This window comes from Quercus suber, unplaced genomic scaffold, assembly GCF_002906115.3.
Source record: "Quercus suber isolate HL8 unplaced genomic scaffold, Cork oak 2.0 scaffold_340, whole genome shotgun sequence".
Taxonomy (NCBI): domain Eukaryota; kingdom Viridiplantae; phylum Streptophyta; class Magnoliopsida; order Fagales; family Fagaceae; genus Quercus; species Quercus suber.
In genome coordinates this window covers 414068-558246 of record NW_027069792.1, presented here as the reverse complement: position 1 = coordinate 558246, position 144179 = coordinate 414068, and the positions used below count along the sequence as shown (strand labels likewise).

Genomic DNA, 144179 nt, shown 5'->3' with positions numbered 1-144179 from the left:
GTGTCTGTGTGTGTGTGTAAAACTAACATTGTAGTATTTATTCAATGTAACTAGATAGATGAGCAATAGAATAAATATGTTTATTTTGTAATATTAATTATTTTAAGCATAATGAAAATTTAATATCATTTTTCTAAGATTTATATGAGAAACAATTGAATTTTTTATAAGTGAGAAATAATTGATTTGATATATGGTATTCTTATTAAAATTTAGTTGTTTTTGCAACAATTGGAAACAATGTCCAACCAATAGGAAAAAAAATATTAGTAACACACAATCAAGAATGTTAAAAAAAAAAAATAATAATAATAAAAAAATGAAGGATATTTGCATTTTTTAGTAGGCATGAAACATGATAGCCACTATATCATGCAATTTTCAATTTGTAAACACATATATAGTATGATCAGATCATTACACTAGTTTTCTTTTTATTTTGTCTATAAAATTACTAAATATTACAATTTTTTACGAGGAAAATTATTGAAATAATTTTTCTTATACATATGGTGGGGGATTTGAATGATGCCTCCATTGGAAAGGTATCAATCAGTTAAGTTACAAAATTTTTCACAAAAATTATTGAAATATTGGAGAAAACTAATAATAAGTTGCATTTAATTTTCAATTTGTTAAACATATATATATATATATATATATAGAATGATCAAATCACTACACTACTCTTAACGTCTTTCATGTCATCGATGACTAGGTAAAGTAGAGTGGTTTTTCTATTGCTAATCAATGGTGGCGTGTCTAGTAACCTTATGAAAGTGATTAGTGTTGTTCTTTCTTTACATTTTTCGCACTGGATTGTATAAAAATAAGAGCATCTCAATGAAATGGCAACTAAATTTTGCGCATAATGTGTAAAAAGCAAAATCAACAGCACAAAAAGAAAAGGCAAACCTAACCTCATAAATTGGCAGTATAGCTTCTTGCGATATTTAATAGTACCATTGTCATCATGGCAGATAGTTACGAAGCAAGAAATTGCTCCACAATTCTCACAGAGAAGCTTTTGGTAAGTAAAAGAATTGTGTATAAATCAAAATGACTATGTACAAAGAAATAAAGACACAGAAGCTTTTGGAAAGTAAAATGACTATGTACAAAGAAATAAAAACATCCAAGAATGAGTACCTTGATTTTGAAATCTAAGGACGATGCTGACCATCCGCTCTCTACGTCTGGATGAAGGCTTGTAAGTCCTTTTATGTCCGCCTTCACCTAAATAGCATATATGAGCCCTCTTCCTAGTGATCGTGACATGGTTTTTTCACTTTTTCTATCTTTCTTTCCACAAATTCTTTCTTTCTTTCTGCAAATTCTCTCTTCTCTTTTTTCCACAAATTTTCTCTATTGTCACTTCAGGTTATATATAAGTTGGATAACAAATTATTATTATTAGAGAAATGTTATGCATACAAAATTTTCACAACAAATCTTACATGGTAGGTTATTCTAGGTGAGCAAAAAAATAATTTAAGTTGTAAATTCAAATTAGAATCAATAACATCTTATTATCTATGATTTGTTGTGAAAATGTTATAAACCTAGCACTCCTTGACCTTATTATTAAAAAATATTTTTAAAAAAAATTAAGCACTCATTACCAATATACCCCATTAGATTTTTGCAAATTTTTGAAAAATAAAAAGTTAGGCTTTACCACACAGAATCTTTCTCCCTTTAAACACTATTACTAAAAAAAAATTAACATAAAAACTAAGAGCATTCACATCAAAGATATAAAAAATGCTAAAAACTCATTTTAGCAACTCATTCTGCAAAATACACACCACAACAAAGCTGCTATTCTCGAAATATTTAGCATCTCAGCTACAGTAGACTGTCATAAATGACAGTCTACTATATCTCAAATCTTATAAAAAAAATAATTTTTTTATTACTTCTCTCATCTCCCTCACTATTCTCTTCTTTTTTTTTTTTTGGAGGTAACTTGTGATTCTGATGGTGGTTGTTTTTGCTAGTGGTGTTGGTCTATTTTAATGGGTTTTGTGGTGAGTTGTTGATGACGGTGGTTGTTGTGATGGTGGTTCTTTTTTTTTTTTTTTTTTTTTTTTTTTTTTTTCCGTGGGTGGCTGCCACGGTGGTGTTGAACGTGGTTGGTGGCTAGTGGTGGTTCCAGTTTGTGGGTTTTTGGTGGTTCTGGTTTGTGTTTTTTTCCTCCAGTGGTGGTGGCCAGTTGTAAAGGTTGGTGGCAATGGATGTGGGTTCTGATCAGATTTAGGGTAGTAATGTAGTGGTGGTTGAGTGAGTTATGTAGCTAGTGGATTTTGTGGCTAGTGGGTTGTGGTGGTTGGTTTTTTGTTTTTGATTTAGGTGTCTGGCAGTGGCTAGTGGTGGACGTGGCCATGGGTTTGCTAGGTTGAGGGATGAGAAGAAAGATGAGGTGTGAGTTTGGATTGCTTCAAGAGGAGAGAGACATATAAAAAATAATATTTAAATGAATTGGTAAAAAAACTAAAAGTTTGATGTGTGGTATATTGTAAAATGAGGTGTTAAATACTATAAAGTAGCCTTTTGAATTGTTAAATGCTAAAATTTTTAAAACCCTTGATGGAATGCTCTAAAGGCACAAAACTTCTTCCAATAGGTGCTACTAAGTCAAGAAGCTTCAATCGTCACCGTCGAATTGAGAAGCATCCGGCTGTCGATGGAATTTGGAAAATACTCTAGCATCAAAATTCAAAAACCCACTACAAATTTCACAAAAATTTAAAGCATCACATTCTATGAAGGAAACAACTAGAATAATTTTACCTTGGCCCCTAAATTTTCATCCATTGAAGGGGGAATAGAGTAGATAATATGAACTCAAAGTAAGAGAATTTTTATGCTTGATGCAATTGTGAAATTTTTGAATAAATGGATTTAAAATCAATCAACCCAGAAATTTCTCAAGGTTTCTATGTCTAATAGAGATGGATAAGATCAAATGAAATTTGAGTGAGAGAGGGAGAGAGAACGATGATGAAAGTAGTGGGGGTGGAGTTATCAGTGCCTTCTTTGGCTACCCTCCATCTCCAGCAACATCTCTGCTGACTTCTTTCACTGAAGCGACGTTGGGTTAAGTTTTACACAACTGAGTATTAATTTTTATTTATTTATTAATATTATGTTTTTAAAGGAGAAGGATTCTATGTGGTACAACCTAATTTTTTATTTGCAAAAGTCTGACATGACATATTAATAATTGGAGAGTGTAAATATGGAATTTTACATTATATCATTATTAAATATATATATATATATATATATATATGGTACCAAATAGTTTTAACACACATACGAAGAGAGTGGAGAAAGTTTTAAAGAAACTTACAGTGGTGTTTATTCAAAGAGAATAAATTAGGTCAGAAGCTGGCGTAAAAGAGGTGTTTTACGCTAGCCAATCCCAACCCGCCACGTCACCAATTTTCTTTTCCAGCAAAAAAAGGTTAAGCCTGCCTCTTTTCTCTTCTCTCCTCACCTGATCTCTGAACCAAACCCACGACCTCCATGGCCGGAGCTTCAAAGCTTAACACAAGCCACCACACACCACTGTCATGGCCAAAACTTCAACCAATAGCTGCCGCGCTGCCACCACTGGGGTTGCCCCATTTTCCCTTGCCACCCACACCCTGTGAACAACAACCACCACCACCACAAACTCAACTTAATCACCATCACCAAAACTCTGATTTAAAAAAAAAAAAAAAAAAAAAAGAAAAAAGAAAAAAAGAAGACAAACAAACAAACAAACAAACAACAACAACCACCACCACCACCACCACCACCAACCCATAACAACAACCACCACCACCACAAAACCCACTTAATCACCACTATCACAAATTGCAAAACCACACAAAACCCATATCAAACACAAACCCATATGAAACCCACAAACCATGACCCAAAATCAACCATCAACAGATGGGAAACCCACAAAACCCAGCAAGACAGCAACCTAAACCACCACTGCACACGCATGCCGCTGTCCACTGCACCACCATCGCACACCTACAGTTTGATCTACAGAAACCAATGGAAACAGCGTGATCAGCGGCGTGACCCACCATCACCACAACAGCGTGATCCATGGTGTTGGCGTGGAGCTTTAAGAAGAATGAGGAAGAAAGAAAAAAAAAATGAAAGGGGAGAGAGTTATGGACACTGTGATTGACCTGAAGAGGAAATAGAAAAAAGACAAAGGAGATAGGAAGTATTATTTAATTAAGTTAGGAGAGAATGAATAAAATAGTTTTTTTTTTTTTTTTTTGGCTTTAGATTCTTGTTGTAGTTTAAGTGGGTGACGTGATGGGTCAGAATTGGCTGGCGTAAAACACTCCTTTTACACCAGCTCCTGACCCAATTTATTCGCTTATTCAAAAGGACCTAACTTTTGGATATACAGGATAGACTTTAAGCATTCTCAAAAGAAAAAACAGTGGCTTAATCCTACATTAAAAAATGAGTGTGAGTTAAAGAGGTTTAAAACATGTGCTGTGTATTTAAGAGTTAGGCATTTTTGAATATATACCATTGTAAGTTTTTTTAAAATTTTCTCCCCTCTCCCCGTGTATGTGTTAAAAATATTTAATATTTTCAAAAAAAAAAAATATATATATAATATATATATATTGTAAAGTTGTGATTTATAACTAATTTGTATTGGCTTTAATTCTGTGCCAAATTTAATTGTAATTATGTTCAATTTTTGTATCTTGTATTTTATGTGGGATTTCTTTGTAAGGGTTGTGTGTGAAAGAGAGTGTGAAAACTCAAGACTCATTGAAGATCAAAGGTATGTTCGCGAGTAGCTCGCGAGAAGCCTTCCTGAGAAGTGAAGAATGTGCTCAGCACATGACTAGAATGCGAAGAGTCATGACAGATGGTAACAGCTGATTTTCGCGAATGTCTCATAGGTAAGGGCTTCCAGCGAGATACCTACGAAATATTCTATTTTTCCAATTTGTCATATCTGATACACCAAGTCTCTACCCATACTATATATAATTGTAATTGTAATTCTGTTCAATCTTTTGTACCATGTATTTTATGTAGGATTTCTTTGTAAAGATTGTGTGTGAAAGAGAGTGTGAAAACTCAAGACTCATTGAAGATCAAACGTATTTTCGCGGGTAGCTCGCGAGAAGCCTTCCTGCGAAGTGAAACATGTGCTCAGCACATGACTGGATTGCGAAGAGTCATGACAGATGGCGACAGCTGGTTTTCGCGAATGTCTCATGGGTAAGGCTTTCCAGCGAGATACCTGCGAAATATTTTATTTTGCCAATTTGTCATATCTGATACACCAGGTCTCTACCTACACTATATATAGCCACATTACCCATATATTGAGATGAGTGCTTTTCAGAGAGAAAACCCTAGCCATTACCCTTGAGAGTGAGAGATTGTCATATCCACAATTCTCTACACAATCCATTGTGGTTTTTCTCAACTCCTACATCTCCATATCAGAGGTTGATAGCCCAAACACTTACCACACCCATCCTGAGTGTAAAGTGAGGTTTTGGTGCTGTTGGGAAGTATTGGAAGAAGCCATTTGTTTGGTGGATGCAATTGGGCTAAATTGCATGATTCAAAGAACTAGAGAAGACAAGGCTTCGTCAAGTCAGTTGGTAGTAAGAGTTTGGAGGGCTCAAGTACATGGGATAGAATAGACTTGAAATGTCTTTTGTTATTTGTGTACTCCTCATTCTCTAGTGGATCGATTTACCGTTTGGAGGACGATGGAGAGGTTTTTCGCTGAGTTCTTCGGTTCCTCTTCGATAACACATTAGCATGTTATCTTGTATTTGCATTCTACTTTCCTACTCTTTTAGCTTTCATTTTACTATTGTGATTTGATGAATATGACTTAGAGTAGTTATATTGTCTGTACGCTCGCATTTACTTTATTCCGCACTTAGTTTAAGTTAGAGTAAAATCAATCGAGTCGTAATTTTAATTTGGGGGCCTAAACAGCTCTTGTGTTTTTACCCAAATTCAAGCTTTCAAATATATATGGTACCAAAATAGATCTTGCATGAGAGCTAGAAAGCAAAAGACCACAATAACAACTCTTTTATTTTTCCAACTAATGTTTTCCAAAAATGCCTCCTTTAAAACCAAAGTCACCATAGACAATAGGAACCCTATAATCCCCAACTCATAGGGCTAGGACCCAAAAAGAGAGTAAAGTTTCAGCCACAAGCAACCAACTCAAGGATCTGAAACTCTTGTTCTTGTTTCAATTGTACATTGTTCCCACTTCAGGAAAAAGCCATATATCATAGACTTTCCTACCTTACCCTTTTCACAATTCCCTAATATGAAGCATCTTAAAGATCTCTACAATTGACTATGTAGCTCCTTAACCCTCTTACATATCCAAATTTAATTGGAATCTAACATCACTCTTTATGAGACAAGATGATGGTGTGTTAAAGAACAATTAACACTTAATAGGCTATGCTACATTTTCACTTCCCCATTGCAACTAAGCCTAACCTAGTCATAGAAAGTTGACAAGTATGCATCATGTTATGTCCCAGAATTTCTGTGTCTCAACACCAAATGCTTGCAGTATGATTAGATTCAAGCCTCTCCAAGAATCTTTCTCCTAAGATTCAAGCCTCTTTTGCTTCATCCCCTTGTCTTCCTTCTCAGCTAAGATTTTGAGCTCCATCACTTCATTTTCAACTGGATTGACTATCTGGGGTTCAATTTCATTAACAAATTCACCACATTTGGGACACATTGGGTCCAGATTCTCATCATTTGGCAACTCATTTGGCTGATTTTGAAGGATATTGGAGAAATGGGTTCGTTTGATTCTTCTTTGGGAGACTCATTATTGACACGTTCTTGTGTGGCAATTCCATCACTGGTTGAATCCAAAGACTTGTTCTTTGATGAAAAAATGTTGGTCAAGAACCATAGAGAACCTAAGCTCTCAATGACCCGTGAACCATCCATGGGAAACAACAACAAAGCCAAACAAAACCATCAAACGCTGGTAAAACAAGAGTAGAGTAGAGAATAACTATAATAATATAAGAATGTAAGAATGAGGTTCGTGATTTGATATGGTATTTTTTGGACTGTCCCTCTTGACATTATTGTCATTCATTGGTTGTTATTTTTGAATGACAAACATATCCCTTTTTATTTGACATTTAAGGATGATACACGAGGATAGTTTGGTCCTTTCGAGAAAAAACCAGTGGACGATTTCACCGTAAGTGCAATAATTTTTGTGTGAATATAATGCATTTGTCAGTTACAATAAACTTACAATTATTGATTATTTCACTAACCGATATGTAGAATCAGCTCCAGAGACGGACCCAAGGGGGCCCGGGCCCCTTTGGCCCAAAGAAAAACAAATTTGGGCCCCTGGCCCAAAGAAAAAAAATATTGTTTTTATTGGTTATATTTTTTTATCTTTAGAGTTGCGCCTCCCTCTTTTAAAAACTTAAACCCTCTTATTTTTAATTAGTCTAATTCAATTAGTAATTACTCAACTCAAAAACTTAATAAAAACAAAAATTTTAAATAAAAAATTTAAAAAAAATCCTAGTTAACACAGTATTAGAGTACTAGATTTAAATGTTAAATCTTTAGTATTTAGAACACTAAATACAAAAAACACAACTTATGAAACATTTCAAATACTTTATTAAAGTAGCAAAAGTAAGTTTTGATTCAGCAATTAAACTACACTAACCAAAAGATTTAATTGACACCTTACATAGCTGAGTTGCAATCTATGAAGCCACCTGAACCAGTTGCATATCTCCCATTACTTAATACCAGTTGTAATTTAGTGCCGAAATGTGAAGGTCAAAGACTAAGTTCCTTTGCTTAAGTTTTTTTTTTTTTTTTCCCATCATTATTACAATTATTTTTAATTTCTTATGGATACAGCAAGAACAGCTAGCAGATTTGGCTACAATCTCAAGTATTTTTATGCATGGTGGCAGGTAATTACAACTAGAGAATGTTTTTTTTTAACGTAGTATCGCCATGAAAGCGATTCTCCTACTCCCTAATCAAGGTTTCATGCATATACGGATACCTTTCTCATCGATTTTTTTTTTTTTAAAATAAAAAATTACTTCCATATTTGTTCTAAAAATCACGAAAAACTGAAGGAAAAAGATGGAGAGGTAGTAGGTTATGGTTATAGGAGGTGAGAAATGGAGAAGAAATAGAGAGTAGATCGGGCATTGGTGAAAAGTGATTCTTTAGGCAAGCAATTGGCAACTTTCTCCTTTTTTTCTTTTTTCTTTTTTTTTTTTTTTTTTTACTATTTGTGTGTTGAAAAACCGAAAAAGCATTGACAATTTGAAATAACATAATATTTATATACCTAGTCATGAAACACAATTGCCTAAGTTTTCTATCTTTATGTTTGTTTAAATATAATTAAACATTGACATTACTTTTGTGTTATTCAAATCAATTTGCTTTGCATTTGCATATTTCATTTTTTTAACCCCTCTATCTTATCGTTTGTGAAGGACAATTTGACCTACTTCAGCATACATCGTGGTGTAGCGGCCTCCGAGTGCTACATAAGGGATAAAAATTATCTCAAGTGGATTGTATCATCATATAAAGTGAGAATATTGTGTTATTATCACCTTCCACTAGGTATTTATTTAGTAATTCCATATGAATTGGTATGCAAAAGGAGAACTGAGTGCAAATGTAATGAAAATCGTTCTGGGGTTGTTACAAACACATCTTGCAATTTTTTAAGACATAAATTTACTAGTAGAACAAAAGAGATTTGTGATTCATGATTCACAACCTTTCTTCCTAATTGCGCTAATTAATTAAAATATTATATGCTGAGGGAAATAACACTTTAATATAATATAAGTCAATCCAAACTCACAAGTTTAAGTTAAGTGATATTCCTATAGATTATATTAACTCCAAAGTGTTATCTCTCCAATATTAAGGGTCTGTTTAAGATCCGCTTATTTTACTGAAACTGAAAACTTTTTGCTGAAAGTACTATAAATAAATATAAAAATTAGCTAAAATAGTACAGTACTGTGACCCATGAATAGTACTAAAAAGTATAGTAAAGCCCATGAATAGTAGCAAAAATAAGCTGAATAGTAAAATAAACTGAATTTTTAATTAAGAGCCAAACGCACACTAAAAAAAAAAATAGAAAAGCCAATCTTTAGTTGGTTGGGATATTAATGATGCAACATTGAGATGAAAAGAACTTGTTGATCTGTAGGGAAAATTTCAGTCGAAAGAGAATCAAAGTAATATATATATATATATATATATACATGTGTGATTGAGGAACCAATATTTGAAATGGTCCCATTACATAAACGAATTTAACAAATATAATTAATTAATTAATATATAACACTCACAAATAAAAATAAATCCGATATTTCAGTTAAAGCTTTAATTTTCTTGTAACCATTTTTATAATCATGTGAGATTTAGGGAAGTAATAGCACATAAAAAAATTTCTATTTGATTTAAGATTCATGTATTCTAAGTACATAGAATAGGATGTGTTCCTCTCCTAGCAACGCAAGTATGTTGTCTTCCAAAGTATTTACATCTTTCTCTTTTTTCCCTTTAGGGTTTTGCATATGGTTGTAATTCCACTTATTAGTTCTGATGACCAACTATTAATGTGACATGCATTATTTATAAGAATTTAGTAAAGCCAAAAGAGAGATTTGACATGTGATCCTTAGGGATCTTAATCTTCAACCGTATGATTGATTAATGCCTTTAGAAGACTATTGACTTAACTTGAAACTCTTTTAGATATTATTCCTTAGTTTTCTCAATCATATTGAGAGGGTATTTTGGATTTTTGCAAATTACAATAATGTCCATGAAAACATTGCAATTGACTCCTAAAGATTAGAGAATTAAAATTTATATATTTGTCCTTCCATCACACTATATTCCCCAAAAGATACTAGGATTGGATTAATATCCTTGCCAAGTCCCTAACTTATGTAAGTCTTAATTTCTTAATTTCTTAATTTTGTTAGACTCCAAAATAATTTTTTAATACTCTTTAAAAATATTTTATTTATATATATATACATGAAAACTGAAAAATGTCACCAACCAATTTTGTCTTGCGTGCAACTCCAATATGAAAATCAATTGAATATACTTTATCCTTTATTGATGGATTCATTGTTGAGCTACATATATATTTTACTTATTACACACACATATATAAAACCCAACATATCCATATATAACCTTTAAAGGAGCATTACTGATTAACATCGTCAAAGTTCTGTGAGTAATAAATAAATAAGTAATGCAAACCTCTCATGTTTGAGGATAGTAGGATAATTGTGATAGAACAATGTTTTAACTAGCAATGATCATTTTATAAGATGTTCTTGATTGGATGTAGTTTAGTGTATGTATTTGTTACCCACTATGCTTATGGTCACTACTTCAATAATGGTGTAGATCATCCTATCATATAGCAGCACAAAAAGTGTATGCTCTAAGTGACAATATTTAGTTAATATCCACAACTTGGACAATTCGATAGTCTATGAAAAATCATCACTCTTTGCCTTAGGTTCTTTAACCATCAACATGTTTTTGTCTGCAAAGCTGAAATTACATTCCACATTTAAAAAATGAAAAATACAGATAATAATAATATATGAAAAGAAATTTATTATCAAATAAAATTGGTTTTTTAGGGCACATAATTCTAACAAATCAAACACCATCAATGTTAGGAGGTTTTTCTTTAATTAGCAGTGAGGAAGGATTAGAGAGATAATCCTTCAACCTTCCCATTTCATGGGCTACATCCAGCATGGTTGGTCTAGTTGAAGGTGTGAACTGTGTGCACATAAGGCCAAGCTCAATCATTTCTAGAATCACATCTCTCCATATTTTGGTGTATTCCTTTGGCATGACTGATGGGGTGCACCTATCAAGAGCATGTTCAACTATGGGATCCAGCTTATGGGGGAAGTGACTCTTAACCCATTCATGCAAGCTTGAGCCTTCATCAATAAGAACTTCTGTAGGGCGTCTTCCCGTTACGATTTCCAATAAAAGGACCCCAAAACCATACACATCCCCCTTAGGTGAAGCACTACTGCCCAATCCATATTCTGCATTTAGATAAATTGATGAAATAGCAAAATTAGTACGATGGTAAAAAAAAAAAATTATTATATGTTGTTAATGTGACACCAATCATAATTGTTAACATGTTAGTTTTTAAATATTTTTTTTAAGTAAAACAGTAATAGCATTAGAAGTTTCCTTAATATATTTTATCCTAATATGAAGCATCATTTTCCTTAGGAGACTTTCGGTGTAATGGAAAACCGGTACCAAGACATGCAATACGTTGTAATTATTGCTAGCATTGTGAACAAATAATCTTGTAGTATAGTGAATACTACGCTTTAACCAATAATGTCCTAACTCATTAAAATACGTTGTAATTATTGCTAGCATTGTGAACAAATAATCTTGTAGTATAGTGAATACTATGCTTAAACCAATAAGGTCCTAACTCATTAAATTACGTTGTAATTATTGCTAGCATTGTGAACAAATAATCTTGTAGTATAGTGAATACTAATGTACTATATATGCTTAAACCAATAAGGTCCTAACTCATTAAATTATTATTCTTATCATTTTACTCGACTTTACAGAGGACTCGATCTGTCGATGATTTTTCTGAGAAGTATGGGGCTAATCAATTTTTAAGAAGGAAAACCAGCTGACTAATTAATTTTGACAAATTATTTGGTGCGCAGAATGTTGAACATATATAATTTTTTGAGAGATGCTACGTCTACAACAATTTTACAACATTTTTACAACAAATCACAGGTGGTTAGTTGTTATTGGTTCAAATTTGAAACTAACACTAAGATTACTTTTGTGCCCCAATAATAATAACCAGTAACAACCTGCCACTTAAGATTTATTGTAAAAATGTTGTAAAAATATTGTAGACATATCATTTCTCTAATTTTTTTGCACAAACCAGCCGAGAAGTGTTGAACTGAATGATATAATAAAGATTTGGGACTTGATACATAAACATTATGAAGAATTCTAACTACAAAACTAACACATAATCACATGAGGAAAATACTTACCAGGAGCAATGTAGCCAACAGACCCGCATAATAAGCCATTTGTTGAGTAGACGGATATTGTTTCCTTCACATTAGCACTCTCATCACCCCCTTTAACCAGCCTTGCAATACCAAAATCAGTTACCAAAGCTGTCAAGTCATCATCAAGAAGAATATTGCTCGGTTTTAGATCACAGTGTACGACTTTAACTGGAGAATGATGGTGCAAGTAGGCCACTCCTTCAGCAACATCACTGCATATGCTCACTAGCTGTATCAAATCCAGCCCACGTTTCAATCCATGGCTTGGGTAGAGATGCCTCTCCAAGCTTCCGTTCGACATCAGTGGAAGAACAAGAGCCTTAAAGTCTGGCCTACAGCAAATTGTGATTATCCTTATTAAATTCCTGTGTCTTGTCCTCTTTAGGACTTGGCATTCTCTCTTAAAGCTCCATGGACTTTCTCTAGCCGTCTTTGTATCTAGAACCTTTACAGCAATTCTTGTATTATCACGAAGAACTCCCTTATAGACATGACCAAAAAGGCCTGAACCAATTAGGCTTGAAGCACTAAACCCGCCAGTGGCTTCATTGAGTTGCCCATATGAGATTCTGGGGTGCTTGATGTCCAAGTCCCCTCCATTGAATATTTCCAATTGTGATTGGATTCTTGACCTTTGTACAAGGCAGTACCCAAATATGCACAAAATGAGAATTGAAAACAATGAGAGAAGAACCGACAAAATAAGCATAAGATGAGAATGTCTATTCGAGCACTTTGGCATGCCTTCTATTGAGCCACAAAGGCCATCATTTCCGAGGAAAGAGTCTATGGTGAGCAATGAAAATGCTCCCTCGTTAGATACTTTTCCAGAGATTTGGTTGAAAGAGAAGTTCACACGCTTGAGAGTAGAGGACATCGGCAGAGATTGCGGTATCTCTCCAATCAATTGGTTCGAAGACACATCAAGTGCTCGAAGATAAGGCAATTGCCCTATTGAAAATGGAAGGGGGCCTTCTAAAAAATTATGTGAAAGGTTGAGACTTTCTAGTGAAATGCAGCTTTTGAGTTGTGTTGGGATTGTGCCAATGAGATTGTTATAGGATAAATCTATAGCTAGCACCATGTCCATTTTACTAAGCTCTAATGGTAAAGGCCCATATAAGTGATTGCTAGACAAATTCAAGTATAACTTCAAGCTCCTCAACCCTGCAACTTCACTAGGAATCACCCCTGAAATCTTATTGTGAGAGAGGTCTAGAATTTCCAAATTGACACATTGGCCTAAACTTGGTGGTATTGTTCCTGTAAGCTGGTTTTGATAAAGAACGAGGCTTCTTAACTGGGGAAGGTTTGCAAGACTATCTGGAATTGGACCCGAAAGCTTGTTTCTCGATAAGTCTAGAAGTCCTAGATGGGGAACGTAGCCAAGAACCGGCGGGATCTCACCAGAGAGTGAATTATTAGACAAGTAAACCCTCTCTAGCTTTCCCATTCGACATAGTTCAGGTGGGATTGAACCATTCAATAAGTTACTCGACAAGTTTAAGAGGGTAAGATTCGCAAGGTTTGAAATGGGAGGTGGAATAAATCCATGGATAAGATTCTCACTAAGAATAAGCCTTAGAAGATTGGTAGAGAGATCACCAACAATGGGAGGTATTTCCCCACCAAGGTTATTTCCCGCCAATTTGAGTTCTTTGAGGTCAGAACAATTTACTAAGGAAGCAAAGAAAGGTTCTAGGTTGTTGTTACCACCATGGCTAACAAAGTGATTATAGGACAAATAGAGTATTTGTAACTTTGGCATTTCACGTACAATCTCTGACGGTAACTCCCCAGTGAACATATTAGACTCCAAGTCCAGCCATTTAAGTCGTGTGGAATTTGAAAGGGCTCGTGGTATATGTCCCACAAGCCTATTGGACCAAAGCAAAAGAAAACTCAAATTTTTAAGCCCACATTCATTCTTAAAGGGGATTTCTCCACTTAAAGAATTGTTAGAAAGGTCAATATACCTCAGGGATAAAGAACCATTACAGAAAAGTGATTCTGGGATTTCACCTTGAAGCTTGTTACTTCCCAAATCAAGATATTCCATATTGTGAAGAAATCCCAAGTGGTAGGGAATTTTCCCTTCAAGAAAGTTCCATGACAAGCTGAGTTGTTTAAGCTGAGAGAGAGAGCCTAACTCTTTTGGAATAGGACCTTCAAAGAAGTTCATTGACAAATCAAGAACAGTCAAGGAAGAAAGATTGGCTAGTGATGGGGAAATAGTGCCACCTAGCCGTGTTGCATTGAGAATAAGCTCTGTGACACTGTCACTTGCATTGTTGCAGCTCACTCTTGCCCAGTTGCAAACGTGAACACCCGAAGAATTCCAATTCTCAAGGACGTTTCCAGGGTCTGAAACAATCTCTGACATGAAAGAAAGCAATGCTACTTTGTCATTCATAAGCTGAGAATTTTGCTCACCAAAGACACCAAACAAAACAACAATGACCAAATATAGGAAATTGTACATGGAAAATTTACAAAAACCCATTGTGGTATTGATTTATAAGGAGAGGGAAAGATGTATGTGTGTCCAATGTTAAGAAGGAATTGTAATGCGACAAAAAATTTGAACCCTTTGGAACTCTAATATTTTGTTCCTAACTGCCGTTGAAGGAGGAGATGTATTTATAGCCACAAAACAAGTTTGGAACTATGTAATGACACATAAGCAACGTTAAGATTCGTGTAGCAAATGCAATGGTGGTGCACATATATGCACTTGCCCACGTACCCATTAAGAGTAACAATTATCACACATGACACACTCATTATTGCACACATTTCCAACTCACTCTTTTGAAATTTTATTAATAACAATTTAGATTGAAATCATCTTTTAAAAAACACAATTTTAAAGGAGTGTGTATGAAGTTGTTAGGGCCGTGGAGCCTAGTTTGTGTTTGATTCAAATTAAGACCTAATCCGATATAAAGTATTACGATTTTTTAATGAGAGATTTTCTAAGATTTTGGGCTTGGTTGGCCCAAGCCTAAAATCTGTGGCTAGTTTTTAGCTCATTGTGAATCCATTGTGTGGGATATAAATAACGTTATTTCAAATTAAAGTTTTGTGCATTTTTTTAGAAAGAAAAATTACACTATTGCATCTTGTATTTTACCTTGAAAATAATGAAATCACTGCCTGGACATAGACAAATTACCAAACCAAGTAATTTCTTGTATCACGTGATTGCCTTGTGTATGGGTTATTTTTCTATATGTTTTTGCCTCTCATATATTTAGAAATTTGTTTATGTTCCCAAAAGGAATATGTGCAATTGAGTGTCTCTAAATTTAACCACTTGTTAATATCAGACAATATTGTGCTTTGTGAAACATGCGGGTTCCTTTTCTCTTTTTTTTTTTTAATTGAAGAATAGAAGAACATGGGTTTCTTTGTGAGTGGTGAGTTTGGACTAATTTAGTGGAAGATAATGTAGCATAATAGGCACGCTTAGGGACGGTGATTTGGCATTAATTGAGGGTATTGGTTTTGGCACAATTGTCGTCTGAGAGTGATGTGTTTTTGCACTACGTTGATGTCAGTTCAAAAGTTGATCCATACCTTATTTCATTTGGGTATCATGCATTGCACTCGCAAAGATGTAGCACACCATGCAACTAACCTACTGATCAAAGAGATTGATGTGGTGGTAAAATTAGAAGTAGAAAGCTAACTGTAAGGACAAAAGACAAAAAGGAAAACTAATTAAACACAAAGTGAAGTTACTCTGAGGTCATAGTTTTTTTTTTTTTTTTTTTTTTCCCTGAATGTTAATATTCTCAAAGTGATTACATAGTTGTATGCTAGTTGATAACAATAATCCTCCATGACCCCTTATTGCATGCGTGGTGCGTGACATGAGCATATATATAATTGATTTAAGAATAGGAGAAGATCACAAAAAAAAGTGATGGTTGGTGGCTCAATCTTTCTTGCAAAGTGTTAGAGATATATTAGCTCATTAATATAAGCCCAAGCCTAATTCTACTTTGTGTACAAGTCAAGTCTCCTACTTGTATTAGAAGTCTATTAGTTTAGAGTTTAGTCTACTATATATACCCATGTTATGGTTCATTGCAACACAGGATTTGTACTACACTATAATATATTATTGATATAGCCCTTTAGGGTTTCCTCCGTGGATGTAAGCCGTTAGACTGAACAATGTAACTCTCGTGTGTTATTGTGTTCTATACTTTATGTTTTCACTTCCGCATCCATACTAGCATATTCAACATGGTGTATCAATACTAATATTTAACATGGTATCAGAGCCACCTTCTTGTGGCCATGGTTTTCTGTCATTTCGGTATATTTAAGAGCAATATTTGTCTTCCTCGGTGTTTTTTCGCTGCGTTCATCTTCTTTGGCTTCCTACTACTGCCATCAAAACTTTCCGGTATAGTCATGCCACCATTAGAAGTCATATCAACACTGCAAGACCATTACCTTCCTCAAACTACCGTAACAGAGCCAAACTTCATTCAAGGAATCTTCTCAACCTAATCAAATCTCAAGATTTTATCAAGTTTCCATCTTGAGTTTGAGAGGGGGTGTTAGAGATATATTAGCCCATTAGTATAAGCACAAGCCTAATTCTACTTTGTGTGCAAGTTAAGTCTCCTACTTATATTAGAAGTCTATTAGTTTAGGGTTTAGTCTACTATATATACCCATGTTATGGTTCATTGTAACACAGGATTTGTACTACAGTATAATATATTATTGATGTAGCCCTTTAGGGTTTCCTCCGTGGATGTAGGCTGTTAGGCTAAACCATATAACTCTCGTGTATTATTATGTTTTCGCTTCTGCATCCATACTAACATATTCAATATGGTGTATCAATGCTAATATTTAACACAAAGAAAGAGTAAGCCCTCTTCATGAGATCAATCCTCGGCTAAGGACACTCTGATGGTTAAATTGAAGCTCTAGTTTAGATATTCTAAACAATGAACAAGACATCTCTCAAGATTTTTTCACATATCTCTTCCCTAGGGATGAAACACCTTTTTATTTCTACTAAATTTATCTATTTCCTACCTAAAAACATCACCTGAAACCAAGCCTTTTAGAGTATATGTTTGCCTTTTCAACATATGAATAAATCCCTTCCTGCCTTTCTATTTGATACAACATGTGTACAACAAATTACATGGGAACAATTGTTCCCCCACTTCTTCCCCACACACAAAAAATAAAAAAGGTACAAAGAAAACTCTTGATTTTGCATCCCTCAGATGACCTCTTAAAATTAGCTCCTACAGCAAAGAAACATTTGCTGCAAATATTTCATCTGCGTCTATCTTTCCCTCAAAAAATCTACCAATGTAGTAGTAAATTTTCATTATGGAAAATTTCAGCCAACAGCCTCCTGAGCAAGCTGCATGCCAAAGCCTTCAATCCAAAACCGGCCTGTTATGCTATGATTTTAATCACTATATCAGGACAAGAGTCCCAGCAGTACTTGCAGGAAATAGCATGGATCCAATTTGGAGAAGAATAGAGATAATTTAATTAAATTTTGTTTGATATTTGGTTGCTTTAGTCAAGTTATAAGATTTAATTTGTCCGATCAAGTTGTAACAATTTTGCACCTCTTACTTTAAAATATTGGTGTAAAGAAATCAGAAATTTCAAAAGAACATTTTAAGAGAAATCCATATTTTCATTTTATATTATATTTTTAAATTGGAATAGATGGTGATGAAATCTTAAAAAATCCAAAAGACCTAGGACTAGAACTCTGCAGCTTGACATTCAAATAACAATTATATTATGTTTCATTTATTTTGAAGTAAGATATTTTCATACATGAAATATTTTACTTATAAAAACTTTTTGATAAAATTTTTTTTAAGCAAACCTCCAAAATTAATAACTCAACCACCCAAGCTGTTTAAAGCTTTGCCTGAAACTACAGTTGGAAGTCTTTTGAGAAATCACTGTTTATATCGGCAGGGCCCAAACTTTTTGTTTTCATCTACCATTGGACAGTGCACAGAGCACTTGACATGGGTTTGTTGGTCCCTTTTGCCTAGGGCCGGCCCTGAGTGCAAAGTCCAATCCACATATAATTAGATATGTTTGAAGGATTGTTGTATTTTAAAGTTTAAACGTTAAACCCCGTGAAGTCTCTTAAATCAACATGTATCCTATTTCAATAAGACTTTTGACAACGTGAGGTTCAAGAAATCGATAGTCATCGCGGTAGGTTTTCTTATTACAATTGGATTAGGAGATACTGAGGCGGCAAAGGTTATTATATATAATATATATAACACAGTTTGGTGTGGTTTTTGAAAGAGAGCCGAAACACAGCCAAGCCAAGGAGAGAGAGAACTGCGCTTGTGAAAAAGAAAAAAAGAATTTTTTTTTTTTAACTGTGACGGGAAGATCTCAGGTAAATTATATAATATTACTGTATTTGATGTGAATTTAAAAAAAATTAAATCTTTGATGTTTATTGTATGATAATTGCTCCAAGACACACATCAATTTACTGTTGATAGAAACTTTGGGTGATAATATTTTGGAGGATTGATTTTCTTAATTCACACACTGAAATAAGACTACATTGAAACCCAATTTCAAGCCAACATTTTTTAAAAGCCAGCTGTCGCTAGAGTTTATAGTTGTTTTTAGCTTATTAGTCGTTTGTTATATACTTATATGTAAAAATGTCTTTCTTTTTTCTAATTAAAAATAAAGACAATCAAACAGATAGTATAGAAATCTTAAAATAGATACAGCCATACAGGTTAATATTCACAACAACGATCTTTATATGCATGACATTGAACATGCTAGAACAGCTAGATTTCATAGGTGATATTTTTTTGATAAACTACATAAATGGTCCCTATCCTTTACATCATATTTCAATATGATCCCTAACCTTTCAATTGTGTCAATTTAGTACCTAACCTTTTAGTGCTTTGTCAACTTAATCCCTGCCGTTATCTCATGGATGGAAAAGTCTAACGTGTCAAATGGCCTAAATAAAAAATTAATTTATTGGACACATGTCTTGCCACATTAGTTCTTTTTCTTTTTTCTTTTTAACCCAAATCAATTTTATTTTTCTTTTTCTTTTTTTATGAAAGTTTTCTGGTTTTATTAAACTGGGAAGACCCAAATTAAAAACACATATCTCCCTAAAATCCAAATCCCTAATCGTGAGGACGACGGTGCCTTCTCCTTCCGACAACTTCTCTCTTCCAGCAACACCTTCTCTACTCTAGCAACACTAGTTGTGTCTCTCTCTATCTCGCAATTTCTCTCTCTCTCGCTCTCTCTCTCTCTTCCTCACTTCATGTTTGGCGCCCTCGGAATTAAATGATTTAGTCTTTTCCTACTCTTAATTTTGTATTTTCATTTGGCTCAGCTTTGTGTATTTTTCGAACTTTTCTACTTCATGTTTTGGAATTTTACTTATATATAATCTTTTTTTTACTTTTGGACCAAGTTTTCCAAGAAAGAGAAAAGAGGGGTAGGAAGGTTTGGAGAGGATTAATTGGATCTACACCTAATTTTTACAATAAATAATTGTTTGTCTTGAGCCTTGGATTGCTACTCTCTCTGATATGTTGATTGATTGGCCTTGTGAGGTCAACTTTGTGTGAATTATTTTTATAAACATGCTCAATGTTGTTATTAAATTGTGCTTAGGATTGCTTAAAGCTGTAAGCCCCAATTTCTAATGTTAGGAGTGTGGTGGTGTGTGTGTGTGGTGCTACATGCGTATATGCTGATGATGGGTGCATGTGGTGCTGCATGCGTGTGGTGTTGATGAGGGGTGCGTGTGTTGCTGATGGGGCATGCGTGTGTAGCTGATGAGGTGGGCTGCTAGAGTGTACAATGTAATTGTGCTATAGATGATGTTGTAATTGCCTAGCTGGCATTGTGTACTTATACTTTAGTGTATATATACTTGTATTGGAGGTGTGCCTACATTAGCATTGTATTGTATTAGAGTTAGTTAATGGAGTTAGTTAGTTAGGATAAGTTGGATGGCTTAGCTGGCAAGGTAGTTACACAACTGGCTTGGGAAGACAATTAGGAAGTTGGTTATTGGACTGATGTGCTATCAGGGTATTAAACTAGGGAGGGTATTGTAGAATGAATGAACTTGATTGATATTCTTTACCAAAATTTCCCTCTCAATTCTCTCTATTCTCTCTATCTATCTCTTTTCCTATTCTCTCTCTATTCTAGGAGGTCTAGTTGTCCTCGAATTCAACTGTCAAACTCCCAAATTCCTAGCATTTAGTATCAAAGCAAGGTCTTCCTTGGTAATGGCTGAGACACGTTCCACCACTATTGCAACTCAGGAAGCTCTTGCTTCACTTAGAACTGCGTCAAATCATCATGCTAAAGAAATTCAAGAGATGCAAACCATCCAAGAAGTGCATAATACACGTACTTTGAACGAGATGAATCAACAATTGGCTATTCTTGTATAGAGGCGTGGTGGTTTTGATCAAGGGGGATTGCCTCAGTTTCCAACAAATGGGGAATCTCGATATGCTAATTCTTCAACATTGACTTTATCTCGTCCTGTGAGATTGGAATTTCCAAGGTTTTCTAGTGAGGATCTTGCAAGTTGGGTTTACAAGACCAACTAATATTTCAAGTATTATAATACACCAGTTGGGGAAAAGTTGATGCTAGCCTCTTTCACATGGAGGGAGAGGCTCTGGTATGGTTCCAAGATAGTGAGGAAGCAGGAATTTGAGGTAACTACTTCAGTGTCCTTATATAAAGCCCAATTTGAGGTTCTGTCTAATAGAATCAAAGGGTTGTTTGCTGCTCACAAGTTAAGTTGCTTTCTTAGTGGATTGAGGGATGACATAAGGCTGCTAATGAGAATGCTCAATCCCAAGTCTTTGAATGAGGCTTTTGGTTTGGCTAAGATCCAAGAAGAATATAATTGGAGTTGTAAGAAGAATTCTAAGGTACAAGTGGATCAAGGAAAGCCTTCCATTTTAGGTGTTCCTCCTAAAACTCCTTCTCTGCTGGAGTTTAAAGCTAGGTTGCCCATTAAGAGAATTTCCCTTGCATAAATGAAGGAGAGGAAGAAAAAGGGGTTATGCTATAATTGTGATGAGAAGTGGGGTCTTGGCCACAAGTGCAAGAATGCCATGCTGTTCGTTCTTGATTATGTGGAGTTGGCACAAGACACCAATTCTAGAGTACAAATTACTGAATTGGTGGAGGGTGGAAGTCCAGATCAGGTTATGCAAGATCAAGAAGAAGCTGAGATTACCCTTTATGCTTTGAGTGGCACTCCTACCTCAGGAACTATGAGGGTTATGGAAAGAATTAGACATAGGTCTTTTGTAATTCTTATTGATTTAGGAAGTACTCACAACTTCATTGATGCTACTTTGGTTTCATAGTTGCATATTCATGTTGATACTTATCAAATTTTAGAAGTGAAGGTAGCCAATGGTGATTTGATTAAGACTCAAGGTGTTTGTGAGAAAGTGCCAATCTGGCTGCAGGGGCATAAGTTCTTAGTATACTTGCATGTGTTGCCAAAAGGGGGTTGTGATTTAGTCTTAGGAACTCAATGGTTAGGTACTTTGGGAGTCATTCAGTGGGATTTTAAGTTGCTTACAATAAGTTTTTGCTATGCTCACAGGCAGGTTTTGTTGCAAGGGTTGGGGAGTGCAGGGTCTCAATTGCAAGATGGTGACAAATTCTTGAGAGAGACAGTGAAAAGGGGATTGCTTCTACATATCTCAATTCAATCTCAGTTGCTGTCTACCAATTGTCAAATTCAATTGCCCGAAGAAATTTTTGCTTTGTTACTAGAATTCAAGTCTGTGTTTGCTCCTCCTGTGGGGCTGCCTCCTTTAAAGGATCATGAACACTAGATCAGCTTGAAGGAAGGAGCTCAAGCCATTTGTCAGAGGCCTTACAAGTACCCTTTTTATCAAAAAAATGAAATTGAAAAAATTGTTAAGGAATTGCTATATGTTGGGTTTATCAAAAACAGTAGTAGTCATTTTGCCTCACTTGTTCTTTTAGTAAGGAAGGCTGATGGCTCTTGGAGAATGTGTATTGACTATAGGGCTTTAAATCAAGAAACCATTAAAAATAAGTACCCTATACCTGTCATTGATGAGCTGTTGGATGAGTTGTTTGGTGCAACTGTGTTTTCTAAACTTGACTTAAGGTCTGGTTTCCACTAGATTAAAATAAAAGAAGAAGACATCCCTAAGACTGCCTTTAGGACTTATGAGGGTCATTATGAGTTCTTGGTGATGCCATTTGGCTTAACTAACCTTTCAATCTCTCATGAATTCCATTTTTAAACCCTTCTTAAGGAAATTTGTTTTGGTCTTCTTTGATGACATTCTTGTCTATAGCAAGGATCTGGTTGATCATGTGGGACATCTAAGTTTGATGTTAGAGACCTTGGTTAAACATCAATTGTATGCTAAGCAATCCAAATGTGTGTTTGCTTGTAAGGAAGTAGAGTATTTGGGGCATCTCATTTTAGGTGAAGGGGTAAGGACAAACCTAAGAAAGACTGCTACTATGCAGCAATGGCCTATTCCCAAGGATGTGAAGGCTTTAAAAGGGTTCTTAGCTAGGAAGCACGGGTACGTTTCGAGACTCGGGTGCGGGTGCGGGACTCGGCAATTTTTGAAAAAGGTGGGTGCGGGTGCGGCGGGACTCGGCGATTAAAAAATTATTAAAAATATATTTATTTATATTTTTAATATATTGCTAAGCACACTTTTTCACATTATGGCATGCGGATGAAAGATTTTAGTTAGTTGGACTGTTTTTGAAAATCGAGTTTAAGAAACTCGACTTCCAACCCATTTTTCTTTTGCCATAAGTCTGAAATGGATCAAAAAAAAAAAAAGTGGAACTCGAGTCTAAGAAACTCGAGTTCCAATTGTACACAACTCGAGTTTCTTAAACTCGATTTCCACTTTTTAAAAGCAAAAACAGTCTAACTTACTAAAATGTTTGATCCATGTGCGTTTTTGCAAAATTTTTTCTAAAATTCTATTATTTGGCAAATTTTGCCATTTTAAAGTTTAAACGTTAAACCCCGTGAAGTCTCTTAAATCAACATGTATCCTATTTCAATAAGACTTTTGACAACGTGAGGTTCAAGAAATCGATAGTCATCGCGGGAGGTTTTCTTATTACAATTGGATTAGGAGATACTGAGGCGGCAAAGGTTATTATATATAATATATATAACACATGGTTTTTCAAAGAGAGCCGAAACACAGCCAAGCCAAGGAGAGAGAGAACTGCGCTTGTGAAAAAGAAAAAAAGAATTTTTTTTTTTTTTTTAACTGTGACGGGAAGATCTCAGGTAAATTATATAATATTACTGTATTTGATGTGAATTTTAAAAAATTTAAATCTTTGATGTTTATTGTATGATAATTGCTCCAAGACACACATCAATTTACTGTTGATAGAAACTTTGGGTGATAATATTTTGGCGGATTGATTTTCTTAATTCACACACTGAAACAAGACTACATTGAAACCCAATTTCAAGCCAACATTTTTTAAAAGCCAGCTGTAGCTAGAGTTTATAGTTGTTTTTAGCTTATTAGTCGTTTGTTATATACTTATATGTAAAAATGTCTTTCTTTTTTCTAATTAAAAATAAAGACAATCAAACAGATAGTATAGAAATCTTAAAATAGATACAGCCATACAGGTTAATATTCACAACAACGATCTTTATATGCATGACATTGAACATGCTAGAACAACTAGATTTCATAGGTGATATTTTTTTGATAAACTACATAAATGGTCGCTATCCTTTACATCATATTTCAATATGATCCCTAACCTTTCAATTGTGTCAATTTAGTCCCTAACCTTTTAGTGCCGTGTCAACTTAATCATTGCCGTTATCTCATGGATGGAAAAGTCTAACGTGTCAAATGGCTTAAATAAAAAATTAATTTATTGGACACATGTCTTGCTACATTAGTTCTTTTTCTTTTTTCTTTTTAACCCAAATCAATTTTATTTTTCTTTTTCTTTTTTTATGAAAGTTTTCTGGTTTTATTAAACTGGGAAGACCCAAATTAAAAGCACATATCTCCCTAAAATCCAAATCCCTAATCGTGAGGACGACGGCGCCTTCTCCTTTCGACAACTTCTCTCTTCCAACAACACCTTCTCTACTCTAGCAGCACTAGTTGTGTCTCTCTCTATCTCGCAATTTCTCTCTCTCTCGCTCTCTCTCTCTCTTCCTCACTTCATGTTTGGCGCCCTCGAAATTAAATGATTTAGTCTTTTCCTACTCTTAATTTTGTATTTTCATTTGGCTCAGCTTTGTGTATTTTTCGAACTTTTCTACTTCATGTTTTGGAATTTTACTTATATATAATCTTTTTTTTACTTTTGGACCAAGTTTTCCAAGAAAGAGAAAAGAGGGGTAGGAAGGTTTGGAGAGGATTAATTGGATCTACGCCTAATTTTTACAATAAATAATTGTTTGTCTTGAGCCTTGGATTGCTACTCTCTCTGATATGTTGATTGATTGGCCTTGTGAGGTCAACTTTGTGTGAATTATTTTTAGAAATATGCTCAATGTTGTTATTAAATTGTGCTTAGGATTGCTTAAAGCTGTAAGCCCCAATTTCTAATGTTAGGAGTGTGGTGGTGTGTGTGTGTGGTGCTACATACGTATATGCTGATGATGGGTGCATGTGGTGCTGCATGCATGTGGTGTTGATGAGGGGTGCGTGTGTTGCTGATGGGGCATGCGTGTGTAGCTGATGAGGTGGGCTGCTAGAGTGTACAATGTAATTGTGCTATAGATGATGTTGTAATTGCCTAGTTGGCATTGTGTACTTATACTTTAGTGTATATATACTTGTATTGGAGGTGTGCCTACATTAGCATTGTATTGTATTAGAGTTAGTTAATGGAGTTAGTTAGTTAGGATAAGTTGGATGGCTTAGCTGGCAAGGTAGTTACACAACTGGCTTGGGAAGACAATTAGGAAGTTGGTTATTGGACTGATGTGCTATCAGGGTATTAAACTAGGGAGGGTATTGTAGAATGAATGAACTTGATTGATATTCTTTACCAGAATTTCCCTCTCAATTCTCTTTATTCTCTCTATCTATCTCTTTTCCTATTCTCTCTCTATTCTAGGAGGTCTAGTTGTCCTCGAATTCAACTGTCAAACTCCCAAATTCCTAACATTTAGTATCAAAGCAAGGTCTTCCTTGGTAATGGCTGAGACACGTTCCACCACTATTGCAACTCAGGAAGCTCTTGCTTCACTTAAAACTGCGTCAAATCATCATGCTAAAGAAATTCAAGAGATGCAAACCATCCAAGAAGTGCATAATACACGTACTTTGAACGAGATGAATCAACAATTGGCTATTCTTGTATAGAGGCGTGGTGGTTTTGATCAAGGGGGATTGCCTCAGTTTCCAACAAATGAGGAATCTCGATATGCTAATTCTTCAGCATTGACTTTATCTCGTCCTGTGAGATTGGAATTTCCAAGGTTTTCTAGTGAGGATCTTGCAAGTTGGGTTTACAAGACCAACCAATATTTCAAGTATTATAATACACCAGTTGGGGAAAAGTTGATGCTAGCCTCTTTCACATGGAGGGAGAGGCTCTGGTATGGTTCCAAGATAGTGAGGAAGCAGGAATTTGAGGTAACTACTTCAGTGTCCTTATATAAAGCCCAATTTGAGGTTCTGTCTAATAGAATCAAAGGGTTGTTTGCTGCTCACAAGTTAAGTTGCTTTCTTAGTGGATTGAGGGATGACATAAGGCTGCTAATGAGAATGCTCAATCCCAAGTCTTTGAATGAGGCTTTTGGTTTGGCTAAGAACCAAGAAGAATATAATTGGAGTTGTAAGAAAAATTCTAAGGTACAAGTGGATCAAGGAAAGCCTTCCATTTTAGGTGTTCCTCCTAAAACTCCTTCTCTGTTGGAGTTTAAAGCTAGGTTGCCCATTAAGAGAATTTCCCTTGCATAAATGGAGGAGAGGAAGAAAAAGGGGTTATGCTATAATTGTGATGAGAAGTGGGGTCCTGGCCATAAGTGCAAGAATGCCATGCTGTTCGTTCTTGATTATGTGGAGTTGGCACAAGAAACCAATTCTAGAGTACAAATTACTAAATTGGTGGAAGGTGGAAGTCCAGATCAGGTTATGCAAGATCAAGAAGAAGCTGAGATTACCCTTTATGCTTTGAGTGGCACTCCTACCTCAGGAACTATGAAGGTTATGGAAAGAATTAGACATAGGTCTTTTGTAATTCTTATTGATTTAGGAAGTACTCACAACTTCATTGATGCTACTTTGGTTTCATAGTTGCATATTCATGTTGATACTTATCAAATTTTAGAAGTGAAGGTAGCCAATGGTGATTTGATTAAGACTCAAGGTGTCTGTGAGAAAGTGTCAATCTGGCTGCAGGGGCATAAGTTCTTAGTATACTTGCATGTGTTGCCAAAAGGGGGTTGTGATTTAGTCTTAGGAACTCAGTGGTTAGGTACTTTGGGAATCATTCAGTGGGATTTTAAGTTGCTTACAATGAGTTTCTGCTATGCTCACAGGCAGGTTTTGTTGCAAGGGTTGGGGAGTGCAGGGTCTCAATTGCAAGACAGTGACAAATTCTTGAGAGAGACAGTAAAAAGGGGATTGCTTCTACACATCTCAATTCAATCTCAGTTGCTGTCTACCAATTGTCAAATTCAATTGCCCGAAGAAATTTCTGCTTTGTTACTAGAATTCAAGTTTGTGTTTGCTCCTCCTGTGGGGCTGCCTCCTTTAAGGGATCATGAACACTAGATCAGCTTGAAGGAAGGAGCTCAAGCCATTTGTCAGAGGCCTTACAGGTACCCTTTTTATCAAAAAAATGAAATTGAAAAAATTGTTAAGGAATTGCTATTTGTTGGGTTTATCAAAAACAGTAGTAGTCATTTTGCCTCACCTGTTCTTTTAGTAAGGAAGGCTGATGGGTCTTGGAGAATGTGTATTGACTTTAGGGTTTTAAATCAAGAAACCATTAAGGATAAGTACCCTATACCTGTCATTGATGAGGCGTTGGATAAGTTGTTTGGTGCAACTATGTTTTCTAAACTTGACTTAAGGTCTGGTTTCCACTAGATTAAAATAAAAGAAGAAGACATCCCTAAGACTGCCTTTAGGACTTATGAGGGTCATTTTGAGTTCTTGGTGATGCCATTTGGCTTAACTAACCTTTCAATCTCTCATGAATTCCATTTTTAAACCCTTCTTAAGGAAATTTGTTTTGGTCTTCTTTGATGACATTCTTGTCTATAGCAAGGATCTGGTTGATCATGTGGGACATCTAAGTTTGATGTTAGAGACCTTGGTTAAACATTAATTGTATGCTAAGCAATCCAAATGTGTGTTTGCTTGTAAGGAAGTAGAGTATTTGGGGCATCTCATTTTAGGTGAAAGGGTAAGGACAGACCCAAGAAAGACTGCTACTATGCAGCAATGGCCTATTCCCAAGGATGTGAAGGCTTTAAGAGGGTTCTTAGGCCTAACTAGCTATTATAGGAAGTTTGTGAAAGAGTATGGGCAGATTGCAATTCCTCTGACTACGTTGTTAAGGAAAGATTCTTTTGTTTGGACTTCTGAAGCTTCTTATGCTTTCCAACTTCTCAAGGATGCCATGTTAGCCCTACCAGATTTCACAAAGCCCTTTATTGTGGAGTATGATGCTTTCGGGTTAGGTGTTGGGGCTATCTTAATGCAAAACCAGAGGCCAATTGCCTTTCACAGTCAGCATTGAAGGGTAAAAACCTTGCCTTTTCAACTTATGAAAATGAATTGTTGGCATTGGTGGTGGCAGTGAAGAAGTGGAGGCCTTATCTGTTAGGAAGGTCTTTTGTGATTAAGATAAACCATCAAAGTTTGAAATATTTGTTAGAACAAAAGATTGAAACTCTTGCACAGCAAAAGTGGATCACAAAACTTCTTGGTTATGCTTTTATAGTTGAATATAAGCATGGGAAGGAAAATTTGGTTGCTGATGCTCTATTTAGAAGGGTGGATTCCTTAGATGTTGCTGCTGATATTGATGGTGTTGGCACCTTGTGCATTATTTCTTTTCCTAATCCCACTTGGTTGGATGGCCTCAAATCTAGTTATGTGACTAATCCTACTGTTCAGAAAATCATTCAAGCTATTCAATTTGGGTAAAATGTTCCTGCTAGTTTTGCCCTTTGTAATGATTTACTATTTTATATAGACAGATTGTATTTTGGAGGTTCTGCTCAAAATTTAAAGGATATTGTTTTGCAGCAGGTACATGCCAGTCCTTTAGGGGGTCACTTAGGGTATTTGAAGACCTTTCATAGGCTCAAAATAGACTTTTATTAGACTAGTATGATAAAGGATTTGAAGTAAATTGTCAGGGAGTGTGATGTTTGTTAGAAGCTAAAGAGTGACACTTGCTTCCCTGCTGGATTGCTACAGCCCTTATCTATTCCAGATAGGCCTTGGCTTAATATCAGTATGGATTTTGTGGAGGGTTTGCCTAAGTCTCACCTGAAGTCAGTGGCGTTTGTTATGGTGGACAAACTTACCAAATATGTTCACTTCATTCCCTTGTCTCATACTTACACTGCTGCCAAGGTGGCTAATTTGTTCATGCAGTTTGTTTTCAAATTACATGGTATGCCCTCAACCATTGTGAGTGACAAAGACCTAATTTTTACATCTAAATTTTGGTTTGAATTGATGAAATTATAAGGGATTAATTTGGCTATGTCATCTTCTTATCACCCTTAATATAATGGCTAAATTGAAGTGGTGAATAAGAGTTTGGAACATTATTTGAGGGCTTTTACTACTGACAAACCTCAATCTTGTGTGGATTGGCTTTCTTTGGCTGAGTTTTGGTTTAACACAAACTTCCATACTTCTCTTAAGCTCACTCCATTTGAGGCCCTTTATGGATATCCTCCTCCTAAGGTTTTGGATTATGTTCCAGGGTACTACAAGGGTGGCAACTGTTGATTCATTTTTGAAGGATAGGCAGTAGCTTTTATCCTTGCTCAAACATAATTTGACTGCCGCTTAGGAAAGGATGAAGTGGCATGCTGATAAGAAAAGAGTAGAGAAGTCCTTTGCTGTGGGAGACTGGGTGAGAGCAAGGATGATGCAAATTGGGAAAGTTTGTTTGATTTGCAGCAGAGGTTTCCACACCTTGTGGGCAAGGTGCTTTAAAGAGGAGGGAATTGTCAGGAGTGTGGGGTGTGGGTGTGGTGCTGCATGCATATGGTGTTGATGATGGGTGTGTGTGGTCCTGATGAAGTGTGTGTGTGTGTGTTGTTGATGAGGGGCGTATGTGTTGCTGATGGGGCATGCGTGTGTAGTTGATGAGGTGGGTTGTTAGAGCGTACAATGTAACTGTGCTATAGATGGTGTTGTAATTGCCTAGCTAGCACTGTGTACTTATACTTTAGTGTATATATATTTGTATTGGAGGTGTGCCTACATTAGCATTTTATTGTATTAGAGTTAGTTAATGGAGTTAGTTAGTTAGGATGAGTTGGATGGCTTAGTTGGCAAGGTAGTTACATAGCTGGCTTGGGAAGATAGTTACAAAGTTGGTTATTGGACTGATGTGCTATCAGGGTATTAAACTAGGAAGGGTATTGTAGAATGAATGAACTTGATTGATATTCTTTACCAGAATTTCCCTCTCAATTCTCTCTAACTATCTCTTTTCCTATTCTTTCTCTATTCTAGGAGGTCTGGTGGTCCTTGAATTCAACTGCCAAACTCCCAAATTCTTAGCATCTAAGCACTTTGCTTGGTTGAAGCAAAGCTCATTTATTGAAGCATGCCTTAGGCACTCTTTTTCTAGTTCTTTTTGAAGAAGCACAAAGCCCCACCTTTTTTTTCCTTCTAAAGAAGATGAATTGTTAAAATTAAATGCTTGATCTTGAAGGAAATGACATAGATATGTTTTATTATATAAACACTGTTTTAAGGTGGTGTATTACACAAGCAACATTCTGTTTACATATCAGAAGCTACGAACAAGGATAATTTACTGTTCTTAACTTCTTGTACTTTTTGGTCTTTACCTTTTAAATATGTTTTGATAATTCCATTTAACTCTTTTGATCATTGCTTCTACAATTATATATTTTTATAAAGCACAAGAGATTTATATAAATTTTTATTTTCAAAATTTCTATCACTAGATTATTATCATATTGTCCTTTAATAATTATTTTCAAATTTACTAATATAAAAATTAAGAAATTGAAATAATTATATCTTATGTAGAATTGAACTTGCAAACTTCATATTAATAATCATGCATGCCTACACTGGATTTTAATCTTGATGAATTACAAAAGACTCAATTTTTTTTTGTTTGGGGGGGGGGGGGGGGGGGTGGGGGGGGGCGGCTTTGGTCTACTTGGTTTCTAGGGGACTCTTGTTCTGGCCTTTTCACTTATAGATGAGCATAGCTTGATTGGAACAAGTATCAGTATGGTGGGGTTGGGGTTGGTTTTTTCACTTATTGATGAGCTTAGCTTGGTTGGAACAAGAATTGGTCTGGTGGGGTTGAGTTTTTTATTTTGGGAAACAAATGGCAAGAAGACAGCTATTGGCTGTGAACTAAAAATATAGGACAACTAAGTATAGACACAGGCAGAGTTACTCAAAAGGAAAAAGATACCTATATTATTAAGCCTATTTGAAGCATGATCATAAACTCTGAGATGTAGACTTGTATTTGTCGAGAAGCAAAAGAAGAATAACACAAATAGATAGACCTAGGAATCAACACCAAGCATATAGTAGGAACTAAGGAATCATCACCTAGGCTTGGTAAGAATTAGCACCAAATTTCATTTGTCAATGATTAATTGCTTCCTTATGTTGGGCCGTTTAGATAGAGTCCCCAAATTATATCAAATATGGAAAGAAAATAAAACCATAATGAGATTGCATCAAACATGAAAACAAAATTCAAATAGCAATCAAATCTATCTAATAGCACCAATTGGTGTTAATCGGCATCAATCACAATGAATCAGGTATTTCAAAAGCAATCAGCTTTACTATGTTATCTGAACTTTGTAAATCATGTCACTGCTAATACTATATATGGATCTTGCCACCTTAAAATGTATGACATTAATTTTTTGTAGATGTCATCAAGGATCAACATTTACCACCCGCATCAAGTTATCAAGATTGCTAATTAAGAAGATTGTTTTAATGCCCACTGTGGATGACTTCCTGAAAGTCAGATCAAACACCTCATCATCAATAAGCACTCTAGAGATGACAAGGTTCTGTGGTTTGCTGATTTAGTGTCCATTTTTGTTAGGGAAGTGCTAGGACCCCAAACCATCAGATTAATTATAATACTATGTTCTCTCCTTTTTGTGGAAAATGTCATACCTTCAAATTTGCCTAATATATTTGCAATTGACGCTTCTCACGATGCTCAATTCCTCTTCGCCGGAGAATACTTGTGTGTTTTCGTTTTCCAAATTAAATGGGTCGGACTCACGATTATCCTGAAAAAAAAAAATTCAATGTTGCCTAATGTATTGTTATATTCTAACTTATTTCTCTTTATTTATTTTTATATAAAAAATTGTGATTAATTAAATGAAAAGTGCTATGTCTACAACATTTTCACAACAAATTATAGGTTATTATTGGTTCTAAATTAAACCTATCATTGAAATTACTTTTTTTTCCTACCAATAACAACTTACCACATATGATTTTTTTGTGAAAAACTTGTAAAACTATTGTAAACATAGCATTTCTCTAATTAAATTGGTTTAAAAAATAAAGAAAAAAAATTCCCAACTTAATTGTGGAAGTTAGGTCCTCATTCTTCTGAATTTAGTATTGTTTAATTGTTTTGGCAGGAACTACAACTATAAAAACACATTTTAGTTACAAACTTACAATTTCACTATACCATAACCAAAAAAAATAAAAAATAAAAAGATTAGTGTTTGGAAGTCTTGCTAAAGAAGAGAGAGAACAACGAGTAGGAAAAGAGAACAATGTCTCTGGCACAAGATGGAGGCCGTGTTTACTGAATGATTGTGAAGGCTAAAATGACCAGCATTACTAAGCTTCGTCCAAATCTTGATAATGGTTGGCAATCACCATATCTTGATTTTCCCATTAAGGTACTTAACTTTCTTAATTAGTTTCTTAGTTAGGGTTTACTTATTCAGCATTTAATTCATTTTTCTTTTTCATTTTCCATTAAGCTTATGTGTGATTATTGTGGAAATGAATCACCATTCCTGTATGTAAGTCAAAATGACAGAGTTAGGCATGAAGGTAGAGTCTACAACTTCTTATATGAGGTAACTATTGCCCTTTTCATTTGATAGGCTTTGTTATTTCTTTAGTAGTTGCTTTTCTTGGGTTTTTTTTCATTTCTTTCGTAATTGCTTTTCAATCCTTTTAATTTTAATTTTTTATTTTTTTATTTTTACCAATAGTGTCCAAATTGCAAGTTAAGAACTGCCCTAGGTACACTGATTAGATTGGATGGCAGACCCTTAACAAAAAATATCAACACGACTCTCATATATCTGGCCATTGATGGGATGTCACCCATCAATGGGCCTCTAGAATTTAATTGCGAATTCATTGCAAATAAAATAGTGGCAATCCATTCATTTGTTTACATAAGTCTTTATATATAAATTTGCATGCAAGAGTCCATATATTATATTTTGAATTTTCTTTTTCAGGATAATCGTGAGTCCGACCCATTTAATTTGGAAAACAAAAACACAAAATTATTCTTCAGCGGAGGGAAACTGGGCACCGTGAGAAGCGTCAACTGCAAATACATTAGGCAACGTTGAAGGTATGACATATTTTCCACAAAAAGAAGAGAAAACATAGTATTATAATTAATCTGATGGTTTAGGGTCTAAACCATCAGATTAATTATAATACTATGTTTTCTCTTCTTTTTGTGGAAAATATGTCATACCTTCAACGTTGCCTAATGTATTTGCGGTTGACGCTTCTCACGGTGCCCAGTTTCTCTTCGCTGGAGAATACTTTTGTGTTTTTGTTTTCCAAATTAAATGGGTCGGACTCATGATTATCCTGAAAAAGAAAATTCAAAATATTTTATATGGACTCTTGCATGCAAATTTATATATAAAGACTTATGTAAATAAATGAATGGATTGCCACTATTTTATTTGCAATGAATTTGCAATTAAATTCTAGAGGCCCATTGATGGGTGACATCCCATCAATGGCTAGATATATGAGAGTCTTGTTGATATTTTTTGTTAAGGGTTTGCCATCCAATCTAATCAGTGTACCTAGGGTAGTTCTTAACTTGCAATTTTGACACTATTGGTAAAAATAAAGAAATAAAAAATTAAAATTAAAAGGATTGAAAAGCAATTACGAAAGAAATGAAAAAAAACCCAAGAAAAGCAACTACTAAAGAAATAACAAAGCCTATCAAATGAAAAGGGCAATAGTTACCTCATATAAGAAGTTGTAGACTCTACCTTCATGCCTAACTCTGTCATTTTGACTTACATACAGGAATGGTGATTCATTTCCACAATAATCACACATAAGCTTAATGGAAAATGAAAAAGAAAAATGAATTAAATGCTGAATAAGTAAACCCTAACTAAGAAACTAATTAAGAAAGTTAAGTACCTTAATGGGAAAATCAAGATATGGTGATTGCCAACCATTATCAAGATTTGGACGAAGCTTAGTAATGCTGGTCATTTTAGCCTTCTAAAAAAAAAAAAAAAAAAAAAAAAAAAAAAAAAAAAAAAAAAAAAAAAAAAAAAAAAAAAAAAAAAAAAAAAAAAAAAAAACCCAAGAAAATCAACTATTAAAGAAATAACGAAGCCCATCAAATGAAAAGGGCAATAGTTACCTCATTCAAGAAGTTGTAGACTCTACCTTAATGCATAACTCTATCATTTTGACTTACATATACAGGAATGGTGATTCATCTCCACAATAATCAGACATGAGCTTAATGGAAAATGAAAAAGAAAAATGAATTAAGTGCTTAATAAGTAAACCCTTACTAAGAAACTAATTAAGAATGTTAAGTACCTTAATGGGAAAATCAAGAAATGGTGATCGCCAACCATTATCAAGATTTGGACAAAGCTTAGTAATGTCGGTCATTTTAGCCTTCGCAATCATTCAGTAAACATGGCCTCCATCTTGTGCCAGAGACATTGTTCTCTCTTCCTACTCGTTGTTCTCTTTCTTCTTTAGCAAGACTCCCAAACACTAATCTTTTTTATTTTATTTTTGGTTATGGTATAGTGAAATTGTTAGTTTGTAACTAAAATGTGTTTTTATAGTTGTAGTTCCTGTCAATACAATTAAACAATACTAAATTCAGGAGAATGAGGACCTAACTTCCACAATTAAGTGGGGAATTTTTTTTCTTTATTTTTTAAACCAATTTAATTAGAAAAATGCTATATTTACAACATTTTTATAAGATTTTCACAAAAAATCATACGTGGTAAGTTGTTATTAGTAAGCAAAAAAAGTAATTTTAATGATAGGTTTAATTTAGAACCAATAATAGCCTATAATTTGTTGTGAAAATATTGTAAACATAGCACTTCTCATTTAATTAATCACATTTTTTATATATAAAAATAAATAAAGAGAAATAAGTTAGAAAATAACAATAATTGTATTGTATCATTTTTATAATGTATCCAATTAGTTCATATATACTATGTAATTGGGACATAAGAGTAACTTCATGCAAACTACCTTTTCTATCCTCACATTTTGCTCTTCAAACAAACTAATAAGTTTTTTACCCCTCCACTTTTTCATTCCTCAACCAAATCCCTTCTATCCCCTCATTTCTTCATCCTCTCTCCATTTTTTAGTCACCCACTTTTTCATCCTCCAACCACATAGACCATAAGTGACAGTGCTGGCTCTATGCAGTCGCTTAAGTCTCCAAGTAAAAAAAATGCCCCCAAAAATTTAACCAATAGGATTTTTTTTTTCTATTGTAACAGTATTAATTAAACCCAAATATTAGCCAATAAATAAAACAATATTTTTTTATCAAATGAAAAAAAAAAAAAGAAAAAAAAAAAGAAAAGAGAATTGCTACATTTTACAATATTTTTCACAACAAATCCTAAGTAGTAAGTTGTTACAGGCATGGTTTTAAAAACCGGATTGGACCAGCCGGTTCAATCGGGAACCGTACCTTAATCCAGTCCAGTTATTAGTTAAAACCGAAAATGAAAGAAAAACCAGACAAACAATACAAACTGCCAATTCTACCAGCATAACCGAAAACATGTGCAGTTAAACCGGACAAACAGTACACATATTTCTTTGTAATTTTTCACTCACCTGAGATAATTTCTCAACAAATTTCATGATCTGATGCATCTCTCTTGTATCTTTTCTGCTAAGCTTTTTATTTTTCTTCGTGGTCTCTGCAATGTTTGTGTTCCTCTAATCTTCTTCTTCTTCTTCGCTTTTTTATGTCTTTACTGTTTCTCAAAGAGTCTTGCTTTGGGTGCTCACGTGATGACTGACCAAAGGGAAGGAGATAAGACTAGTTTTTGAAATTTGAAATGAGATAAGACTCGGTGGAGGTAAAAATATGGAGGAGATAAAATCAAGATAAAAATAAAGAAAGATAAATTGTAAAAGTAAATGAGAATGAGTGGAGGTGAAAAAAAAGTGAGTTATTAAAAACTATTTGTTGGCAGAGGGTGGTTGAAAATTGAGATACAAGTACCAAAAAAAAAAAAATATTCACAATATTTTTACAACACTTTCACAATAAGTTTTAAGTTTTAGGATGTTATGAGTTTTTATTGGAGAGACAAAAAAGTTATTTTAGTGGTAGGTTCAAATTAGAATCAATAAAAAATAGCCATATGTGATTTGTTGTAAAAGTGTTGAGAAAATATTGTGGTAGTTGGGATATTAATGTGTAGAATGTGTGGATGGAAAAAATATCAAGTGCGTAATGATATTGTTACCCATTGGTGCACTTAGTAGAATGTTTTGAGGGAAAAAAAGGATCAAGTGGGCAATAATATTGCTACCCATTGGTGCACTTACTTTTTGTTATTAGAAATGTTAAAAAATAATTAAAATATTTTTATAGTGGGCTTGTGAGTTATTATTTAATTTTTTAGTTAAAATGACTAGTTATAAAATTATTTATCTATTTATTTTTATAATTATTAATTAAATTATTTATGATGTCACCGGTTCAACCAATGGTTGGACCCCAATCTAACCAAGAAACTGATAACCAGTCCTTTTTCTAGTTCTTTCACCGTATCGGTTTTTAAAACCATGGTTACAAGCTGTTATTGTTAGCAAAAAATAATTTTAGTGGTAGGTTTAAATTAAAACCAGTAATAATTTAACACCTAAGATTTGTTATGAAAAATATTGTAAATATAGCACTTCTTAAATAAAAAAATAATAAATAAATAAATAAGGCAATACACAAAAAAATTCACAACATTTTTCACAATAGTTGATATGGGGTCATAGAGCCCAGTGATTTACATCCACCTTTTGTATTGAGCTTGAGACCCATAATTGCATGTGAGGAAGACAGTTGTGATCATGGCAACCCAGGAAACTGTGTCGAGGACAACTCTGTCTTCGGCTAGCTAAAGCTGAGGTAGAAGAAAAGTGATTTACCGGCAAAGACAATCTTCCAAAGCCTTCTAAGGAAAAAGATAAGTGACAGCAAGTAAGCACACTGGAGCATGGCGGTAGAGTAATCCAGGAAAAGCTGCTATCTCCACATTAAATGCTCCACAATTAATACTCTGGCTGCATTAATGTAGAAATGATACCTGAGCAGTAGCTTTTCAGACTCACAGCTACTACCTAAGAGCTTTGGGAGGAGGTTGATGTGACAAAGACCAACAACAGCAGATATGACCTGCACGTGTATGGTGGAGATGAAGGAGGAAAGTAGTATATAAGGAAGAAAGAGCTCTAAGAAAAAGGATCGGAGATTTTACCAGAGAAAACACTGTAGCAATCTGAACTAACTTTGTAACCGTTGTCACTGTCACTCAAGAAATAATAAGTTGAAGCTCCTCGGACTGGTGCCAAGGATTGAATTGCTTGCCCAAGTTCATATTTTTTTTACTTATTCATTCTTTAAATCATCTTCAATTGTTGTTACACTTATCAAAGCCCAATTCTTCTACCTATTCTCTATAAATTTATTGTATTGGGCTTGTTGGGCTTGAATTCACTTATCTCTTAGGAATAGTGCTCAAACCTAATCCCTACAATTGAGTTAGCAAATTTTTACTAGTTGTCATCTAAATTCACCATTAACATCACTCTTTTACTTACCACCTGTTAATCTGCTACATCAATAGGTGTAAAACATTTTTTCAAATTTTTTGTCTATACACTTTTTTTTTTTAAATCTGCATGGCTTATGTTAATTAGTAATAATTTTGCCTTTAAAACAAAATAATTAATTTTCACTTTAGGCCCCAAATACTTCAAGCCACCCCAATGCAAGAACGTCAGTTTCAATTTAGGGGTAGTAGGCTTATTTGGTTGATGCCCAAGAACACCCTCTGGGCTGGCATCTGCTTACCCTAGTTAAGTCATATTTGTTTAATTGGAACTATCAGTCCAATCGTGATACATTTCTACAATACGAATTATATAAAGGTTAGGCTTCTCAAATATGATCAAAATCCCCCGGGGAAAGAGTTGGAGGGATTGAGCTTGGGTTGAAATCAGGGTGTTGAGTGTGTAGTCACAACAAAGATCCAAGCTTTAATCAACATAGGCACACAGTGGGTTGGAGGATGTTGCTCCAAACTAATTGGGAGCTAAAATTAAAATATTTTGATTCAATCCTATTCATCCAAGTGTTATAACTGATAACCATGAAAATTGCAAACATGATTTAATTAAAGTCGAGAAAAATATTTATTTGGAAAGTATTTGAAACAAATGAGAACAAAAGAATTGTAGTCCATTAGAGAGAAATTTTAGGTACTAAGGAGTCGAGCTGTTTTTGTGTCATAAGCAAACATAAAAATGATGAAACTAAATCAGAGAAGCCTTGGGACTGTCGAGTATCTATGATTGTAATTATCATTTATATGTTCTACTCTAAAGTCTCAACAGTTCATTTCACAAGAACTTTTGGTCTCTAGAAATCAACCAGTCAAAAGCTGCATACAAGGCTGAAACATGTACTAAACATCCATAATTTTTCTTTTGCTATTTCAATATTCAGTATGAAAAAGGATTTCACAAAAAAGGGAGGAAAATCCTTTCAAGTTTATTATCTAGCCCAGAGATGCACTTGAGTTTGCCTTTTTAACATATGAATATTACAGTAAATCCCTTCCTTTGTACTAAACATCCATAATTTTTCTTTTGCTATTTCAATATTCAGTATGAAAAAGGATTTCACAAAAAAGGGAGGAAAATCCTTTCAAGTTTATTATCTAGCCCAGAGATGCACTTGAGTTTGCCTTTTTAACATATGAATATTACAGTAAATCCCTTCCTGTCTATTTGATACAACATGTGTACAACAAATTACATGGGAACAATTGTTCCCCCCCTTCTTCCCCCCACAAAAAATAAAAAAGCTACAAAGAAAACTCTTGATTTTGCATCCCTAAGATGACCTCTCAAAATTAGCTCCTATTGCAAAGAAACATTTGCGGCAAATATTTCATCTGCGTCTATCTTCCCCTCAAAAAATCAACCAATGTAGTAGTATAAATTTTCATTATGGAGAATTTCAGCAAACAGCCTCCTGATCAAGCTGCCTTCCATAGCCTTCAATCCAAAACCAGCCTGTTCTGCTATGATTTTAATCACTATATCAGGACAATAGTCCCAGCAGTACTTGCAGGAAATAGCATGGATCAAATTTGTCCACTTCTCAGCCTCTACAGAGGCAACCCCGTGCTGCTCTTTCCCACTCCAATTTCAAGTCCACTTTGGTGGATGAATTTCCTCAGAAAACTCGATGACACTTTTTGCATCAGATGTAATAATGCTTCTACATAAGGATATGATTGTTGCTCTTGTATGAAGGATCAGTTGAAAAAGTATGGAGATTCAAGAACCTTTCGCAAGTCAAAGTCACCTCTCTCTGGGAGGGGAGGAAACATCAGTTCTGGATATGATGTCTGGAAGCTCTCAAGCAACTGGAGACAAGAAGAATTAAAAGCTATAATAATGTCAAATGAGAAAGATGGGATATTCATTCTTTTTTCCCTTTTCTCCAAGAAAAAGAAAAAAAAAAATAGTCTGATAAATTTAATTACAATCAATGATCCTGATGAATAAATCAAAACTGGAGATTGGAAGCAATATATGAGGATGTGGTGTCTCTCCGGTGTATTATGTATGTGCATGTGTATATATCAATTTATGCATCTCTACACTTTGATGCAGCCAACTGGCCAAGCAAATATTTGCCATCAAGCCTCATTATAAACGAAAATTCCACTACTTCTTTTCCAAAAAGGAGAATGTTCAATGCCTTTAGCATCAAAGACCTTGCCGCCAGCATCACACCGGTGTCCTTACAGTTACCTTTTTGTAGGTGTCCATTGTCCACATCGGCCATACAATCAACTTATTCATCACATAGGGAAGTGCCACAGCTTTTAGATTCATTTCCTGTTTTCCCTTTGCAAGAGACAATTAATTTATTTCTTTATTATTATTGGTATTTTTAAGAAGATGATTATTATGTTGATGTCTCAGGAAATCATTCATTTGGGAATATCTATTCATTCTTCCCTAGGTAAAGTTAACATAGACTCATGTCAGTTCTCGATTTAGGCCTCTTGTTAATGAAGAGAAACAGGGTCATGGTGCTTACATTTCAAGTATTGGCACGCTATAAATGTCAGTGTGTGTGTGTGTCATTTGTAAAATGGGTTTCTGCATATTACCTGATTCAAGGCATTGTTTGAAGTGCCATTTTATATTAAAAAGCCTTCTAATAAAGTCACAGAAGAAAGGGCTGCAAGTTTTCTCCCAACATTGGAATGCGTCATAATACACAAAGCATTCTAGTTAAGTTGCTGAAAAAGTGACACTTTTAAATCCACTTATTTTCCCTAGCAAAGGACTTTTTTTGGGAGGGGAGCAGAGAGACCCTGAAATTGTTTCGTAGCAAATACAAGCCCACGATAGCTTTCAATTAAAAATTTCGCTAGTTAATTTAGGTCATACTTACATTTTCAAGTATTGGCCTGCTATAAAGCTCCACAAACTTTTCTCGAAGTATCTGATTCATTTTGTCCACATCACTCGCATGTGTCCAGAAGGAGTCGTGCACCCCTGTAAACAAATTTATTTGACAGGATCATGAGAATTGATGTAGAAAGTAAAACGGCTTTTTAACACAGTTTCTCTCTCAGATCTTCACAAGTAGCACATATAGCAGGATTGAAGTTTCACATATATAGACAAGTCAGAATTTTTTTTTTTTTTTTTTTTTTACATTCAACAAAAGCCAAATATATTAGATTTTTTTAATGATAAACAGTGCTTCTTATACTTGAGTAGTCACAATTCAACTTTAATTTTTCACTTTTAGCATGATATTCATATTTTCATACCATGTGTCATGATATTAATGTATCAAAGCCTTGAAGCACATCTAAGTGCAAGTCAAATTTGAAGCGAGATTATGAAATTTTGGAAAGTTGTGGTAACATAGAGAAACAATTACACATCATACTGACAAATTTGATATTAATATATCAAAGCCTTACACATCTAAGTGCAAGTCAAATTTGAAGCAAGATTATGAAATTCAGTGTGTTGAGACAAAAAATCGGATAAATTCAGTAAATTGTAGCTTTTTTTATTTGTTTATTGGTAACAAAAAAATGGAACTTCTGTTTCCTTCGAAAGTTCAAGCATTTCTCTCCCTCCAAATACCCCACATCAAACAATGGGGAACCATGTCCAACTTCCAAATCACCCCATTTCTATGCTTCCTAAACTTGCCTGGCCTAAATCCACTACATCCTCGGGCAAAACACAAAAAACCCCCAAAAAGTGTAGACACCATACTCCACAACTGACTAGCTATCGGCCAATGCAAGAAAAGATGGTTAGAAGACTTCCCTGCCCTCTTACACAAACAACACCAATCCACAACAAGCTGATGCTTCCTCAAATTATCATTAGTCAAAATTCTACCCAACACCATTGTCCATACAAAGAAATTAATCCTTGAAGGCACTTTGGAGCTCCACGCAGTCTTCCACGGAAAAGGAATATGAGAAGGGGATTTGTAAAGCTTTATAGAAGGATCTAACATCTAAAGTTCCCCAAGCAGACGGTTTCCACCATATCTTATCCACCCCTTCCCCTTTCCACACTCCAAAATATAGCAACTCTATGAGGAGGCCACAGACTCTAACTCCCAATCTTGGACCGATCAAATGAAAATTAATATTCCAGTGGTAGCTGTCCCCTAAGAGAGAGATTAGCTCTGCTACTGATGCATCTCTGTGACGAGAAATGCCATACAGTTCAGGGAAATCTCTTTTAAAGGAGGTCCTCCACACCAAGGATCATGCCAAATATAATAGAAGAACTGTCCCCTACCTTAAAACTAACACAACTACAGAGCTTCTCACACCCTTTTCTTATGCTCTTCCAAACAAAGATAAACCCCATAAGGCCCTTCAATTTGGAATCCAATCTTGGAAAAAATTGAGTGGAAATTAGCTGGGTGGAAGAAGTTGTACTTGTCTAAAGGGGGTCGTTTGATGTTATACAAGAGTACGCTATCTAGTCTTCCGACTTACTTTCTTTCATTATTCACAACTCCTACTCATGTGGCTAATAAAATTGAAAAGTTGCAAAGGGATTTTTTGTGGGGTGATAGCAAGATTTATTTGGTAGGATGGGATAAAGTTTGTGCACCTATAGCCAATGGTGGCTTGGGGATAAGGAAACTTACTATTTTTAATAAGGCCTTACTGGGAAAATGGTTGTGGCGGTTTGGGAAGGAAGAGGATCGGTTATGGAGGAGGGTGGTAGCTTCAAAATATGGGAAAGATTCAGGGGAATGGACCTCAAAGCTGGGGAGGGGAGTTAATGGGTGTGGTTTGTGGAGAGGTATTCGCATGGGATGGGAGGATTTCAGCAAAAATTGTCAGTTTGTTGATGGGTTGGGGAATAGAGTGAAGTTTTGGCAAGATGGGTGGTATGGGGATTAACCCTTTCAATTGGCTTTTCCAAGGCTGTATGGTATTGCCATTGATGTGGAGGTTCTTGTTGAAGCTTTTTTGCTAAGGCAAGGGGCGGAGGAGAGAAGAATTTGGGATGTTCATTTTCTTAGAGATTTTAATAATTGGGAGATGGATGAAGGGCTGCATTTTCTTCATATATTGGGAGCCAATACTTCTCCTATGGATGTTGGAGACTGAATGAGATGGAAATTAAAGCCTAATGGGGTTTTTGACATCCAGTCGTTTTATAACAAATTAAGGGATTCTCCCTCAACGGTCTTTCCTTGGAAAGCTATTTGAAGAGTAAAGGCCTCTAGGCGAGTTTCTTTTTTTGTTTGATGTGTAGCTTGGAATAAGATCCTTATGGGAGATAACTTGAGATTAAGGAGATTGGTCTTTGTAGATTGGTGCATTATGTGTTGTCATTGTGGAGAGACGGTTGACCGCTTACTTCTTCATTGTAAGATGGCTTATCGGTTATGGAGCTTTGTCTTTACAACTTTTGGCTTGTCTTGGGTTATACCTAGTTCGATTCCAGACTTGCCATTTGGCTGGTGGAATTGGCTGGGGAAGCATTCGTCTCAGATTTGGAACTTAGTCCCGTTGTGCATCCTATGGTGTATTTGGAAGGAATGAAATCGGAGGACTTTTGAAGATTTGGATAGCTTCAGTGATCAGATGCTTGCTTCTTTTAGTGGAACTCTTTTTGATTGGTCTCGGGCATAGGGACTCACGTCTAGTGATTTCCTCCCTTCTTTTCTTTGCTCCTTTCTCTTTTGTAATTTTTCTATTATTTAGTTTTCTTTTATGTTTTTCTCTGTTTTCCTATTCTTGTATTTCCTAGGTTTGCTCTTTGTTCTTCATGCATAGAGTAGCCTTTCGTATATATATCATTCTTACTTATCAAAAAAAATAAAATAAACACTGTTGGAACACCAACCCCCCCCCCCCCNTTACTGCAGCTTGCTATGGTGCTAAAGTAAGCAACCAGGCTCTTAAACAGTTGGGATTTGGTTCTAGCTATTAGAGACCATATTTGCCTCGAAATGCATATTCTACTAAAATGTTAGGGGGTCTGGGGTTACATGCGTTTCTTGGATTTATTTATGAAGAAAATTCTCCAGGAAGTTGAAGATAGATTGCAAAGTCAGCCAGTTTGGTGTTATATTTCAAGTATCAGGTTTTAGACCTAGATGATGGTCTTGCATAACAGCATAATTATAAGTTATTATATAATGGTTTTTGGGTTATGCTATTTCTGAACCCATTTTAGATTGTTCCACACCATCATGTGAGTGATGGTGGGACCCACTGTGGAACCCATCTCCACATGATGATTGATGCAGAGTAATACCAGACCTGTGTGGAAATATAATTTCCCGTAGTTCTTTGAATCTTATATTTACATGCTTTTGTGATTCTAAACACTAGCATTTTACATCTGAATTTTCCTGTCGACAATTTATTCTCTTTTTTATAGGTAACATTGGCTGCCCTTGGAGAGATTTTTGAAGCTGCACGTGGCATTATGGGTTGGCTTGGTGATTGTGCCAAGGTATATGCGTTCTTGTCAATATCTGGATATTAAATTTCACTGACAGCCCTATGGTGGATATAGAACATTTTGTTGTAGTTTTTTAATTGTTGGATTGACAGTGAACTCTAGCTCAAATGGAATTTCCTGTTCCCACATGAATGGGTGGAGTGTGTGTAATTACAAATAAATAAATAAATCTGAACTGTTGGATTATGAACTTCTGTAGGTAATTGCTTCAGAAAATCAGCCTGTGCGTTGGACCACTCCTCTTGGTCTCCCAGTTGTACAACCCTACTGCAGAAGTGAAAGGCATCTTGTGAGTGTGACATCTGACTATTACTGATCCAAATAGAGGTCATGTACATTTTGTAATATCCTTAATGGCTGGCACAAGGAAATGGAAATGGTTTATGAGTAAATTATTAGGGATAGGGCTGTTTGGTAAGAGATCATCAATAGACAATCAGTGAGTATCTCATCAGCTGCACTGGGGGAAAAATTGTGTTAAAACCCAAAAAAAAAAAAAAAATGGTTATCTTGTTGCTTAAAACATGTTGTGTGGATAGATGATTCAATAGTCACTGACTCACTGGCATATGGAATAATGGTGTGACCTCGACTTTCTGGTGATGTGAAATGACTTGAGTGGCAACAAAACTTGAGGCTGCAGATTTGGTGAATACCGTACCATTTTTTTTTTTTTTTTGGGTTTTAACACAATTTTTCCCCCAGTGCAGCTGATGAGATACTCACTGATTGTCTATTGATGATCTCTTACCAAACAGCCCTATCCCTAATAATTTACTCATAAACCATTTCCATTTCCTTGTGCCAGCCATTAAGGATATTACAAAATGTACATGACCTCTATTTGGATCAGTAATAGTCAGATGTCACACTCACAAGATGCCTTTCACTTCTGCAGTAGGGTTGTACAACTGGGAGACCAAGAGGAGTGGTCCAACGCACAGGCTGATTTTCTGAAGCAATTACCTACAGAAGTTCATAATCCAACAGTTCAGATTTATTTATTTATTTGTAATTACACACACTCCACCCATTCATGTGGGAACAGGAAATTCCATTTGAGCTAGAGTTCACTGTCAATCCAACAATTAAAAAACTACAACAAAATGTTCTATATCCACCATAGGGCTGTCAGTGAAATTTAATATCCAGATATTGACAAGAACGCATATACCTTGGCACAATCACCAAGCCAACCCATAATGCCACGTGCAGCTTCAAAAATCTCTCCAAGGGCAGCCAATGTTACCTATAAAAAAGAGAATAAATTGTCGACAGGAAAATTCAGATGTAAAATGCTAGTGTTTAGAATCACAAAAGCATGTAAATATAAGATTCAAAGAACTATGGGAAATTATATTTCCACACAGGTCTGGTATTACTCTGCATCAATCATCATGTGGAGATGGGTTCCACAGTGGGTCCCACCATCACTCACATGATGGTGTGGAACAATCTAAAATGGGTTCAGAAATAGCATAACCCAAAAACCATTATATAATAACTTATAATTATGCTGTTATGCAAGACCATCATCTAGGTCTAAAACCTGATACTTGAAATATAACACCAAACTGGCTGACTTTGCAATCTATCTTCAACTTCCTGGAGAATTTTCTTCATAAATAAATCCAAGAAACGCATGTAACCCCAGACCCCCTAACATTTTAGTAGAATATGCATTTCGAGGCAAATATGGTCTCTAATAGCTAGAACCAAATCCCAACTGTTTAAGAGCCTGGTTGCTTACTTTAGCACCATAGCAAGCTGCAGTAAACAGTAGTCTGTCATCAGTAATGAGACCTTTCTCCTCTAGTCTTCTTTTTATCTGCTCCCGTGCCCCAACATAAGTAACCCCATATACTGAAGTCATCACTGTTTGTTTCACCAATTTCCGATCAACCTGAAAGCTTCAACAACCTAAAACTGTCAGTTGAAAAGGGCAAAAAGTATTTTAAAAATTAGAAATTTTGACATGTAAATAATTTCTTTTGTAGTACAATGCAAAACTCAGAAGAAATGAGGAAGACCAACCTGATCAATTAAGACCTTCGCTAATAAAGCATGTGGATTTGTAGCTGGGTCCTTGTTGCTGTCCCTTTTCATAATGTCATGCACCCTGCCCACATTAACATTTAGAAGATAAGGCAATGGAAGTATTACACAGAAGTGTTGACCGTTGAGCTTTCACTAAACGGAACATAAACTGTTTCATTTTGCTAACAGTCAATTTGGTCCTTGTTATTTTCAACTTGTAGTCAACTCGCAATCAATTTCTATTAGTGAGTTGACGGAAATGACCAAATTGACTACAAAATTCAAGCCAGGACACCACAAAGCAATTGATTGAGTGATCTTTAGTCAATAGCATTTCTTATGGGTTGTCTCAACGTGTCAGGGGAATAATATAATTATCTAATATCATGGATCTATTAGCAAAAAAAAAAAATATCATTTTGGTCCCTACATTTTGGGGTCACTATCAATTTGGTCCCACATTTTAGTAACAGTCAATTTGGTCTCTATTATTTTCAACTTGTAGTCAACTCGCAATCAATTTCCATTAGTGAGTTGACAAAAAGGACCAAATTGACTACAAGTTAAAAATAACAATGACCAAATTGACTAAATACCAAAAATATAATGACCAAATTGATAGTGACCCCAATCTAGGAACTAAAATGGCATTTTCACCAAAAATTAATATCATGGATCATTCAACCAAGTCAATTTTGGTGTTAAAGAGAATATTGGCAAAATGGAAGCCATCACTTGGTGGGTGCTGGCATCCTGCATCTGCCAAAACCATAATAATATTGTTGCAAGTACCGCATCCTCACAAGCATATACTAAAACAGCAAAAAGGCAAAGGTGTGATGTCTCAACCCTGAGGTGAGGCAAGGGCCTTGAAAAGATTGATGTAATTGACAATTTATTTAAAAAAAAAAAAAAATCTCATTTTAATTATTCAATCATAGATGAAAATTTTCAAAAAATGAAGTTNCAAGGCAAATATGGTCTCTAATAGCTAGAACCAAATCCCAACTGTTTAAGCGGCTGGTTGCTTACTTTAGCACCATAGCAAGCTGCAGTAAACAGTAGTCTGTCATCAGTAATGAGACCTTTCTCCTCTAGTCTTCTTTTTATCTGCTCCCGTGCCCCAACATAAGTAACCCCATATACCGAAGTCATCACTGTTTGTTTCACCAATTTCCGATCAACCTGAAAGCTTCAACAACCTAAAACTGTCAGTTGAAAAGGGCAAAAAGTATTTTAAAAATTAGAAATTTTGACATGTAAATAATTTCTTTTGTAGTACAATGCAAAACTCAGAAGAAATGAGGAAGACCAACCTGATCAATTAAGACCTTCGCTAATAAAGCATGTGGATTTGTAGCTGGGTCCTTGTTGCTGTCCCTTTTCATAATGTCATGCACCCTGCCCACATTAACATTTAGAAGATAAGGCAATGGAAGTATTACACAGAAGTGTTGACCGTTGAGCTTTCACTAAACGGAACATAAACTGTTAAGTGTGTGTTCAGAAGACATCAAATGTGTCTCTGAGACCTATGGGAGGAATGATAAGTTAATATGCTAAAACTAAATCTTAAAACACCTCACAGCAATTTCAGAGTAAACATCAGCAGGTTTGTCACCAGCAGTTAAGTTGACTGCAGCTGCTTCCATCTGAGAACATGAATTTACCACAGGAGACAAGTTAGGACACAATTGCATTTCAAATCAATCAGCAAAACAAAGATCTTATACCTACGTACTCAATGATCAGATTGTATAATGTAAGGAATCAGATAAAATGTTCTGATCAAAGAAAGAGACAAATAGAATTTCAGGCACAGCTTTTACAACATTTTACACTTGGCAAGCACTAAGCAAGGATTTCAAAATCAATTTTGCAGTAGTAAATGATTGCATAAAGCTACAGAAGTAGAGTTTAAACCAGATTTCAAATCAAGTAGTAGAATGATTTTCATATCAATGCTCTTCATATTTAGCAACTCAGAACACCAACCGTGATTAAAGCATGCCTCCTAGGTTGCTAAAAGAGATGATTTCCAGCAAAATGGCTAGAACATCAGGGCTGGGAATAAGTCAATCATTAAGGACCTTCTAGATTTTTACAAACAACAATGAAAATTTTAAAAGAAAAATAAGTCTGATAATAGAAAAGGGTGCTCATCATTGACATTATATGTTCATGAAGCTATATTACAGAACAAGTTGAATAACATGAAAGGATGATGCTGGTAAAGGCATCTCAAAATAATTGCAAAGTGAAATAAGGAAAAGGAAACAATTTCTAAAATTTCCAGCACAAAATTGCATTCAAAAAAGAAGATAAAAAAAAATATTGTGACCAAAAATGAAAACAAATGGAATTTAAGTTGATCTACCAAATTAACTTAGTCCAAGTACCCACCAGAGCCATAAATGAATATTAAATTATATTGTATCATCAGCCTTATGAGTTCTGGAACCATTTATTTCCAGGAAACACAAAAATCTAATAAGGCAACACATCTGGAGTGTGACGAGCAAAGAATAAATCATCTAGTGCAGATAACAAAAAGTGTACATGTGGACAAAGCAAACTTACACTATCTCTTCCCAGTGCTGCATAGTGCTGTAAACCATTGCATGAACCATCCTAAAAATATTGAGCTCTGCATTAATAATATACTCCCAAAAAAAACACTGAATAAAGAAACATTAATATAAGAAAGGTAAAGAAACGATGAAAAGGTATATAATAAAGAATTATGCAAGAAAATTATCAAGAACGCCCAAGGAAAGGGATAAAAAAATCAACATGAGATAATAGATATCTTTTAGTTCTAGAAAAAAAAATGGAAATGGCATCGATACAAATACAAGCAAGAAAAATATCAACAAAATTTAGTGAAAAAGGCATGAGGTAATAGGTCACTCTCACACGTTTCTTTAAAGTGGCAAAACTCAACACAGATTGCAGCACAGAAAGAAGATGGCATACAAATCACAAATCGATAGTTAGTGACCTCCGTATATGACTTACATGAAAATATCTGATGACTTCTTTAAGAATATTTTAAACATCAAAAGTTGATCCAAAATCCGAAATGATAGCCTAGTATATGCTACTTTATAAACCCATGCACATAGAAATCACTGTTGTGACTTTAACAGAATTGTCTCTTATCAAAGACATGCTGTCACGAGTGTGTTAACTTTATTCCAATAACATCTGGCTATAATGGAATTTAAAAGTATTAACTTGATTACTTCTACACAATTATGTGAATTATCAGACTTAAAAAAGTTAACATTATGATAGTAAGATGACATTCTCCAGAGGTCCAGCCTATGACAATAATAGCATATTTGATGAGAAACGAAGAAAATTCATCAAGTTCATTCTGAGTCTAGCAGAAAGAGTAACTAAAATAGTTTAAGGACTTTGCTCCACATCAGGTCCTTACAAATCCAAGAACACCTCAATTAGATATTTGGTGGGAAAATTGACAAAATTAACAGTGCCTGTTAGTCACAAGGAAAATAGAAAAAGAACTTTGATATTGCTCCATGCTGCAAAAGAAACAAAAGTTTCCCTTTGAACTAACAACTTCTCAGTGTGCCAGATATTCATACAAATATAGAGGATATCTACAATAAGGACGAGCCTAAAGATATTTTCATGTCCTGGCAATTTAGAGATGCAGCAGAGGAAAAGTACATTTTCATTTTTCTTTGAATTTATATAAAATAATAAGGGATGATTTAATCAGAAATCAAGTTAATAATTATTAAAAAAATTAACAATATATTTCATTTTGGAGAATTGGCATGAGCTAGATTTTTATTTTCACTACTTTAAGCTTCAGATGAATCGCTAACCTGATGAATCGGCAGGTGGGAGAACGGTTGTGGTGATGAGCTTCTCAAGGCTTCTGAAAGATTAATACAAGCAGCTAAGAATTGAAAAGGATCTTCAGCTGTTAACCACCACTGGTTTCCATTAACAGGGTTGTCTGCTGAATCAAATATATCATCGAGATGATTATCAACAAAGGCTAGACGTCCATCGTGTGAAAGCTTCTCAACACCACCTGAATACAGGTTCGCTAAATGTATCTTCAGCCAGTGTAAGCCAGACTTCCCTAGCGGTCGTCCTCATTGATGTAATTGACAATTTATTTAAAAAAAAAAAAAAATCTCATTTTAATTATTCAATCATAGATGAAAATTTTCAAAAAATGAAGTTGTCATCCCAAATTAAATAGTAAACATTTAACACAACAGAGTACATTTGCACATATTGTTAAGAATATGCAGCTGAAAACTGCAATAATAGGACTAATTATATACTAAAAGTTGAAAAATAAAGAAATGCAGAACTAACAATCAGCTACACATGCCTATCGCAACTGAGCAAACTGAAAAGCAGGAACGCTTAAGTCCTCAAATATTGCCCAACCAACATCCAGCAAACTGAAAACTGGAAGAAAAAACTTTGATTGAACCAGTTTTGTGAGGAAAATTTGCACCAAAGATAAAGGAAACTAAAATCAATGAATACGTGCAGAATAAAGGCAAGGATTTCTTTTAGGAGGACAAAACAGAAACACTAGCTGAGATCGATTTCTAGAGAGAAACTCACAGCAAGTAGGAATTTGTTGCCAACACTGCTGTACTCTGTTTTCCCTCAACTCAATTTAAGAAAGCTTTGTTTGGCCTCACCAGTTGTGAAAGGTAGAAGAATATTGATAGTTTGGTTTAATAATGATTGGCTCTAAAGGTGACCGTGGCTTACTTCAAACCACAAAATCTATAATAGAGGAGCAGTCAACAAAAGGTTTGCCTGGTATGGCTACATGGGGAAAACAAATCCCACCATGTGATGTACATGCTTATGCCAACAGATGCAAAGAATACCTTTCAGGTGTCCACAGGGAATATCTATGCCTAGAGGCAATCAATCTATGTCTCAGTGCAAATTTGTTGCCCCTACCTTTATGGCATCCCTTGAAAACACTAATTTCAATAATGCTCACAAGACAGTAATGCAAAAGTAGGATACAACCTTTTTTTTGTAATAATTTAAGAAATGTAGAATACAAAATATATGTTTCAAAAAAGAAAAAAGAAAGGAAAAGAAAAAAAAAGAGAGACATTGTTGTTTCTCAGATGTTAAACTTCATTAGGTACTCACATCTTCACAATCAACCAAGCCAGCAATATTGCCTCCTCTAGCCCAAATGCTCTCCACTACACTAAATACTCTTCTATTTACTCTCCATTTGGTGTTACCAAGCATATCCAGAGCCTGTGCATTCAGAACAGAAATAGGTCAACAACTTCATGATGAAGAAAAAGTTAAAACCAAGCCCTAGGTTAAAGAAGCATTATCAATCAGATCCAAACTGTGATCATGCATGATGCATCTAGAAAGAGTGTTCTGCATTTAGAAACTAACACAACGTGTTGAAACAACATCCAGAAAGCCACAAATCAGAATACATTTAAATTATGAGTCAGTCTAGAATTTTATATGTCCTTATACATGATTACTGGTAGAGAAACTGTTGAAAGTAAAACAAAGACAAAACTAGTTATTAAAATGTTTTTTTTTTAAACACAAAAAGGGAAAACTGATAATTAAATGCAATTCCAAAAGTAAATGTGCCACTCTCCTTTGATGCTCACATCAACAAAAAACAAGCTTTGCATCTTCAAGGCTAAGTTTAACGTGAAGTTACAACAATCAAAGGAAGGGAAAAAACAAAATGGAATAAAAAAATGGAACAGGGAAATAACCAACAAAGATGGCCACCATCTATGGCCTCGGCCTACTACCACTAGAAAAGAGATGAATTAAGCAAATAAGAGAACTTTAATTATTTCTCTTACCTCAAAAACCTTTTGCATCTGCTTAACAGGAACATTCTTTACTGCATCCTGTTGCTTCCTAGATCCGTGAGTACGCATGACATAAGAAGGTAGGAATAAATGCCCACCCTTGTCATACCTGGTGGGAGTTTCAAAAGATTTTTAAAATAAGAATTGCAAAATATTAACAATATTCAGGCGGCAGAGTGCCGACTGCCAATTATTCTCTTCTATTTCAAGTCAATTATTAAGTTCCAATAATTACAATTTTTAATTTTCCACTCATAGATCAATTATTGTTTCATTTTTGGAAGGGATGGAGAACTTAACCAAGCATGTTAGCTTTACAGCCACATAAGCATACCCAATAACAAGTCTTCCTAAGAGAAACTTCAACATTAAGATCACTGATTCTATCTATATCATACCCTTTCCATTTTTTGGGAGGTACCAACATGGGCACATAAGGAATCAACGCATGCTTAGCCTGCACAGAAACAAAGACATACAATAGTAATTAAGTAGCAGAAGTTAAAAGCAAATGCATGTCCACAATACCTGCACCGTGCTCAGAATCTCTACATGAAATTACAAATGGTTTGACAATATTATCATGACTAATATGCACTTGAGTGAAAGATGAATAATCCCACTTAGAAACTTCATGTCATCTTTTGCTAGAACCACCCCAAAGAAAAGAATTGAAAAATTATGAAGTCCGTTCAAATGCAATATCTTGGACAACATGTTAGCTAATATGTAGAAAAAGAAAGAAATATTTTTTTTGATAGATAATAAGAGTTTTATTGATGAAAAAGGACAATGTGTTTACGAGTGTAAACACACTGCCCTTGAAACAGATACAATCAAATCATAGGGAGAAAAAGAAAGAAATATTAAGCCAATGCATTTACATATACTAGATTCTGATAATTTGATTGTCTTAAGTGGATCAAATGGGTAAATCACAGATCAAAGTGGTATGTTTTTTTTTTCTATTTCAAGTCAGAGAATTGCACCAAATGACAATGCATAATTGAGTTCATAATCCCAACTAATTTCTAATGCACGAAACAGGTAACATCAAAGCAAAAAGAGATGACTTAACTTACAGTTTTATCAAGCCCCATAAGGATTAGAGGGTCACATTCTATAATTCCATAATTCTTCACAATTTTCCGTCTACAAGGAGCAAGAATGATTCAGAATGACAATATTGACACGAGTGAATAAAAGTTCACCACTGGTCAGGTTCATAGTATAAATATATATATATATATATATATATGAAGAACTTAAGCATCAAATACTAACAAAGATTAATCAAATTCCGATCTTGAGAAAAGGCCAAATGATTGACCGTGTGAAGGTGATCATAATTTAGAAGCATTGGGTCCAGTCCTAAAAGATAATTTGCTGGTGGAAAAGAAAAAAGATTAACTTCTCACCCTGAATTCTTTGTTACAGGTTTAAATTTATGCCTGAATGCAGGTCGAATGTCAGGTGGACCATCCGCTGACTGGTTAAGTGGAGGTTGTACATAAGCTGTTTCAGTTAATAATTCTATCAAACGACTTCCCAGCTGCAAAATTGCATTTAGCGACAATTAATTTCCAAATTTAGAAAATAATAAAATATAAATAGGAAATTTTGACATATTAGCCCAGTGAGGAAGAAAATTCAAAATAGCCACAAACCTTAGCCTGGGTATCTCGACCCCAAGGCTTAAATTCTTCTTTCTTCAATAGCTTCTGTGCCTCCTTTAGTTTTCTCTTTCTAATTAAACTATTTACTCGTTTTCTGAGTATCTGCTTCTCCTTGTGCAGACCATCTTCAATATCAGCTACAATCACCTTGCTCTGGGAATGTTTAGTTTTCTCCAAGAAACTATGAATTCTAACCTGAGAAAATAATAATAATAATAAGATCAAGCAACTACACCACATATTTACGGGTTTTTTTTTTTTTTTATACAAGTAAAGCATTATATTAAAGTACAAGAAAGATGCAAACCCCAGAACATGGGTGCTAAATAAGAGAAGCCGACTGAACAAGTTTTTTTTTTTTAATAAGTGCCTGAACAAGTAAAATAGAACAAAGAAGAAACAAAATTTAGGAGGTCCAAGAAATCATGTGAAGTGGAGAAGGTCGTGCAATTATTTGCAGCTATCCAATCAAAAGGCGATCTCAAAATTGCCATTCAGAACCTTCAAATGACCTAGTGCTCCTCTGTCCCCAATTGCACCACATGACACGAGGGGATGGCTCACCAAATCTCATTATTTTTTGCCTGCCAAAGCACCCATTTCATCCTACAAACACCAACACCTCCACCGCTGTTCTAGGCATAGCCATTAACAAAGAGAATACAAAGCAACCATGGTTCTCTATTGTCTGAAATTCATACACTTATTAACCAAGACCATAAGATTTTGTATGTGAGTGTCAAATCCGCCCACCCCAAACTATTGAATTATTAAAAATAAATATATTTCTTAACTATTTTTACTTATCAAAAGAGATTCTGTATGGGAGTGTTTGATTTTCTTTCGGAATGAACCCTTTAACATCCTGGCAGCTTCAGCGAGCTATTTGGAACCATGGCAATAGCCCATTCAAACTCTAGGAATGGGAATCTGACACAAGCAATAATTACAAAAGATTTAGACAATGCTAAAGATTTACACCACATATTTACAAGGTTTTTTTTTTTTTTTTTTTTTTTTTTTTTCAAGTAAAGCATTATATAAAAGTACAAGAAAGATGCAAACCCCAGACATGGGTGCTAAATAAGAGAAGCTGCCTGAACAAGTTTTTTTTTTTTAATAAGTGCCTGAACAAGTAAAATAGAACAAAGAAGAAACAGAATTTAGGAGGTCCAGGAAATCATGTGAAGTGGAGAAGGTCATGCAATTATTTGCAGCTATCCAATCATAAGGCGATCTCAAAATTGCCACTGACTTCTCAGAACCTTCAAATAGCCTAGTGCTCCTCTGTCCCAGTTGCACCACATGACACGAGGGATGGCTCACCAAATCTCCCTATTTTTTCCTGCCAAAGCACCCATTTCATCCTACAAACACCAACACCTCCACCGCTGTTCTAGGCATAGCCATAAACAAAGAGAATACAAAGCAACCATGGTTCTCTATTGTCTGAAATTGATACACATATTAACCAAGACCATAAGATTGTTGTGAGAGTCAAATCCCCCCACCCCCAGCTATTGAATTATTAAAAATAAATATATTTCTTAACTATTTTTACTTATCAAAAGAGATTGTTGTATGTGAGCATTTGATTTTCTTTCGGAATGACCCCTTTAACATCCTGGCAGCTTCAGGAGCTATTTGGAACCATGGCAATAGCCCATTCAAACTCTAGGAATGGGAATCTGACACAAGCAACAATTACATGAGATTTAGACAATGCCATCAAGCATACAGCTCACTAGCTCTTGGTCCAAGCCATATTCAGTTTCTACTTCTTAACTTCACAGACAGACATCTGATTTGTTGATATTTTTCTAGTAAATCCATTTAGCACCCGATAGGAAATTGAAGAAAAGCTACCAACATTATGAAAATAGATTGTAATCACAACCTATATGTTTTACAAGTTTTCTTAAGATTGACTTAATTATACTTCAAAACAATGAGAAATTCTGGCAATAGTTCCTCCACCATGAACACCAAACCCCATAGTTCAAAACATTGCAGACTTAACATATTTTCAATCATAGCTAGATGTCAGCATACTTAATGAAATTAATTAAAAACTATGCAAATCACCAATAAGCTTACTTTTTATATATATAATATATAAGTAACAACCAATAACATACTATTTACCTAATTTTAATTGAAAAACCAAAAGCAACAGGAAAAAAAAAATCAGAACTTTATCTCTCACCTCCTGCTCTATAGCCACACCAACTTGAATTGCAGCCTGAACAACCTGAACATACCCCTCCTGATTTCCCATCATAAACAACCCCATCATCTTATGCATAACAATAACCGCCATCTTATCTGCGGGCAACAAATCAATGTGAGGTGCAAACGCCGCCTTATGCTTCTTCGTCCGCTGCGTCTTCTGTTCCTTCTCTATTGCATCCCTCAAAGGCTCAAACCATCCCAAAAACAAGCCTTTACATATGGCAAAGTTGGAGCCAACTTCTTCTCACACATTTCTCTTTCTAGCTCCCTATACTCCTCCACCATTCTCTCCCACGCCTCCGTCTCCGCCTTAATCTGCCTCCTCCTCAACAAGTTATACTTCGTCTTCTCCATTTCTTTGTACTCCAATTTCACTTCTTGGTTGGCCCTTTTGTACAGACCCTTCAAGAATATTGAGGCAATCCAAGGTGGGTCTTGGATGAAGATTCTCGGGCTCGATTCTAGCGGCGTAATTTGGCAAATTTCGTTAATGGGTATGTGAGAATTCACAGAATTCTCAAGGTCTTCGACTAGATTGTCATGGATTGAATCTGATAAAGGGTGGAACTGAATTGGGTTTGAAGGGGTTTTGAGGTTGAGTGGGAAAGTAGTGGTGGAAGGGAGTGAAGGCTTGAAGAAGGCACTGGAGCTTGAGCTGAAGATGAAGAAGAGGTTTTTGTGGGACTTTGGGTTGAGTTTTAGGGGTCTTTTCAAAGTGTTGGTGTATATTTGAGGTTGTGGACTTGGAGAGAATGAGGCTGCGAATGTCATTGTGGTGATGATAATAATAAATAGTTCATAGAGGATTTGAATGAAGAGTGGGAAGAGAAACTCTCAGTGTGTGTGAATCTCACTATGTGTGAAGAAGAAGAGGATGACAGTGAAACCTCCCTAAAACCTTGGCCATTTTGAAGATATTTCTTATAATAAATAAATGTTGATAATCCAAAAAAAAAAAAACTCTCTTTTTTGTTTTGACCCTTTATTTGTGAGATGTTTTCATTTTTTTGTCTTTGTATGGTTTTATTTATGTTTCATTTAGTCCCTGATATTTTTTAGTCTATTTCAATTTCGTCTTTATTGTCATTTCACATTGGGGGATTAGATGAATTGTGTCCATTTGAATATTCTGTAGTTTTTCGTAATTTACTTGTTAATATTTTTTTTAGAATAATTCATTTATTAAATATGAGACCATGAATATAATTTTTTATCATTTTTAATAAATGTTATATGTGTGATAAAAATTTAAAGATTACATTGTTTTTTTTTTAAAGTTAGTTTGTATAAATTTAAATAAATAAACTGAGAAAAAAAAAAGTAAAAAATAAAAAGCTTTTTATCAAACAGATACTTAAAAGATGATGTGTAGACTATAGACAAATTATGAGATGACACGTCAACAATTCTGTGGCTAAGTCAGCTTCTTGCCCAAATGTATCAAAAAAAAAAAGTCTGAGTACCAAATATTTTTGACAAGGAACCTCCAAAACTACTTGATCTTGACCTTGAAAAGATTCTTGTGGTGCGGATTGGACAAGATTGGTGCTATATTGAAGAGATTCACTTTATCATGTACAAAACCGTAGTTTCCATGGTATTTTTGGTGGGCAAAATGTTAGGAACCACAGTTGCATTTTTGAAATGATAATGTGGTGAGTTAAAATTAGAATTTAGAAGTAAAATATAGATAATTTTTTATTTTAATCAGAAAGATACATTTGGTGGAGATTTAAGGATTAAAAATATGGATAATTTTTTTTAATGTAAACTTTAGGATATAATCCAATTAGCTCAATTATTAAAAAATTTTGTGATTGAATAAAAAATCTAGAGTACAATGCTCATTTGCATCAAAAATTAATTGATGTCTTAATCTGACCATAAAAAATAGAGCTAGATCCTAGCACTCTAGCACCATTCTTTCAACTTATGACACCCTAAGTTGAAACACTCTAATTTTTTTTTTTTTTTTTGCCTTTTTGTGTACGTTTCTTTTCCAAGCTAGTGAAGAATGGTGCCATAGACTATAGTCTATCCGTCTGTGTAAGCCGGTGTCATGCGCAACTCTTGTGACAAAGTTTTTCATCCAACTTAACTAGGAAAGTGACGAAAAGGAGAGCTTAAGTATTAGAAGGCTTTGGTTTTAGGAGGCAAATCATGCATTTTTTATAACATAAACTATGTTTCACATCATAACAAATCATGCATTTTTATACTTGATAGAAATAAGTGTAAAATTAAGTATAATTTAGGAAAAAAATATGGGAGTTAATAGGAAAGATAATAAATTAGTCAAATGTTTAATTCCACATTAAAAATATGAGAAATTCTTTTATTTTCTATAAATATGATGATTAATGGGTTGAAATATATTAAAGCATACATTGTGCCAAATACGTGCACAAAGAAAAGTGAAGGGAAGAGTTAAATTAGTTTGGATACCTAAACTACTTAAGGAATTATAACAAAGTTTAAGCCCCTTTTATTTATTCTTAAGAAATATTATATTCACAACATTTTCACAATAAATCAAATATAACAGGTTGTTACTTGCTGTTATTAGTAGATAAGAAAGTAAATTCAGTAGTATATTCAAATTAGAAACCTATAACAACCTGTAAATTAGAATTTGTTGTAAAAATATTATATACATTGCACTTCCCTTCCTTCATCGTTTTTTTTTTTATTATTTATAAAGTCTTTTATTCATAGTTTGGGTATACTTTCTTTTTAAAAAATATATATATATTTCATTAGAGAAATATTTCACCATAAAATTTCAAAAATCTCATCTCGTAAATGTTTGAGTTGGCGGTTAATAATTTAAAATGGAGTGTCTTTTGTCCAATTTCTCAATCTAATTTGAAAAAATATATATATATTATTATAATACTCATCTCCTTCCAACGGTTCAAACTTCATGCCATTCTATTTCTTCTTCTTCCTCAAGAACACACAGCACTCCTCAAAAAAAAGAAAAGAAAAAGAACACACAGCACAATGCAGCAGCTCATTCACTTCAAACCCCATTCCCACCTCTCACACAAACCCATTCGTTCATACCCAGTTTGTAAAATGAATACTTCTCTTTACAACACCACCAAATTTGCCCCAAATTCTTCTTTCATTCACTCTTCCCTTTTGCTTTCTCACCAAACCCAGGTGCAAAACTCAATTATCTACACAAGAAAGGTCCAAACACCAGTGATATGTGCAAGAAGAAGCAAAAGGAGAAATGGGTCTCAAAGATCAACAAGGTTTATACTCCAATTGATAACAACCATGGCCTCCAAACTCAAGATTTTGCCACAGCCCTTAGATTTGGTCATTGCGGAAATCGGCGGTGGAGATGGAAATGGGGGTGGTTTCTGGTTCTGGAAAGTGTTTGGAGGAGGAGGCTTTGATGGGTGGAGAAGGAGAAGAAAAAGGAACAGGAATTTGGGATTCTTGGGTTTTTGGTGATTTGTGGTTTGGGTTTTTTGTTGTTGGGAAGAGTTACAATTACAAAGCAATGTGCTTAGTGGGTTTTGGGTTTGGGCTAATTGGGGCTGTTTTGATTCAGTGGTGTGAAAATAGAGGAGCTAAAGATTGGATTTTTGGGTTTTGTGTTGGTGGGGTTTTGATGGGTTTGGGTTAAGGAAGGAGGAGATGCAAAAATGGGTGGAAAGGGTCAGAGTTTGTTCTCCAATAATGCAGGTTAAGAAGATGAAGAAGAAAAGTTGGTAGTGCAGTAAGAGGAAGCTGAAATACAAGCATTTAGATACAAATTTTATCTTTTGGAAAATTGGAATGTCATTGTTCAATTTTTTTTTCTTTCTTATCAAAGACAATGAAAAGATTACTCTTCCTAATTCTTTGACCATTTTCTCTTGTAATCGCAATATGTACTCCTTGATTGAAAATTTAAATGGACTTTTTGGTATACTAGTAAGATCAGTGACTGTCAATTTGAACATACTTTGCAGTCTGCACTCTGCATAGAGCTTAAAATATTGGCATCTTGAAATTCAGTACTAGTACCTGATCTTTTTCTTTTGGGCATGACTAACAAGTATGTGATCTATTCACATAAAAGATGGAAAGACAAAGACTGTATTTTGTGTTCTAATGGGGAACAAGATTCCTGCTCCAGGTATTCACATTTCTCATGTGCAAGCATACTTAATACCTTTTATATGTTACATATGCTTAACTGCTGTATTAGATTAACGTTAGTTTGTTATATGATTATATGGTTATTTTGTTGCAATTTGCAAACTTGATTGTATTTTGGGATAGTTATTCAAAATCTTAGTGAAAGAGGATTTGTTATCTTGTCTTTTGTTCTAAGCCATCTGTGGCGATAAATCAACAATTCAGCTTTCTTGGTTAGATTATATTTTCATCTCATTTAATGTTTATGATTGAGATTCTTGCTAGTAATGCTTCTTTTATTATGCAGTTTCATATTCAATATACCACTTTTTATATGTGTTTGAGACATCTCTCATATAGTTATCGCGAATGTCTTTTTCATATTGCATCTGTTTCCACACATAATACAGTCATTTTTTAAAAACTAGCAATCTTTAGTAACAATGAGAATGTATTTTGTAATTCACTATAGTGTGTACTAGTGTTAGAACAAGTTTGATCTGTTTTCCAGATGTTAAGTTCTTCAGACTTAGATTTGGATGTTGCCAGCATGAGGTCCAATAGATGCATCAGTGTAAAAGTTAAATATCTACAAATTTATCTTTTGTTCTTTTGCCAAGTAACGGTTTATGTAATGACTAANCTTCAGACTTAGATTTGGATGTTGCCATCATGAGGTCCAATAGATGCATCAGTGTAAAAGTTAAATATCTACAAATTTATCTTTTGTTCTTTTGCCAAGTAACGGTTTATGTAATGACTAAGAATAAGTGGATAAATTAGCTCTTTTAAATAGCTCTTCATATGTGCAAAATCCTTAAGGCTTAATTAGTGCCTAAGTTGACACTCTGCTTTTAAAAGAATCTGCAAGGTACATATTCAACAAAATGTCCCAAAGAAATTTGGTGGCTTGAAATTCTAGTAATGGTACTTGTAATCCAGTATGGCAAGGCCCCAAGCAATTGCCTAATTTTCCTAATTCCTATTGAAACAAATAGAAGTGAACTAAATATTAGCTGTTAATCTTTGGTTATCTTGTAATCTTTGGACATGAAGAAGTACTTCACAGTATTCCTATAGATTCATGAGCATAAGTACAATGAAATCACAAAGCCAAATGCTGAAGATATCTATATATAACTGTTTCAATCCACATTGATTTATGGGGTAAAATAATCAAATTAGAGTTACAGATACCAGTCCTTGAATGAATTGCAATACTCTGACAGGATGAACAAGCAACACTGCTGTGTTCCCAAAAGTTAAACTCTTAGCACAACCATAGAAAGTCACCTTAGTGGCATCTACTCTTAAGAGAAGTGTGACATCTGTGGCCTCATTTGAGTTCTTCAGTGGCATTTTACCACCCCTTCATTTTTTTTGTACCTCTCTTAGTCATAGCATTTACCAAGATGCCTGTTTGTAATTTTTTTATCTTCTTTTACAGCTTATGCCAACCAAATTCCTGTACTGCTTGTTGGCTTCGGTTTAAAGAACAGTTCAATTCTGTAGGAGAACACCCAATATAAGAAGATATGCTACTTTAACTGTCAAAACACATGGTTTGTCTTACGCTACAATCAGCAAAATCATTCAGCCTGCACAAAATTTTAAAAAAAAGGCATACATAAATATTTATATCAAACAGGATTATCAACATGAGATTGAAAAAGAAATCCAATGCCAACATTCATAGGCAGTGATCAGAGACCTCAAAGAAGAATGCAGTTGTACCTTGTTTTAAAAGAAGTAACAAGATGTTTTCAACAAACAAGGGCAGTTTAATTCTGATTCCATGTCACAAATGTTTCATTCTTAATTATTGCAAAAATGCATTTGCAATACCTCTCGAAAGCTGTTTGAGCTGCAGCTCACAATGGACTATCTAACTTTACAATAAGGAACAAATTACATCAGTTTCCGCAAGCAAAACAGAAGGGACACACATGGACCTACCGTCCCATCTACCGGTCCCTGCAGCAGTACCAGATGTCACAAACCAATATAATTGTGCGGGAAAAAAAATGTGCTCTAAGGTACAAGCATTAAAGAAAAGAAAAACAAAACAACTTGTGAAGGTTCTGGAGAACAGTTCATTCCACATTTGACATGAATGCTAAAGATTTTTAACAATTGCTTCATGTGTAATTCAGCTATCATAACATAAATGTAATCTGCAAGTGGAACAAGTTTTTAAAGTCAGCCTAAAATTATTTCATGATCCTTATCTAACAGTTACAAGCAAAATAAACTGAGGTGGATACTTATAAGTTATAAGAGTGCTAAATTTAAACTAAACCAGGGTAGTTATCCCACATTTTTTGGCATTTCTCAAGTTGAAATTAAATGTAGATTTAGTAAATGCAGAAGCTGCAATCATAAGATGCTTACAGTTAATAACAGAAAAAGCACTTGGGATAAGGTCATGAAATTAGAGAAATTCTGATTAAAATAATAAATAAAAAACTAGATGCAGAAAGGAAAAAAAAAAACCTTACCGCAGACAACTAAATTCTGAGAGGTGTTAGAGTACGATCTGAATCCTAGAGCCCAAGCTTCTTTCAGGTGTAGAGAGGCTTAAAAAGCAATACACCCGAACATGTTTATATATGGTCTACGTCACAAACCCATCTGCTTCATCCACAAGGACCACTTAATGGCCTCTAAAAACTTATCATTCTTACGCAATGCAGAGATCAGATTGGTGTAGGTTATCTTATCTGGTTCTATCCCATTTTCTCTCATTTCCTTGACCAAATGCACAGCATCTTCAACCATTCCTGCAATTCCATATGCCTTGATCAATGTGTTATAGCTGCACAAATTAGGTCCAAGTCCCCGCTCTTTCAATTCTGTGAGCACACCAGCTACTTCATCAATCCATCCCTGTTCTCCATATATATTGATCATTATGTTATATGTGTAGTGGTCAGAAGCACAATCTGATTCCTTCATTCTCTGTAAGACGCTTTTAAAGATCTCCATTTGCCTGTCTTTCCCATAAGCATCCAACATACAATTGTAGGCTTCAAGTGAAACCGAAAAGCCATTAAGTTGCATCTTTTGAACTGTTGATGACATGTTCTTGAAGTATTTATTTTGGCCATATGCAGCTATAATAGTATTGTATGAGATCACATCTACCAAACCTCGTTTTTGAGCCATCCAGAACAACTTTTTAGCTTTCATGAAAAGCTTGGATTTTCCATAAACATCAAGCATCACATTGATGGTAATGGTATTAGGAAAAAACCCACGGTGAAGCATTTCATCAAAAAGCCTAGAAAGCTCATCAACTGGCAGAGCACGAGCACAGCAGTTTATCACACAATTGTACATTTCCTGATCCCAAGTCACTTCACTCTTCAAAATTTTATAGTATAGATCAGATAATTTATCCAACATACCACATCTCTGATATATGCGAAGCATATCACGGAACAGATAAACGTCTGGAACAATGTCCCTCTGCTTGTCCATCATGTCTAAAACAGAGCAAGCCTTGTTCAAAGATCCAGATTTGATATACATTCTCACAACAATGCTAAAAGCAATCATGTCCAAAGAAATTCCCGAAGATTTCAACTCCAAATAGAGTTGCTCGGCTTCAGGGAAAAGACCCATGACGCAGTAAATGTCAATCATTGTACATGAAATGTGCAAGTTTGGCTTGTCATCATGTCTGGGCATTTGAGTGTATATCTTAATAGCATTCTCAAAATGACCCCACTCCTTGCATGAGCAAATCAACAAATGATACAAGTTACTCTCAAAAAGTGGATCCTTCCAGAGTTTTTCCCCCAACACTTTTATTGCATCATCCACCATGCAGTATTTCACATATGCCATGACCAAAATGGAGCAAGAAGTCTGGTTAACAAGAACGTGTTGATATAACGAACCTTTCAAAATTAGGGGCACTTTATCAATCCTTGCAGTCCTCTCATATGCCTGTAAAAGAGTTCCAAGGATAGAGGAATGTTGGCATTCCATCTTCAGCATGTCATCAAGAGTTCTCACAGCACCCTCTTCATCCTCATGTCTGGCTTGCAGGTTTATTAGTGTGTACAGGTTAGATGAGTTAGGAGTGTATCCCAACCGCTTGAGCTCCACGTAGTACCGTTCTGCCTCCTTATAATTGTCTGCACGACCCCAACCTTCAATCATGGAACGATAAGTTGTTTCATCAGGCTCTAGTCCAACTTCTTGAATGCTCAGAAACACACGTTGAGCAGCATCCATATTGGATATCTTCCCATACCCAGTTATCAATGTATTGTATGCAACAATATTTGGGGAAAACCCTGCTTCTTGCATCGACACCAATGCCAGCTCAGCTTCCTCTAATTTGCCATTCTGACTATACGTATTCAGCATTACCAACCAACTCTCCAGATTTTTTTCCACTTTATCCTCTCTCATTAAGCCAATAACCCCTTCCGCCTTGTCATACAACCTCAATCGGGTATAAATTGTGATCATCGCTGAGTACGCAGAAGGACATACAATTCCAAAATTCCTCATTTGGCAAAAAGTAAACTCTGCCTCCTCAACATTCCAACCCTTCTGGTAAAGTCCCATGAGCATCCCAAAAGTAGCAACATTAGGCTGAACCCCTTTTTCCAACATCAACCGAAACCACTTTGCACCCAACTCCATTCGCCCCAACTTACAACAAGCATAAATAACTGTATTAAAAACCCGACAATCTAATTCACTACCAAATTTATTACTTAATTCCCGAACCATTGTCTCGGCTGTATCCCAATCTTGTCTTCTACCCATCACCCGAAGAACTAAATTATAAGCACTCACATTCTGCTCTAACTTTCCATTGTTTCTCATCCACTCAAAAAATGTCAGAGTTTTGCTATCACTACACTTCTCGAGCCGTTTCAAAACAGCATTACAATGCTCTAAGCTCAAGCCAGGCCCAATAGCAGAGTAATTAACATCCAATTCACCATCACCCACAAACAAATTCTCTATTTCTCGTTCACTACCATACCTTTTGAACCTGTATTTCAAACCCACCTCCCTTTTAATCCCCTTCTTCGTACCCAACAGCCTTTTCTCAACCAAGCTCTCATTATCAAAACCATTAGATTCAGAAGTGTTGGGCAAGTCAGTCTCAAACCGAGAGACCTTAATGTGAGTGACCCTATTCAAGGAATTGATTGTACAAGCTTTACTTACATGAATGTAACTAAAAATTGAAGAAACAGAGCACCAATTAAAGGGTTGAGGCGGGTTTACATTGAACTTCTTGGAATCATAGGTTTCCAACGAAGTGGAAAGCTTCAGCGAGGCCATGATTCACAGTGACCTACTTACAAACAAGTTCCATGCATCAGTGAATGAATTTGTAACAATGAAACCCAGCAAGAGTGTGTGTATGTGTGATGCTAGGCATACCTTGGGTTTTAGAGATAACGAAAGTGGAAGCAGTGGAGGATATTAGAACCAGTGTGTACGTGTGCAAAATGTTGTCCAAATCAGAGCCAAGATTTTTTTTTTCCTTTTATAACGGATATAAAATACGGAGATAATTCGTGGGGAATTGCATCTTTTGGGGCTTTTTATTATTATTATTATTATTATTAATATTAATATTAATATTATTATTATTATTAAAGAATGGCACCGGCAAGTATGGGCCAGTGCTCATCCCACCACATCCAAATTATATATATAAATATATAATTTATTAAAAGTTTATCTTGAATGCATTAAATTAAAACTTATAGAACATTTAAAAATAAATAAATTCTAATATTTCAAAACCTTCTCAAAGCATAATAATACAACAATTCAAGTAATAAAAAAATACAAAAACAATTCAAACATAGCAATACAACAACTAGAAAATATAAACAACGTAAATATTAAAAACATAAAAGTATAAATTCAATAATACAATATAAAGAACATCATAAATTTAATGGGTTCAAGTTGACTTAAATGGTAAAGTTTCTAATATTTAAATAAGAGATTTGGGGTTCGATTTCCGCCTACACCAAAAACTAATTGGTATTTTAGTTTGACGATAAAAAGCAATCGTTAAAAGCGAACGCTATAGGTTAAAACTTTCTATATAAAAAAAAAAAAAATCATAAATTTAAAGGTAGATGGCTAAAAACACACATGAATGTCTTGTAAAAAAACCTATAAAAAATATTTTTTAATTATTTAAATATAAATAGGATGGGTGCGGGGGTAAAACTTGTCTATTAAAGGCAGGTGAGGCGGCTACCCGTGAGTGCGGGTTTAAATTGCCATCCCTACTTTTTTTGCCAAATAGCATAATTTTAGGAAATATTTAGGAGAAACCTATCTAGCTAAACTTATTTAGTCATATGACACTTTTTTGGAACTCGAGTTTGACAAACTCGAGTTCCAAGTGATTGAATTGCCACACGAGCCCATAATGCCTGGAACTTGAGTACAAAAAAAAAATGCTATATAACTAAATAAGTTTGGCCGAATGCATTTCTCCTAAAATTTTCCTAAAATTATGCTATTTGGCAAAATTAGCCCATCTTTTGGGTCCTACACTACACCATTTGTTTTGTTTCTTTGAGCTGCTGTGTGACAAATGAGGTTACATAGCTAATATGTTTTGTTTGATGTCATATTGCGGTATGTTTTCTCTTTATTATTAGACTAATATGCCAATCAATTTTTCTATGATAGTAGGAATTGAATTTCAAATCTTTTGCTTGAAAACAAAAGACTTTATTAATTAAATTAACTAGAACCCACTTATCAAGCTAAGATGCCAGTTTAGTAGACGTTGATAACTAGTATGTTTCGTTTAAGGTCATTTAACGATATGATTGCTCTTTATTATCATGCTAAAATACCAATTGGTTTTTCGTGTTAACAGGATCCGAATCCCAAATCTCTTGTTGGGGACAACAAACTTTATCAATTAAGCTAATTGAAACCCACTTATCAAGCTAAGACATAAATCCAATAAACATTGGTGGTAACTTGGTAGTTGGTACCCTTTTTGTCTTTCTCTGTGATACGCACATATCTTATTTGTGTATTTTCAACAAAGTTTGAAACATGGAAGTGGTTTTGTTTCAATAAAAACATGTTTTATTTATTTATTTATTTATTTTTTTAACTTGTTCCAATAAAAACATAGATGAGATGGTTATTGATTTTTTTTTATAATCATTAAATTTTGCAAACATAGAAAGTATAAGAATAAAATGTAATCAATGGTTGATTATGATGTATTCTAGAGGAAAAAGAAGAGGACGTGTGGATCAAATGGCCCCATTCTAAGTCACACATATATGCAATCTCAGTCCAAACATAGTAATTATCTTTCCATCCCAAATATATTGACTTCCACCAATCGGAGTGATGGTAATCCAATAGTTTGAATGTATGGTAGTCTGAACTTTGAACATAATGACTCCTGATCCATTCGATAATTGATCGTTATGACAAATTATCTTGTTCCAAGCTTTGGGTATTTAGGAGGGAAGCTAGTACATGGGGGCTAGCGCGCACATCTCTAAATGACAAGCCTCATCTATCATTTCAATATATGATCTATCCTCAGCATATGTAATTTACACTGACAAACAAAAAGAAAAGCTCTAAGATTGCTTGTCATAATGTGACAGAAAATTGAATTACCCACATGGAGGACCCCGAGTTACAAGAAAGGAAAAACAAACATAGGTCCTAATAGATCCAGATGCTTCCAAACGCTTCTTCAAGTGCCCTTTTCTTGCTCAGCTCTGCACTCCACCCTCCTGCCCTTCCACCTCTCTCTGCTCGGAGCTTCATCGTTTCCTCATCATCAGCAGCATAACCATGGAGGTCGAGTCCCCCTCCAAGAGGAACTGGTTGTTGCGCCATGCCAGTTGGTCGTGGCTGCCCTCCAGCAAATGTAGGAGCATATTGTCCCTGTGCACCAGTACCGTATCCTGTTTGAGAGCTTTGGTTTGGGGCCTGTCTCAATAAATAGAAGAAAATGCCATCATTGCTTCTTCTCCGTAAAAAGAAGTATCAATATGTTTTCATCTCTTTTAGGCAGGAAAATTTTAACAGAATAAACTCAAAGCATCATGAAGCAAGCATCCAATTGAAAATGGCCAATGGATTCAACAATTAAAATAGAAAACAAGCAAATTAACAATTAACGTTCTCAAGAATGACCTTGTCATCTGGTGTATGTCTCAAATATAACATATATTGAACTTCTTTGGCATCCTACGATTGCCGATGAGCAGAATAACAAGATCCCAAGATTGTTCTGGGAGGAGTGCCATTTGAGCTAAAGCTCATTGGCAATCCAAGTAGAATGTTACTGCAGGTTCAAGGTATAACAGAGACCATGCAGAACATATAATTAAAAAAAAAAAAGAAAAAAGAAAAGCAATCAGTCTTTATGATTTACAGAAATATAACTTTCCCAATACCAGAGCAATGTATAATGTGGACAGTTTTTCCGTTGTATTTTTCTCTTTGTACAGTCTTTTTTCCCCTGTGAATTGACTAGATGTCTAAGCTGCATCTAAGAGACCAGGATGATAGACTCAACACATACAGGTCCCATCACTGGTTGGAGAACTTCATTTATAATTGATCTTTGTAAAATCTAAACACTGATAACAGTTAAGACAAACAACACTTACTCTAACCCATATATGACGCCTTTCATTGCCAAAAAATTGACATATAGGTCATATGTCATTCTTCTCTTACTTGCCAACCCATTTTGAATCATATGCATCTCCTTGGAGGTCCATCCAACTAAACCATTTCTCAACCCAGTGTGGTAAAGGCTTGGGAATAAAACCAGACTATTTATTTTTAACTCTAATTCATTGGAAAAGCACAAAAAGAGAGAGAGTGGGAGGGGGGGAAACCACCATAGTACACAGGATGTATACAAAGGAAGTGCCAGAAGGGGAAAGAGAGAGTTAATAAATGTACACACACACACACACACACACACACACATATATATTAATAGGTAAGAAGAATTATATAAATAGTAGACTACTCCATCAAAAAAATGAAGTAGGCAAAGAAAAAAAAGGCAGAAATAGAAAATTATGTACAAGAGAAGAAAAGAAAAAGGCCTGTGAAGCATTTCATCTGCAAATTATGTACATATCATTGCCTAGTATTCATGTCATCTTGAAATTCTACTAAGTGAAGAGAAGAAAAAGGCCTATGAAGCATCATTCATTCGAATGAGGTCCTCAGCAATAGAAACTTAACTGTGGCAATGGTAACTCTGTTCCATCAAATGTTACCCTATGGATTTTAGATAATCAAAAAAATAGTGACCACAATTCCCAAGCTACTGTGCAATGTAATATAAGAAGATTTACGAACTCCCCATGCTCCATTAGAGTATGAATCTTTCTCCTTTTAAAAACACTTATGGACATCTCTCTGAATTGTTGGAAAGTCCAAGTAGCAGTCGCAAGAATAATGTGAGACTGGCTTTATTATGATAAGTGTACACTAAGTTTCAACTTAAAATTTGAGTAGAAACACCTATTATGCGCAATGAAAAGGAACTGCATTGCCACATTCAAGGTATTCTTTATTTATTTATTAGTTTTTTTTTTTTTGTTTGATAAGTAATTCTTAATTTATTTATTGGTAAATAAATTCATTAAAGTGCAATCCCAATACACAAGCTGTGTAGCCACATTCCAGGTATTCAAACATTAAAATAATAATAAAAAAAAATAAAGCTAAAATGCTGGTTTATGAAAATAATTTTTAAATTAGGAGCAACATGTATACAAGGAACACGTAATGTTATCTAATTCAAGGGAGTATAATATTTAATATACGCAGCGCCAAAGATTTCAAGTTACAATGATATATTAATATCACTGCCTATGAGCTCATTCTAAAAGAAAGGCTATTCAGTTGCAACCATTAAAGTAGCAAACTAAGAGTTGAAAAGGGTCATCACCCGAGGCTGGTCCCAAGTGCAGCCCTAGGAGTGTGGCTTAGATAGTCTTTTCCCTTAGCATTTCTGCATTAATTGGCTGCTCTCAAGGCTTGAAAAGTGGTCATATGAATTTATATGCTCATAAGTTAGAGATAGAAAGATCCCAAGTTTGCCTTCTGGTTTTCTATTTTCCCTTTTCTTGATTTCCCAGCCAATTGAGAAATGTTTCACTATAGTTAGAGTCAAGGACAGTCAAATTATCATATATTTCAAGCATAGAAAGCAGTCATCACAGTCAATTCAATATCACTTACATGCTTCTAGTTAGTTTATATACTATTGGCAAAAGGTTGCATGACAGATATCAATTAATCTGCTCCCAAAACCCTCAAATCAAAAATTTGACAAAGTATAAACAAATAGAAGGAAAAATAGAGTAACACCACATCACTAGTTCAAGAAAAATATGATAGTTAAAAAAATGATCTCATTTCTCACCCCATCAGAATCATTCTGTGCAGGACCCTTGCTTGCAGCCTGAGCTGCAGCCAATTCTTCAGCCTGTTTTATTAATATCACCAGAATTAGTAGGCCTTTAAGCAAATATTAAGGGACATGTCACAAAATTCACCAATGCTAGTATGAGGAACTCATATCATATAAATTTTTTTTTTCTCTAGGGCATTAATTAAAAATTATTAAATCAAATCTCAACCACTTGTTAGGGACAAAGTGGCAGATGTTAGGGCAAGAAAACAGAACATTATTCAAGTACCTTCCGAGCTCTGTTTATCATTATTTGGTCATGATTTTCTTTTTCATACTCTGCGATTTTTGCTTCAACAGCAGGGACATCAATTCCTTCAATCAAGTTAAATGCTGAAACAGATTGGTTTTCTTTTTGTTAAAATAAGCACTCATATGCATGGAAATTCAGTAAGGACAATTAATAAACTTACTCATGTCCTCCACTTCCTCCAAATAATCATTGTATTCTTTTAGGGATGAAAAATCCTCTTCTCGTTTATTGAATCTACAATATTGTACGATAGTGAGTTATAATTAGAGAAGATACTTAATAATGCTACTATATATACACTGGCTAAGAAGAAAAAGGGAACAGATAATCAAAACCAGAACCTGATTCGAAAAGCACAAACATTAAAAATGTGTCCCAAGTCGTTACCTTTACTATGTTTGCTATCAAAACATTATGTGTAGAAGTTGATAAAACAAAAATTCTTCATCTATCCTACATATAGGAAGCTTTGAACCCTTGATATGTAAAAACTCCAACATTGGCATCTTTTCCTCTTCAGAATTCATGTGTTTGAACAGACCCTTTCTAAAAAGAATAGATCCACTGGTTCTAAATTAGCAGTCATTTAAAACTTGATATTGGAGTCTGAAATACACAACCAAAATTATGGACCTCCTACGGACATTCTATCTCTTTTGACTTCCTCGCTAACAGTTCATTTGATTAAAAACTGCTGTGAATCTAAATAGATGCTTCTGCATATCAAAGTTCGTATAAAAAGCACTAAATAAGCTTCTTCTAAGCAAAAAAACCAATCACAAAGACATATAGAATCAAAATATCCTACTATCCACAATATCCAAAATCTAAAAATGCCACCATACTTAAAAAGACCCAAATATCCGTACTCATGAGTATCATCACATAACTCACAACCCTATTAACAACCAAATTACACTTTAACCTACAACCAAGTTTCAGTAATTTGACTCTTAATAAATTCAGCGAAAGCATGGTAAAAGCTAATGTTAAATACATATGCACTAATTTCCCCTTGTTGTCGGGCTTCAGTAATTGGAATCTGAGGAATAATTCTACACAAATCACGGTAAAAGCAAAGGTTAAATGCATATGCACTAATGTTCCACATTGTCAAAGCTGAATTGCATTCACATGAAACTAGTTAGATTTTCAATTCTTTACAAATGGACACAGAGAGAGCTATTATTACATGCTGGCAATCCTCCTCCTGATAGAAATCTCCTTGCTGTGTGGATTAGAACTTGAAACCACCATTTTTGTTGCACCCCTCAACCTTTTTTAATTCAATTCCCTTCTGTTCTGCTCCAATACAACACAATAGAATTCAAGTATTCAAAAGACCCATCACTGCATTTTACCATAACAATTAAAAAAGAGTAACATTAAATAAAAAGAGCAGATTTTTAAACCCATACCACTTCAGGAACACCTTTTTTGCAGTTGGGTCTTCAAACCCAAATATTTAAGCTAAGATTTCTGCACCCAAAAAGAAAAACACTGGTTCATGATCGCTTATTAAGCGAACAAGTCTAGTTCAAATCACGCCAGTTTTACTAAGGTAAAGGTAAAAGTGTTCAATGAAGACACGTGAAAAGTTGGGTCAGACATTTTAACAAACACGTACCGGGCATTTTCTGACCAGGCTTGTGAGCAACGAGTTTCATCAGAGAGAGTGAGGGATACTATGCAGTTTTGACAGGATGCTACCAATATAGGAACTGCTAGGGAAATGGGTCTGATTTTAGATTACTGGTCGACCTCAAATAGACTCTCTCTCTCTCTCTCTCTCTCTGTCTCTCTGTTTCTCGGGCCTCGAATATAAAATCAAGCTGTCGTGATTGATTGCTAAATGCCTAAAAATGGAAATAGACATTTTTTTTTTTTTTTTAAGTAAAAGGTTAGAGAAATAGACAAATTATTCTGTTAAAAGATTATGTTAAGTTCATATTTTCAACATAATATATCCTATAGCTTCTTCTTAAATTATGTGTTTAACTTACTAATTATTTGATTCTAAAAAGAAAAAAAACTCACTAATTATTTATATTTAAATTAACATAAATTAAATTATAAAAAAAATTAAAAAGCAGTAAATTACCAATTTACCTCCACTCTAGGTTTTAGAGTTCAGACAATTCATTTTCTATGCAACTTATTTTATCTAAAGCGCAAAGTAAGAGAAAATGCATTATTAATATTTTAGATATTCAACTCATATATAAGCCTTTCTCTTTTATCACACATAGAGAATGTAGAATTCTATGAATTACAAGCTCTCACCTTATCGCACACACTCGTCCACATGGCCTACACCTATTACCCTTTTAGGTCACTACACACACATTACATAAACAATGCTAACATGAGGTATTATGATATATAGGGTGTTAAGTTGTTTACTAGAGGGATTTGCTTCTGGAATTTGGGGATGGCGTAGTGACTCACTACCTGAGCCAATTTTGGATTCAATTCTTGAATTCAAAGATTGCATATCAATTCACTTCTTGGGCTAATAAAGACTAACTTCTTGAGTTCCAAATTAATTCATTTTGTAAGTTGGCCTCCTTGGGGGACATGCCAATCCATTTTTTTCCACTGTTGAGTTAGTATGGCATGTAGTGATTTTTGTAATTTCTCACACGCCATTTAGCTCTTGCCAAGATTGTGTTTCAACGAGACATAATACCCTTTCCATCCCCAAGAGTTAGAAGCCTTTAACTTGACAGTGAAAACAAATTGATTTTTACAAAAGTTGTTCCTCAGAACTATTCCTAATTCTCCAGAACAGTTTGGCAAGCATGACTTCATTCATTAGAAGCAATTTGGCTTAGAAAAAAAAAAATTTCACCATATTCCAAAATATCATTGACCTTTTCAACAAAATTTAGACTAAGACCCAAGCAATTGGAGGACTTCACTATTTTTACTCTCAAGTGCTCCTGCACTAAATCTTAAACACCATAAGACAATTAGGACTAAAGTAAATTGCTCTTTTCTGGGGCGAGTTTGGAATTGCACTTATAGGTTTCATCCTCCCACTCTTTCTCAAATTATTTATTGGAGGGGATAAATAGGCTTAGAGAGTACACACTTTACATTCAATGCACTTTGTATTTGTGTATCTTTTTGTTAAATCAGATCGTGTAATAGTTTTAGAGGGAATGAAGTATGGTGTTAGAGGGAACAAGACGATGCAAATAATACACACACAAGAGACGGTTTTTTTTTTTTCTTTTTTATATTTAAAAAAAAAAAAAAAGCTACAAAAGGGAGAGTTTATACAGCAGAATAGTTATGGGGAAAAAAAAAAATGTAATCTGCCAATGCCGTTTTGACATGATGGCAATTCCAACCTTGTGATCTTGCCAATGCCAGCAAACAACATACACCCTTGTTAGCGCCACTTTTATTGTAAACAAACAACTCTATAGTTGACACTATTTTTATTGTACACAAATCATAATGTGCCAAATCAATAGTTGTAAAATTTGTTGTCCCTGGACTTATTGTACATTCTGAAACAACATTAACTGGATTGATAACCACCACTCCACAGTAGACACATGGAAAAGTAATCTTTCCTTCTGATTCCTGGAATAAGCAATAGGGACTTCAAGATGCACTGACTAGTTCCATACTTGACATTGAGTTTCCTGACAAGAAGGCTTTAATGAGTGCCAAAGCTAGTTTGGGCTTATGCAGAGGAACTTCATGTCCTGCTCCCCGGACTGATACAAAGGTCAGCCCAGCATAGTCTTGAGTCCATCCACCCACCTGTTCAACAAATTTTCTTAATTTCTAGTGTCTACTGCCATATGTAGTAAATTTACTTATTGATACATTATAGAGATGAAGCAAGTAGTCTATAACTGAAAAACAGAATGCTTTTATATTAAGAGAGAAGTATATGATAACAACAACAACAACAACAACAAAGCTTGCAGAAGAAAATGGTTATTTTAACTTAATATACCTGCCCATCATCATACCAGGCACGCCAAGGTCTCAAAGTCGGAAGCTTAAGAGCATCAATACTCAACCGGGTGGCTGTAACTGGGATTATGGCATCTGTATCACCACTGTCACAGAGGAGAGATGAATAAAACTTGGATCATTACCAGAAGTTTTTCTGAAATCACTTGAATCAGAAAGAAAAAACCATTTGCCAGCAGAACCAGCATGATGCAGGAAGCGTGAAAACAATTTTAGTTCAATTTAATTTTAGAAATCCATTTTATTTTTACAATTTTTCCATTAGACATGCATGTGACCATTTGCAGGGTGCTTCCTAGCTTTGATACCAGCAATTAATAAGGAAGCACATGCATGTGATTTTTGGCAGGTACAGGTCAATGCAAATGTTCATTACACACGAAAGCAATACTACAGGCAGTAAATGTATGCAAAACATATGCTAGATGTCAACAGGAACCTGAACATCCATATACGCAGTCCTGAATGAATCAGCTCATGGTAAACGTCCAGCATTGTCCGAGGAGAATCCTTCCAGTTAGCATTTATCAATTCGCTACAAAACAACATAAGTAAAAATTATGAGGACTTCCATCTTTCCATCACTTCAGTCAAGGTTATCAAAGTACACAGAACTTATGTACATAGAAGATCGCAAGAAGAAGATTTATGTCAAGTTCTTTAGGGAGAAAAAACTCAAACTAAACATAATATGTGGCACACAGAGCAGAAGCAAGCTACAATTTCCACAAGTGATGTCAAAAGATCAATTTCTTTTAAATAGTAACATCTAAATAAAAAATTAAAACTTCCAGCATATCACCGTTTAAGATGCTATGATAAGTTACTTAAAATTGAATGACTTGTATATAGAATGGGGAGCTGATGGCATCAAGTATTAGTTAAAAATATGAAGACATCACATTACACTAGGCAATGTTTACTCAGGTATATACTAATCCACACCTGGATATATTAACTACAAGTTTAAAACAAAGATGCATGACTTCCTCACTCAATTTAATAAGACAGTGTATTCCAGTGGCAGGCTAAAAAGCCTAAATGCAGCTCCTTCCCTTAAATACTTCGTCCAATTCCCACCCCAATGGCTGGATTCTCTACCGCGTCCCTTACCCTCTCCATCCCTTAGCTGCATTATACACGTTCTGAATCATTGTAACTCGATCAAAACTTAAAGTTCATATTAGTGAATATAAGAATGTTGCTTTAATCATTTGGGACTGCTACCTGCACATTTGTGGCATACCTTCACCAGGAAATTCCAATTAACTAAAAGGAATACTTGAGCTACTGAAATTTTCTTATGGCCAAATTATTCACCCACCTTAGGTGGCAATGCAATTATAAGTGTTTATCTACAAAGAGCTATATACCTGCAGGTTGACCATTTAGATGGTGCAAAAGCTGGATCAACATGAAGTGCCTTTTGTACCAAAGGTAAATTGAAGTATACAACTGAGTGCTCCTCGGTGCAAGGATCGTACTTCTCACCAATGTGACCAACCATCTATAAGATGACATTACATATCATTAACCATCTGACCAGATGTTTTAGCTATTTCAGAGGCATTATGAAAAATCTTTTCAGGAAAGCAAAAAAAAAAAAAAAATTAATTTCCAATTTCATATTAGATTTGGTGACTATTGAGGCCAAAGCTGGTTAACTAAACTAACATAGCTCTAGAACTATAATAGGAGAAGTTTGATCCAGGACTTGATAGTTCCGAACTCTAAATATGGCAGAGAATCTATACACTACTCTTTGACAGTGACGGGTATGTACATCAATTTAGCATAGAAAAGAAATGCAAGGACATAGATAATAGATGACCAAAACAATATTATATTATTATTTTCAATTTTTATTATCTATAGCCATATATGATATATATATATATATATAATTTTGTTTAGCAAGAATGCTTTCTCTGGCATTGAAGTACTGCAAAGCAAGTTTAGATTACTGTTGTAAACATATTTGATTTAATCCATCTAAATAAGTTGAGGAACAAAAGGCAAAGTCAAGGAATCTTCCAAAATGAGAAAAAGAGTTTGACCTTTGAATATTTTCAATATCCATGGTAGTTTTCTTCAAGCATAATAAAGCTATGTAAAATCTACACTAAATTCCTCCAGAGTCCTTAAGTTGAGCAGCCACAACACTATTTTTGGCAGATGTACAGTTCTAATATACTATTGTTGTATCACCTTGGTAGATTTTTAATTCTAACAACAGAAAGAGTAGCAATATGGAATAACATGCAATAAACCACATTTCCAACACTGTGGCAAAATGAAGCTTGCTACTAATTATTTGAGGCACTAAGAAACAAAACCATCTCCAAAGCAAAGAGAAAATTATCTGACTACAATCAAGAAGTAGTTTGTTAGACAGAACTATTCTATCCACAGAATGAAATGCATGAACTGAAATTTCCATTGAGAACCATCTAGATAGCTAAAAGGACCTGATTGACAGAGCAAAAAACTCGGCCAGCTAAGTGTTTTCCCCATTTTAAAACTCACTCAAAACACTAAAAACTACGGAAAGATGATACAGTATTAACAAATCAATTAAGGATGGGGTGTTGACATGGTTTCATCCTTTTGAAATCTATTAGGATCCAGTGGCCAAACACTTGAAGGAGCACCTTCGGCCTACCCTTATTGTCTAGACCCCTCAAGCATTGTTTTCTCAGTAGGTAGGAACTACCATGGCCATGCCCCAGTAGGATCTCCACAACTGGCCACCACTTTTACTGATTTTTCATATGCCCCAATATGTGCAACATTTATCTAAGAAGGAAATTATATATATATATATATATTGATTGATTGTTCAGCATAACTCACATTCATTCTTTTCAACAGCCGATTTGACTGGCTTACATTAGCAAAGCAGGTGGGAGTGAAGATGCTATATGGGTCAATGTTTCCAAGTTCTTCATTAGCAACATCTAAAATATTATCGCATGCATCTGAGGTATGTATAAATGACTGAAAATCACAGAGAAGGTTCAGCAGCCCATATGTTTTATCAGAAATCAAACCAGCTGCCCACATAAACTGGAAAACACCCAAGTGGTCATGGTAATCGTCAGTTAGAGCATTTCCAACCTGCATAACAAATAGACTTTGATGTTTTAATTATCAACATGATACACAACAAATCAGGAACTTTAGCTATAGAGAAGAATAGAGTCTATACCATATAACCTTTCAGATTAATTGCTTTTGCCTTCAATGCTGTGTTGTATCTTACAATGGCTTGGCTTAGTTGAGGAACATAATGTCCTGAAACATGGATTTCAGTTATTAAACCATAATACACAACCTCCTAAGCCGCAAAAGAAACTATAAATATAAATGCAGAAATTAAAATATGATAAACCTCATCAGCCATAGCAATTTAATGAACAAAGAACTACTTCCCTTGTTTTACATAAGTTTTGTAATTACTACTGTTGCAATGATATAAAATAATCTTTATACAATGGGATGGATGTGGAGGGTGGTAAGTTGATGAAATTACAAAAATATTTCCACATTATAAGCATTATATATTACTTTGTAATTCTTTTACCACAATGATACCATTTTATGACTATTTAGGTAGAATTTGGTCAATCTAAAGGATTTATCCTTAAAATTCCTTTCAGATGAGTAGTAGGTGGAAAGCCTTTGTATGTCCTTTACAATGGCCTTCCAGAATTGAATAGATGAAGATCCACCTGTGATTAGAATGACAAATTTTTAATTCCATTTCTTGTTTTAGTCCCTTTATTAACTCTCTCACATCTTCAAAACTCTAGGCTCACTGACTCCATATAGCATGTTCAATCTAGTAAATCATTCTTTCTATTTTTCCAAACAACCATGTACTATGACAAACACTATGTTTGCGTCTTTTAATTATTGTTGAGAAGTTTTTCCTTTTCCTATATCAAACAACAGGATCCGAACCCATGGCATCTGCTTATGAGGGTTGTAAAGAATCAGAAGAACAAGACACCTGTGGTTTAATATATATTCAAATTCAGCAACACAGAATAACATGACATGTACCAATAATTCATTGTCCCTAATTTTAACCCAACAATAAGTGATGCTTGAAAAGGCCCATATATCATGTATCTGGAATAACAGACCTACAGAGGCTTTTCAGTGTCATCTATTCAATGCTAACATTGTCATTACTTAAGATTAACTACATACAAAGATTGAACTCAACCTGCATAGCTCTCTCCTGTAATATAAAAGTCCCTTCCTTTGAACTGAGGAAAGCGCTCAAGCCACTTCAATAAAAATGCTAGAGAGTCCTCGGCTGCAAACCAGAAAATGATGAATTTAAGGTACAAAAGCTATCAACAATAATAAACTGTTCAAAGCAGAAGCACAAAATTAAATGGTCCAAGCAATACCAGTTCTTTTATCTCCATTATTGAGCACATCGGAGGAAGTGTTTGAATAAGAAAAACCAACTCCAACAGGGGAATCAAGAAATATAAGATTGGCAACTGCAGAAGGGTAAAAGTAGTTTGAGTAAACCATAAGGAATACCTTGATGTGATTTTATCATTCCAGAAAATGTAAAGCACAAAAGCGCAACATGTAAACAATAGTCATGCCAGCAAGTTGTAATGTTCAACCAATTAGGTCCTCATAAGTAGAAGATGAACAAAAGAAAGAGTCTTTAAGGAAAGAAGCATATATGCCAAACAATCCGTGTTTCCCAAATAAATTCGTATAATTATTTAAATTGGTAATTTATCTACTAATAAACTTCATATATTATTTCACCATGCTATAAATATTATTTATTTATAGTTAACTGACTTATATTGATGCGGGGGGAGAAATACTTAAAGACCATGCTACAAGATGTGTACAATGCTCTTGTAAATACTTACATTCTAAATTAGATTATAAAATCTACAATCAAATGCATATTACTAGTACCAAGAGTGCAGGACCACTCAAATAATGATCTCGACAAAAAGAATTTTAGTTCAATATCTGATAACTGCACTTCATTAAATGTGCAGTTGTTCCTCGCCCCCTATATTGCCCAAATTACTCATAGGGGACTATAAATATAATTGAGATATCTGTTTCTTTTTAAAGTGTTAGTAGTTTATATACAAAGTTCGAGTAGGATTATGATATAATATACATTATGTAGGCCAAGAGAATAATAGTCTGTAGGATGTGGCTTACATATAACTGAGTAAAAAGATGCACTAATTCCAATCCATAACAGGCCATGCTTCAGCTAATTGGAAATATCTCCAGTTCAGAGTTCATACTCTTTTTATGTAATTCATCCATTTTTTATGAAACCTTGAGCATCACTTAATAGCCAAGATAAAAAAAAAGAAAAGAAGCGTGTGTATGGTGAGATCATGGGTTCAAGACCCACCAGGTCATCTGCACTTGGTTATTGGCTACTTGTTTTTTTTGCTCAAACATTAATATTTGTTATAGACAAAGACTTAAAAGTAATTGACAAATTCATAGATGTTTCTTACCTTGATTCCAAGAGTAAGGGTTCAAATAAAGGGTCTTCCCATCCTTTTTAATGTGAAAAGGGCCAATTTCCTCTGCCTCCCCATAAGCAATGGATGAACATCCAGGCCCTAAAGAAATTAGTCTTTGGTCAGGAACTTATTTCAAAATACTGTACTTTATCAATAGCAATTAGAAAAGTAGACGAGCTATCAGTTCTCAAGAGGGAAGAGGGCCACAAAGGAAAAAAACACGTTAGATAAATCTATGCTGTGTTCTTTGTAAAACCCCTCCTCCTTCATCCCAAAAAAAAAGCATCAAGATAGAGAATCATTTTAAAAATAAAGACTTTTTCCAATTACATATTGTTCTAACTTATCTATCAAACAGTATAGAATAATTTAAACAGTAAGATATAAAAAAAACAGCTATATATTAATTCAAAAAGTACAAGTCAAAAACAACAATAACAATTATGAAAAGGGTATCAAGAATATTGAAGTTTGACCTCCATTAAGCCAAAGAACAAGAGGCTTTGATTCAGGATCCTCAGTGGCCTCAATAAACCAATAGAAAAGAGCTCTCCCAGAATCTTCATTGACTGTTACGTAACCAGCATAGTGTTCAAAGCTCACGTTAAAGCTCTGTCCTGGGAGTTGTAGAACCTTGTCCAGTTGTTGCTGGACAAGTGGGTCTGTAGAAGAGGTTGTAATAGCAATGCCCAGAAAGACATAGATGAAGATGGACAAGGTTCTATTAACAAAACCAAAGGGTCCTCCGGTACTGGTCATTTCTTTGAATGGGTGGCTGAGCATGTGGGTATTGGGTAGAATGATATATGAATGGTTCCCATGATGCTGGCTTTGTTGGTTTTGCTGACAACAACAATCAAAGCCTGGCTGCTTTTGCTGACACCACCCACCAGCCCTCCACTTTTCCCCCATATTTTTTGGATGTAATTTAGGGGCACGTTTGGTTTGGAAATTATAAATACAATAAATATGTTATCTTTCCTCTTAGATATTGGTCAAAGATATTCGTTTAAGAGATGCTTTAAAAAAAATTTATGGTAAAGGAAAAAAAGACTGATTTTTTTAACAATTTTTATATTTTTTTATAAAAATTGTATCAAAACTTTTTGAAAATAATTCATTAACAAATGGGCATTCGTTAACTAGACTAAGGAGAGAATATGTGTTCATTCTAATCCCCAAGAATTCTATATTTTTTCTCTACAAATAAAAATTCTAAACTTTTTTCACCACTTGCTTTATATCATCATGCTAAGACCCAAATTAATTTTTGGTGGATGTGGATTTGAACCGCATATCTTATTTGACAACAAAGACTTAACTAATTGAGCTAAATTATTGAATTCCACATTTTTCTACTATACTTGAGAATTTAAGATTACCATGATGGATGCGTATTTTAAATAGTATCGGTCATTAATCTATATGAAAATAACATTTCACCGACCATAACTTCATATAACAATGTTTGAAAAAATTGTACCTATAACTTATTATCAACCAAAATCTCTATATAATGCATTCTAGAAGTGGTCCATTCTGTACATTAAATAAGTTTAATAATACCAAAAAAAAATCACAAATATTTTTTTCATAGTAAAATATCATGCTGTGATTGGTATCTTAGAAAATGGAGTAAATATTAAGAATAAATTCACGTGAAAGTCTTTTCTCAAAAAAAAAAAAAATCGCGTGAAACTCACGTTGAAGTCACGTTGTATTAATTATATAACATGCCATTTTATCAATATAGGAAAGAAAATTTACGTAAACATTGCTCACTTGTGCAAGAAGCAAGGCATATCTTACTTAACATATACTTTTACTCTATATATATATATATACATAGATATAGTCCTACTCTAAAAAAAAAAAACACACTTTTACTAAATGGAACCAAACAAGTCTTTATCGGTATTTTGACTCTTTTGACTGATTGTTATAAACGGATCTGGGGTCATATCATGATAAAACGGCTGAGCTCAAATTAGCTAGAAAGTCTGGAAAGGATAAGCGGCTGTGTGATACATGTATTTAAATACATATTTTTAATTTTTAAATAATATTACATGTATTATTATGCATATTTTTACATATATTTTTTTTTACATGTATTTCTAAAATAATTAAAAATTGTTATTTAAACACCCGTACCAAACGGATCCTAATATATGAAGGTCAATTTCCGTACCACCAAATCTTTTATTTATTTATTTATTTTGGGTAAAAAGAAAAATGCATTCAACTCAGAAACAGAAGGAGCTACATCAGAGAGTCAGGGCAAAGCCTGAAATGATAAAGGCCAAACAAATCCGAAAGTAAAACATCCAAAAGATTAGAGTGGGAGAATTAAATTATAATACAAAACATTAGAAATTTGATAGGTTAATAATCTAGCAAGAGCATCAGCATGGTGATTGGCTTCCCGATGGCAATGAGTCACCTTAATTTGAGGTACTTGAGAAATCAAGAGCCTGCAATCAACTACAAGAGAAGAATTAGTAGTGTTAGAATATCCAACATTGTTTATTTGGTCTGCAATTACTTTATCATCAAATTCAACTTCTAAAACATTAATTTGCAGGTTTAAATACATGATTAAACCTACGGATTAATGCTCTAGAAGTTGAATTGAATGCTAAAGTAGGTGCAGACCTGATGAAGAATGTTGAAAATTCTAATGCTGCTAATTCCTCTAATTGCTTTACCACTCAATACAAAGTTATATATATATATATATATAGAGAGAGAGAGAGAGAGAGAGAGAGAGAGAGAGAGAGAGAGAGAGAGAGAGAAGAAAATTTTAAATAATTAGAACTGACAAGACATCCGTTCACGTGGCCTTTTGGGTCACTACACATACATTACATAAACAATGCTAACATAGGTCTGCAACTACTTTATCATCAAATTCAACTTACAGTATAGAAAGTGTCAAGTTGCTTACCAGAGGGATTTACTTCTCGAATTTGGGGACTGCGTATTGACTTACTACTTGAGCCAATTTTGGATTCACTTCTTGAGTTCAAAGATGCATATCAACCCACTTCCTAGGCTAATAAAGACTAACTTCTTGAGTTCAAAATGAATTCATTTTTTAAGTTAGCCCCCTTGAGAAGCATGCCAATCCATTTTTTAACACTGATGAGTTGGTATGGCATGTGGTGATTTGTGTATTTCTCACACGCCATTTAGCTCTGGTCAAGATTGTGTTTCAGTGAGACATAATGCCCTTTCCATCCCCAAGAGTTAGAAGCCTTTTAACTTGACAGTGAAAACAAATTGATTTTTACAGTAGTTGTTCCGCAGAACTTTGGGATTATTCATTATTCTCCAGAACAGTTTGGCAAATATGACTTCATTCATTAGAAGCAATTTTAGCTTTCCATCCTAAGAACTTTAAAAGAAATCTTCTCAACTATATACCTAAAATTTTCAACAAAATTTTAGACAAAGATCCAAGCACTTGGAGAACTACACTTTTTTTACTCTCAAGTGCTCCTGCACTACATCTTATACACTAAAAGGCAATTAGAACTAAAGTAAAGCGAAGTGCTCCTTTCTGGGGCGAGTTTGGGATTACGCTTATAGATTTCATCCTCCCACTCTTTCTCAAATTATTTATTGGAGGGGAAAATAGGCTTAGAGAGTGCACACTTTACATTCAGTGCACATTGTATTTGTGTATCTTTTTGTTAAATTATACATGTAGTGGTTTTAGAGAGAATGAAGTCTGTTGTTAGAGGGAGCTAGATGAAGGAAATAACACACTTTTTTTTTTAATAAATAAATATAAGCTAGAAAAGGGAGAGTTTATACAGCAGAATAGTTATGGAAAAAAAATGTAATCCACCAATGACGTTTTGACATGATGGGAATTCCAACTTTGTGATCTTACCAATGCCAGCAAATAACATACACTTGTTGAAACCACTTTTATTGTACAAAAAATAGTTGACACTACTTTTATTGTACACAAATCACAACATACCAACTTAGCAGTTGTGCAATTTGCTGTCCCTGAATCGACTTATTGTACATTCTGAAAAAATGTTAGCTGGATACAGTGGACACAAGGAAAAGTAATCTTTCCTTCTTATTCCTGGAACAAGCTACAGGAAAAAGGGGGACTTCATCATGCACTGGCCAGTTTCGTTGAGTTCCCTGACAAGAAGGCTTTAACGAGTGCCAAAGTTAGTTTGGGCTTATGCAAAGGAACTTCATGACCTGCTCCCCGGACTGTTACATAGGTAAGCCCAGCATAGTCTTGAGTCCATCCAGCCACCTGTTCAACAAATTTTCTTAATTTCTAGTGTCTAATGCCATATGCGGTATATTTACTTATTGGGTAAATTATAGAGATGAATCAAGTAGTCTATAATCTATGAAGCACAGGTGCATTCCAGGATTTGGATGTGGGTTTGTGACTTAGCAATTTTTGAAAAAGTAGAGTGCGGGTGCGGCAGAGTGTGGTGATTAAAAAATTATTAAAAATATTGTTATTTATATATTTTATATATTACTAAGCATGCTTTTTTATATAATAATAATAATAATAGAAAACTCATATAATAATAATAATAATAAAATAAATAAATAGTAATAAGTACTAAGGGAGTCAATACTGTACCGGAAGCTATACTAATTTGGCCAGCGGTATGATATATTTCGGATACCAGTTAATACAAGTATACCGTTTTGGGTTTGCCGCTATTTTGTATATTTATAAATANATGGTATTGACTACCTTGATAAGAACACAAAATTTTTGACACTTGAATGATTGACAAAGGTATTAAAATAGATGAAACTTCTCATAAATTAATTAATTAAAAAAAAGATGGGGCTTAGTGGCTCACGTATTTGGTCAGCCCAACAACAAAATAAAGGGTATATCATATACGTGGTAGGTAATAAATTAGGTGTAGCTTCCCTTAAAAAAAAAAAAAGGGAAGATGTAGCTCACGTGTTTGGTCAAAGAGGCACAAAAAACAAAATAAGGAAAGATGTGGTGGCTCACGTGTTTGTTAACAAAGGCTAAAAGGCATTTAACAAAACTTTCAAAAAAAAGAAAAAAAGAAAAAGAAATAGAAAGCTGGGCTCTACGAAAAACAAGGAAGAAGAAGATAAAGAAGCAATAAAGAAGAAGAAAGGGGTTAAGGTCGGTGAAATGGTGCCGGCAACAGCGGCATCGGAGCTGAATCGGTGCAAGTTGGTGCGAATTCAGAAACAAAAAAAAAAAAAAAAAAAAAAAGGACCCGGTTCGATGCGTAGGCAGCAGCGTCCCTCGCGCGTCGGATGCGAGTGCGGCAGCCATTTTGCCGCGTCCGTGCATCCCAATCTATAATTGAAAAACAGATTGTTTTTATATCAAGAGAGAAGTATATAATAACAACCAACAACAAAGCTTGGAGAAGAAAATGGTTAACTTTATGTATCTTGTCCATCATTATACCAAGCATGCCAAGGTCTCAAAGTCGCAAGTTTAAGAGCATTTATACTCATCCGAGTCACTGTAATTAGGAGTGCACCATTTGTGTCACCACTGTCATACAGGAAAGATGAATAAAACTTGGATCATTACCAGAAGTTTTTCTTAAATAACTTGAATAAAAAAGGGGAAAAAAAAAACCATTTGCCAGCAGAACCAGCATGATGCAAGAAGCATGAAAACAATTTTATAGTTCAATTTAATTTTAGAAATCAAATTTTATTTTTACAATTTTTCCATTAGACATGCATGTGAATTTTTGCAGGCTACTTCCTAGCTTTGATACCAGTAATTAACAAGGAAGCAAATATTGGAGTTTGTGCCCTAAAATCCAATTTATTGGCATGTCATAAATAATTAATTGTTTAATTATATGAGATTATTCATAAATGAACTAATGTGACATTATCATAGTCCTTGAGATGCATTGTATGTGATTTATGTGATTTAGTCACAGAAGATATAAATCATAAGTTTCTTGTAAACTCAAAACGTAATTCGTAGTCGGTGATAAAATTAGGTGTTTCATCTGCGAAGACTATAACACATCAACTAAGATGCTTTATCTTGATCATGGAAGTGGAGACCTTTAGTTGATATGTCTTAAGAGTTAAGACATATTGAACTGGACTGCTATGAGATTAATTATTCAATCAACAATTGTCACCTGAATAATTGAAGGGGATAAAAATCAAAGCATGATGGATACATAAGCCTGATGGCACTAAATTATGTAAGACGACAGATTAAGGTTTTGGACAGGAAGAATGCATGATAGGTAGTCCTATATGGACGAAATCCTTGGTGTATGGACACGAGGGCGACTGATGTCAAGGCCATGTGGCACCCATAGGGCTTAAGTGAACTCCAAGGAATCTTAAATGGAAATATCTTGCACTCTACGTTTGACTCTAGTCAAGGAGCCCCTATATGGAAAGAATCCTGTAAATAAGGTACATTTATTAGGATCTTTTTCCATAAGGAAAGATCTTTTGACCCAAGAAACAGAGTCGGCTTCACATTACTATAAAAGTTCAATGCTTTCAGAAAACAAGGTACACATAATTGACCCCAACTCTGGCACTTTAGGGTTGTGAGAAGTTTTCTAACTTAACATTCGGAGGGTCTTTGACCGGTCTGTGTTATGCAGGTGTTGTCTTGAGCATGTGAAGACTATGTGACTTACTGACGATTTTCGACATCATCAGTTGGCACTGTCTGTGGGAAAGAACAAGCACAACCTGCAAGTCATACCATCGCTTCCCAGACAAAGAGTTGCATGGTGCTTACTCGCTCAATGCCGACCACCAACAATGTTCAAGGAGACGAACCACGCATTGCCACACTCGAGAGACAGGTTCAGACTCTCGCTGCTGCCATAGAGTGCCTCACTAAGCAAAACCATGATCTAGAAGAGCAACTGTGACAGAAGAATGCGAGGCTTAATACTCAAGATGAGGATCAAGAAGGCACTAACGCTGAGAGAAGGGACCACAAGGGGCCGGAAGGTAGCAACACCCCAAGCAGACCAGAGTGATAGGACACGAGCTGTCCATCCGTCGTAGATACGATTCCACATCATATGGTCATGGAGATGCAGATGATGAAGGAATGAATGGATTTTATGATGAGCACCCTCAGAGGACGAGTATCTAGCGACCTCGATGACCTGGTCTATCGAACTGATTCACCATTCACCGCATCCGTCACTTCATTCCCCCTTCCACCGAAGTTTCATATGCCTCAAATGGAAAGCTACGACAGATCTAAGGATCCACTAGATCACCTAGAGTCTTTCAAGACATTGATGTACCTACAAGGAATGGCAGACGAGATCATGTGCAGGGCCTTCCCTACTACGCTAAAGGGCCCCGCAAGGATTTGGTTTAGCAGGTTGACGCCCAATTCCATTGGTACTTTTAAGGAGTTAAGCGCAAAGTTTGCCTCACACTTTATCGGGGGGCATAGGTATAAGAAGTCCACTGCATGCCTAATGAGCATAAAGCAATGAGAGGATGAGATGTTGAGGTCATACATAGCTCGCTTTAACAAGGAGGCACTCTCAATCGATGAAGCTGACAACAAGATACTTGTGGTCGCATTTATGAATGGGCTATGGAATGGTAAGTTTCTGTTTTCCTTATACAAAAATGACCCAATAACTACGCCGGATATACTCTACAGGGCTACTAAGTACATGAACGCGGAAGATGCATTGCTGGACAGGAGGAACCACGACAGGACAAGGGGCATAAGATAGTGTGGATAGGAGATAGAAGGGAAGATAGGTGCTTTAAGCCTTCCACCAGAAGGTTTGTAAGTTTCACCCCACTGAACACCCCGATTGATCAAGTCTTAATGCAGATCAAGGACGAAGGAGCCTTGAAGTTCCCTCGCAAGCTGAAGGGAGACCCTAGCAAGAGGTCTAGAGACAAGTACTACTGTTTCCACTGTGACCATGATCATGACATGTCTGACTGCTATGACTTAAAGTAGCAGATAGAAGCTCTTATTAGGCAATGGAAGTTGCAAAGGTTCATCGGTAAAGAAAGGAAGGATCAGCCACAAAAACCACCTGCTCGAAGAGAAAATAAGCATCTCAGACCCCCACTAGGAGACATAAGGATGATTGTAGGGGGAACCATAGCATCTGGCTCATCCAAGAAGGCACGCAAAACCTACCTACAGATGGTTCAAAATGTCTGGTTGATGGAATTCGTCCTAAAGATGGCATAGATCGACAACCCTGTCATTGGGTTTACAGAGGAAGATGCTAGGCATCTCACCACCCACACAACGATGTGCTCGTGGTTAGCATTCGGATGGGGGACTACAACACCCATCGAGTCCTTATGGATAGTGGGAGCTCTACCGACATCCTATACTATCCAACATTCCAGCAGATGAGAATTGATAGGGAACAACTGATTCCTGTTAACACGCCACTTGTCGGATTCGGAGGAACAAGGGTACAACCTTAGGAGTAGTCACTTTGTCCGTAATAGTCGGAGATTACCCACAGTAGATCACCAGAGATGTCACGTTTTTGGTTGTAGAGTGTTCATCCGCTTACAATGCCGTATTAGGTCGTCCTACTTTGAATTCATGAAAGGCCGTAACTTCAACTTACCATTTGGTGATCAAATTCCTAATAGAGTAAGGAGTAGGAGAGGTACGAGGAGATCAAGTAGCGGCATGCGAATGCTACATTACTATGCTAGAAATAGACTATCATTTGCAGACAATGTGTATAGAGGAGCAGCGAACAGTGGCAGAACTAGTGGAAGGATTGGAAAAAGTTCTCCTTGACGACTCCAAGCCTGAACGGATTACCAAAATCGGCACTCTAGCTAGCCTACTAGTCAGGCAAGCACTGACGACATTTCTAAGGGAAAACCAAGACGTGTTCGCTTGGAGTCATGAGGACATGCCTGGAATTGATCCATTCGTCATAGTCCACAAGTTAAATGTGTCACCCTTTTTCTCTCCCATACGCTAGAAAAAATGTGTGTTCGCACAGGAGTGCGACAGGGCCATAGTAGAAGAGGTTCACAAATTACAGGAAGCAGACTTCATACGAGAAGTGTACTACCATGACTGGCTGGCTAACGTGGTGATGGTCAAGAAAACCAATGGAAAATGGAGGATATGTGTGGACTTCACAGAACTAAGCAGGGCCCGCCCCAAGGATATCTATCCTCTGATTACAACCAGATCAAGCTGGACGAGCCCAACCAAGAGAAGATTTCATTCATCACTAGCCAGGGTCTCTTCTATTAAAAAGTGACGTCGTTCAGGCTCAAGAACGTAGGTGCTACATATCAAAGGCTGATGAACAAAATGTTCACGCATCATATTAGGAGGAATGTGGAAGTTTATGTGGACAGCATGTTGGTAAAGAGTATACGGGAGGACAACCACTTGAACGACCTCCAAGAGACCTTTGACACCCTCCGATCTTATAATATGAAATTGAACCCAAGCAAATGTGCGTTTGGGGTGGTGGCAGGAAAATTCCTAAGGTTCATGGTATCCTAAAGGGGTGTTGAGGTCAACCCGGATAAGATTCAGGCCATAATGGAGTTAGCCCCACCAAAGACTATAAAGGAAGTACAGAGCCTAAACGATAAGGTAGCTACCCTAAACAGGTTTGTCTCAAGAGCAATGGATAAGTGCCTGCCTTTCTTCTGTACATTGAAGAAGTCATTTGAATGGTCAACCGAGTGTCAGCTAGCTTTCAAAAACCTAAAGACATATTTTTCTTCCTCGTCGTTACTAAGCCTGTCAAAACTAAGGGAAGCATTGTTCCTATATCTAGTCGTCTCCCCCACCGCTGTCAGCATGGCCATAGTCAGAGAAAAGAACGAGGTGCAGAAACCAAGATATTTCACAAGTCGAGTGTTTTGAGGAGCAGAAGAGAGATACCCCCCCCCCAATGGAGAAGCTCGCTTTCGCATTAGTAACTGCGGCCCGAAAGCTTAAGCTATACTTCCAGGCACATACTGTGATCGTCCTAATAGATAAGCCTCTTTAAAAAGCAATAAGCAGCCTTGAAGTTGTTGGACAGATGGCGCTATGGGCAGTTGAGTTGAGCAAATTCGACATACAATACCAACCACGTACAGCTATAAAGGGACAAGTTATTGCTGACTTCATTGCAGAATTCACTCTTACGGATGACTAAGGGCAGAAGAGATCCCTTAATGGAGCATCCACACAGACGAATCTTCTAGTAGGCAAGCAGGTGGAGCCGGTGTGGTACTCCATAGCCCGGAAGGGGATATGGTCGAATGTATGATTCGTCTCGATTTCCCTATGACCAATAACGAGGCAGAGTACGAAGCTCTGATAGCAGGGTTGGATCTTGCCAAGGCGGCAGAAGCTGAAAATATGGTCGTCTACTGCGATTCCAAGTAGTAACTAGCCAGGTTAGTGGCAACTATGAATGCAAAAACGAATGAATGAAGAAGTACATTAAGCAAGTGAAGGATCGAGTTAACAACCTCCAAGTGAAGTTTGTTCAGATACCAAGGGATCAAAACGAGCACGCCGATCATCTTGCTAAAGCTGCCTCAGCGGAGTACATGCTCGTCCTTAGTCAAGTACTATCTTTCATTCAAATCTCATCATTAATAGACAGCATCAGTGTACAGGAAATAGGTTTCGTGAATTACTAGACGACACCAATAATCTCTTACCTAAAGGACGACGTGTTGCTTAACAAAAATGAAGTTGCAAGGAAGTTGAAGGTTCAAGCAACGCACTTTGTTTTGATTAAAGGTGTTCTATACAAATGGGGCTTCTCCTGACCGTATCTAAGGTGTCTCATCCCCGAAGAAGCAAACTATGTAATGCGAGAAGTCCATGAAGGAGTTTGCAGGAACCATTCTAGGACACGATCGTTAGTGCACAAACTCATTCGAGTAGGATACTATTGGCCTACCGTGCAGAAGGATGCCACTACTTATGTTAAAGCGTGTAACAAGTGCCAGAGGTTTGCCAACCTCAACCAGTAGCCAGCGGAAGAACTCACTCCATTAACGACCCTATAGCCTCTCGCACAGTGGGGGTTGGACATCATGGTTCCATTCCTAACAGCAATTTGACAACTAAAATTTCTAGTGGTCGGTATAGATTACTTCATCAAGTGGGTGGAAGCCGAAGCACTGGCCATGATCACAGAGAAAAATGTATAAAGCTTTATATGGAAGAACATCATCTGTAGGTACAGTATATTTAGAATGCTGGTTTTAAACAATGGAAAGCTGTTTAACATCGATGCCTTCAGAGACTTCTGCTCGCAGCTAGGGATCAAGAATCACTACTCGTCACCCGTCCACCCCTAAGCCAATGTGCAAGTTCAGGCCACGAACCAATCCTTGCTTAATATCACCAAGACTCGGTTCAAGAGGGCGAAGGGTATATGGCGGAAAGAATTGCTAAGCGTCTTATGGGTGTACAAGACAACGGCTAGGATGCCTACAGGAGAGACACTATTTCGACTAGCGTATGGTAGAGAGGCAGTCATCCCGGCTAAAGTAGGACTTACAAGCTATATAATAGAAAATCATGACAGAGGTAGGAATGACGAAGCTATGCCTCTGCAACTGGATTTATTGGACGAGGTCAGAGTAACGGTCGAGCAAAGGCTAGCACAGTACCAGGACCTTATGGCCAAAATACTATAATTCCAAAGTCAGACATTGGGACTTCCAGATTGGAGATTTGGTCTTGAGAAATGTGATAGGCACCACCAAAAGACGCCTCCCAGGGGAAGCTAGAACCGAATTGAAAGGGACCATACAGAATCGCCTCGTGGTACAGGAAGGGATTGCCACCTAGAAACACTGGAAGGACAAAGTTTAAGCTATCTATGGAACACAGAGCACCTGAAGAAGTACTACCAGTAGGCAACAACATGGACAATAATAATACTCCTCATTTCCAGTTTATTGCTTTCTAGTTAAATTTTTATTATCTACAGTATCTTTTAAACCCGAAAGGCAGGTTTTTTAAGAACAATTTTTACACGCATATTTACCACAATAAGAGGAGTTATTCAGAATTGTCATGTGTATGCTATCTACGTATCTACATACTCATTATAAAATCCAAAGTAGGGATGATTTGAAATTTTAATGTCCACACATTGGATAGATTCATCCCAAAGGGGTGATTTGAAAATATTAAGTCCACACAGTGGACGGGCTCATCTAACAAGGGATGATCTGAAGTTATTAAGTCCACATAGTGGACGGGTTCATCCCATAAGGGGTGATTTAAAATTATTAAGCACAAAGTAAACGGGCTCATCCCAAAAGGGATGACTGAAAATATTAAGTCCAAAATAGACGGGCTCATCCCACAAGGGATGATTTGAAATTATTAAGTCCAACATGGATGGGCTCATCCCAAAAGGGATTGAGTCCAAAATGGACAGGTTTACACAAAGGGGGTGATTTGAGATTATTAAAGCCCATAAGGTAGATGGGTCCAACCTAGACGGGTCCATCCTAGAAGGTTGACTTACATCAATCAAGTCGACAAAGAGAACAAATTCACCCTAAATAGATCACTTATATTTGTCAATTCCATGCTAGGACAAGTTCATCTCAAAGGGTGGGCCAAAAAGTGTTAAGTAAATGAGTCCAAGCATGGACGTGTTCATTCTACATCCACACATGGATGGGCTCATCCCAATTGCGACCAAAATTATCACTAAGTATACGAAGGCACCCCAAGGAAAGATTCAAGAATTGATCAACAAAATGGACGGATCCAACTAAGGACTCCATCCCATGAAACTGACGAAGGCATTAAGATATCTAAATTGGTATATATATATATATATAAATGGAAGGAACAAGGAGCAACAAGTAAATAGCCTGTGAAAGGAAAATTTTTTACAAACACCCAAAAACAAGGGTGACGGAAGGAATAAAAACTTGTTAGGTTCTAAAAGTTTAGAACAATTGGCAAATCGTGAACACAAACTTGTCTAGATATAGATCTTATAGTCTATAGGTATTATTAGACAATGCTCAAGGTGATTCAAGTCAAGATTCAAGAACAAGTAAGTTGCAGGAAAAAAAATTCGAAATTTGCCTGGTTCGACCGATCGAGAGATAGACTTGATCGATTGAGATTCATATCTGCAGAATTTTAATTAAGCCCAAACAACAGTTCAAGCCCATTAAGGATTAAGGTTTCAGATCAAATTCTTCTAGTATATAAAGGAACCCCTAAGTACGTTTTTAATAAGGCTTTTCAGAGAGAAAATAGTGTTCCTCATTTGTAGATCTAGGGTTTTGTACTAAAAAACTCTCTCATGTCTTCTACTAGTGTTATTCCTTGAAGAATCTCAAGATCTAGTGTTGTAGAAGTTGTTGCCTTTTCTAGTCATCAAAGGTGCTAATGATCTAAACCTTCAAAGGTGGTCTTGGAGTCACAAACAGGAGAGTTTGTGTTTTTTGTTACAAGTGTGGGTGTTTGTGTTGCAAAGGCCAAGGAAAGAAGTAGTTTGTGGACTCGGAGCTATCATAGGGTTGTGGTAGTAAGTTTTCTACTCGAGGTAGCAATAAAATGTTAGTGGTCTAAGTTCTATTGTACAAACTTCAATTCTTTCATAGTGGATTTGTTTTTTACCTTAAGGATAGCGAGGTTAAATCATTCCCAGGTTTTTTACAGGTTTGGTTTTCCTGGATCATCATATCATTATATTCTTTATTTTTCGCTACTTTACATGATATGATTGTTATTGTTTTAACCTAGATCTGAATAATAAACATAAGTATTCACTTGGTTAATTAATTAGGTTAAACAATCTAATTTACAGGGATCTAAAAATGTACAAAACTATTTTCCCACATAAACAAAAAGTGATAATACACAAAGTAAAGAGGTAACAATGAAAACTACTGCTGAATAACAGGGTTTTCTTCATGCCTCTCTTTAACCGTTTGGTCCCTATCAACTGGACGGGCCTCCTTTCCTTTAGCTTTGACTTGGCCTTCAAAAGGAGCAGTCTTTCCATCACCATGAGGGTCATCAACAAGGGCATCATCAGTAAATAATTCATCAGTGCTCTCGGAATGGATGGGTTAAGCTGGAGTCTGGGCCTGGGCATCAATGGAAACATGGGACAGGTCCAGGTCTGGGAAAGAAGCTTTGACTTAACGGAAGCAGTCGTCAAAGCCGTCCGTAAAAGAGCCAGCAAGCTCCGCCAAGAGGGCGTTGGAGTCACGATACTCCCGTATCGCATCTTCCTTGGCTTGACGGAGCTAATCCTTGACAGTTTTAATCTCTTTTTCTTTATCCTCAAGGATTTGCTTCAGCACCTCTGTTTGCTTCTCCAGCTCACCTCGGACTTGCTCCAATAAGGCCAGTTTCTTTTCTTGGACCGTCTTTAGGCTTTCAACTCCCCTAGCTCCACCTTCGTTGCTTGTGCCTTTACCCTGACATGGTCCAGTGCCGTCTTGTGGGATAAGCAACAGCTTATTAACCCTTTCATCATTAGCATCACCTAGAAACAAAAAAAAAAAAGGGCTAGAATATAACGAGGTAATTTGAAAGAAAGAGAAGGAAGATGGAATAGTTACCTACGTAATGCTAAAAAGACCTGTCTCCCCCATAGCTTCGGTTGCGTGGTTGCTTAAGTCCTCATAATCGTCGGTTGTGATGATGGACGAAAGCTGCTCAAGTGCATACGAAAAATCCTCGAAAAAGGAGGACGGGTGGTTTTTCAGTGACGGGAACATGACCCGTCATAAGTCCCTTGCCCTTCCTTTGGGCGGGTGGAGTAGTCGTCTGCTTTGTCTTAGCCCTTAACTCGACGGTTGACTCTGGTGTAACTCTAGGCTTTTTTGGAGGACGGTTGATCTTTACGGACGATTTTCTCTTCGTGGACGGGTTAGCTTGACCCCCAGCTTTAGGAGGCAAACTTCCCTCCTGTTTTTTCTTCGCAATAGCTTGCTGCTTTATGAAGGCCCTTCTCTTGCTTTCCTCCATTTCTGCATAAAGATGGATAGGTGAAAAGAGTTGGGTAATTACCAAAAAGCAAAAAAGAAAATAAGTATGAGGTGACGAACTCACGTGTGTGTACTTTTTTTCGTAGCGACGGGTAGCCTCAGTTGGTTTAGGACCATCACAATACTAGTGGAGGGTGTCCAAGGTTACCAGTTTCGACCACGACCTCTCCGACAACTTAGTGGTTGTGAAGATCCTCTCCAAAAAGCTCAACTCTTCAAGAGTGACTTGAGGACAGTCCCTAGCTGCAAAAAGAAATGGTCAGAATATCAAATAAACACAAAGGAATAAAAGCCTAATATAGATGGACACATACCAGATGGGGGCATGATACCCCAAGTTTTGTCTACCAGCATGTACTTTTTGTCACCTAGGTGACACATCGAATTGTCCCCTTGAATAAAGAAATAATGACTCTTTCAGTTTCTATTGGAGTCCGGGGTGTCGCTCACCAGCCTAAGCAACGAACTCCTCGGCACGAAACTATACATACCTTTTGATTGAGTATTCTCGGATGGATAGTAGCAATGGAATAACTCTTCCACCGTCATCCTACGTGCCCTATCAGACATGACTCTGTACAAGACTTCCGCACCTAGGAAGACTCTTCAGGCATTTGGAGAGATTTGGGTGACGGCCAGTCTAAGGTACTATAGCAGACAACGATGAAGAGCACTTAAGGGGAACCTAAGTCCCGCTTTCAGGTGCTGCTCATACACTCCGATGTCTTCTACACCCTTGTAGTAGCACTTTTCACACTAAAATGGTAGACGCATTGGGATGTTGATGGGTATTTAGTACTTCTCCCTAAGCATGTTGAAGTGTGTTTGTTTGACAGAGGAGATGTATTCATTTATTGTCCACAATGGTAGCATAATGAACTTCCCAAATCCATTAGGGCCTATAACAGACTTAATAGGGGGTTCACCAATATCTACATCATCACCGTTTGAGTCTCCCTTTGATCCATCCATGTCCATGTCCTCATCCCCTATGGAAGGAGAGGTGGCCGATGGTTCCCTTTCATCGCTTGAGGTGCTGGGGTCATCAAGACCTGACGAAAACACCTCATCGTAGCCGGCTCCCTCACGGACACACGATTGTTCACTTAACGCACTAGACATCTGTCACCTACATGTGAATGATAAACCTTAAGACTCTAACGGTTTATATAGATAACGGATGTGCAAAAGTTTAAATAAGTAGCAAAGAAATTCAACATAAGGTGAAAATACTTACCAGTTGGAGAAAGCAACAAGAAGTGGCTGACAGTCGCATGGAGTAGACAGTATGCCAATTTAGTAAGGGTGACTGTAGCGCTCTAGTTGTAAATTTGTTGAGGAAAGTAAAAATGAAAGGTAAAGGATCATGTGTATATATAGAAGAAAAGGCACAGAAGACGAAGGGACGCTTCGGTCCGAGTGATTAACCACTAAAAACATGCCATATGCCCCTACGGCATTTATGGCCCTAGTCTAGTCTGTTAATCAAAGCACGTTCCTTAGAAGATGAGTTAGATCATCACTCCACGAGTCCATCTGTAAAGGAAAGTGATGGACCTATGAAGTGAGGGGGCAGCTGAAAGGAATAAAAATCAAAGCATGACGGATACATGAGCTTGACGGCACTAAATTATGTAAGACGACGAATTGAGGTTCTGGATGGAAAGAATGCATGACGGGTAGTCCTATAAGGACGGAATCCTTGGTGTATGGACATAAAGGCGACTAATGTCAAGGCCACATGGCACCCATGGGGCTTAAGTGAACTCCAAGGAATCCTAAATGGAAATATCTTGCACTCTACGTTTGACTCTAGTCAAGGAGCCCCTATATGGAAAGAATCCCGTAAAGAAGGTACATTTATTAGAATCTTTTTCATTAAGGAAAGATCTTTTGGCCCAAGAAACAGAGTCAATTTCACACTACTATAAAAGCTCAATGCCCTCAAAAAACAAGGTACGCATAATTGACCTCAACTCTGGCACTCTAGAGTTTTGAGAAGTTTTCTAACTTAACATTCGAAAGGTCTTTAGCCGGTACCACACTGATATTCTCTTAAGGTCTTCTTGTTCAGTGTTGTGTAGGTGTTGTCTTGAGCACGTGAGAATTGTGTGACTTATTGACGATTTCCAACATCGTCAATAATTAATCTCACGACTTTTAATTTCATAGACTCTCTATCTTGAGAGGGTAGTGAACCCAATTATGAAATGTAAGTAACCTTGATATATCAAGAGTGAGATCTAATATTCACAACCAAAACCTCAGTATATTGGGTAACCACATGTAGCGTTGAGGGAACACATATTCTCAAGATGAAATCCATAATCTCTTTTTATAGAGACATGAAATATCCCCTTGAGATAAGTTTAATGTGAATTAGTTATTCAGGGTACCCACTTTAGTAAGGAGTTACTAAATCTTATATTTATTGAAATTGGATTTCAATAAATGTGAATAACTAAAAGATTAAATTGGGCACTTAAGGATAAAATAGTTGTTTACAAAGTGACAATTCCTTATCACTTTGTTCACTATGGATATTTCATGGAACGGTCAAATGATATCATTAGAGTCTTGGGATATAATTTATTAATAAAGTTTAGAGTGCAATTATATTTATATAGTAGTATTAAATATAATTAATGGTAACTTTGGACTTATCAAGAGTTGACAGAAAAGTCCAAGGCCCATTGGAGCTAAAGTCTTATTTGTTCTTTTTGGCCCCATCTCAAGCCACAAACTAAAGCCTAATTGGGTACGCCTAAAAGGCTAACCTAATTTGATAATCAGTTTTTATTTAATAAGCATTATTAAATAAAGTAACTAAAAGGGTAGTTAGAATGTATGTATGATAAAAAGAAAAGAAAACAGTTTTTCTCTATAATGAGGAGAAGAAGAATTTTTCTTTGAGAATCAACATACAAAAGACTGATAAAGAGACCACACTTCTTGGGCACCATGTGAAATTGAGATGAAGATTAAAGGTATTCTCAAGTCTTGGTTTTGAATTTCACTGCATCAAGGTAAGCTTTCTATTCTTTTTTCTAGAATTCAAAGTAACATGTTATCTGTCATGAATGAAGTAGATTCATGATTGTTGCTTACGCTGTGTGTTTTGTATGAGATGCAAAACAAGATTTTCCAACAACAAATGCATGTAATTTTTAGTAGGTATAGGTCAATGGAAATGTTCATTACACATGAAAGCAGTACTACAAGCAGTAAATGTATGCGAAAAATATGCTTAGATGTCAACAAGAACCTGAACATCCATATACGCAGTCCTGAATGAATTAGCTCGTGGTAAACATCCATCATTGTCCGAGGAGAATCCTTCCAGTTGTATTTACCAATTCGCTACAAAACAACATAAGTAAAAATTATGAGGACTTCCATCTTTCTATCACTTTAGTCAAGGTTATCAAAGTACACAGAACTTATGTACATAGAAGATCGCAAGAAGAAGATTTATGTCAAGTTCTTTAGAAGAAAAAACTCATAAATTAAACAAAATATGTGGCACACAGAGCAGATGCAAGCTACAATTTCCACAAGTGACATCAAAAAATCAATTTCTTTTAATCAGTAATATCCAAATTAAAAAAAAAATAAATAAATAAAAACTTCCAGCATATCACCTTTTAAGATGCTCAGTATTGTAAGTTACATAAAATTTGAATGACTTGTATATAGAATGAGGACCTAATGACATCAAGTTTTAGTTAAAAATATGAAGACATCACATCACACTAGGCAGTGTATACTCAAGTATATACTAATATCTAGGATTGAACAAGGACCTAACCCACCCGAAAACCCGACCTGACCTGACTAGTTTTGGGCGGGTATGAGAATATTCGGGTCGGGTTTCGAGTCTTAATTTTAGGTTATTTTCGGGTTCGAGTTAGCGTCGGGTCATATAAATATACTACTTCAACTCGATTTTTTTTTTTTGAGAAAAACCCTACTCTGTTGTTATTCTCTCTCCACCTCCCTTAGCTCTCCGCCTCCTTCAAGGCCTTAGTTATCTCTGTGTAAGTCATCCTTCTTATTTTGTGTTTGATTTTAGATTTTGGATAATGTTGTTGTGTTTGTGTGTGTGTGATAGTGTTGTTGTGTTTATGTGTGCGTGATATGTTCACTGCATCTCTCTCTTCAGATCTATTCTCCATCTTTGTATCTATATGTGTCTGATATTTTTATCTCTGTGTGTTTTGAAAATGGCTAATAGGGTAAAGGAACAGGGAGTTTAAGTAAGAGGAGAAACAAGACCCACACATTGTGTGTGAGGTGTGGCCGCCGCAATTTCCATCTACAAAAGAGTCATTACTCTACCTGTGCCTACCCTGCTGCCCGCAAGAGGACTTGTATGCCTCCTCCTTTCTCTCTCTCTTGTATTAATTTAGGTAAATATATATTTGTTTAGTGAATATATTAGTGTTACTCGTTGTGCTTCTGGGTTTGCTTCTGTTTTAGTTTTTAGGAACTAGGTTTTTGTTATTGCTTGTGGGTTTGCTAAAGTCAAAGTCATTTTTTAAAAATGTTTTTTTAATTAATGTAATTGTGATGGGATATTGGTGGATTGTTTTTGTGTTTTGTGGGAGGGATGATGTGTATGTGTTATTGATGTTTCTGGATTGAAATGCTTTGTGGATTTGTTTGTGTGTGAATTTAAGGTAATGGTCCTTCCCCTTTATGGATGTGATTTTCGATTGTGTTTCTGTTATTCTGTGAATTGCTGTTGTATTTTTGTAATTGATGTTATTGCCTGAATATGAATTTGAGAGAGCAATATTCAATAATGGGTTTATGTACATATTGGATGAGTTCAATCTGAGTGCCTTCAAGTTTCAAATTTTTTTTTTCATATATTCTATTTGGGTTTGTGGCTAAAGCCTTCAAGTTTCAAATTTATTTTTTTATTTTATTTTATTTTTGCTTTTTGGGTTTACTCTCTCTTCACTCATTATACACAGTATTGGATTTGGACCCTTTAATTATGCTGACTATCCACACTTATCCATTTCAAGAAATGGCCATCTGGGTTTTCATTCTTCTTTTGAATACTGTCTCCCTCTTTAGCTTTATAGCCACCTCACTTGCTATATGTGAAGTTTTCAAAAGTATACTCTAATAATTTCGATTCCTAAATTATAAATTATAAATTATCCAATCATACAAAGATCTTAAAATAGATTGCTTAAGAATCTGATTTGTGCATCAAAAGTTCTATTGTTTCTATCTTTGCCAAATTCTCCACAATACACAAAATATTACTACATGCAATACCTTGGTGTTTTAAGGTTTGATGTTTCTATAATTTTTTTATGAAATTGTTGTGCAGATTGCAAATGTGATTTTCTTGAATCTTTTTTTTTTGGCAGAAATCACATTTTAGTCTCTACATTTTCAAGCAATTCTCACTTTAGTCCCCAGATTTTATTTTTACCGCTTTTAATCCCTAAAATCAATAAGCAATCTCGTTTTTGTCCCTACTGTCATCTCACTAACAGAAATAGTTTACGTGGCAAACGGAGTGCATCGCTAACACACTAAATGCTGACGTCAGCATTAAAATAATAATAAAATATTTTATTTAGCATTTTAAAATGCCACATCATCTTTTAAAAAAAATTTAATTTTTGAATTTTAACTAAACGAAAAAAGAAAAAAGAAAAAAGAAAAATAAAACCAAAAATAATATAAATTGAGATCTAGCTTTATTTTGAGTAAGAACAGAGAAGAATACAAACCCAGAAAATTCAAAACTCAAAAACATGATTAAGGGTCCGTTTGGATACAACTTATTTTGTTGAAAACTGAAAAAATTGTAGCAAAATAATTTTTAAATGTGTGAATAGTACCGTGGGACCCCTTTTTAAAGAAAAAGTTGCTGAAAAGTGGAGTTTGTGGGTCCCGTGAACAGTGCACGGGACCCACTGATGTGGCTGAAAATAAGTTGAAAAGTCAAACAGTGCGGCTACTATTCATGAACAGTAGCCGTACAAGGATTACAGCTCTTGAAATGCATGAAAAAAAAAAAAAAGGTGTAAAATGTGCAAACGTGGACGCAATTTCAGCGAATCCAAACACATACTAAGGCTATCAGTGCAAGCTGGTGTGTGTGGAGTCCTGGTATGTTTCACATCATAGGCACAACAACTCGCCAACTCAATTCCCAAATCAAAAACCCCCACAAACCCAACATAAGAACCCATCGTGGACCCATCCAGCTTAGTGATGGCGAGTTTCTCTTTGGTTCCTCTGTCTTTTGCTTTTTTCTTGCCATTGTTGGAATTGGATTTGTTGGTGTTTTTGCTACTGGGATTGTTGGTGGGATTTTGTAGCTGTTGAGCCATCACCATCGAGCTGAATCAAAGATCTCTCACCGTCCCCGGCGATCTGGAACAAACAAGATGGAGAGGATTTGTGGGTTTCAACAGGTTTATTTGGAATAGGTTTTTTGATTTCTAGTTGTTGCACTTTGTTTGTGGTTTTTCAACAAGTTTGTTTGTGGATTTTTTAATTTTGGGAGTGCCCACTTAGTTGCCAATAGCCTTGGTGAATCGTCCCACACACTTCACGTGTCACCAGGACTCCACACACACCAGCTTGCACTGATAGCCTTAATCATGTTTCCCCATGCGATGACATCTCCTCAATCATGTTTTTGGGTTTTGAATTTTCTGGGTTTTTGTTCTTGTCTATTCTTCCTCAAGATAAAGCTAGATCTCAATTTATATGATTTTTTGCTTTTATTTTTGTTTTTTTTTTTTTTTTTTTTCATTTAGTTAAAATTCATAAATTAATTTTTTGTTTTTAAAAGATGATGTGGCATTTTTAAAATGCTAAATAAAATATTTTATTATTATTTTAATTCTGACATCAGCATTTAGTGTGTCAGCAGTGCATTCCTTTTGCCATGTAAACGATTTCCATTAGTGAGATAACAGTAGGGACAAAAACGAGATCACTTTTTTATTTTAGGGACTAAAAGCGGTAAAAATAAAATCTAGGGACCAAAGTGGGAATCGTTTGAAAATGTGGGGACGAAAATGTGATTTCCGTCTTTTTTTTGGGTTTTTTTTCTTTGGTTGTAATAGTTGCAACTACTCTAATAGAACTATAAACAAATGATTACGCTTATATATATATATATATCTCTATGTTTTTCTTTTGTGAATGCATTGTTTAATGATTGATTTGTTTTGTGTGGTACTAGGTCATGAATTCAATGGAGCCTACACAACCTAATGTTGCCACTACAAGACCAACCATGAGATCTCCTCGTCCACAGTAGGTGATATCTTCTTCTAATCCTAATAAGAGAAAATCACCATCAACGGCTTAGGACTACTTTGAGAAGTTTATAGATAAGGAAGGTAGAACTAAGGCAAGATGTATATATTGTAGCAAGGAGTACATGGCTAACAGCAAAATTTATGCGACATCTAATTTAAAAAACCGCACACCCATTTGTCCTGAATATCTTTTTAATGAATTGCATGATGGACAAGACCCATTGTCCAAGGATGTAGAGGAGGGAAATCTAGTGCCTAGGACTTTTACAAATGTTGTGAGTAGAAAAGTTCTTGCTAAGATGATCATATTGGATGAGCTTCCATTTAGGTTTGTAGAGAATCAAGGATTTAGAAGGTTTTGTAATGTCTTCCAATCTAATTTTAATATCCTATCTCGCTTCACGGTAGCTCAAGATGTGAGTCGGATTTATTTTGAAGAGAAGGATAAGTTAAGAAATGCCTTGAGAGGCCGTAGGCTTTGCCTTACCACTAACACATGGACTTCAATACAAAATTTTAATTACATGTGTCTTACTTGTCATTTTATAGATGATGATTGAAAGCTACATAAAAGAATTTTGAATTTTTGTATTGTTGATAATCATAAGCTAGTTTACCTTAGATTGAGAATTCTCTTTTGGATTACATATTATAAATTTGTAGTTAGCTAGTTTTTATATGCTAACTAGCCTAACTTATTTTGGATTTGGAACTTAGAATTTGGAAAACATCTTTCATATGTGTAGATAATATTTTAGTACTTAGTTACTAATTAAACATGTACTGAACTTTTTAGATACATTATGTCAAAAGTTAAATATATTTTGTTTTGTTAGAATGACATAAGAACGATGCAGTGCGTGCAAATTACATTTTATGATGCATTTTTTTTTAATTGGATAGATTCATATTTTAAGTGATTATATAACATACAAAGTCACTATCAATAGGTTTTTTGCTTAAAATCTGAAAATGAGTAGGATCTTACGATCCACGGTCCTACCTACCTCCTACAATTCTACGTAGGATCCCGATCCTACCTACCTCCCACAATTCTACGTAGGATCCCGATTTTGACAACCTTGCATGGTACAGTCAAATATGCAATACATGATAAAGTTACAAAATAAGAAATTAAGAACAAACAACTATCATGTCCTAAAAGCACGGATGGTTTGTCCATTGGGATGCTAATTCAGAGAGTGCCTTTGTAGAAGATCCATCTGCACTTAATGCTTTCTCAGCAGCGATCTTTACATCTTTCATACGATTACGAACTTTCTTCCCTTCTTCCCCAACCATGAGACCCTTTACAACTTTTGCAATTTCCTCTCGATCAATTAGACCATTTTTGTTAGTTTTTGGTCTCAGTGCCACTTTTACATCCTCAACTAATAATACTGCATTCATTTTTTGTTCTGCGTAAAGCGGCCAAGCAATCAATGGAATGCCTTGCATGATACTCTCTAGGATCGAATTCCAACCACAATGCCTTAAGAACCCACCCGTAGAGCCATGGCTAAGCACTTGGGCTTGTGGTGCCCAAGAGGGAACCACTAGACCCTGCCATTTTGTCCTCTCTACGAACCCTTTTGGTAAGAAAGCAAGAGGGTTGTTGTCGAGAGTTTGATCACTAAGGTATGCAGCATCAGCTGATTCATTATTTGGGGTTCTTACAACCCATAAGAACTTTTGGCTACTCAATTCCAATCCCAAGGCTAGCTCATTTGTTTGATCATATGAGAGAGTCCCACCACTCCCAAAACAAACAAATAAGACAGAACCATGTGGTTGATTGTCCAACCATCTTAAACAGTCTGACTCTGACTTGTCAAATTGATTGCTTGAACCACTTTGGATTGGTCCAATTGGATAAAGCGGGAGACTTTTAGCTTCGTTTAACAAAGCTTTTATGGCACTTCCTTCCAATTCCATGAAGGTATTAATGATAATACCTTCAGCTAATCGGAACTGTTTGGCGCTGTGAAGAATCATTTTGTACAACTCACTTGTTCGATCTTGTACCGGTTCCATAAGATCTGGACCGTGAATAGGTATGCACCCCGGAAGTTTCAATGGTTCTGGTAGGTCTCTATACTGGCATGAAACTGTATCGTCCAGCTTTGGCAAATGAAAAACCAAAGACAACGTGAAAGCATTTATATGGAAGAAAATGTAGGGTGAGATGTTGAGTTCCTTAGCAATATCTAGTGCATCAATACCAAAAGGATCGACTACAAAAGCAGAAAATTGAGTAGACTTAAACACATCACGAAGAGGTGGCAGCGAACGAGTTAAGGTGAGAATAGTTTGGACTTCAAACTTTAGGCCTATGATCTCCTCCTCCTCCAATATCACAGGAGGAAGAAAGACATGATCTATGGTGGTGGGAAGAGCTTGAAGAACTGCTTTCATGGCTTTGGGTGGAGACCCAAGTACGGGAATGATACATGTGATGTTGAGGTCGTGGTGATGAACAAGTAGCTTGGCAAACTCAACAAGAGGGATCAGATGTCCCATCCCTGGACATAGTAGAATAGCTATGTGTGGTTTTTGTTCCATTTGGACAAATGTAGAAGTCAATAATGTTTTGAAGAGATGGGTTTTGAGAGAGAATAGGATGATTTTTATGGTTGAGACTTGGAAAGTTGGATGGTTTATATAGTGTTTGAACTTAGCTAGGATTTGTATTTAGACAAATGTAGAATGTTTGAAAACTACATGGGGGACGGCATTTATAGACAAGCCCACATGTAGTTGGCTAAACCCAACTGGATTATAGGTTCTTTTCTCTCTAATTTAAAATTTTGGACATTTATTTATTGTTTATTAAACTCATTTGTTAATAGGGGTTTGGTTAAATATGTGTGTCTGATTATTTCTCCTCCACACGCGTGTACCTTCCAAACTCCTCCACACCTTTACTTTTCACCTTCTTCCAGAATCCTCCATTTCTTTCTTTCTTTGTGCTTCTCTTTTGTTCTCACTGGTTCTTCCAGACCCCTCTATTTGGTCTAACGTTTTATTTCTTTCTTCTAACGTTTCATCTTCATTTCTTTCCTGTTTCGTCTAATGTTTCCTCCATCGTTGATCAACCGAGATCAGCCTATCATCCATATCAACCCAGATTGGCGAGAATCACAGCAACAAAAAAAAAAAAAAAAAAAAAAAACTCCAACCCATCATCCATATCAAACTCATACCCAATTCAGCCATACCCACCTCTTCCTTTAGGCATCAATCACACACACACACACACACACACACAAAGGTCCAACCCGAGACCCAGCAAACCGACCCGATTACAGACCTAATTTTTCAATTCGGGTCGGGTTTAAGGTAGCCAAACATGATTTCTATCGGGTCAGGTTTTGGGTCACAGTAAACCCGACTTGACCCGACCCAATATCAATCCTACTAATATCCACACCTGGGTGTATTAACTACAAGTCTAAAACAAAGATGCATGACCTCCTCACTCAATTTAATAAGTCACAGGCAGGCTAATAAGTTAAAGGGTGTGTTTGGTTCGCTTAATGTTACATCAAGGTGTCATGCTACGTTTTTGTAATTTTAGATTCATGTAGTCACATTGCCTTAATGTGATATTAAAGTTTTTGGTTCATTAAATTACATTCCAATCATAATCTTAGATTATGATAATGTTAGCAAGGGCAGAACCAAGAGTTTTGGTTTGGGGGGTCAAGGTAAGACTATCATATTGATTTGTAATTTAAGAAAAATTCAAAGTACAATACATACATACATACATACATACATATGTGTGTGTGTGTGTGTGTGTGTGTGTTTTCATGCATTAATTATTATTTTTTGAAGAAATTCAAAGTGAGTCATAATTCATTTATAAATAGAAATTAAACTTAAATATCAATGAAAAAGAAGAAAAAGAATTTTATACCTCTCAAGATTTGCTTAAATTTAAAATAAGAAAACTCTTTGTTAAGAGCCAAAAGAGTTAATTAAAATGTGACTATGTGAGAGCATCGTAAGGAACAATTAATAAATTGAAATTGAAGAGAGAGCACCAGTAATGAGAAGAGTCTTTTTGGTGGCTATAAAGTGTAAGGCAATATCATGGGAAATGACAAAACTTCTTAAGGACAATAACTTAATTGTAGTACATTAGGTTTTTTTAATTAAATTCAAATACTTGTTTCCATGACTAATAAAATACAAATGGCTTTCGCAAAAAAAAAAAAAAAAAAACACACAAATGGCCTATTATTTTTAAGAAGAATTAGATTCAATATGGATGAGTTTAATAGGGAAATACAAGGTACTATACCTTTGTTTTATCTTTTAAAAAAAATTGAATGAATCTTCTAAAGGAAACTAAAACTAAAAGTGGATTCCAGTTAACTTAATTGGTAAAGTCTTTGATGGTTATATAAGAGATCTGGTGTTTAATCACATCTTACACAAAAAATTGATTAGTGTCTTGGTCTGATGATAAAGAGCTATCATCAGGAGCGGATGCCTTAGGTCAAAACTCTCTCAAAAAAAAAAATTATGAATAAAACTTAATTGGAGAAAGGTTAATTAAAGATATTAGTTAATAGCTGGATTCTCTACCTTGTCCCTTAACCTCCCCATCCCTATGCTGCATTATGCATGTTCTGAATCATTGTAACTCAAAATTTTTTTTTTTTTGAGAGGACATTGTAACTCAATCAAAACTTAACGTTGATATTAGTGAATATAAGAATGTTGCTTAAAATCATTTGGGACTGCCACCTGCACGTTTGTGGGGGTACCTTCACCAGGAAATTCTAATTAACTAAAAGGAATACTTGAGCTACTGACATTTTCTTATACCCAAATTATTATTCACCCACCTAAAGTTAGCAATGCAATTAGAACTTGAGCTACTGACGTTTTTTCTCGTGGCTTGTGTCATTAATCAGTTTTATTTTTTATTTTTTATAGTAATTATTGTTTATTGTAGTAGATATATTATATTATTGTATTGTTTATATTATTTTATTGTGTTAAAAGTTAAAATAAAACCACTGATGTTAGTGTTTTGTAAAAAAAATGTAAAATAGATAAAGTAACTTTTTGTGATGTCAAATAACTAAATTTATAGCTCCACCAATCTGAATGCTCTAAGCGTTTATCTTCAAAGTGCTATATCCCTGCAGGTTGACCATGGAGATGGGGCATGAGTTGGATCAACATTAAGTGCCTTTTGTACCGAAGGTAAATTGAAGTAAACAACTGCGTGATCCGCGGTGCAAGGATCATACTTCATGCAGATGTGACCAACCATCTATCAGATGACATTACATATCATTAACCATCTGACCAAGTATTTCATATATTTCAGAGGCATCATGAAAAACCTCTTCAGAAAAGCAAAATTATATATATATATATATATATATATGTATGTGTGCGTATGTATTCAATTTCATGTTAGATTTGGTGATTATTGAGGCCAAAGCTGATTAAATAAGTTAACATAGCTCTAGAACTAAAAATAGGAGAAGTTTGATCTAGGACTTGATAATTCCAAACTATGAATATGGCAGAGAATCTATACACTACCCTTTGAAGATGGCGGGTATGTGCATCGATTTGGCATAGAAAAGAAATGCAAAGACAGATAATAGATGACCAAAACAATATTATATTACTATTTTCAATTTTTACTATCTATAGCCATATATTTAATTTTGTTTAGCAAGAATGCTTTCTCGGTCATTGAAGTACTGCAAAGTAAGTTTAGATTACCGTTATAAACATATTTGATTTAATCCATTTAGATAAGTTGAAGAACAAAAGACAAAGTCAAGGAATCTTCCATGATGGAAAAAAGAGTTTGACCTTTCAAAGATGATACTATATATATATGGGTCCGGTTATGGCACACATTAAGTTTTCTATTTTTGAAAACATTTTTTCGAGAATTGAAAAAGTTATCATTACTTTTTCAATTATCGAGAAAACTTTTTTAAAAAATGGAAATTAATGTGTGCCCTAAGGGCACACATTAGTAAAATCATATATATATATATATATATGAGTCATGCTAACGAGTGCCTTTAGGGCACTTATTAATAATTCATTTTAGAAAAGTTTTCATATCACTTTTATGTGAAATGAAAAAAACTGTCAAAATATTAATTACTTTTTTTTTTTCATTTTCCATAAAAATATTCTTTAAATGGATTATTAACCAGTACCTTAAGGACACTCGTTAACATTTATATATATATATATAGAGGGTTCGGTTAATCATTCATTTTAATAAATTTTTACGAACAATTAAAAAACTACTAAAAAAGTTAGTCATTTTTTCACTTTCTCGTAATAAATTTCTTAAAATAGTTTTACTCATATATATGCCTGTTACTAAAATCCATATATATATATATATATTGATGGTTTAGCATAACTCACATGATTCATTCTTTTCTTCAGCCGATTTGACTGGCTTACGTTAGCAGGGCAGGGGGGAGTGAAGATGCTATATTGGTCAATGTTTCCAAGTTCTGTACTAGCAACGACTAAAATATTATAACATGCTTCTGAGACGTTAAGAAATGGCTGAAAGCACAGAGAAGGTTCAGCTGCCTGTATGTTTGATCAGAAATTAAACCAGTAGTCCACAAAACTGGAAAACACCCAAGTGGTCATGGTGATCGTCAGTTAGAGCATTTCCAACCTGCATAACAAATAGACTTTGATGTTTAATTGTCAACATAATACATAACAAATCAGGAACTTTAGCTATAGCAAAGAACAGAGTCTATGCCATATATCTTGTACCTTACAATGGCTTGGCTTAGTTGAGGAACATAATGTCCTGAAACACAGATTTCAGTTATTAAACCATAATACACAACCTCCTTAGCCATCAAAAGAAGTTATAAATATAAATGCAGAAAATAAAATATGACAAACTCTTCAGCACTTAGTCAAACTAATGAACAAAGAGCTACTTCCCTTGTTTTACATTGCTACAATTTCAATGATATAAAATAATCTTATACAATGGGATGGATGTGGAGGCTAGCAAGGTCAGATTAATGATGAAATTACTAAAATAATTCCACATTATGAGCATAATATATTACTCTGTAATTTTTTACAACAATGATACCATTTTTTATGAACTAAGCAGTATTATATAAAATCTGGTCAATGTAAGGGATTTATCCTTAAAATTTCTTTCAGATGGGTGGTAGGTGAAAAGTCTTTGTATGTCCTACCTTGTATTATGACAAACACTATGTTTGTATCCTTTGATTATTAGGATAAGTTTTCCTTTTCCTGTATTAAACAACAGGATCCGAACTCATGGCATCTACTTCATGAGGGTTGTAAAGAATCAGCAGAACCAAGATACTGTATAAAATATTCATATTCAGCAACACAGAATAACGTGACACAGNAAATAGGGATTGAATGAATTCTAATTAAACAAAGCTTAAAAAGGCCTCTATTCTAGCAACAAAATAATCAAAGGATATTCTTAAAGTAAAAAAAAAAAGGGGGTCTTGTAAATGAAGCATAAATAAATTTGCCTTGGATTCAATTTTTAAAGAGAAACTCTAGAGACATATCTAAATACACACCCAAATCTATAATATATTTCAGTGCAATCTTGTAATTGATGTACCTAAATTCAATTTTTTAGTAAGTATCAATGGTAGTCTTATGTGTAAGTGCTATAATCTAATTACAAGTTGACATCTAAACATGTTATGAAATTGGACATGGGTTTTAGTGTGTCCGTGGGTGGACTGTTTTTTTAACACCTTGATAAATGGTTCAACTTTATATTAAGGTTTTGGATTAATAGAAGTTTGAATTCAAGGGGTCATAGGCTCATAGTAATAGCCTCCCTTCCTTTTAAAATTTTAAAATAACTACATATTATTTAAAGTCACACTAAGTGTAATTTCATCAGATCGTAAGATTTAGTTCCAAAATTTTGAGGCCAGTCATGAGTCCTTAACAATTTAGTTAAAGTTGGACACATATATACTATTATACTCCATTTTATTGTATCTGAAATCATATATAACATGAAAAATAGAAATCTTAATTTTTTGATACTAGAATAATTATAGTAACTAGTAAGTATAATATATACAAAATCACCAACCTTGAAAAAAAAATACTCAAGTCATATGAAATGAGACACCACTATAAAATAAATTTACTAGATTAAGCAACATATGTGCGTATGTGTGTGGATAATTCGATAGTTGGGGAGCAAGGGTTTGAATTATTGACATTTCTGTTGAAAATACTATAAAAAAATTTCTATTGATCAATAAGACTCTAGGTGATTAAAAAACTTTATCATCTTTTTTAGAATAAAAAGCTTTATTATTATTATTTGTTTGGCTGAAAAAATTTTATTATCTTAGATAGTTAACAAAACCCTCTATATATATGCCAATCGGGAAAACCACAAACAAGTTGTACCAAATAAAAAAGATAGAGAAAGAGCAACAGTGTAACTGCAGCAAAAATTAAACTCCCTGGGCAAACATGAAGAGTATAGAGACAATCTCTTGAATGAAACAAGAGTCTAGTAGCAATAGGTTTGCGAAGTTGTTTGTTCATAGAACCTTGGTAGTTAGAAAGAACTTTGAATATCATCCATTTTATATTAATCCTAAGAATTATTGCTTAAATTAGTTGACGTAACTATGTATTAGTAACTGGAAGATTGGTGCAATGAACTTTGGAATGTCAAACTTGACATGCACAATGTGGTCCGGATTTCTCTTAAAAAATTAAAATATTATTTTCGACTGATTACGATATGAAAATATTTTATTTTGGAATATAAGTACGGTTCTTGAGTAAATGGACTCATCATAATCATGATCCACTAGTTTTAATCCTTGTGGACTCTCTAAACATGTAAAGGTGGATCCAATTGAGGTGTTGCATAATTGATAATTGGTACAGGGTTCTTATGGCAAGATCATTGTGCTGAGCTAAAAGTTCTTCCTCTACCAAGTTTCAAATCACCTCCTTCTAAACTAGCCATTAATACTTTAGTGAAACCAGATAGAAGGGAGTCACTTAGCTCACAACCAATCATAGCCTTAGGGAGTAAAATAATAAATCTATATAATATCTAAAAGCTTAAAGCGTTTATTATTATTACACTAATTTTGAGTCACATTAGCATATCATTTCAATCCACTTCGGTTTTTTCCCGTTCACTTTGAACTATTTAGATCCATTTAGCCTACATTGGACATTTTCAGTCTAATTTGGTCAATTCAGTCCACTTCAATCATTTTCAATTGTAAAAGTTATTAGTAAATAATTAAATAAGTGTTCATAAAAAAAAAAAAAAAAAAGAGTTAATTTAATTATTTTTTCAAATGTATTAGTACATGAAGTCATTTAAGCATTTTTTAAAATAATGTTAATCAAACAATAAGACCTTTTAAATGATGCATCTTACAAATTATTTCATTAAAATTTTGTAATTGTAAATGACATTATTTATTAACTAAAAAATTTACAAAACGGCATGATTGTTTAATTTGAGATCAACAACATAACAAACAAAATTCATAATTATTTTTTAGTGATACTATAGTTATTACAAACTTTACTACATAGTCTTACAAATCTATATTTTATATAATATCTAAAAGTTGAAGTGTTAATTTTTATTGTTATTACGTTTTTTTTTTTTTTTTAAAGCCATATCAATGTAGAATTTCGGTTTACTTTGGTCCATTCAATCCACTTTGGTCACTTCCGTCCAATTCAGTCTACTTTGGTCTATTTTCATCCAATTTGGTCTTCTTTGATCCATTTTGGTCTAAATAGTCCATTTTGGACTAATTTCTCCTTAGATTGATTCTTTTTGTAGGTTTCATTTTCTATTTTGGGCTCAAAATTTATATATTTTTTTTTGGATTAAAAGTATGAATTTTTATTCTATTTGAGTCAAACTCTTTCATATTGGGCTAAAATATAAACAAAATAGGCATTAGAAATTAGAGATATGAGTCCTAAAAAAGCAATAAAAAAATATAAATATAAATATATATATATATATATATCTCTCACTATGTATTGTTGTTGGATGCAAAATATATTCTATGTTCCATTACATGAAATTTATAAAAATAGAAAATGTCTTTAAATAATACATGCACTATTAACCTACAAATTTTACATTATAATCTTATAAAATAATTATATTACATTTTTTGAGCATCACTTGGGTTTGCGACTAGTCATGGTAATAAGAGAAAAGTGTGATTTGATTTTAAAGATCTACCTCCACAACAAAAGACCTTAAATAACTATTGAGCTATGAACATATACTAAGAGTGTGTTTGGGAAATGAAGAAACTCATAGCTTATTAGAGTTTTTAGTTTATTTTTGCTACTATTTATGAGTCTTATTGCACTTTTAGGTATTATTCATAGGTCTCACTGTACTATTTAGCTAGCTTGCAGTTTTTTTTTTTACAGTATTTTCTGCAAAATGTTTTCAGTTTCAGCTAATTCTATATTTTTTTATGCTATTCATAGGTCACACTATAATAAATTAATTCTAAACTTTATTTTTGATGAATGGATTTGTCACGCCTTGAACCCAACTATAAAAATATGCACGTGACAACTGCCGCATGCTTATAAAGTAAGCACCCTACAAGTCTGCAAGACTTTTTTAGCAACTAAAATTTATCCTCAAAAATTAATTCAAAATACCTCAATAATTTCTTTATGAATAGATCTCCAATAATTTAATAGGAACAAAATCCAAACCTCATGTACATAATGCCAATTGGCCGATAAATATAAAACTATTAAAAGACCATCCAATCCAAAATCACTAAGCTTCTTTTCTTGCTCACAACACAATATCAAAACTCCCAAAACTTGCTATTCTTCACAATCTGAAACTGGAGGGGAAAAAAAGAGGTGAGCTGACAACTCAATAAGTAACCAAAATCCTAATAAGTTTTATCAAGTAATAGATCTGTTAAGTAATAAGATGTAATATGAGTCTTCAAAAGTTATAATATACTGTGGGTTTTCAATTATAACTAAAAAAAGTTTCATAGTCTTAAAATAATAAGTTGCAAATAGATCACATACTTTAATCTGACAAATATATCATAGATGGTTTAGAAAGTAGTCAGTTTTCTATATATTAAAGCTATAACTTACAATATGTTCCAAAAAGATACATAAGCAGTTTTAATGACTCAAAATAGTTCAAATATTCAAACATTTCCAAAATCATATATGTAGTTATAAGGACTCAAAATAGTTCAAATATTCAAATGTAATTCATATTCTTAATAACAATTTTATGACTATGGTCACGCTATATCCCCGTGACTGGGCATCAGAGTACCAATGAATAACCCCCATTGGCTGGGTATCAGAGTAACAATGAATAACCCCCATTAGTTCGGATATTAGAATACCAATGAATAACTCCCATTGGTTTGGGTATCAAAGTACCAATGAATAACCCCCATCGATTTGGGTATCAGAGTACCAATGAATAACCCCCATTGGTTTGGGTATTAGAATCAACTAGCCGCGAACCTGCGCGTTGCGGGTGATAATTATTTTTATGGTGGTTTTATTAAAAAAATTTTTACAATTTAAACTAATCTAATAATGAGTAATGTATTTCATAATTATATTTTTATTTATTATAAGAATAATCATAAATGTAATATAGGATCAATCCAAAACACCAAAAAAACATAAACTAAAAAAAAAAAAAAAGTTAACAATGATTAATTGAACCAATATTAGGATAAAATTTTGTTTTTGATAATCTATTAAGATTATTTTCTTTGTAGAAATTATAATTTCAGCCGCTCAAAACATATTATCAAATAAACAATTATTAGCAAAATCTAAGAATTAAATTTAGATACATGAATTGTTATAAAATAATAATAATAAAAATAAAATTGCAAAAGTTAAAATTTGTCACCTATCCGATTATTTTTGTTTGGCTAACCTTTGCTTTTCTTTAAATAAATGGCATTATAAAGTACTTCTAGTACAACTATTAAGAGTACTTTGTCCACCACAAAGGATTAGAAAATAAACAAAAATTAGTAAGTCTCATAGTTTAACATCTAAATTGAGCACTATAAAAAATCATGCTATGTAACAGAATAAATACCAAATTATCCAAATCATGCTATGTAATAGAATAATATTATATTTTTATATGCTATATTTAATTCTTTAGAACGCAATAGGATAACATTTAACATTCAAAAAAAAAAAAAAAAAACAACAACAACAACAACAATAATTTAAAAAACTAAACTAAATCACACTTTAAAAAACTAAACTAAATCGCATTAACCCAAAATAGAGTTTTAAAGAATATAAAAAATTATCAACCTAAAGTAGAGATGCAAGAAAATAAAAAAAATCTACCAAAAATTTGAGAGAGAAAGAGAGAGGGAGAGAGAGGGAACCTTTTTTTTTTTTTTTTTTTTTTTTTTTTTTTTGTGAGGGAAAACTATGCATAGAATAGAAGAGATAGTGACAAATTTATAGTAAGAATGTGTGAATAAGAAGAGACAAAAATAAAGGAAGATGAAGGGAAAGATGAAGAATGATATTAATGTAGAGGGTAGTGGGGAGATGAAATGGTAAAGGAGGGAGAAAGATTGAAGAAGTAGTGGGGAGATGAAATGATAAGGGAGAGAAAGGTTGGAGAAGTGTAAATAAGTAGTGGAAGTAAATAAATAAGTAGTAGACTGCATTTATAGGGCTGAAAATTGTAAAAATCATTTTAAAATTGTAGGAAAATTATATTTTAAAAAAGAAAAGAAAAAAAAGAATGAAGTGGCCGCTGATGTGGTGCAACGTGAGAGCAGCAGTATTAAACGCTACGTTTCAGCTTTTAGTAATATATAGATATAGATTCATAGTCAAATTGTCCATAAAAATATATCTTATTCAAATACATATATATATAATACATATATATATATATATATATATAATCATATATTCAATCTCAAATATATTTGCGATATTTCTATATTCTTTACTTTAAATCAATATAGCTAAAAAAAAAAAAACAATTAAATAAAATAAATCTTATATTCAATGCTCATATATATTTGTGAAAATTATTTATTCTTAACTTTGAATTAGTATAGTTAAAAACAATTAAATAAAACACATCATATATTCAGTGATCAGATATATTTGTGATAATTCTTTACTTGAAATCAGTAATACAATAGAAATAAAATTGTAACAACTGTAATTTCAGTAGTTAATTACGCAAAATAAAACCAATTAGGATAAAGTTACTTACCTCAAAAAGCTATTCCAAAAGAAACTTTTCCCTAACACTTCCTCTAAAATCCTTAGATATCACCTAGAACAATTTTCAAATATTTTTACTCAATAATCAAATAATTTAAAAAATGACTTATAACGGTACCTGGCCAACAAAGAGACTACTAAAGTATCCAATAATTTCCCTTTATTATTTCAAAATTAAAAATTCATGTATTCAATATATATCCTCTATTACCACTAACAGAACCTAGTAGTCTACATATAATCATTTAGAGTCAAAAGCACCGCCTAGACCATCTTCTATAGTTCTACACATGTTCATTTTCTTTTTCATCTTTTTTTTTTTTTTTTTTCCCTCCTCCTCCTGCCACTGCCACCTCTAGTTTTCTTTTGGCAAGGAGACAAATCACACAATTCAAGCCCTGACACAAGCTTTATTGAAACTCTATTCTTCCTCTTCCAAATCAATAAATAAATAATAATATATTAGAAAGAAGTTGGTATTCCTCCCTTTCGTCAAGCGTTTTGTTTTGTTTTGTTTTTTTTTTTGTTTTTCCTCCATCAATCCGATTCAATTCCTTTAAGAAAATTGAACACACCTATGCGGTCATGGCTAAAGAAAGTCTCACTATTGGCCAAAATACTCATTTAAGAAAATATTCTAATACTTCATAAAGTCTAAATTTGACAAAAGAATAGGATTTCTTAAGCTCTTACCTCAAGAGTGTAGTCAATCATTTTCTACTTCAGTCCTTTGAGTAGTTTCCTCTCTCAAAATATCTCTGCCATTATACGCTAACTTAATAATCTTATATATAGTTAGGGTTTTAACCTTATTTTTTTAAAAACTCCCTTATAATTATAAATTATAAAATTGACCCCGCAAAAGATTTACTTAAATACCATTCATTTTAATTTTTTTTTCTTCTGGGTATTACAATCTCCCCCACTTATAAGAATTCAATCATCTGAATTCATCAGAAGCTGAACGAATTATCACGCTTCCATTGTGCTACTCTAAAGCCACAATTGTATTGATCTATACAAATTTATCACTCATCACCATAGTTCAAACTATTTCACAACATATGCGTAGACTTTTCCTTCCCAAGATTTGAAAAAGAAAAATTTCCATAGCAAATGGAGCCATGATGTTTCCATTGCAGAATACAATACAACTATAAAATCTCTTACTCAATTAGCCATAGTTTAAGAACAACCATATTATGAAAAATATAAGATTCTTTAAAGATATACATATCTCTAGTCTAAATAGCTCTCTAATTTCCCTTCAATATGAATAAAAGTTCCAAGGCCCATTCATTTAGGTTAACCTCAATAACTGATTTTCCATCAATTATTAATTTCAATAATATTCCAAGGCCTAAGTAGTCTCCAAAAATTACAACAAGGGAAACCCACAATTTTGAGATTCACCATAGACCATTGAATGCTAGCATCCGCTTGTTTCTCTACCTCAAAATTAAGTAGTGCATCCAAAGTTCCAATCCTTCCTAGGTTCAAAACAAATTTACAACATATGCGTATATAACTATATCTTTTCTTCCTCAAGTTTTGTAAAATAGAAATTCCAAAGTCTCCATAAATAATCAATTGAGCATTGATATGGGTCTATCATAGAACCTCTATCCTAATCACAAATTATCTCCACAAATAAGCAACATTTATTCAACGTTAATCTTCAAATGATACTTGGGCTAGAACTCATTGAAGAGTTGGGTTCCTTAATTACATTGTCTATTATGAAAACAAATCTCTAAGTATGCATCGGCTAGAAGGGAATAGTCCATGAAGTATCTCAACCCTTTTATTTATTTTTTTATTTTTATTTTTTACCTTGCAAATAATAGTCCCAACAATCTAGAACTTAAGAGTATACTGTAATTTATAATCACTAACCATCTGCCAATATAAAACAAAAGGTACAACAATTGACTATAATTCAAATTGTAATAGTCTTTCAAAATAAACTCTCTAGCCATCCCAACTCCTTCAATATCCAATCAAAAATATGGTTCACTAGTGCAATTCAATACTACCATGTACTTGTGTTCTATCCACTTCATTTTCTATTGAGCCAATCCATTAACTCTTATCAGTTAAATTCAAAGAATTATATTTCTGGCATCAAAACTTATTCTCAAGGATATTAAACAAACCTCCAAGTCCATAGAAAAGAAATTGCGGACCTCAAACTTCTAAGTAACAAAACATGTCTCAAAAACATTTAGGGACTACCTCATACATAAATTAAGCTATGGTAATCCAGGTAGGTCAACCCTAACAAGAACAATGATCCAAAGAAAGTCGGTCCTTAACATTAAAATCCAAGGAAGTCCACCGATATATTACTGAATTCTTTAAACACCCTCAGAATTTATATAATAACATATAATATAATGTGAACTATAATAACCACAAATTGATTTTCCCTTCACACTATGAACTTTCCGTTAATTTCCTTACTCCATATAAACTAAAATCAAGGAATCATAGCTCTACCATCAAACCTTAATCCCTAAATAAAGTTCTGCAATTTCCAATTCCCCAAAGCACCCAAATTCTGAATAAGGTTACGCAAAATAAGGTCAATTAGGATAAGGTTACTTACCTCAAAAAGCTATTCCAAAAGAAACTTTTCCCTAACACTTTCTCTAAAATCCTTAGATACCACCTAGAACAATTTTCAAATATTTTTACTCAGTAATCAAATAATTTAAAAAATGACTTATAATGGTACCCGGCCAACAGAGAGACTACTAAAGTATCAAATAATTTCTCTTTATTATCTCAAAATAAAAAATTCATGTATTCAATATATATCCTCTACTACCACTAACATAATCTAGTAGTCTACATATAATCATTTAGAATCAAAAACACCGCCTAGACCATTTTCTATAGTTCTACACGTGTTCATTTTCTTTTTCATTTTTTTTTCCTCCTCCTGTCACTACCGCCTCTAGTTTTCTTTTGGCAAGAAGACAAATCACACAATTCAAGCCCTGACACAAGCTTTATTGAAACTCTATTCCTCATCTTCCAAATCAATAAACAAATAATAATATATTAGAAAGAAGTTGGTGTTCCTCCTTTTCGTCAAGCGTTTTGTTTTGTTTTTGGTTTTTTTTCCTCCATCAATCTGATTCAATTTCTTTAAAAAAATTACGTTGAACACACCCATGCAGCCATGGCTAAAGAAAGTCTCACTGTTGGCCAAAATATTCATATAAGAAAATATACTAATATTTCATAAAGTCTAAATTTGACAAAAAAAAAAAAAGAAAGATTTCTTAAGCTCTTACCTAAAGTGTAGTCAATCCTTCTCTACTTCAGTTCTTTGAGTAGTCTCCTCTCTCAAAATATCTCTGCCATTATACGATCTTATATATAGTTAGGGTTTTAACCTTATTTTCTAAAAAACTCCCTTATAATTATAAATTATAAAATTGACCCCACAAAAGATTTACTTAAATACCATTCCTTTTAATTTTTTTTCCCGGGTATTACAGGATTAATTCTATACTTCAAAGTATAAGCTAAACCTAATTCTATACTTAAATACCATTCCTTTTAATTCTATACTTGTACATATTTAGGATTTTACTTGTATTACAAGTATGATTAAGATTTCAAGTATATTGGATTTGGAGTAAAATAATACTATAAATCTTGACTAATAAGAGACTTCAGTCGTAGTATCTCAAATAACCTCCATCAATATGGCTTAATTTCAGCATTCTAAACCGAATAACTTTAAGGAAAATGGGTGATAAAGATTTTTTTTTTTGAGAAGAGGGTGATAAAGAACTTAGATATTACATTGTCTCAATAAGTTAATAAGTTAATAAAATATAGTGATTTTAATAATTTCACTATTATTCTGCTAACCTTAATCACCACACTGGCATTTTGCAATACATATTACACAGTCAATATTTACATTGTATAAAAACTACGCCTTTTAAAGAAGACCTGTACAGTGCATGAAATGATACAAATTATAGCAAGCCTGTTGATATTGAGCCCAAAAGATCTTTATTCTTTATTTTAATTTTTTAGGACCACACCACTTTGTGCCACAACCATTTGCACCTCAAGAATCCAAATTTTTTTTCTACTACTCATACCCAATACTCAGTTGACTACATTACAATTGTTGCACATGGTCAATATAAACAGGTAAGCCCAGTATTACATCAAATAGTGCAAATTATACTGAGCCCATTGATCATGAGGCCCCAAAGATCTATTAACTTTATTTCCCCATCGGTAAGAGTTGCTGATATTTCAGAGAGCGGAATATGTTGGCACAAATTAATTAACATTTTAATTTATAACTTAAAAGAGTATAAGATCTAATTAAGCAACACAAGTGTAACCAAACCTTGTAGCAAGAAGAATTGATTTGGCTTGAGCAAAGTGGGTACTGCTATATATGACGCAGCAATACCCAAGTGTTTTTGCTTATCTACTCTTAACAAGGAGAAGAAGGTATAATTAAGGCGGATGCATGCATTAATGCTATGTTTGGAAGTTTGGAGGGAGAAGAGAGTAGAGGAGAGTAAAGAAGAGGAGAGTAGAGAGGAATGATTATCCTCCACTTTATTTGAATGTTTTTAAAATTAAGTAAGGGAGAGAAGAATAATTAACATTTTTATAATTTGTAATTTTGTTTATATGGTAAGGGTAAATTTGGTAATTAATTTGGTCAAGCATTTCTATGCTCTACTATCTCTCCAAATCTTTCCAATTTGGGAGAATTAAAAATGATAGGTTAGAAGTAGTTAGAACCCCTCCAAACTCCTCCCCCTCCCTTAAAAAAATCCAAACAATGTTATTTAACTTTTAACTTACTCTCCCTCCCTCTACTTTACTCCCCTCTACTGCCTATCCATTCAAACAAGCTATAAAGGATACCAACGGGGTATGGTGTTGTTGGGGTACTTCTCATTTGAATAAGATGACTATTGATCATTGTCTGTGATTATGTTGAACCTCGTTGTGTCCTCCATCAATTCATTATTTCCTCTAATTATGCTTGATGTTGATAAAATCTCTAACTTCCCTATGTATATATGTCTCTTAGAGGATGGTCCTGAGAGTGTGGAAATCTCAGGTAGGACTTGTCTATGTGAAGGTAAAATTAAAATTTTTTTTTAAAAGAGAAAAAAAATTGTTCCGTTAGGTCATTTTTTTTTTTGGTTATATTTATTAAATGGACTAAATTGGATTATGTCTACGTCAGCTCTGCTTGACATCTTCAATTAGTGTCAATCCTTACATTAGAGTTGAGAGATTTTGACTTGATTATTTGACAGGCAATATTAATTGTTCGTGTCAACCCATGTGTTGAATATCTTTACCTCAACACAATACAACATTAACCCGAACCCAAACCCAAACCAGTAACCATGATCCACCAATATGAATTGCCATCGTCACTAAAAACTAAAGGGTACTCTTTAGTTTTTAGAGCACTTGACAAATGAACTTAGAGGCATCTATTTATATATGCTTGGTTCTCTTTCACCAACGCATCCCTAGTGTTCCGTGTATTACCAAATTTTAAATAAAAAAATTAACTAATAATTTTGCATATAAAATAAATGTAAGAACAAATTGCAAGTAAAAAAATTATTTAATTGATATTTAAATATATAAAAAAAGTCTCAGTATAAATATTGTTTTAGGTCTCAAAATACATAGAGCCGAAACTGTTTGAATTGACAAGCCTAAATATAGGTTTGTCAAATTAAGCAAGAAGTCAATTTGTAACCAAGTGGTGATTAAAGAGGTTGGAAATTTGAGAAGGGTTGAGACAGATGGTGCCAATGAAATGGCCATGATCGTGCATGCTATGGTGGTGCTGTTGGGTATAAGCCTATAAGGGCAACCCCACCCATCATGTATAGGTGGGTAGCAATTGTCAACTACTGCTTGAACATACAAGTCTTCTGGTTAGGTCCAATCCACAGACCCACCTGAGCTTGCTACCTGGCTTAAAACCTCTAACCTTTTGTTATACACAATCACTCTTTCTTGTCTAGTTCTCAGTGCAATAACAATTTTGTCATAAAATAAAAGATACAGCAAGAAAAGAGAAAACAGTATATGAATTTCTTCTTTTCAAGTATATGAGAATGGGATTATATATGAATGGCTTCTTTTCTAGTAGTCACATATATATATATATATATATCTTCTCTGTGTGTTTTACAATGAAAGTACACACATATTATAGCATATCATATACTATATAATAAAAGTTGGGCTTAATAGTCATATGTATATTAATTTATTATTAATTTATTTGGTACTATTTGTTTTTACTTAAATTATATTACTCCACAATCATAAGGAAAAAAAAAAAAACAGTAATGTTATTTGTTCATACTGATTTACCAAACAATTTTTTGGATGAACTAAAAAAAAATTGTAAATAACGTAATTTTTTTTTGTGAATGATAAATAATGTAATAAGTGTTTGAGTTTAAAGTAAACACTTTTTCCTTAAAATTCTATATATAATGATGGAGTATACATATATACTTATACGTATATGACCTTTTTTTATTCCACTTTTTTATGGGATAGCAACAAACATGTTAATTAAATTAAAAATCTTAATTTTAATAGGATTTAAATTTTATATGAAATGGAACTCTCTCTCTCTCTCTTAGCAAAACAAAGGGATTATAACAAGAATTCGCTAGATAGGGATAAGACTACATGTACACCACCACCACCGACCTACATGCAAGTATTTTTTTACACTTTACATGCACTTAATTCTTCGTCTTTCAAATAATATGTACTGTTAGTTGTTTGCAACATATATTTTTTAGGTTAAATAGTTGAAAATTGTTGTAACAAGACTTGCAAGATTAAAAAGAAGATTGATTATGAATGAACAATTATTTCTCTATTAGGAGTGCCATTGCTTAGAGTTACAAACAATTTCATGGTATAGGTAGAATTAGAAAGACAGATCTACATAGATAAAAAGATTTGAAAAATAAGTCCATAAATATATAATTTCAGCTTTAAAATAATACCATTTAAGCACTTTTAATGGATAATGTTTTCGGAGTGATTATATTTATATAAGATTATAATTATTAATCGTTCTTTAGTCATTCAACAACATTAGTTATATTTTTAGACTAATATATGTTCATTGAGTTGATGTTACACCAACTTATGTCCTTATTGGGGAATTTTGACTAAAAAATACACACACACACACACACATGTAGCATGATTTTTTCTTTCAATTATATCATAATAATTCATTTAGCTATTATTTTTTTAATAAAATTATACGTTTTATAAGTTTACGATTAACTTTGTTTCAATCGTTTTATGGATTCTTTCTAAATATTTAATTCAGATTTTTTTCATGCATACACACACACACACATATTACTTTCAATTACATAATAATAATTCATTTAGCTTCTTCTTCTTCTTTTTTCTTTTTTTAATTATACGTTTTATGACTATGGGACATTTGCCATGTTTTACATGTTAGTGTGTGTTAGTTTAGAATAACGTATTAGATGACCCTTTGATGTGATTAGAATTTGGAACACAATGAGTAGAGGCCGACCTTCGGGTTAGGTGGGGTTGGGTGCCCAACACCTTCCCATCTCCATATCTAAACTCTGGACACGTGCTTTGGTAAAGATCAGTCCTTACATAAGGATGCTATATTTATAGTTCCTAGACCTAATCTAGGTGGCGACTCCATTTTCTTCTCCGCCTCGGTCCACTCGGCCAAGGCTTACTCCCCCTGTTGCGCCTACAGAATGGTGACCTTAAATTCACCTAGTGGGGTTTTTGCCATGCGAGAGATTTTTTCCATTTGTTAACAAATCATCGAATTATTTATTTTTTACTCATTTAGTTTATTTGGTGATTTTTTGGTGCCTCCATGATTTGCATGTAATTTGACCTAATTAATCAACTTAGTAATTGAATTAATTAACCAGGGTCAATCTATTTTAACCCAATAACGACAAAGAGAAGTTTCGCTATAAAATAAAAATTCACAAAAGTAGCACAAAGCCACTCTCACAATACATGTTTGAAGTACAAACTAGCTTTTACGGTTGCTTGTTCTAAGTTACTCTATGCAAAACAAGATTTCACACCAATAGGGCGGGGCTTGGTCATTGATAGCTCAATAGGACTTAAATGCACAAATCAACCACAAAGTAAGGAACAAAATAAATAATCTTATTGATAATATTGCAAAGTACTTGTAGGATTAGAGAAGTACAAAGCCTAATGATTACAAGAGCCTACACTTAGATAGAGTTCATGCAAGGAGCTGGAATATGGTGTACCCGGCATATATGCCGGGAACAACATATAATTTTCGTCATGCAAGACCATGACGCACTTATAAACATGAAGATAACTATCTGATTCATTGGGAATAAATTTGATTTCACAGATGATGTGTGCGTATCTTGAATAAGAAAACCATTCCTTATTTATACTTATCCCCAAATACATCTTTTGGTTCTTTTTTACAAAAATTAGAGAACAACCTATTGTATTTGGCTTTAATATTGTTGACACCATTTCTGTCACTGTATCTTTTTCATGCAACACACTAGAGAATATATAGTACAAAGTTTCTCTCTAAACTAATTTAAAGAAAAACTTTTCAAACTTAACGTATATTTCTTAGGTGTGAATTTTCAAAATCTAACTGTTGAATTTCATATTTCTTATGTTTTTAACATGCATATCAAATTTCGTTCAAATTGGATATTATTTACTATTCAATCAATAAACTTATTGTTTATACACAATTTTATATCACAAAAACTTGAAATTTTAACATTTGTTTGATGACATAGCAATTGATCTTTGATTTTCTTGAAATTTTGCAAGTACGAAGGAAATAATAAAAACAAGCAATTCAATAGTTAGATTTTCAAAATCTACAATCAATATAAAGATATTCGAGGAGTTTGAAGGATTTTTTTGAAACTTTGTTTATATATAATAAAGTTAATAATTGTGTTGTGGTGTACAAAGAATACAAAATCAAGTTCAACACAAACTTGGCAAGTCCTTCGTATCTACGAAGTCAACATCAAGCGAGACAAACACGAACACAAATAATTTATAACATTTTTTGAATTATGGGTAATTCTACCGTACCTCCCTAAAAAAGGGGGGGTACGGTACCCACTAGTAAGTAATTTGATATACCAAGTTACCTTTTTCTTATATTTGACAGTTCCATCATCACATTATGTAGTTTTAACATCACATGTGATAGTTCTTTGTGACGTTCGGTGGTTCTCTAACTTTTTTCTCATATTTGACAGTTCCATTCTCACATTGTGCAATTCCAACATCACATGTGACAGTTCTTTTGTCACATTCGATGGTTCCCTTTCTTTTTTCTCACATTTAACAGTTTCATCCTCACATTGTGCAATTTCAACATCACATGTGACATTTCTTTATCATATTCAGTGGTTCCCTTACATTTTTCTCACATTTGATAGTTCCATCCTTACATTGTGTAGTTCCAACATCACACGTGACAATTCTTTTGTCATATTCAGTGGTTTTTTTTTTTCTCTCGCATTTGACAGTTTCATCCTTACATTATGCAGTTCCAATATCACATGTGACAGTTCTTTTGTCACATTTGTGGTTCTCTTTATTTTTTTTTCTTACATTTGACGGTTCCCTCCTCACATTATGCAGTTCCAACATCACACGTGACTGTTCTTTTGTCACATTTGGTGGTTCTCTTTCCCTTTTTTTTTTTTTTTTTTTTTTTTTTTTCTCACATTTGATGGTTCATTGTCAACATGACATATATCTGTACTTTTGTCACATTCAATGGTACCCTATTTTTTTTCTCACATTTGATAGTTCCATTATCACACTGTATAGTACCAACATCACTTTTGACCGTACTTTTGTCACATTCGGTGGTACCCTAATTTTTTTTCTCATATTTGATAGTTCCGTTGCCACATTGGCAATGTCAATATCACATATGAAGTACTTTTCTCACATTTAATGGTTTTTTTTTTTTTTTTTTACTCACATTTGACAGTTTCATCGTCATATTAAGCCGTACCAACATTACATATAGGCGTAGCCAACCCAACCCAACCCCACCGAATTACCTAATAATCGACAAATATATATAACAAAAATACTCCTAATGTCTCTAAAATTCCGAAATACCCTTAAATATATTAAAATTACCAAAACACATTCTAACAATTGAAAATTACCAAAATAACCTTGAAACTCTCAAAAATTATTGGGATATGCTTAAAACCTAAAAAATGGCTGAAATGACCCTAATATCTAAAAAATTACTAAAATATCCTCTAAACCTAAAAAATAATCGAAATACCCTTAGATACTAAAAAAATGACCTAAATGACCATGAAACCTAGAAAAAGACTGAAATGACCTTGTAACTTAAAAAGTGACAATAATGCCCTTAAAACCTAAAAAATGACTGTAATGCACCTTAAACCTAAAAAATTACTGAAATTACACTAAAACCTTAAAAAAATTTGAAATACCCTTAAAATCTATAAAATGACTAAAATACCTCATTAAACTTGAAAATGGCCAATACCCCCGAAACCCTCAACAATTACTGGAATACCCTTAGAACCTAAAAAATAATCAAAATAACCAAAAAAACCCAAAAAAATAACCAAAATTACCTCATAACACTTGAAAATGACTAAAATACATTTGAACCCCTTTAAAATTACCAGAAGACCCTTAAAACCTAAAAAATAACTTAATGACACTAAAACCTAAAAAATGACCAAAATGACTCCGTAACCTAAAAAATTACTTAAATACGCTTAGAACCTAAAAAAGATGACCACACTTTTGTCACATTCGTTGGTACTCTAATTTTTTTTCTTACATTTGACAATTTCATCGTCACATTGGGCAATACCAACATCACATGTGACAATTCTTTTATCACATTCAGTGGTTCTCTTATTTTTTTTTCTCACATTTTACAGTTTCATCCTCATATTGTGTCGTTCCAACATTATATTTAACAGTACTTTTACATTTGGGCCCACCACTAAAGTTACTTTTTTACTCACTAATAACTGCTCATCACAATAGCAATTTAAAAAAAAAAAAATTGTAGCTCTAGCGTTTTCCTCCTTTTAAAAGCTATTAAAAAAAAAAATTAGATCTAAAATCTAAAACAAAATAAATATCCCAAAAAATTAGCCCAACCACAATAATTACTAATATTAAAGTTAAAAACGATTAAACTCAATTAACCAATTTCAACAAAAATGAACAACCCAACCCTTTTAAAAATTTTAAACTAGATACTTTTGTCCTTCATTGTTTATCATTTTGATCATAATGAAAAGTGTCAGTCTCATTTGAGTTAGCAAAGCCTCCACCAACTAAGTCTAAGAAAGCCATAATAGCAATGAAATGTTTTCTTTGTTAAAGACATATCAGTGCCACAAAAGGTCAATTTTAACATAATTGGCTATTAAGAGGTCAATTTTCATCTTTCTCTACTTTGTTCATTCACATTGGCAGCTGACAGTAACCCATACTAACTCCTTAGTGTAAGCAAGACCTATTGACATATGTATTAGTATCATAAATAATATGATACGGTAGATGACCACTTGAGAAGAAGCAATTCAGACATAATGTTTGCTCTTGTATTTCTTGATGAAGTTTTTTTTATAGACTCTAAGTGTGCATTTGCCTCCAAATTCAAAAGTCAATTTATTTTACTATTTAACTTATTTTTGCTACTATTCATAGGTCTTATTGTACTATTTTAGTTAACTTTTACCTTTATCTATAATATTTTCAGCAAAAAGTTTTTAATTTTAACAAAAAATTTTTAGTTTCAGCAACATAAGCGGATCTTAAATAGATCCTAAGCATTCTTATATATGAAAGTGTGATAGCATTGAAGGACTCAAAATGGTGGTCTTTGTCAAATTTTGATTATTTTAATGTTTTTTACCCTTGAATATTCACTTCATTAACATAAATCAAACAAAAGCTAGCAGGGTCTCTACCATCTCATTCTTTTGACGAAGGAATTTGTTTCACACAAGAGACACATGTGGCTCCCACCATAACATAATGGCTCTTCTAAGACCACAACTTTTTTATTTTTTGAAGTGCTAAGACCACAACTTTTACCATAATTTGATGAAGTAGTCAAATATGAATGATGTACAATTACTTTTATATAAATCTATCACTTTATCTCTACTAATCACAACTGTCCACTTTAAAGTTGTGTCTAAATGCTTTATAAGAACAAAATCCACCCAAAAAAAAAAAAAAAAAATCAGCTAGAATTATCTTGGTTTCTACCATAAATCTTTGAATATACCAATTAACTTTCTATGTATCTCCATTGGTAGCTCACATCATATTCATAGCTCACATCACATTCAAGGCATACCTCCCTCTAAAATAACATAGTTGAGGTCACTTTCTTGATGTTTATATTTTTCTAATTAACATTATTGTGTGAGATTAATAGGGATATATTATTTATTTATATCTATTTATATATGTTTTAAGATATGCTTTACATCATCTTAGTGGCATTAGCTTGCTAGTAATACAGACATGGTTTGCCAAGTAGGTACATGTTCCAGCAGGGTAGTTCGAATAGGCTTCCTTCAAAGAAAACACCAATGTTACACAACTTGCAAATTTCCATTAAAGTTTTATTGGCATCAACTGAAAATCGATAGTGTCATAAAACAAAAGCAAAGCAGTTATTCAAAAAAACAATAAAGAGGAGACTTCTTCTGGATCGCCACAAATACAAAAAAGTCTGCTCAAAGACAAATGCATTGAACAAAACTCTATTTCTTCAATATGGCTCAAGAAAGACTCTAGCTGGCTTGGTTCATTTAGAAAGAGTAAAATAAAAATCCAAAAATGTTAACAGTTCACAATTGCACGAGCTACCAGAGAATCTCATGAACCTAATGTACCAAATGTTATTTTTGTTATGTGACGAGACTGTTCCAAAATCAGATTCCAGTAGTCTTGCTATTTGAGTCACTGATAATATTCCATGTTCAAGAATGGTCACTAAAGGATCCAGTTTATTGAACAAAAAAAAGTATTATGTGGGAATCAATTATCAATCTCCACAAACTAGAAAAGAGAGTAAAAACAGAAGTTAGGATTAAATTTAGAATGTTCTTAGACTATGTAGGCATGGTATTTAAACCCGGACCGGACCGTACGGTTGGACCAGAAAACCCGTGAACCGTTCATATTCACGGTCCATTTAAGGTTACGAACCGTTCCATGCGAAAAAAGCATGGAACCGCCCGAATTGCGGTCCGACCGGCCAGTTCTGTGAACCGTGACCGGTTCTCATGGTGCAAGCGGGTGGGCTGTTTTAGCCTAAAACGGCGTCGTTTCGTCCTTCTTTTTTTTTTTTTTTTTTCCTAATGCGGCGTCGTTTTGGGCAATACCTGAAGTTCAGGTCCTGAACTAGGCTGAAACGATTTCTAAACCTAGTCTCTCAAAACTCAAATCTCTCTGCCTCTTCCTCACTCTCTCGTCCCTGCCTCTCCCTCATCGCCGCTGGATCCTCGTCGCCGTTGCAGCTCGCCATCGCAGTTCACGCATCGCCGATCTCGCCATCGCAGCTCACGCATCCCAGATCGCAGCTCAGCCGTCGCAGCGCAGATCGTAGCTCACGCATCGCCGCTCCGCCGTCGCAGCTCTCGCATCGCCGCTCAGCCGTCGTAGCTCCCTCATTTCTCTCACGCTCATCGCCGTGTTACAATCAATTCCTTCATCGTCGACCAGCACACACATTTATCACGGCAAGTTTATTTCTTTGTTTTCCTTATTTTGATTTTTAGGCATTTAGAAAAATAAAAAAGTTTGTTAATATTATTTGATGTGCTATGATTCTTCCTTAAAGTCTAGCTTTTGAGATGGTATGCTGTAAATTATTGGCGAAATTACATATTGGAGCAACAGAGTGAATATTTGGTAATGGTGTTATGTTATTTTTACCTAAAAATTAAAGAAATTTAGGTTCACTTCTTGTATACAAATGGCTGTATATGGTGACACAAAATCATTCAATCAATGAGATGTTGGTGCTGCTGAATTTTAATTAGGCATATGAATTAACTGGATAATTAGTGATAACAATCCTTAATTTTTGGGATAGGAATTCCTCAACCATCTAAGTAAGGATTCGAATAAGCATCTGTTGTGTACTTTTAAATTTTTAATCAGATTATAACTGGAAAGGACAAAAGAATTTTGGTATGAAAAATATCCAAGGTTGCTGGCTTAATGTGTAACTGTCTAAGGTAGCAATAGAAATGCTAAGGCATGATAATTCTTTGACTCTATGACTTTGTGTATATTAGTTTGTTAATTTGACTGTGTATAAAGTTGTGATTCTTTGACTATATGTATTTCAAAAATTGATGGGTCTATGCGTGTTTGATTGGTTGTTTAGTCTTTTAGATTAAAATGGAAACAGAGACCGGGTCTACTCCATCACATGAAGTTGATTCCAATGCAATGGAGTCTAGTTCAAGAGTAAGGGAAAAGGTTGATCTGGCTTGGGAACATTTTAGCCTTGGTAAGGATGAGAAGGGATGGAATACTTTTACATGTGTGTATTGTAGGCAAACATATAAAGGTGGGGGTATTAATAGGATGAAACGACACCTTGCGGGGATAAAAGGTAGGGTATATACACTTATATAAGCGTGAGGAATTTTTTTTTTTTTTTTAAGAAACAAACACACACCTATTTAGAGCAATGTTGAACGATACTATAAAATAACAAACACACCTATTTACATAATGCTAATCCTAAGCATGGTTTTCAGATCCGGACCGTTCATTGAACCGTAAAAGAGAGAGGTTCAAGGTTTTAAGGTCGAACTGAGGTCGAATCGGAGTCGAACTGTGATGACGTCATAATTAATTTAATAATTATTTTAAATATATATAAAAACATTAAATTAATAAAATTTAGAAAAATTAACTAAAATAGTCATAAAGTTTTCATCCAATATAATGACATTAGCACTATCTTTTGCAACCTGAACATATCCATGAAAAGGGATCATTAAAGAATAAATTGACCCCAAAAAAATAAAAATGAAACCGAAGTAGATAGCACAACAAAAGGCAATGATACAAGTCCAAAAGTATATAAGCCCATGCAAAATCAAAATGATACTGAAAGACAAAGATTATGTGACGTATTGGGGAAAAAGAAAAACAAGTCAAGATGATAAAAACTTAACTATGATAGAATAGAGATCTGATATTATCTCGAATCTGTAGAATATAACCATTTAAAGAACACTGCATTATATAAGCAACTGCTGATGTTCTGAGGCATTGTTCTATATTACTGCTTCTATTACAAATGCACAAGAAGACCTAAAAGTAAATGTAATCCATAAAACTTAAAAGTACAAAATAAAAATACATAAACAAGCCTACAAGTTACAGTACACAACTACACATTGTTTCTTACAAAAATACATAAAATTTACTTCTAAAAAACAACAACAAAACTTCAAACTCCAAGTTACACATTATGTCTTACAAAAAGATATAGAAATTATCTCTAAAACACAAAATAGAACTTCAAAGTTCAAACATAATTACTATGATGATAAATCATCAATGTCATGAAAGTTAGCATGCTCATCATCATTTCCTGAAAATCCAGGAGGAGGGCTAATAGGCTGTCCAAATGTTCCCAACTCAATTCCTTCAACCTCACTGCTATCATCTACAGATTCTACACACAAGTTTGAACAAAATAAAAAGAAAAATCATTATAATGTTTACACAAGTTTGAAAAAAATAAAAGAAAAATCATTATAGGTTATCAAATTGTTTACATATAAACTAACCTTCAATATTAGAAGAAGGCTCTGCTGGATATGCACCCTCTTCATAAATTGCATTCTCCAACTCTTCATAATTAAGGTATGGGTCTTCCTCTTCCACATATACCCAAAAATCAGTTTTGTCGATACTTGCATAATCAATGGGGTCAAAATTAAACTTTTTGTTATAAAGCCTGCATCAAAAAATGTCATACTCATTATTGGAATTTGAACATAACTAGTAACTAACAATTACATTATATAAATGACTTCTTAAAAATTAATATAATGACAAGATATAACATTTAGTTACCTATGTTTCAATCGCAAGTTATGATGAACAAACACAAGATCATTGAGCCTTTGATGCTCCAACCTATTTCTCCTCTTAGAATGTATTTGGTCAAATAAACTCCAACAACACTCACATCCAGAAGAGGCGGAAGTTTGGCTAAGGATTCTAATTGCCAATTTTTGCAAGTTTGGAGCATCAGCACCCCACAACTTCCACCATTCATCTGATTTTCATAACACAACGTAATCTAATATTAATCAACATAAACAAACAAACTTTCAATTGAATAATCACTTTAGTTATTCTAAGTTTCTAACTATAATAACAAAACTAACTTTCAACATGAACAAAAAAACTAAGATTTGTTTATAGTATTAAAGTAAACTAATTACTTCTCACCTGGATGAGTGATCGTGCTTGTTGACAATGCGAGATCTCTATCAAAACTCCCAATACGGTCTCGAAAATATTGAGTTTCCTTAATTAATTTCTCTTTGTCACCATCATATTTTGTCCCAATGTAGTCCAAAACAGCCATATTTACTGCTGGTTTCCGACAAAAATTCTCCTCATCATATTGAAAAGCGGGATTTAACCAATATGCAGCAGCATGAAGATCTTTACGCAAATGTTTGTCACAACGGTTTTTATAATTGAGGTGTATGGCTTGTACAAGTGCTTCTTCATTCGGAAGATCTTCTTGATTCCCAACCGTGCTCTATGCATGCCCTCATACACATAACCTATTGCAGGCCTTTGATCAGAATCAACAATCCGTAACAAACGGATAAGTGGTGATGAAATCTTGACAAGAACATTAATATCATCCCAAAAAGAATTATCCAAAATGATAGAAACTACTTCTTTTGCCTTTGACTCTCTTGCCAATCTATTGTTCACAAAGAACTTGCTAGTCACTAAGGCTTGCAAGTCATGCTTATGCACATGAAGGCTTCCAAATGAAAGGAAAGTAGTAGCAAATCTTGTTGCTCCCATGTGTACAATATCTGTCCAACCAGGTCTCTTCCTCAACCAAGCAATCAAAGCCACATGATTATAAACAAAAACTNTACTTTTAAGTTTTATGGATTACATTTACTTTTAGGTCTTCTTGTGCATTTGTAATAGAAGCAGTAATATAGAACAATGCCTCAGAACATCAGCAGTTGCTTATATAATGCAGTGTTCTTTAAATGGTTATATTCTACAGATTCGAGATAATATCAGATCTCTATTCTATCATAGTTAAGTTTTTATCATCTTGACTTGTTTTTCTTTTTCCCCAATACGTCACATAATCTTTGTCTTTCAGTATCATTTTGATTTTGCATGGGCTTATATACTTTTGGACTTGTATCATTGCCTTTTGTTGTGCTATCTACTTCGGTTTCATTTTTATTTTTTTGGGGTCAATTTATTCTTTAATGATCCCTTTTCATGGATATGTTCAGGTTGCAAAAGATAGTGCTAATGTCATTATATTGGATGAAAACTTTATGACTATTTTAGTTAATTTTTCTAAATTTTATTAATTTAATGTTTTTATATATATTTAAAATAATTATTAAATTAATTATGACGTCATCACAGTTCGACTCCGATTCGACCTCAGTTCGACCTTAAAAACCTTGAACCTCTCTCTTTTACGGTTCAATGAACGGTCCGGATCTGAAAACCATGCTTAGGATTAGCATTATGTAAATAGGTGTGTTTGTTATTTTATAGTATCGTTCAACATTGCTCTAAATAGGTGTGTGTTTGTTTCTTAAAAAAAAAAAAAAAATTCCTCACGCTTATATAAGTGTATATACCCGGTTAAAAAAAAAAAAAAAAATCCTCCATAAAAATTCATTTGCAATTTGTTCCTAACTTGTCTAAATGAGAACATTATCATTTATCAATTCGATACTTTATACAGTTCTGCCCAAAAAAGAAGAGCAAAAGGTTTGCTGGGTAACTATCTAATTAAAAAAAAAAAAGTTGGGGTCATAAATGCCAAAAATGTAGGCATTGTGATTGTCTCGATCCTTTTCTTTATAAGGAGAACAAGAAGGGTTTAAATCATCTTTTTTTATTGTTGTAATTATTGGGGAAAAAAAAAAAAAAGAAGCAAAAAAAGGCCGTAATTTACCTGAGATATTATGCGATGCCGAATAAGATCAGATGAATTTGACTTGTCTAATACAGATATAGAACCATGTACATGACCTGCATGTGCCTCATCACTTTCCTCCTCATCAGCATTCAGTGGCTGAGCTTTCCTCAGCTCAGACCTCTTTTGGTATCCTGTAGCAAAAGCTTCCATCAACAAAGTCCCAATAGCTGACACCATTGCCACAAAACCCGTAAAGGGAAACTTTCCCCACGGATTTTCACTAAGGCAAGGGCTGTTTAAACTTTGATAAGCATCAGGAAGTACATGAATGAACCTGGTTGCTAAGATTACCCCGGCATCAAAGGCCTTAATGAGGAAATAAATGTCTTTCTCTGGGTTTAAAAATCTTAATCTCTTTACCAAAAATGGAAGACTAACTCCTAATGTACTAGCAAGTAGGATTGAAACTATGGAAACTAGTTTGTATTTGAGTGCCACGGATATGTTTCCATCTTCTTCTTGGGATTCACATGTGCACTTTGAAGAGACTTGGATAGGGCCAACAAGAAAAATAAGAGTAAAGATGGTTAAGAATTTGAATAAAGAAATTTGGAAGTTGGTCATTGCTTTGGATGTGTCTATATGTGATTATGAAAGAAATAAGGAGAAAAAACTTTAGCTATGGTGAAGTTGTGTTTTGAGAAATTATTGATGCTCTTATATATAAAATGTGGTCAACAATTCTTGGAATTCGAGAGAGAGAGAGAGAGAGAGAGAGAGAGATACCATTAATTTGTCATCTTAAGTTGGCTTTACTAACTAGGGGAGGGGACTTCACTTCTTTCTTTTTTGTTTTTTTAAGCAATAAATTTGAACCTATAGTTTTCATTCAATGATGGTTAATTTTTATCATTAGATCAAAATGTCGATTAATTTTTGTTTTATGTGGAATTTGAATAAAGATCTCTGTTAGGTTCTAAAGGTTTAGGAATTTATGTATTTAGAACTCTAATTTGTAATGTTGGCAAACCATGAACAAAACAACATGTTTAGACTTGTTAAAGTATGCTCAAAGTTGATTAATTATTGTAAAGTTGGAATCGAGAGACTGTAGATGCATTGGGGCATTTTGGTCTGACTCGATCGATCGAGGAATAGATTCGATCGATCGAAAATCGACCAGATTGCGTTTTCTGCAGTTTTCCAACTCAGCCTTAGCTCTTTAAAACGTTTAGGGTTTTTATGTTTTTGTCCTAGGTATATAAGGCAAAACCCTAGCCACGTTTTATTGTTGCTCAAGTTGTATTGTTGCTCATACATTGCGGTTTTGTGTAAATCTCTTATGAGATCTAGAGGAGCTTTCCTTTACACAAAGCTTAGGATTTTCTAGATGGAGATTACTTCAATATCTTGATGATCAACTTGGTTGCTGCCTTTGAAACTTAAAGAATATCAAGCGTGGGTGCTTGTAGCTGATTGAAGAATTCAAGAAAGAAGGAGTCCGTGGATTCGGAGCTTGCACGGGGTCGTGTCAGTAAGTTCTACTGGTAGGTAGCATTAGGAAGTCAAGTGGGGAGCTTGTAAGTCCTTTTGTATGAACTTCAATTCTTTCATAGTGAATTTAGTTTTGCCTTGAGGATCGGTGGGTAAAATCGGTGGGTAAAATCCTCCCCAGGTTTTTTACCGGTTTGGTTTTCCTGGGTGATCATATCATGTGTTATTTATTATTCCGCTGCTATATATTTTCATGATATGAGTGTTTGATTGTTTTAACCTAGAATTGCTTAATTTGACTAAGTAACAACTTGGCTAATTAACTAGGCTACTCAATCTGGTTGTGTGTTAAGGGGTCTAAAATTGTTCAAGTGGTATCAGAGCAGATAGCTCTTTTTGTCTGAGATTTTTTTTCTCTGAGCTGATCCTTGACCCCTGTTGTCATGGAGCATGGACACTCTCTTTTTGTTCCTCCTCACTTTGATGGGAACAACTATGCCTATTGGAAAGTAAGGCTGAAAGCATTCCTGAAATCCATTGATGAGAGAGTCTGGAATTCCGTTGAATACGGATGGCAGAAGCCCACTACTCCTGTGAGTGAGTGGCAAACTTCTGAAAAAGAAGCAGCAGTCTTCAATAGCAAAGCTATGAATGTCATCTTCAATGCTGTTTCTATGGAGGAATTTAAGAGGATCTCTAATGTTGAGGTTGCTCATACTGCTTGGAAAATCCTCCAAACTGTGCATGAAGGCACAAAGGTAGTTAAGATAAACAAACTGCAGCAATTAACTTCTAGGTTTGAGAGCATTAGGATGTCTGATGATGAATCCTTTAATGAATTTTATGCCAAACTAAATGATATTGTTAATTCTGCTTTTAACTTGGATGAAATCTATGATCAACCTAAAATTGTTAGGAAGATACTTAGATCTTTAACTGAAGACTTTAGACCCAAAGTGACTGTCGTTACTGAGAGCAAGGATGTGGACTCCATCCCTGTTGATGAGCTTGTAGGATCTCTTCAGTCCTATGAGTGTGACTTACCCAAAACAAACAAATCCAAATCAATGGCTCTTAAGTCTGTTGATGATGTTGAGGCTGGTGGATTTGATGATGAGCTCTTTGCTACAGAGATAGCTTACCTTGCCAAGAATTTTAGAAATTTTCTGAGAAATACAAACAGAAGGGCAAGAGGTACAAACACTGTTGAACCTAGAAACTTTAGGAAGAATGATCCCACTAAGGTTAATAAATTTGAAAAACCTAGAGAAAGAGTGGATCAATCTTCAAACAATTCTTTGGGTGCTCAGTATTTTGGTTGTCAAGGGTATGGTTATGTTAAATCTGAATGTCCTACATTCTTGAAAAATAAGGGTAAAGCTATGGTTGTGACCCTTAGTGATAATGAGGTTTCTGATGATGAGTCTGAGTGTGACGAGGATGGAAACTTCATTGCTTTCACTGCTACTGCAGTAGTCAATGAAAGCATATCTGCTGAGGAGAACCCTTCTGATGGGGAACTCTCTAAGGATGTAGATCTTCAAGAGACCTATAATAAACTTTGCAAAGTTGTTGCAAAGGATGTTATGAATGTTGAACTTGGCCTGAAGAAAATTGATTCTCTTGAGCTTGAAAAGAAAAATTTGCTTGTTAAATTATTTGATACTAATGATCTTTTGAACCATGTGAAATCTGAGAACATGCTTTTACTTGATAAAGTTAAAACTTTAGAACATGATTTATCTGTTGCTAGAACTGTTAGTTCTAAACTTGATCATATGCTGAATGTTCAAAAGTATCATTCTGATAAATCTAGGACAGGATATGTTGAAAGCATCTCTGTGTCTACTCCACATACCACGAACTTTGTTCCTGCTTCTTCTTCTGAACCTTCTGTGAGTGAGGTTGTGAGTGAAACTGTCAAACTACCTGTGAGTGAGGTAGTCAAACCTGTAGAAGTTTCACCTCCTAAGAAGATTAGGGTTGATTTGAGAGAAACTAAACCTACCCTACCCAAGGACAAGATGCATGGTAAACCTGTTTGGGTTTGTCATTGTTGTGGTAAATCTGGACACATTCGTCCTAACTGTTATAAGTTTTAAGCTGCTAAGAGAGCAACTAAACCAAAGGTGCCTGTGCCTCAAGCACAAGATCCAATGGCACTTATTGGTGAACTGGTAAAGGTATTGAACCTTTATTCCAATCCTGGAGTTGGAAATCACTCGAATATGAATAAGAACTCCAATGCTTGTGGTGCATCTAAAAGGTTTTGAATGCAAAAGACTCGACCTAATTGAGTCTTTCTGACATGGTCCTTATGCTTTATTGCTCATTTCTTTGTGACCATTGTTCTTTGGTTTTTGTGTTTCTTTTACTTTTGTTTCTAGGAATTGCATTGCATTACATTCATGCATTTCATTCTAGGATTTATTTGTTTTCTCTTTTAATAATAATAATAAAAAAAAAAAAAAAGGAGAAAAGGAGAAAGCAAAAATATGTTTGACATGATGTTTCTTGGTTTTTGAAAACAAGGTTGGTCAATTTATTTACACATAACATGTCTTATGTACCTTGTTTAGCTTTGATGAGCTTATATATTGCACTTGACTAGTTGAAACTTTGTAGTGCATGTTGTGTGGGAAAGATGTTTATAGTGTTTATCACTTTGTCTTAATCTTGAAGTCACATGTTATTTGACTGTCGGACTTAATCCTTTTGAGAGAGGCATAAATAACCATCTCACCACTGTTCACTAGTCAATCATGAACACCTTAGTGCATATCATAAGATTTTGTGCTCGAGAAAGTGTAGCACATGCACAAAAAGAACATAAGGTGGTGCCTCGGCTTAAATGCTTAATGTTTAAAACTGGTGTGTACTATTAGGCTTGATGCCAATTCACTTAATCTAAACTGGTGTGTACTATTAGGCTTGATGCCAAATTTCACCTAAATAATGGGGCAAAATACAAGAAACTTACATGATTGCAAGCTTTTGTTCTAGGAGATGTGGGAGTTATAGGATGTAACTCTTTAGGTGATAGTCTCTTTTGAATTCTATGTGATGAATTTTGTAGACTTTGTGATTGATTGCTATTCACATATCACCTCACATGTTTCTCAAAGTTTTTGCTAGTTGCACACACTACACAAGTTACTCTTTGTTAAACTTTGTACATGTTATTGTGTGTGTTTTTGGTCTGACCAACCAAGTTTGAAAATACTTTGAGAATTATGCAAAACTTTTTTTTGCTTGAGAATTTGAAAGGAGGAATGGCTGAAATTATCTTTGGAGAAATTAGGATTCAATTTGGGTTTTTGAAATAGCATTCCATCTCATACTCATGCATTTTGTTTCTGTAATTTAATGCTTTGAGGAGTTATTTTCAAAACATGGTTTGTGTTTTTCAAAACTGTGATTTTTCTCTAAAATTTGTGAGCCTCTGCCCATTTCGATTGATCCAATCAGATTTTCGATCAATCGAAAAAGTGCTTTCATTTGTCTCAAAATGACTGTGTGTTTCGATCAATCGAATATGAGTTTCGATCAATCGAAAAAGTGTTTTAATTTGTCTCAAAATGACTGTCTGTTTCAATCGATCGAAAATGATTTTCGATCCATCGAAAGTCGCGAATCAGGTTTTTAAAAAACACTATTCTTGACTTTTTCAAACACTTTTTCAAAAGTTTTTCAAAAAGTTTTCTCTCTCTCCGACTTGGCAAGCTTAACTATTCCAATTTTTTGTCGTTTTCCTCCGGATTTTTTGCAAGAAAACTCTTTCCTCAAGCTGGTATGTCTATCTTACCCCTCCTTTTTGAGTTTATTTACATATTCATGCATTATTCATGCATTTATGCTCATATTTTCGGAACCTTTTCTTGTAGGGATTGTTGGAAATTTAGACCCAATTTTGTGTAATTGATCAATGGGTTTTTGTGGGGACACATTATAAACATGTTCTTAATGGATTAATTTGATCAATTTTGGGTTTTGTGAAAAATTTCAAACTCTAGGGTTTGTAATTTATTCGAAATTTGGGATTTTGTTCAATTAAGGTTCAATTGATGAAATTGGCTTGTTGTATTGATGAAATTGGTTATTATAATCTGTTTTCAACCTTGTGTAATGATCAATTCACCAAATTTGTTGCAAAATTTAACAACTGGTTTTCAAATTTTTAGGGTTTTTGTTAGAAACTCTATGTTCGAGCCAATTTTGTGTAATTGAACTTAATTTGAACTGTGTTTACTGCATTAGATCATGCATCACAACATTGTTATTGTTCATGCATCATATAGATTTTTGTTCTATATTTTTTATTGTGCTAATTTGCAGTCTGCCCTTGGTTTTGTTTTCTTGTTCTTTTGGTTTTCACTTTGTGTCTCTGTCCTTTCCTTAGCACTATGCCTAGGAAGACTAGAGTCGGACTTTTTCCTCACCTTCTCCACCTCCTCCCTCCTTTGACCGTGAGAAGTTTTCGATTGAGAAAAACCAAGAGATTTATGAGAAGCTAAACGTTAAGAGAAAGATATGGGCTGAGCGTTCTGTTCATTTAGATGAACTTGATCCTACCATTAGGGCAAACTTTGAGCGTAGGGGCTAGTTACCCTTGGTGGATATTTCTGATCCTCCTCCACCATCTGCCTTGATTAGAGAGTTCTACTCGAACATCTCTATTCGCATCTATGATTCCAACACTCTAGTCAAGAGTTGGATACGAGGCGTAGAGTACTCCATTACTCCTCAGATAGTGGCTGATGCTCTAGGGGTACCTTTGGTCCAGAATCCTATCTATCCTTATGATATGTCTCCCGAGATTAGTGATGTCTTGTCTTACATCACTAGGACTACTGTCCAGTGGGGTTCTGATCCTAGGATCACCTCTGCTGAGCTTTCCGGGTTGCACTATTTGTTCTTTAGGATAGCTTGTCATTCTATCTGGCCCATCTCTCATGTTTACACCATTCCTCTCGAGAGGTGTGTATTTTTGTACGCTCTGGTTACTGATGCTCCTATTAGTTTTCCCCATCTTTTTCTTCGTTCTTTGAACGATGTCTATAGGAGTTCATCTACTGCTCATGCTCTTGTTCATCCTATTTTCATTCATAGGATTCTCCTTTTTCTTGATCTTGGTGGCTTCCCTTCCTCTGAGCCTGTTCATGTTATTGCTCCTATCGGTGCGTCTTTTCTTAAACAAATGGCTGCTCATCTTCGAGTTGGTTCTAAACACCCTAGGTCTGAGCCGTCTAGTAGCGCACCTCCTCCTTCTTCTTCTGCAGGTATTGCTTGTGAGGATGTTCCTGATCCAGTTGGTGATGATGCTGCTATTGCTGATGTTCCTCCACCTCCTTCGACCGACTTTGATGTTCGTCGTACTCTGGAGACTGTCATGACCGTTCAGGCGGCTCATGGTCAGATTTTGGTGGACTTGCTTGACGAGATTCGTGCTTTGCGAGCCGACTTTTCGCGTCTTCATTCACCCTCACCACCGCCTTTTGATGACAACTTGTGATTGCCCTTTGGCATTCCATCACAAAAAGGGGGAGTGGTGTTTTTGACTTGTAGAGGAGTTTTTGTAGTTAGGGGGAGATTTTTTTGTTATTTTTTGTTGTTGAGGAGCTTGTGGAGTTTTTAGATTGTATCTAGGTGCTTCACTTTGTATATCATTTTTGGGGATATTCATGTTAGGGGGAGTAACATTGATTGATATACATGTTATATACATTGATTCTTGTTGCTTTGTGATTCACTGCTTATTGACTTATATTTATGAGTTGTTCATTCATATATGTCTTTATTTTGTGTTGTGTGAATCTTACAAGAATGTTATACCTGTTGTTTTACTCTTTTCTGTCACACATGCGTTTATGCGTTTGTTGAGTATTTCAGGAATATACAGGTTGATTCAACAAAGCTGCTGTCTACACTTGCAACCGATGGATAGTAGTTAGGTTTGAATTTGAGTTTATGAGCATTATTTTTGTAAAGGGCTTTTTACTTGTAAACTTTGAGTTTTTAATTAGGGTTTTGTCATGGATTGCCAAAGGGGGAGTTTGTTAGATTCTAAAAGTTTAGGAATTTATGTATTTAGAACTCTAATTTGTAATGTTGGCAAACCATGATCAAAACAACATGTTTAGACTTGTTAAAGTATGCTCAAAGTTGATTAATTATTGTAAAGTTGGAATTGAGAGACTGTAGATGCATTGGGGCATTTCGGTCTGACTCGATCGATCGAGGAATAGATTCGATTGATCGAAAATAGACCAGATTGCGTTTTCTGTAGTTTTCCGACTCAGCCCTAGCTCATTAAAACGTTTAGGGTTTTTATGTTTTTGTCCTAGGTATATAAGGCAAAACCCTAGCCACGTTTTATTGTTGCTCAAGTTATATTGTTGCTCATACATTGCGGTTTTGTGTAAATCTCTTGTGAGATCTAGAGGAGCTTTCCTTTACACAAAGTTTAGGATTTTCTAGATGGAGATTACTTCAATATCTTGATGATCAACTTGGTTGCTGCCTTTGAAGCTTAAAGAATATCAAGCGTGGGTGCTTGTAGCTGATTGAAGAATTCAAGAAAGAATGAGTTCGTGGATTCGGAGCTTGCACAGGGTCGTGTCAGTAAGTTCTACTGGTAGGTAGCATTAGGAAGTCAAGCGGGGAGCTTGTAAGTCCTTTTGTATGAACTTCAATTCTTTCATAGTGAATTCAGTTTTGCCTTGAGGATCGTTGGGTAAAATCCTCCCCAGGTTTTTTACCGGTTTGGTTTTCCTGGGTGATCATATCATGTGTTATTTATTATTCCGCTGCTATATATTTTCATGATATGAGTGTTTAATTGTTTTAACCTAGAATTGCTTAATTTGACTAAGTAACAACTTGGCTAATTAACTAGGCTACTCAATCTGGTTGTGTGTTAAGGGGTCTAAAACTGTTCAATCTCATATTTAATAATAAATAATGGTGCTATTAAGTGTGGTATTGTATACATTAATTAAGTTGATAACCAATTAGTTTTTGTTATATATGGATTCGATCCAAAATCTCTTACTCTTACATGGACCAATGATGGTGCTATGAAGTGTGGTACGTTTTCATTGATTAAGCTGGTATGGATAGCAAAGCATCATAGATGTATCGTTAAAGACAGACTATTAGATGACAAGCTTATAATAAAACTTTATTGTGCTGGACCGCCACATAGAGATTCTTACCACAAGAAATCAGGTATTACCTACAAGGGCTCGTGATCATTTCAAAATTGTTTTTTCCTCCACTAAGTTTTTGCCTTTATGATTCCACGAAACACTCATTACGTACCTCTTTTACTAATCATCCATAATAATGTAAAGACCATTTTAATGTAATTATTTAACTTAAACTTATTTTGACCCATCAATTGAAAGATACACATATATCTTTGTTAATTGTCTTTTTGCACTGAAGAACCTGATGAAGTATGACTTCGTCAGATGATGAATGCGATCACGGACGAACTGAAACCTCGTGATCGACCTTTCCTGATGGAGGGTCACCGGTGTGGTGCCTGCCACAACGTCTCCGATGCTAAAGTCAGTGTCAAGAATTATATGAGAGCAAAACAACCAAATAGCATCGATGTAAAAGAATGTTCATACCTCTCCCGTAGGGGAATGTGAAGGATTTATACATGTTGTTGTAGATTTTAGCCGTTGGGTGATTTATGGTGCTTTAACTTCCCTCTGCGTAACGCCTGCTGGCATTATCAAGTGGTTTTAAGTTGGTCCCAACGGTCCGTTCGTCTGGATGTGTAACCGCCCCTTATCATTTACTGATGGTAATGATGGAGCTATCCTCGTCAATGACACGAGTTCTCGTCACTATCGATCTTCCTCGTCATCAGCCTCACCTCTTGCAGGATCTATATCGTCAGCCCCATCAGAACCATCAATTGAAACCCATAAGATCCTTTTCTTTACCAAAGCATTGATTTTATAATATTAATTTAACAGAAAATAGTTATTTGTCATCAATAATGATTTAGAAGTAAATAATCTTTTTTTTTTTTAGTTTAGTATGACGAAAGGCTCGAAGAGTTCGTGAAGAGTCAAATTTAATGTTACACATTCTATATATCTAGCACATCGATCTTTCCAACCCACGTTTCTCAACAAATTGTGGGAAGATAGTGTGTCAGTCTAACCATCCATATTTCAATACAATTTACATTCACTAATCATTCAAGTTTAAAGTTTGACAAACCAGTGCCCAGGCTTTTAGCTACACGATTGCTGATGATTTCAGCTTTATCATTACAAATAACGAACTTACTGTACTAAAATTGTTCATTGCAATCTTATTGTCATGATGAAAACATACAACGGAATGAATAGATAAGTGAAAGAAGAACAAGA

The 144179-nt window shown here is 34.7% G+C and overlaps 7 protein-coding genes, 3 long non-coding RNA genes and 1 pseudogene across 16 annotated transcripts; 2 read left to right on the top strand and 9 right to left on the bottom strand.

Moving 5' to 3' along the window:
* Window positions 1-10767: 10767 nt before the first annotated feature.
* On the bottom strand, window positions 10768-14745 carry LOC112026272 (putative leucine-rich repeat receptor-like serine/threonine-protein kinase At2g24130). Its single transcript, XM_024058955.2, has 2 exons — window positions 12180-14745; window positions 10768-11171 (listed from the first exon to the last, which is right to left on the bottom strand). The coding sequence occupies exons 1-2, from the start codon at window positions 14701-14703 to the stop codon at window positions 10768-10770; spliced, it is 2928 nt and encodes a 975-aa protein (XP_023914723.2). The 5' UTR covers window positions 14704-14745.
* A 23948-nt stretch (window positions 14746-38693) lies between these two features.
* LOC112017757 (DNA-directed RNA polymerase 3, chloroplastic) lies at window positions 38694-56820 on the bottom strand. The gene is given in 18 exon segments (XM_065759763.1): window positions 38694-39459; window positions 40503-40631; window positions 44933-45046; window positions 45255-45329; window positions 47150-47302; window positions 47434-47518; window positions 47699-47769; window positions 48698-48748; window positions 49975-50249; window positions 51013-51042; window positions 51280-51403; window positions 51988-52105; window positions 52395-52453; window positions 53079-53148; window positions 53415-53548; window positions 53664-53867; window positions 55879-56120; window positions 56123-56820. Coding segments are annotated over 18 exon segments (2598 nt in total). The 5' UTR covers window positions 56676-56820; the 3' UTR covers window positions 38694-39348.
* LOC136061673 (uncharacterized) lies at window positions 43470-44739 on the top strand. Its single transcript, XR_010623515.1, has 3 exons — window positions 43470-43495; window positions 43997-44071; window positions 44280-44739. It is a non-coding gene; the product is annotated as an uncharacterized LOC136061673 (long non-coding RNA).
* Window positions 56821-61136: 4316 nt separating the features above from the next.
* On the bottom strand, window positions 61137-65592 carry LOC112024164 (pentatricopeptide repeat-containing protein At4g30825, chloroplastic). Of its 6 annotated transcripts, XM_065759750.1 has the most exons (5): window positions 65457-65592; window positions 65298-65367; window positions 62540-65202; window positions 61776-62015; window positions 61137-61639 (listed from the first exon to the last, which is right to left on the bottom strand). In XM_065759750.1, exons 2-3 carry the CDS (start codon window positions 65315-65317, stop codon window positions 62661-62663), a joined length of 2562 nt encoding a protein of 853 aa, XP_065615822.1. In that variant the 5' UTR covers window positions 65318-65367; window positions 65457-65592; the 3' UTR covers window positions 61137-61639; window positions 61776-62015; window positions 62540-62660. The 6 variants fall into 6 exon arrangements, with proteins under 6 accessions (XP_065615822.1, XP_065615821.1, XP_065615818.1 ...); XM_065759749.1 differs by having other exon boundaries at window positions 65298-65592; XM_065759746.1 differs by having other exon boundaries at window positions 62540-65367.
* Window positions 65593-67456: 1864 nt separating this feature from the next.
* On the bottom strand, window positions 67457-72638 carry LOC112024154 (uncharacterized). Of its 2 annotated transcripts, none has more exons than XM_065759734.1 (7): window positions 72411-72638; window positions 72202-72262; window positions 71976-72085; window positions 70944-71017; window positions 70760-70845; window positions 70483-70545; window positions 67457-68015 (listed from the first exon to the last, which is right to left on the bottom strand). In XM_065759734.1, exons 3-7 carry the CDS (start codon window positions 72038-72040, stop codon window positions 67746-67748), a joined length of 558 nt encoding a protein of 185 aa, XP_065615806.1. In that variant the 5' UTR covers window positions 72041-72085; window positions 72202-72262; window positions 72411-72638; the 3' UTR covers window positions 67457-67745. The 2 variants fall into 2 exon arrangements, with proteins under 2 accessions (XP_065615806.1, XP_023912561.2); XM_024056793.2 differs by having other exon boundaries at window positions 70760-70863; window positions 72411-72633.
* A 1517-nt stretch (window positions 72639-74155) lies between these two features.
* Window positions 74156-81243, bottom strand: LOC112024159 (serine carboxypeptidase II-2). Its single transcript, XM_065759732.1, has 10 exons — window positions 80793-81243; window positions 80308-80415; window positions 79201-79296; window positions 79011-79103; window positions 77988-78073; window positions 77633-77896; window positions 76153-76286; window positions 75219-75314; window positions 74760-74865; window positions 74156-74560 (listed from the first exon to the last, which is right to left on the bottom strand). The coding sequence occupies exons 1-10, from the start codon at window positions 81226-81228 to the stop codon at window positions 74399-74401; spliced, it is 1581 nt and encodes a 526-aa protein (XP_065615804.1). The 5' UTR covers window positions 81229-81243; the 3' UTR covers window positions 74156-74398.
* A 3098-nt stretch (window positions 81244-84341) lies between these two features.
* LOC112024160 (serine carboxypeptidase II-2-like) lies at window positions 84342-129636 on the bottom strand (annotated as a pseudogene).
* Window positions 101413-103161, top strand: LOC136061665 (uncharacterized). Its single transcript, XR_010623506.1, has 2 exons — window positions 101413-101780; window positions 102560-103161. It is a non-coding gene; the product is annotated as an uncharacterized LOC136061665 (long non-coding RNA).
* On the bottom strand, window positions 103797-105211 carry LOC136061678 (hydroquinone glucosyltransferase-like). Its single transcript, XM_065759754.1, has one exon. The coding sequence runs from the start codon at window positions 105198-105200 to the stop codon at window positions 103797-103799; it is 1404 nt and encodes a 467-aa protein (XP_065615826.1). The 5' UTR covers window positions 105201-105211.
* Window positions 129637-131726: 2090 nt separating the features above from the next.
* Window positions 131727-132315, bottom strand: LOC136061666 (uncharacterized). The gene is made up of 3 exons (XR_010623507.1): window positions 132216-132315; window positions 131927-132096; window positions 131727-131811 (listed from the first exon to the last, which is right to left on the bottom strand). It is a non-coding gene; the product is annotated as an uncharacterized LOC136061666 (long non-coding RNA).
* Window positions 132316-132788: 473 nt separating this feature from the next.
* Window positions 132789-134951, bottom strand: LOC112023806 (zinc transporter 5). The gene is made up of 2 exons (XM_065759762.1): window positions 134329-134951; window positions 132789-133220 (listed from the first exon to the last, which is right to left on the bottom strand). The coding sequence occupies exons 1-2, from the start codon at window positions 134914-134916 to the stop codon at window positions 132789-132791; spliced, it is 1020 nt and encodes a 339-aa protein (XP_065615834.1). The 5' UTR covers window positions 134917-134951.
* Window positions 134952-144179: the final 9228 nt, after the last annotated feature.

Coding starts and splice junctions, on each gene's coding strand:
- LOC112024159 (XM_065759732.1), bottom strand. CDS start 81,228: ATGGGGGAAAAGTGGAGGGCTGGTGGGTGGTGTCAGCAAAAGCAGCCA. Junction 79,104..79,200: donor TAATGGAGATAAAAGAACTG/GTATTGCTTGGA, acceptor TCTGGTTTGCAG/CCGAGGACTCTCTAGCATTT. Junction 74,866..75,218: donor CTGCGTATATGGATGTTCAG/GTTCCTGTTGAC, acceptor CCTCTGTGACAG/TGGTGATACAGATGCCATAA.
- LOC136061678 (XM_065759754.1), bottom strand. CDS start 105,200: ATGGAACAAAAACCACACATAGCTATTCTACTATGTCCAGGGATGGGA.
- LOC112026272 (XM_024058955.2), bottom strand. CDS start 14,703: ATGGGTTTTTGTAAATTTTCCATGTACAATTTCCTATATTTGGTCATT. Junction 11,172..12,179: donor TGTTGGCTACATTGCTCCTG/GTAAGTATTTTC, acceptor ATCTAAATGCAG/AATATGGATTGGGCAGTAGT.
- LOC112024154 (XM_024056793.2), bottom strand. CDS start 72,040: ATGGTGGTTTCAAGTTCTAATCCACACAGCAAGGAGATTTCTATCAGG. Junction 70,864..70,943: donor GGAGGAAGTGGAGGACATGA/GTAAGTTTATTA, acceptor AATCTGTTTCAG/CATTTAACTTGATTGAAGGA. Junction 70,546..70,759: donor TGATAAACAGAGCTCGGAAG/GTACTTGAATAA, acceptor TTAATAAAACAG/GCTGAAGAATTGGCTGCAGC.
- LOC112023806 (XM_065759762.1), bottom strand. CDS start 134,916: ATGACCAACTTCCAAATTTCTTTATTCAAATTCTTAACCATCTTTACT. Junction 133,221..134,328: donor GGCATCGCATAATATCTCAG/GTAAATTACGGC, acceptor TGGTTGAGGAAG/AGACCTGGTTGGACAGATAT.
- LOC112024164 (XM_024056808.2), bottom strand. CDS start 65,354: ATGGCCTCGCTGAAGCTTTCCACTTCGTTGGAAACCTATGATTCCAAG.